Source organism: Canis lupus, chromosome 6 (assembly GCF_011100685.1).
Source record: "Canis lupus familiaris isolate Mischka breed German Shepherd chromosome 6, alternate assembly UU_Cfam_GSD_1.0, whole genome shotgun sequence".
Taxonomy (NCBI): Eukaryota; Metazoa; Chordata; class Mammalia; order Carnivora; family Canidae; genus Canis; species Canis lupus.
In genome coordinates, this window is record NC_049227.1 from 60,679,559 (window position 1) to 60,823,737 (window position 144,179).

A 144,179-nucleotide genomic window follows, 5' to 3' on the forward strand; every position below is an offset into this window, starting at 1 on the left:
TCCTAACATGGTGACATGTATATACAACATGGATCCTCCTTTGAGGAGTTTGTTCTCTCTAGCAACACCTACTTTGAGGAAATATGGCCAAATTAAAAAAAAAACTGTACTATGCAAAACCATAGTTATCAGGCATACTTGAATATATTGTAGGTTCTCACAATAAAGTGAGTCAAGTGAAGTTTTTGGTTTCTCAGTGCATATAAAAGTTAGCTTTACACTATACTGTAGCCTATTAAGTGTGCAATAATGTTATGCCTAAAAAACTCATGTACATACCTTAATTAAAAAAAACTTTATTGCTAAAAAATGTTAACCATCATCTGAACTTTTGATGAGTCATAATCTTTTTACTAGTGAAGGATCTTCCCTTGTTGTTGATGGCTGTAACTGATCAGGGTTCATAAGATTCAGGTGGCTGTGGCAATTTCTTAAAATAAGACAACAATGAAGTTTCCTGGATCAATTGACTCTTCCATTCACAATTTCTCTGTAGCGTGTGATGCTGTTTGATAGCATTTTATCTACAGTAGAACTTCTTTCAAAATTGGAGTCAATCCTCTCAAATTCTCCTGCTGCTTTATCAACTAAGTGTATGTAATATTGTATATCCTTTGTTGTCAGTTCAACAATCTTCACAGCATCTTCAGCAGTAGTAGATTCCATCTTAGGAAACCACTGTCTTTGCTCATCCATAAGAAGCAACTCCTCATCCGTGAGATTGCAGCCAGTCAGTCACATCTTCAAGCTCCACTTCTAGCTCTCTTGCTGCTTCCACCACGTCTGCTGTTACTGCCTTCACTGAAGTCCAGAACCCTGCCAAGTCATCCATGAGAGTGGGAATCTACTTCTAAACTCCTGTTCATGTTGATATTTTTACCTATTTCCACCATTCAGGAATGCATAAAAGCATCTTGAATTTTTCTCCAAAAAGTTTTCACTGGACTTTGCCCAAATCCATTATAGGAACAACTATCTGTGGTAGATATAGCCTCCTGAAATATATTTCTTAAATAAGGAGAATTACAAGTCGAAATTACTCTTTGATATGTTGGCTGCAGAATGGATATTGTGTTAGTAGGCACGAAAACAACATTCATCTTATTGTCCATCTCCATCAGAGCTCTTGGGCAATCTCGTGCATTATCAGAACCAGTAATATTTTGAAAATAATCTTTTTCTTCAGTAAGTCAAAAATTTCAATCAACAATATTATAAACAGGTGTGCTGTCATCTATGCTTTGTTGTTCCATTTCTAGAGCACAGGCAAAATAGATTTAGCATAGTTCTTAAAGGCCCTAGGATTTTCAGAATGATACATGAGCATTGGCTTCAACTTAAGTCTCCAGCTGCATTAGCCCCTAATAGGAGAAGCAGCCTGTCCTTTGAACTTTGAAGCCAGGCATTGACTTCTCTTCTCTAGCTAAGAAAGTCCTAGGTGGCATCTTGTCCCAGTAGAAGGCTATTTCATCTACATTGAAATTCTGTTGTTTAATGTAGCTGCCTTCACGAATTTTCCTAGCTAGGTCTTCTGGATAACTTGCTGCAGCTTTAACATTAGCACTTCCTGCTTCACCTTGCATGTTTATGTTATAAAGTCAGCTTCTTACTTAAACATTATGAATCATCCTCTGCTAGCTTCCAACTTTTCTCCTGCAGCTTCCTCATGTCTCTCAGCCTTCATGGGATTGAGGAAAGTTAGGGTCTTGCTCTGGTTTAGGCTTTGGCTTAAGGGAATGTGGTGGGTGGTCTGATCTTCCATCCAGACCACTAACGCTTCCTCCCTATCAACAAGAAGGCTATTTCACTTTCTTACTATTTGTATGTTCACTGGAGTAGCACTTTTAATTTCTTTCAAGAACTTTTCACATTCACAACTTGGCTGTTTGGCACAAGGTTCGGATAACCCCAGCTTTCAACCTGTCTCAGCTTTTGTCCCTTCCTCCTTCCTTCCTTCCTTCCATCCTTCCTTCCTTCCCACCTCTCTCCTTCCCTCCCTTAGCCTAATAATTTCTAGCTTCTGATTTAAAGTGAGATGTGCAACTCTTCCCTTCATTTGAACATTTAGAGGCCCTTGTAGAGTTATTAATTGGCCTAATTTCAATATTGTGTGTCTCAGGGAACAGGAAGGCCCAAGAAGAAGGAGAGAGATGGAGAAATGCATGGTGGGTGGAGCAGTCAGAAGACACACAACATTGATCAATTAGGTTCACCATCTTATAAGTGTGCAGTTTGTGGCTCCCGAAAACATTTACAGTAGTAACATTAAAGATCACTGACTGCAGATCACCGTAACAAATCTAATAATAATGAAAACATCTGTAATGTTGTGAAAATTACCAAACTGTGACTCACAGACATGAAGTGAGGAAATGCTGTTGGAATATGGTGCTGAGAGACCTGAGACAGGGTTGTCACAAAACTTCAATCTGTAAAAATCATAGTATCTGCAAAGTGCAATAAAATGAAGTACAGTAGAACAAGGTATGCCTTCACTTTAAGAAATCTGCTATAAATGGAGTGTCTTTATAACAGAGTATGCATGAAGCAGAAATAGAGGTGTTTGTCTTCCAGTGTCAAAATGCCTCTGCACACGTCGTCTCTTTGTAGCCATCCCGCTGAAGTCACGTAGGATTGTTATGTACCCGTGTTGACTGTTGCTCTCTGATGTGAATGGGTCTCACCTTCACAGACGATTGCCTTCTAGCAATTTAAATTTTAAGCTTTAATTAATGAAAAACTTTGCCTTCTATTAAAAGAGCTTCATGAACTAGCAGAAACGTATAGACATTTACATAAATGCGTATCTATTTCTGGGTGGCTGTCTATCTATCATCCAGCTATATTTGGCTTGGCGGATAGTGGGCCCACTGGGATTTCATCCATGGTCCTTCCTTCAGAAGGGCACTCCTTTCTCACATGGGAGGCTGGACTCCTCCTTCCTGCTGCTTGGGGAAGAGGAGGCTGTAGGCTATTCACTGTCAATTCTGTCAAGGGCTTGTACTCAATGTTATTTCATCCCAGATATACCAGCCTTCTGGAGCTTTCCTGCATCTTCTGCTTTTCCCTTTCTTCCCTTGCTACTCTAAATGTGTATCAGATACAATCAGTAACCTTGCCTAATCTTAATCATATGATCCCCTCCCTTTCTCTGCCCTAAAATGCACATTTATGTCCTCCAATATTGTTCATATTATTTCACTTCAGCACATTTTTGCACAACAGCCCACCTGTTTGACATTTTGGAGTGCACATTTATGTCGCTAGTATTAATTTCCACTTCAGAAATTTATTAAATCATATGCAAATATTAACTGAAAAGACATGGCTGCAGCTCCAAGGTGTTGAGTCTGGGAAATGTGTTTAGAAAGGAATGTGCTATCAATTACAAATGCCCTGCATTAATGGAGGGTTTAATCTGTAGTGATAGGAGCTCATTGTAGGGTATACATCATTGTGTTTCTGGGATGCAGGCAGGAGCGCTGTACCTCCAGGTGTAGCAGTATAGCTGGCAGCTTCCTGGCCGGATAACCCTATGCAAAGGCCATGAAGGTGGGTATGATCGAGTTCTATGAAATCATAGTCAGTGTAGCATCATAGGTGTAATTGTTGTTGCCAGTATTTTCTAAAAAGTTGCTTCCAGTATAAAAACAAACTTCAGAACAGGAATTGATACTGTTGGATTCAGCAGAGTTTTGTCACTAGGAATGTGGGTAGATCGTCTTCCCATCTAAGGATTCAATCAGGCATAAGTTCAGAGTGCTCTTGAATTACATCTTAAGTAGATATAATGAATACACCAATTATATTCTTTTTTGTAAACTAAATTAATACAGATTTAGTATTCCTTTATTAAAGTGCTTTCTTTTTTCTTTTTTTTTTTTTTTGGTAAGGAAAGTTCAGTCAACTGAGACTTTCTTTTTCAGAAAGCTCTGCTTTGCATAAAGCAGCTACATCATAAGAGGAAAAAAAAGATGGGAAGGAAAGCACCAGCCATGGTTTGGGAGAGAAATCAAGTGAGTGAAACTAAGGGCATGTGAAGAACAGTCAATATCCAGCAACAGCGGCAAAACAGTTTCAATTTTCTGGATTATTAATTCAAATTCACACGCACATGCCAGTTAAAATTAAAGGCCTCTTTTTACTGCACTAGTTTAAATTAAAGATTATATTCTGCTCCACAAGTCTGAATTAAATAGCTTATTTTGCACACCAAGCTCTCATTTTAAAGCTAATAAAGAAAAGACATAGCATGTACGTGCAAGCTTGAGACAGGAAGGGTCTAAATTACTACACCTGTTTCACTTGGGAGCTACTTTATTAGTGTTACAAAACTTGGCTTTCAATTTGGCACTCAGAAGCACATTTAGAACAAGCATTTCTTTGTTTTGACAGAGAAGCCGTGGTAAATGAATGACGTTTGAGCTAGGTGTGAAATGTGAAGGTACAAAATTAACTGGTAAGGTAATTACTGTTCTAATTCTGCATAAACAAGCGTTTTGAAAATCATTAATAGTTCAGGGAAATAATGTTAGTGATTAAATAAGGTGGCTTGCATCACTGAGCACAACTAAGCTTCTTTAATTACATTTGAAAGCAAGGGAAAGCAGCTAATTAAAATTAGCACAAGGTTCCTGAATGACCAGCACTGCATTGTTGCTCTAACCTGTATAATTGTGTATTTATTAATACGTCTTCATTTTCCCTCTTGAGCATTTAACAAAATTATTTAAAATAACTAATAACCTTTAAGGAGTAAATGTGACTGAATCCAGTTATCAAAATGAATCCTGTAGGCCTTGCTCAGACCTGCCATCAATTCCCTTTCCCAGCGCCCATTAACACAGGTGGGAGCCCCATGGTTGAAACCCAGGAAAGCAGTGCTCTGCACTTCATGCCGTTGGAGGGTTAGCATCCGTGGCAGTGCTTTATGGGATCCTGGCTTGGCCCTTCGTCATCCCCTTAAGGGAAAAAGAAAGGTAATTTGGGTTTAATTATCTCATTTGTTGATGGTTTTCAAAGTCATTCATTCATTCATGCATTTAACTCATTCATTTACTCATAAATGTCATTCTTTCAATAAAATGTATCAAGCTTTTAGCACTGTTCCTGGAGTTACAGAGATAAAAAAGATATGGTCCCATGGCAGAACCAGCTCTGTAATTTACAGGGCCCAGTGCAAAGTGAAAATACTGGGTCTCTTGTGCAAAAATTAAGAGTTTGGTGACAGAGCCTTAAGCCAAGTGTGGGTCCACCGAATGTGTGCATCTGTATAACTGCACACATTTGCACTGGTGAAGCTTGACTCAATGAGCTCATCAGGTTGTGAGAATAATACACATGCAAACAGGGACAAGAAACTTGACTCCTCTACACAGTAGTAGGGTGCAGGCAAGGGAATGATTGCCTGACTCTGGGAAAGGGTTCTCACCTGTGCTGGATTGTACTGATGAGGATACCATTTAGATAATGAGTCTCAGCCAGCTCCACTGATTTCCCCAACCTCTACCTGCTGGAATCAAAATCTGGTCCTTAAACCATAAACTTCCTAAAGACAGTAACCCTGGTATATTTATCTGGAGATAGGAATTCAATACAAGAATTTTTAAATGTGTTCAAAATGTGTCAACTATGGAATAAATAGAATAAAATTTATTACTTATTATGATATCAGCTTTTTTTTTTGAGTGCTTGTTATGTGCCAGGTACTGTTCTAAATGCAGCACAATAATATTTAATGTTCCAGCAACTCTATGAGGTAAGTACAATCATATCCACATTTTACAAATGCCAGATTTGAGGAAGAGAATTTAAGTGATTTGAACAAGAAATTAAGTGACAAAACTCTATTTAAGCCCAAATGATCTGACTCCAGTGCCTGTGTTCTTAATTACTGTGCTAAAACGTGATGGGGGAAAAATGACTTCTGTGGCTAGGTCTCCTTTTTCTGCCTTTCAGTTTGTGAGTATAGATAAACTTGGATCATTTGAGAATCTGAAATGTATGTTGCATGTCAATCAAATAATGTTGGACACATGAGATATGGTGGGGAGGGGAGTGTCAATTATTTTTCAATTTAGAGAAAGTAATTGTTGCTCTAGTGTTTGGGAAATTATACATCAGTAGAAACTTTGTGTTAGTGTTGTTATCATAAGCCTCCCTATGAAGTGCCCAGTGGACATAGTAGCTACTGTCTGGTCCAACAACCCAATACTCCTCAGGTTTTTTCTTGTGTTAGCAAAGAAAAACAGGCTGTAGCACATCTGAGAGGCTGTAGCTGCAGAAACTTTGGAAGGCTCTTTTGTAGGTTTTGAGAACATTGAATTTGTAAGAAGTTTACAAAAAGTAGTGATGTGGTGTGTAAAGATGAGCCTCCATTGTCACTGTAGCCTGGGTAAATTATTATTTTTTTTTTTTTTTTGTGGAGGAGGAAGAGGTAGGGCTGTAGGACTTTACATATTTTAAGACCACAAAGGAAGCCTGTATGGGAGTAGTAAACACATCTATATTAATGCTTCAAACAAGATTCTTACAAAAAAGCTTTTCCTTGCCCTCACCCTTGTTGCGGGGTTAATGGAGGTAGTTTCTGTGGTCTTATTTTTTTTTTAAAGATTTTATTTATTTATTCATGAGAAACATACAGAGAAAGAGAGAGGCAGAGACACAGGTAGAGGGAGAAGCAGGCTCCATGCAGGGAGCCTGATGTGGGAGTGGAACCTGGGACTCCAGGATCATGCCCTGGGTTGAAGGCTGGCGTGCTAAACCACTGACCCACCCAGGGATCCCAAAGTTTCTGTGGTCTTACTTTCATTTTTGTTTTCCTTTTAAGTTGTCAGATGTGGAGTGTAAGTCAAATAATGCAGCACTTAAATTTTATTTTGGAAACATTCCTTCAGCAGCCACCCATTCTTGGCTTCTCCATGGATCCACATGATCACAGGTCAGATGTATTGACTTGATTGACCACACCAATTTTGATCTAATATGAAGGGATGCAACTGCAGTATCAGAGAATGACTAAGTCTTAATTGCCAGTGCTAAATGAAATTCAGCTACAGTAGAAGAAAGCACCACTGAGGCAGTATGAGGGATTTCTCTTTGTACTTTGCATTCGCTGTGTTAGCCATGCTGATCATGTCCATTTTGATGTTGAAGAGGATGGCTTTCCTTTCCACTTAGTTATCATAGTTTGTAGTTGTTTGTGTGATTATGGAATTCTCAGTAGATTGTTTGCTGTGTGGGTAAAGCATTTATGTTCATGTCTCTTATCGGTTCCTTCCCTCACCCCCCACCTCCAGCATCTAGCACAGTAGGTTGGAATGGAGAAAGTCTCAGTAAATACTGGCTAAATGAATGAAAGAGCATCTTCTCTGTCTCCAGCTTGTTATTTCTCCTGTGCACTGGTTCAGGGTCTTCAGCTGCCCACTGGATGCCGATAGTTTAATGTCCCCTCTTACCCAAAACTCAGCATGTTCAAAACCCAACTGCCATTATTCCCCCACACCATATCTGTATCCAGCTTCCCATTTTATCAATGACCCCATTATTTCTCCAGTTATGGAGATTCTAAATTATGGAGTCATACTTGACCCCTTTCTATTTGTCTAATAATATACATTTATCTTCTGTGCATTTCTCTTACCATGTATGCATTATCTCATTTGATTCCCCTAACATATGGGATATGTTGTATATGATGATGTATATATTATATGTTTATTATATACTATGCCATATAACTTATATGTTATATATATACTATGCCATATACTTATAGTATGTTATATATGTATATATACATATATATGTGTGTATGTCTGTTTCCTTTCCCTTTGAGAATTTAAAAAACCCTGAAGCATAGATAAATTAAGTTTCATTAAATTCACGTGACTACTCAGTGGTAGAGCAGGATTTTAAGCATGTATGTGTATATCAGACTTTAGAGCTTGGACTCAAAATCACTTTTCATTTTTATTTATTGTTTGAGAGCTCTTCCTTTCCATCACCATCACCCAATCCATTTCATCCCTTAGAGTCTGCACCGTTGCAGATTTCTCAAAAAGTTTTTTTCTATCTCCTTTTTGCAATGGCCTCAAAATATTATTCTCTACTCTATAACCTTCCATGACTTGCCAATACCTTTGAAATAAGATCCAACTTCTAAAGTTTATTTTATGGTCCTCTCTAATCCAACTTCCAGCTAAAAAGCTCATCCAGCTCCAGTATAACCATAAAAATATGTACTACTTTCTGGCCAAATGGCCTTGCGTACTTCTCTCTTCACCCAATTTGCATTACCATTGCTGTCTTATATACATGATCCATTTGCTACTTTTTAAGTATTAATCTTATTCTACATCCAAGTCACATGTTAGCTTCTCCATGAAGCCTTTCCCAATTGCTCCAGTTGATAGTAATCTCACCTTCTTTTGAATTTTTTGAAATACTTATCTCTAATAGTTATTTGATATTTGTTTACTAGAACGCCTTGCACATTGTGCCTAACAAATCCTTGTCAAATGAATGTGTATGTTATTTTATTTGCACATTTTCCCAGTGACTGTAATTCTATTAAAGTTAGGGATCACATCTTATGCAAACCTATAAACCTTATTTTTGATTTTAACTCAGGCAAAAGCCTCTGAATACCTAGGTATTTTATTCTACTTGTGTTAAAATTACTCTATTTTATATGGAATACGAGTATAGCTTACTTTCCTCTAATTAAACTTAACAAATAATTATTGAGCACTTATTGTATGTTAATCCCTGGGAACACAAATATAAATAAGATAAGATTTCACAAAGCCCCAATGTCTCTTAGGGGGAAACGAAGAGATTCAATTGACTATAACACAATTAGAGGAGTGCTCATGGCATTATAGTGTTCTGAGAGGACAAAGGAGGAGGATATTATTTCTCTCTGGGATAGTGGTGGTCAGAAGTATTCACAGAGAAGGAAACTTTTGACTTAAGCATTGAAGAGGAGTAAGATTTCATGAGGTGAAGGATAGAAAGAAGAGCACCCCAAAAGAGGAATCATCATGACCAAAGGCTCAGGGGTTTGACAGAGTGTTTGTATTTAGGGATTAGCAAGTAGGATAGCCAGAGCTTGAGGGAGACTGGAAGGAGCTAAGACTCCTTCAGGATTCAGGATTAAATAACATCCTGAATGCAATGTATGGGCTCTGAATTTTATCTAGGAAACAAAGGGAAGCCATCTAAGGTTTGGGACCTGGAAATGGCATAACTTGAACTATGCTTTTGAAAGAATATTCTGTTAAGGATGTGGTAAATGATTTCATGTGCAGGAGACTGGGAACAGGGAGCCCAGTTTGGGGTCAATTTTAAACTCTGGTGGTAAGTGTTGAGGACTTAAATGAAGAATTTAATGCTAGGGTAGATTCTAAACATAGAGATAGAGATAGACTACTTAGATTCCAAAGATAATGCATCAATTGTGGAATATTGTCAGTCGCCTCCCCCCCCCCCCAACCATGTATGTAATGATGGCTTTATAAAGTTGTGCTCATCCCCCATCCTCTGCTTATGTCCAGGAGCACCCAGTTATTTCTAAGGTTAAGAGAGGGATGCATTACAAGGTTTCAGGACAGAGAAAAAACAAATGCAATTCAGTGGACCAAAATAAGGATAAAGCTGAGACTGTTTCCTCGTTAACTCTATATTTTAGTCAATTCTGTACTTGAACAACAAAGAACCACTAGAACAAATTATGGTATACCTCCCACTAGTATCTCTTATTGCATTTTCAGAGAACTCTGTGTCTCAAATTTTGTAGGTAAGCCATATTTCACCAAATGAATTTCTTTGATAATTCATGGTCAATCGCATGAACATAATTTTCATTTACATGACAACTGTGGAAGGTTCACATTCCCGTAACCAGGGGTGGGGGTTGGTGGGGCAGGGGTGGGAGCCGGGAGCTGGGAACAGAGTTTGATTTGGTGTTGTAGCCATCCTGACACTTTCCACCTCTGGGTACTTATTTTATTTTAAATCTCAATGTCTCATTCCATTAGTGTTTTGATTTTTTAAAAAGGTGCAGACTCCTTAACCTGTCCTCCATTTCAACGATGCTCTCTTTGAGAACACAGAGCCAGCAAATTACTTAAAACAGCGAAGTGTCATGATTCAATAGTCATAACTTTTCTTCCTATTAATAATGGTTCCCCCCCTGAATCATATCTACATGTCAATCACATCAATAGATGAGAAAAAATGATGTTTGGCAGCGTTACAAAACACAGACATCTTGGAACCTGGTTATTTTCTATTTTTTAACCTTTAATACTGAGCTAAAATCAATAATAAATCTAAAAAATAATCAATAAGGATATATTACATTCTGTTGAAAATTTAGTGTAAATCTTTCAGTCTTTACAAATTTTGGCCTTATGGTGGTGTAGACAAGTGAATTGTAAATTAGGTGTTTTTAAAACACATATGTTTTTAATTAATGCATGATATAATACAACAATAAATACAACCAAGAATAAAATGCTAATTTATATTTTATATTTAGATATAATCAAGTCAGGTTAAAACAGACACTTGATGTTTCCCACATTGATTCAGCATTTATATCTCAGATGCAAAAGGATCCAATGAATAATAATTTACATATATATACATTTTAAACAGTAAAAATAGATGGAATCATATATAGGTTTGCATGGCAAGATAGTGGAATACTAGAAAGCAGTTCAATTGTGAGATGTTAAAAACTTAGGAAATTGATATGCAATTTAAGAAAGATGTAAATTATAGCTCCAATTAAATTATGCAGTATTTGAGAGTCTCTATTAGTATATTTCATGTGTTCTGTGTTCTTTAGCAGGGACCTTCATATTTTTAAAAATTCATAGGGACTGAAAATATCCTTTCTGCCTTGAAAGCTTTCTGTGTCCATCACTGTTAGGGTAGGTCTGGAATGGTGGAAGGGGCTGGTTAAGTTAATCCTGCAGAGGTAGCTAGTGAGTCAGACTCAAATAGAGGGAGAGTCCCTAGAGGCTGTTTATGGACCACAAGTTTTCCTCTTTCTGCTGGGCACCTGCTTCCCAGGTGTGAACTGTTCTGATAGATAAACTCACATAGCAGCACAGGTGGGTGATCATAAATATAAGGTCTGACAGTATGCTGACTGTGTGACCTTGGACAAGTAATTGAACCTTCCTTTGCCTTGATTTTCTCATCTGTAAAATAGAAATCAAACCATCAGTGTTAAAGACAGAATAGCATTGGTGCCTGGTGTGTAGTGACTGTCAGCAAATGTTAGCTATTGCTGTCATTATGAGTCTGAATTCCACCTCCTTCTTCACTCTGACTTTGCCTTGGCTTTCTTCCTGATTTCAAACCCTAGAACTGGGTTTGCTTTCTGTTGGCTGAATCTGTTTCATCTCTTTTCTTGCCTTTTTAATTCCGACTTGGTGAGTTTACTCTGCTGTTGGTTAGCCCCTCTAAATCCAATATTTATCTTGGACTCCTTACCTCTTTCCTCTTCCCACATCAATTCATCTTGAAGTTCAGACAGTTTTTTTAAAAAAGATTGTAAAAAAAAAAAAAAATAAAAAATAAAAAAATAAAAAAGATTGTATTGATTGATTGATTGATTGATTGCACAAGCAGGGGGAGGGGCAGAGGGAGAGCAAGAGAGAATCTCAAGCTGACTCGCGCTGAGCGCAGAGCCTGACGCAGGGCTTAAGCCCATGACCCTGAGATCATGACCTGAGCTGAAACCAAGAGTCAGATGCTTCCCTGACTGAGCCACCCAGGTCCCACTAATTCTTTTTTTAACTCTTTTGCATGTGTCTCTTCTTTTCTGATATCTTTGCTACCATTTATCTTCAGGTTCACACCTTTCTGTGAGTGTATGCCCTTCTCTTCCTACTCCTCCTGCTCAGATATTATATGAATCTTCTCAAAATTCTGCTGTCCACACCCACTGCCCCTTCCATAACCATTATCTGCTGGAGTATAAAGACACTTTCCCTGACATTTAAGACTTCTCCTTCACTACTCTATATTCATTTGTTCAAATATTTATTTTAATGCCAGATTTCATAACAGGCAGTATAGATAAAATAACTTTAAAAATTAGTCAAAGTCTTTGCCCTCAGGAAGCTTACAATCTAGTAAAAGGAAATTTTTTTTTTTAAAGAGTGTCCTGTAGATTTTATGTATGTTCCTATTTCTATGCTTGAAGGACTCTCCCCTCTTTTCCATTGATTAGTCCTTGCTTTCCTCCAAGTCCTCCTGAAAGTTCTTTGTAGAAGCCTCCTCAGGATGCTCTGAGGATCTAATTCACCGCTGGCTTCGGGAAACATTGCTGCTGGTTGCATTAGCCTTTGTTCTATAACTGGCTGCTCTGCATCGAATGCCGGACAAGGGGACTGACCAGCTCTCTTCTTGGCCTCTACGGCAGATCCTCAAACCTATCACTTTTGCAGAATCTCATAGGGGAGAAAAGGAACAAACTATAAACAGCTTGATTTCTGAATGTCTTTTCTGCTTGATTTCCTTGGACTCACATTTGTTTATTTTAGGTCCTGAGAACATGGGTAAGAGCTCAGATGATTCTCTGAGATTCAGCTCAGGTTTCCTAAGTGAGTCAAAACAAACTCAATGTTTAACAATTATTGGAGCCTGGAACATTTACTGAACACATATTATACGTAAGAATTCTACTGGTTGTTATGGGAGAACACTAATGTGAACAAGAGGGGTTTCTAGCTCCTGTCCTTCTAGAGTTAAGGCAGAGGGTAGATATTAGTGTTATGGAGGAGGGAGCTATAGAAACAACTAGCACTAGCACCATTGTGAATTCTCCCAAATACTTCTTAATAACATCCACTTAACATCTATTACAATTCACATTCATCATTACTACTTCTATCATGATTCATTTTTGTTCCTAGCTTGTCTCTCAGCTTCAGACTCTCTCATGCTCTCCTACCCCAGCCAAAAATGTTTGTTAAAAATAAAGTTGTATCATGTCTATTGTGCCATGGTCCTCTTTCAGAATCTGTTTGTGTCAGGATGCCTCGGTGGCTCAGCAGTTGAGCATCTGCCTTCAGCTCAGGGCGTGATCCTGGGTCTGTGGATCAAGTCCCACATCGGGCTGCTTCTCCCTCTGTGAGGAGCCTGCTTCTCCCTCTGTCTATGTCTCTGCCTCTCTCTGTGTGTCTCTCATGAGTAAATAAATAAAATTAAAAAAAATTTTTATGTCTACTCATCATTCTTAGAATAATACTCAAATTCCTTACCCCAGCTTGCTAGGTCTTTCAGAATTTGCTTCCCTAACATCATGTTTTTTATTTGTTCTTTTCTGTAAATATTTATTGACACCTAATTGTCATCAGGAAATATTCTAAGTGCTACATACACAATGGGCCTCTAAATTTGAGGTCTCTGCTTTCAGAGGGAGTTGAAACAATAAATAAAAGACTGAGATAATTTCAGAAAGGGTTGTTTCTGTAAAAAAGAACTTGCAAACTTTGAAAAGAGTAAAAAAATTTCTCAAAATCAGTTGTCAAGTCAGGTGTACATAAGATAGACAAAAATGGGGGGGGGGAACACTGTAAAAGTCCTATCTGCATTCAGATTACTTCAAAATTGTTTTTAAGTTTTGTCTCTGTCCTAAGCAAATCTAAACTGGAAATGGCTCATGATGTATTACAGATATGGTTTATACAACAGAGAGAAAATGAGAGGATTCATTCCCTGTATCACATGACTGTTAAATGAACATGTATTTATGGTGTGAGTTAAAGTGCTTGGGGTTTTGATATCATGTCTTATGTTTCTTTATTTAAATGCTGTTTTTAATCAACTGATCAAATGCAGACTCTAAATATTATTGGATAATGAGCTTCTACTATATTGACAAGAGCTATGAATAAAGAGAATCTAATGTCATAGAGGACGACATGGCAGTGTGTAATAGGGCAGCATCAGCTTGAGAGTTAGTAAAGGCTTTTGTTGGCGCTGTCCTTGGGAGCTTTGTTGCTCTTTCAGGTGCTTTGACATGTAGTGTTCTCTCCTCTATTCCTTGATCTTCACCCACACTATTCTTTTGCCTAGATTATTGGAATCAATTTCCAATCTTCTCTATTTTTTCTTGGCTCCTTCTAGTAGGTCAAACTGAGATATCTCACTTTCCTAGAAGCTGCCTTCCCCTAATCTGGGTTGGGTGCCCCTCCTATGTAGTTTGTTTGCTGTTTTCCCACACTGTGTCTTAACTACCTGTTGACTCCTGTGGATTCCTTGGCACACTAACCTTTGTGAGGATGAGGGTCTTGGTTTATTTTATTCCCTCCTGTATCCCCAGTGCTTAGTATAGTGCTTGGCATATACTGCTTGTCAAAGACTTATTTATTGGAAAAATGCATGCAATGTAACAAATAAGTTTGAGATGAAAGAAGGGGAGGACATACCTAATTAAGTAAATTGCATAAGCAAACATTTGGGATTTCTGGAGAACTTTGAGTAATATGGTTGGAGAACCATGCTTGCTTGCTTTTGAAGGAAGTACTAAGTACCATGTTACAACCTTAAGGTGAAGCAGCTGTACTAAGTACACCACCTATATACAACTGGGATTCTTTTCCTGGAATGAGGTCAATAGGAGTGAGAGGATGGTAGTGAAGACACGGCAGAGCAATAGGTATTAATTATTATGAAGAGAAAATCTCTTATCTAGTTTATTTATACCCATTATTACTGGGGAATAAAGCTTGGCATGGGAGTTACTACTTTGTTTTTAGAAGGGAAGAATTTATATGCATCAACAAACATTTTTGGGCAAAGTAGACCATTTAGTCATTCTCAAATGCAGGTTATGGAGTGCCAAAAATTCAAGTTTTAATTTTTTAACTGGCATATTATTGGCTCTGATCAGCTAACCTACCTCTGTAAATTGTAGGCATAGTGAAAGAATGTCCAGCACTCAATAATGATCATGCTTAACTGAGAAGAGAGATAGGAAAAAAAAAAAGAATAGGTGTATAAATGTGCTTATATGGAATAAAACAGACAATAAAAAAATAAGAAAATATTTTTAAACTGCCCTGTCAAGCTTTTCATTATATACTGGAATTCAGAATAAAATGGAGCCACTAGAAACTTCCTATCTGAGGGGATTCATTTACTGAAGTACTTATTGCCAACTCAGAAGAAGCCATCTCATCTCTAAGAGCGCCTCTCAGTGTGGGTCCTCAGGGGAAGCATTAGATCAAGACTCCAATGTGTTATCTCCAATTCATTTACATGCCCATCTCACTGTACCCTCGGATCATCTGTATTGCACATGTGAAAGGCAGTCTTATCCTTCATCTGCTAGCACCACATAAAACCAGGCATTGTTAACCCAGCAAAATGCCCCACAATGTTATACATGTATGCTAAAAGTGGATATTTTCTTGTTGTGATGTTCTGAATTTGGTTTACAGACAATTTATAAAGCTATTTGTTAGTGGACATGGCCAAAAAAGCAGACTTTTTTCAGATCTCTAGAGTACTTTGGTTAAAAAAAAAAAAAAAAAAAAAAAGCGCAAAACTGCCGGCACATATTTCTTACTATTTGGAGCTATAATTTGGTAGGATTGAAGATACCTTGGTTTTTACCCTTTCCCCCCAAACTTAAGAAAGGACTTGAAGAAAGAACTCTCAGCTAGTGTTAGGAGAGATACAGTACAGATTAGGTACCTTTTTAATGTGTCTCTTTTCCCACTAAAGCCCTGATGTTAGAAGACATTGACTAGTGACAAACAGTGCAATTTTCTTTGTATGTGAACTAGAGCATTTCAGCTAAAAGCTTAAAGGAGCTTACAGGTAAGATGTCGCGGCAAGGGTTTCTCCCCTGAAAGAATACAACTTAATAAATGTGCAGTGGTTCTGTTTGGACCCCCTACCTGTCTAGAAATACAAAATCAGTCTGTCTCCTGCCTTAAACTCATGCCTTGTGTACGCATGAGCTGTCCCCCTCTGAGGTTTACTGGAGTGTATTTCATTAGAACCTCTTCGTGGCATCATGAACCTGATTGTAATGAATGGGTTGAACTCTGAAAGCACTGGGCACTGACCTCCCATCTGCTGATATCCTAAATCAGGCCATTAGAGGATTCCACAAGAAAGAGCATGCTGTTTATAGGTTAATTTATCTCTCATTTGGTTCAACTAGATGTGTGCTTATAAAGGTCCTCTAATTGAATCTTATAGATGCCACAGAGATCTTTCCATTTTAAAGAAGTCTTTGGGAATAAATGTAGTCAGTTCTCACTTATCTATGGTAATGGAGACCTGGCCAATACAGATGAACATAATACAGAAGTGATTCTCTATCCTTATTTATGTGATTAATTTTAAATCTCTTTCTCCATCACATACTGAACCAGAACTACTGCAATGGCTCATCTTGGTCACTTTCCCATTTATTTTATCTGATAGCCCTCTAGTCAAAATGCTATAAACAACAAAGGAGGCCCAATGCCTGATGACCATGTGTATCTCCATAAAACATGAAGGACTGTAGATACTGATGGAGACAGATGGGTGAACTCACCTGATTAATGATGCAGCACCATTAGAAAAGTAAGGCATTGCTAGTCATCTATAGCATGTGGACATTACAGTGGCCCGAGACTCAGTAATGATAATGACAGTATCTCCTCATTGCACACTCACTCTATGCTAAATACTGGACTAAACATTCACATTTATTTGTTTAATCCTCACGGCAAATCAAGGGGATTGAGACCATTGTTATCCTTGTGCTGTAGATAAAGAAACTGAAGCTTACTAGAGAGAAATTACTCCCCTTGCATGTGGTGCTAGTGATAACCTGATGAGGACCGCAAGCTAGGTATGTCCAACCCCCCAGTTCTTCTCCCCTGCCTCTGGAGCTGGCACTCCCACCTTGCCTCTCCTTAGCCTGTGAGGCTTCAGAAAGTTATCCACTGTGATGGCATCTGCTTGCTTGCCATCCTCTTGGTACTCATTCCCTTCACTCTCCACATCTTCATTCAGCATTTTTATTGGGTTGGTTAACCCTCGTCTATAAGTTGCTGATGGTGAAATATCATAAAATGACTCCTCTTTGCTAACTTATGATCATCTATACCCTAGTGCCTGGGAAATCATCTCTGCTTTATTTTGAAGCTTTTTGAATTCTCTGCATGTTTTGCCCCTTTTGCCAGAGCCAACAAATAAATGTGTGCTTCGTTTTGTGAGTGTATGTGTTTTAAAAAATCTTTTTTTTTTTTTATGTTTCAACCACTTGGAGCATGCATTGTCTTATGAAAGTCTCCTTTTGAGTAAAGAGCTTATGAATCACTTAGAATGCCTACTTGTTGATAGGATGGTGTCCCTGTACACTTTGCAGCAGTCAGTCACTACATATTTGAAGGTTTGTGCTTCCAGTACTTAGTTAATTCATTTATCACCTACCTTTGAGGGATAATTGTGGGTGCATAATTTTAGCAACATCATTATGCCTGTTGATATAATCCAGAGCCGTCACGGTGGTGCAGCCCCTGATTATATGTTCAACTAACTGCCATATGTTGTCAGCACCTCTCACCCACCAGGTTTTCTTGGGTTGGATACTTATAATAATTTAGAGCAAAAATAGTCCTGCCAGGGATTATCACAGCAATCCCATGGCCTCAGAAACTCACATGTATAGGCGACATAGAGCTTTGCTTTCCAATCTGCAAGTTTGGTGAAGAAAGCTTGGGGACAGGCTGCCTGATTTTTGGTCTGAGTTCCATGTGACTTTGGGCAAGTCACTACCTTTTCCCAGAAACTGTTTCATTTGGGTATGAAATGAATGTGGAAGTGTTTAGCTTTTCTTACCTCACAAGATTATTGTGAAGTTCAATTGGAATAATGTATTTAAATGTGTTCTTAAACCTGTGGAACAGGGGCAAAATGTGATATGTGATCACTTTTAGTCTTGACACTTATTTTCCTGATATTATATTCCTATACACTAAGAAACATTTTTACTTTCCTGCTTACATTTGTGCAATTGAACATTTTTTAATCCATATTTTCATGCCAGAGAAAAGCTATATTCACGTTTCTGTTATCTATGTCAATTCTCTGGAGGCAGGAGCAGAATCTTATGCTTCTTTGTTTCCTCGATGAAACCTAGATTTAGAGCATGTCTTAGCTTGACATGCCTGAACTTGGTTGCTTGGAGGTTGTTTGGCTTGAGGAATATACATCATTGGTGCAAACTATGCCCTTTCTGTGGTCTTTATGTATTAGGCTTATGAAATTAGAGTTTTCCAGAGCTTCTGGTGCTTCGTCATGGAGGCGGTGGTGTTACAATAATGACTCTCAGTTTACACAGAGGCATTGTAGAACAAATTATACCCTTGTACCCATGACCACAAAGGCCTCCATTTTGATCATATCGTCCCCAGCCCCCTAATAGCTCTGCCCCACTTTTTCATTTTGCTGTGTAGTCATTTGGTTTAGACCTTTGTGTGTGTGTGTGTGTTGTGTGTGTGTGTGTGTGTGTGTGTGTGAGTGTGTGAGAAAACCTTAGTGTCTAATGTGAAACTAATATCCATGTATCCTACCATCCAAGGGAAAGAGGAATACAAAGGAACTGGAATGTAGCTAGTTTATAAGGTGACTTGTGGGGATTAAAAAAAAAAAAAGCATCTTCTGTGTGTGAACAAATTGGGAAAAGATGCCACTTCTGTGAGGTGACAGCCCCTGCCAGGGCATTGAATGTGGAGAGTAGATTCTGGACTTATTTTCATCTGCCATTTACAGACCTGGGGTGCCTTTGTGCAGGATACAAACTGCATGGGGCACATAACAGCCCTGAATATAGGGGCTTGGGGGTGGAGAGTCATTGCCATTGAGCAAAGAGTGGAGCATAAACAGATTTCATCCTGCCATGTGGACCAGTAGAGTGATCAGCTTTCGGAGAAGGTGAGAAGGAAAAAAAAAAAAAAAAAAGGTGACATCCTTGCCAAAGAATCAGGCATCACTGAGAGAGAGTGAGGGGGTACTTTCTCTTCATGCGAAAACGAAATCCCCAAGCTCCCATAAACATATACTCAGCCCCCAAACGCCAGCATCAGGAGGGCCTATGGAGTGGCATTGCCATGTGCTTTCCTCTCCATCTGTCCTCTACCCCACCATGGATTCTGTTGCCCTTTTATGACTGACTGACCTACCTTCCTCCCTCCCTCCCTTCCTCCTTCCCTCCCTCCCTTCCTCCCTATCTCCCTCTCTCCCTCCTTCCTTCCTTCACTCCCTCCCTCCCCCCTTCCTCCCTCCCTCTCTCCTTTCCTTTTCCTTTTCCTTTTCCTTTTCCTTTTCCTTTTCCTTTTCCTTTTCCTTTTCCTTCCTTCCTTCCTTCTCCCAGTCTGGCATTTTTATCTTAGTCAGACTTTATCTGTATAGGACTATGGGTAAGAAAGAGGAGGCTGTCCTCAGGCCCATCAATCTCTGGGCCTCCAGGCAGGGCTCTGAGTAAGAAGCCAAGTACCTCTGGAAATGGAACGATAGGCTTTAATCTATTCCATAAATATTTATCATGTATCTACAGTGTGCCAGGTCCTGGCAACACATCAATGATCAATTATACAAGCTATTTTCTCTGCCTGAATATTTCCCCATGTTGTGCCCAACTCCTCCTTATCATTCAGGTCCTAGTTAAAATGCCCCTTCTTCACCCTCCCAACCCAAATTCTTGTAAGTTTCTGGGGTCTTCTATACTCTTTCATACCATTCCCCAGTTTTATGATTACTAGTGCAATGGCCTTCTTCCCCACTAGACTGTTATGGAAGATCAAGACCATGGCTGCGGGAGCTCTGGGCCCACCTGAGTGCCTGGCATATACTAGGCCCTTAATAAGTGAATGAATGATTGACTACCAAGCATAAGACCCACTCATTTACCTTTTGATAAACCTGTGTGAAAACACTATTATGCATTTGAATGGGAGGTATTTATCCACCCTTGAAATCAAATGAGCTTTTAAAAAACCACTAAAATTTCCTGCCTAGAGTTTTTCCTATAATCTCTACCTAAGAGATCTTTTTAACAGGAGTATTTTATATAAGGATATCAGAAAAATGTCTTTTCATAAGTTTTAACAATAACACAGCCATCTTATATGACAAAAAGGGAATCTCAGAATTTAGTTTACCAGGTGATTTATATGATTAATTGTGGCCTGCTGCAATACGGCAATGGTGATAAATAACAAAGTATTGGGATATTTTAATTGTAGAATGGCTATTTCTCTGGTCTTTGATTGATCATGGTCACTCTGATCATGAAACCTTTCATTAACTGTTTTTATATTTAATTTCTTGTTTTGAGCTAGCACCATTGCTAATCCTGTTTCCATGAACAACACAACATGTGCCCTTTCAAGATGCATCTAAACTTCCCTGCACTGTGTGGCTGTTGAACAAAAAGCTGAAACTAACCTTTTCCCCAAGCAGATCTGAAAAAGAAAGGGCTTCAAAAAGCCTTTGCTGCCTGTCTTCCCTCCTAGGGAGGTCTCATCATGATGTGGGGACACCCAGTGAGTATAATGTTTCTAAAGACCCATAAAACATTATTTGACAAGAAAATTTTGCCTCGCCTACGAGCTGCCGCTAATGAATTACATATGATGCAAGAAGCAGCATGGCTGAAATATTTTTATTAATACTAATAATACTTTTTGCTTATACAGCAACTTTCAATGGAGGAAACTGAGTTGGAAAGGAAGCTTTAAAGACATACTTGGGGTAAAATTACTGGCTCATAACTTTTTAGACTTGCTGCTGCCCCTCCACCATGCTAGAGGCTGGAGTCCAGCTATAAAGCTAATGACCTTCACCTCAGAGAATTTCAGTAGCCAGAGATTCCTGGACTTACAGATTCCACTGGAAAACAAAGTGACATTTTTTGTTTTGTTTGTTTGAAGGAGCAACATATAAGTATTTCTTATAGCGTGAAGTTAAACTAGCCCACTTGAGAAACAGTAGTAACAAGAGCTGATTTTGTTATGATCTTGTTAGCTGCCATTGGCAGATCACTTTATTGTGCACATGGCATTGTTTTAATTACTTATATGCACACATTTAATTTCCACAACATCCCTGTGAAATAGGTGTTATTGTAATTATTTTATAGATGGGGTGACTGGAGCACAGAGATGCTAGGTAACTATCCCCACTTGCCTGGACCCTGCTAAGAAATGTTCCTATCTGTGATCCTTGAGTTCCAGCCTGCCAAAAATAGGAAAACTTGGTCAACTGTTGGTGCACGTTTTTGGCACTTAATGTAAATTCTTGTACATTCTATTCCTTTGATACACATACTTTCCTCACTTCCTCAACTAGATTCCAGGCTCCACGAGGATGAGGATTTGAGGTTGGGTTTATAAAATTTAGCTCAGGTTTTGGGAACTTAAAACGAGAACATATGTTTTAATCAGGGCATAAGCTATTTTCTCATGGGGACAATGATAAAGGATTTTGAAATCAGGGCCATTCTGACAAACCCAGGACATATATCACTGTAACTATTGTGCTTTCTTCTATAGAAAAGACAAAGGGGAGAACAGTCTGCTGTCATTTTTAGTCTCAGTTTTATAGGGTGTGTGCATTTTGGTAGAGAATTGGGGCCTTGTACTCTATATTATATATTCAAAATATCAGTATTATTACTCTTTATTGGACAGTCATGCTTTAGGGAATTTGTTTACACTAATACAAAATCCAAAATGTAGAAATTATTTATTTTCATTCAAAAATATACTTTTAGAATTGTAGCTCTATGAAATGCTTTTTATGTGAATCAGGGCATCTAGGAAACCAAAGAAGCAATCTGAGGAGCTGAAAGACCATGTAGTAAGGTGGACACCACGACTATTGTTGAAGTAACAGAATTATTCTTGGTCTTTTAATCTATAGAAAATATCTTCCTGGGGTGCCTGGGTGGCTCAGTTAGTTAAGTGTCTTGACTCTTGATCTCAGCTCAGGTCTTGATCTCAGTCATGAGTTCAAGCCTTGTGTTGGGCTCCATATATGGAGCTTACTTGAAAAAAAATAAATCTCAAAATGGATGAAAGATCTAAATGTGAGACAAGATTCCATCAAAATCCTAGAGGAGAACACAGGCAACACCCTTTTTGAATTTGGCCACAGTAACTTCTTGCAAGATACATCCATGAAGGCAAAAGAAACAAAAGCAAAAATGAACTTGGGACTTCATCAAGATAAGAAGCTTTTGCACAGCAAAGGATACAGTCAACAAAACTAAAAGACAACCTACAGAATGGGAGAAGATATTTGCAAATGACGTATCAAAGGGCTAGTTTCCAAGATCTATAAAGAACTTCTTAAACTCAACACCAAAGAAACAAACAATCCAATCATGAAATGGGCAAAAGACATGAAGAGAAATCTCACAGAGGAAGACATAGACATGGCCAACATGCACATGAGAAAATGCTCTGCATCACTTGCCATCAGGGAAATACAAATCAAAACCACGATGAGATACCACCTCACACCAGTGAGAATGGGGAAAATTAACAAGGCAGGAAACAACAAATGTTGGAGAGGATGCGGAATAAAGGGAACCCTCTTACACTGTTGGTGGGAATGTGAACTGGTGCAGCCACTCTGGAAAACTGTGTGGAGGTTCCTCAAAGAGTTAAAAATAGACCTGCCCTACGACCCAGCAATTGCACTGTTGGGGATTTACCCCAAAGATTCAGATGCAATGAAACGCCGGGACACCTGCACCCCGATGTTTATAGCAGCAGTGTCCACAATAGCCAAACTGTGGAAGGAGCCTCGGTGTCCATCGAAGGATGAATGGATAAAGAAGATGTGGTTTATGTATACAATGGAATATTACTCAGCCATTAGAAACGACAAATACCCACCATTTGCTTCAACGTGGATGGAACTGGAAGGGTATTATGCTGAGTGAAGTAAGTCAATCGGAGAAGGACAAACATTGTATGTTCTCATTCATTTGGGGAATATAAATAATAGTGAAAGGGAATAGAAGGGAAGGGAGAAGAAATGTGTGGGAAATATCAGAAAGGGAGACAGAACATAAAGACTCCTAACTCTGGGAAACGAACTAGGGGTGGTGGAAGGGGAGGAAGGTGGGGGGTGGGGGTGAAGTGGGTGACGGGCACTGAGGGGGACACTTGACGGGATGAGCACTGAGTGTTATTCTGTATGTTGGTAAATTGAACACCAATAAAAATTATTTTATTAAAAAAAAATCTTCCTGGTGGCTTGCATTCTGTGGCAGAGTGTAGAGTCTAACTCTCCAATGAACAGCCCTGAAGTGATATAAACTCTTTATTATCCAACCTTCCCCTTTTTTTATAGTTTTATCAGAGACTTCTAAAAAAGTCTCAGTCATTTCACCAATAAACCATCCCTTACTTTCTGTTCCTTGAGTTTAGGGTAGTGTTTCTCTGATAGTACTATAAGTCCCCATGCACTTTATATGACCTGATACTATTTGGAATGTGTATTAATCTTAGAAGCATGTCACAAATCATCTTTTAAGTGAATCAATTCCCAGACAGGGACCCATTAATGACAACTCCCCTTCATTTACATTGATTCCGTTACCTTCAAATTAAAAAAATAATCTTCTAGGTTGGTCAGCAAAGTGTGGTGCCAAAGCAGCAAGAAATAGGGTCTGGATTCCAAACACCTGAATTTAGCAACTCCTCTCTGTTCATTTCTTAGCTTGACCTTGGTCATATAACTTACTCTCTTTGAATCCCAGTTTCCTTATGATTATAATGAGTACCTTATAAAACAAACAAACAAACAAACAAACAAAAACAATGGATGTGAAGGCACCTGAGAATTGTATGACAACATATACAAGATAGTTCAATATTTTGGTTTATACCAGTTTGGGAACCATAAAATGTAGTACATTTTTAATTACAAGTGATAGCCCAACACAAACTGGCTAACATATGATGATGTACTGAATTAAGTACAGCTAGTCCTGCTATAACCTGACATATGCATTTCTAAAAGCAAGTATATATGATGAAGATTATGGATATACTAATTGCCTAAACCAGCACTGTCTAATAGAAATAATATGCTGACCAAAACTGGCTACATATGTAATTTAAAATTTTCTATGGAGATATTAAAAAAAAGAAAGGTGGAATTGAAGATATATTTTATTCCACCATGTATCTTAAGTATTATTTTAACATATTATCAATATAAATCTTAATAGCTTTTTTAAATAAAAAAGAATGCAAAAGACTATTTTACATTTGTAGTACATCTCAAACCAGCCACACTTTAAGTAGCCACATGTAGCTAGTGGCAATTGTACTGGACAATGTCAGTTTGACACCTGGGTCACATCCTTAGGGCAGTGGTTGGGGCTCAGTCCCCAGAATACATGAATTTAGAGTGGGGAACAAGTTAGTAGGAATTGAGATTGATTGCTTAGATAACAGAATGGAATTTGTGGAGACAAAAATATTGTTTCACAAAATCTCTTAGTTTTTAAGGAATTAAAATTACTAATCTCTTACTAATCTCCAGGCCATTTTTGGCTAAATTCTATTTAAATGAATTCTGTAGTTCACTGAAACTGTAGCAGATGCAGAGAGAAAGTGCTAGACTGGGATTTAGGACATGGGATTTTTGGCCCATCTCTGTTAGCTCTTCTGGTTGTTGAGGTGGACAAAGTTCCTTGGTTTTCATTCTTCATCTATAATATAAATGAGTTTGAATAGGTGTTTTCTAAAGTTTTTTTTTTACTCTAATATTATTAAAATAAACTTCATTGATGTATAATTACATATAATAAAATGTACCCATTTTGATGTGTATTTCAAGGAGTTTTGACAAATTTAATACACTTGTAACTACCAGCACACCCAACATATGGAAAACATTTCCGTCCCCTCTAAACATTACCTTGTACTACTTCTCAGGTGATACTCTGTTAATGATACTTTGGTGTTTTCTAGTTTCTGGATCAAGTAACTTGCAGGCATGGTTGAAGTCATAGCTGAAATGGGTTCGGATGAATTTTCTGTGTTCTATAGCCAAGTATTTATTTAACCTAAGCTGCCAAACTGTTTTCCAAGGGTTGATACCACTGTATAAAACAAACAAACAAAAAATATGAAAACTCTAGTTGCTTCATACTCTTGCCAAGACTTGTTATTGTCAGTCTTTTTAATTTTAACCACTCCAATGTGTGTGTAGTGATGTTGCAGTCCCTACTTGCATTTAACTTGCATTTCCCTGATGACTTAATGACAAGTCATCTTTCTGTGTGCTTATCCATTTGTACATCAGCTTTTCTGAAGTGTTGGTTCAAATCTTTTGCCCATTTAAAAAAAGTTGTTTGTCTTATTGCTTGTCAGCTATAGGTATAGGAATTATTCTTTTAGTCTGTACCTTGTATTTTATTTTATTTTGTTTTATTTATGTCATGCTTAGAAGAGCAAATACTTTTAAATCCAATTTATCAGTCTTTTCTCTGATACATATGATACATGTATTTTGTGTCCTAATCTAAGAAATCTTCATCTATCCCAAGGATGATTTTATCCTATATTTGTCTAGAAATTTTATAGTTTCATTTCTTACATTTAGATCTACTATCCATTTTGAGTTAATTTTGCATATGAGGCAAAGATGGAGATTCACTTTATTCCAAATGTATATCAGTTGTTTCATTTTTTTAATCTTTTTTCCATTGAATTATTTATGTATATTATATATATGATATATATAAGCAGTAATGTGTATAATATAATAAGCATTTGTATAATCTATATATTACTTCTTTTTTTAAAATTTTTATTTATTTATGATAGTCACACAGAGAGAGAGAGAGAGAGAGAGAGAGGCAGAGACATAGGCAGAGGGAGAAGCAGGATCTATGCACCAGGAGCCCGATGTGGGATTCGATCCTGGGTCTCCAGGATCGCGCCCTGGGCCAAAGGCAGTTGCTAAACCGCTGCGCCACCCAGGGATCCCTATATATTACTTCTATGAAATGTTTAAACCATGGATCGTTGTTATTTTTGTGTCCCTTGTTTAAAGCAACTTGGGAATAAGACAACTGAGCCTGAGTCTCTTTTCTGCAAGCAATGGTATTAAATTAGGAGGATAGTTCTATGTCTTGAATCTTGACTACTGACCCCGTCTCATATCTTTGCTCAGGAGTCAGCCATGAGAAGAAGGGTCTTATCTAGAAGATAGTACCTCTTAGACTCCAAGGATTTGGATTTCTGGTTATTCTTTCTCTCCTCTCTTCTGTATCTTCCCATCTAAAGCTTCCTATTTATATGGCCACCATACCAATTTCAAAACACTTTACCCCTCTGTTCTGTGGATCTATCCCCAAATGTATAGTGCTTTATACACAAGTAAACTTGATCTGAAGACTAGCATACTCTAAAAGTATTCATACTAGACTGTTAGGGAGACAGGTTTTCTATCTTTAGGAGCCTTGACAATAATGTATATGTAATTTTGGATAATGCATACTCCTTGAGTTAGGATGTCTCTGGTTCTGCAGTTACTCTGGCAGACAGAATGTTTGCCTGATTCTTTCTGTCATGGTTTTCACCATTGTTTGTGTTTGTCTTGCACTGCAGTGAGCTGGTACGTTGCCCTAAGCTATGGCAGATTTGATTTCTTGTAGTGCTGGTTCCTTTTTTGTTATCGTTCTCATTACTTCTTAGCACCCTGTCCTTGACTTCATAACCCTTGGAGGACCCCACTTGCAAACCTGCTTTCAGCAGAGTAAGATATCTTCATCTCTGAGGTCACGTTTCAGGCTTTTGTTCAGTCACAAGTTCTGTTTGGATTTATCCTCGGTGTGTCTACTTGAATATTCAAAAAGTCATCAGCTAGTCTAATTTGTTTTTTTTTTAGCCATGTAAAAGACTGATTTGCTTTGACAGGTGGATCAGAAACAGAATTGGAGCTATTTTATCTGGACCTAATTAAACAACCTTCATTACCGGCAGATATATGTTTGTGACTTAAAATTAGCATGATTGGAATTAAAACTCAAAATATAAGGCATTGAATTCAGATATGGCTGGTTTAAAAATAAATTCCATACATTTTAAATGCAGCAAGTCTGGCTTTTAAATATCCTATAGTGACAAATTCCATTTAGGGGTGTATGTGTGTGTGTGTATGTGCGCGCGCGCACGCGCATGTGTGTGTACGCGTGCACTCATGCACCCATGGCTGTGGCCGTAGATAATAGTAAAGATATGGCCCATATTTTATGAACAGTTCCAGAGCAGCATTCTGAATTGAAACTTCAGTAAAATATTTTTAAAATCTCATTTCTCCTCCTCCCCTCCAACCCCCAAGTATTGAGTTCGGCTTTGAGGATTTTATGTAGTTTTCTTTGGCCTCAAAGTTTACATTCTCTAATCAAATTATTTCTATTCATCATTGTCGAGTTTCTGAGATTTTGTGATTGCCTTTTATTATATGTATCCTGATTGTGTGCAGACATATATATATATATATATATATATATATATATATCCAGACACAGTGGAACCTGCTTAAAGTGTTCTTTCACATGTAACATTTAAAATCATATTAGATTTTTTTCTTATAGTATTTTATTTCCTTAACCTTTCAAGAAATATTTTAAAAGATTTTATGTGTGTATACATATATACATATATACGCACACACACACCCATAGACACACACACACATATATATATATACATAAAGTATTTCTATAATTGTAGATGGGCACTCCAGATAATGATATAAACTTAGTAATTATCAAATAATTATAAAATATAGGCAATATTTTTGTCATTTTTTAGAGTTTTTGAGGGTTATTATGCACTTAGATATATGAGCCAGATTTTACCTTATGAAGAAAAATAAAAGGTTGAATAAAACATATTGACATTTCTGTTCAACATTAAGGCTGCAGGAATTATGGTGGATTCCTTTTCCTAACAAACATTAATATGAGATTCCTGGTGTGATGAGAACTGGATATCAAGAATCTAATCCCTCCCCCTGCCTTTGTGCATCAGTGGCCCTCTCCAAATTATTAAAATTCCGGGTCTTTTGTGATACCTCTTGATGCATTGTTGCAATTTTAACCATGCTTTAAAATGCAAGCAAGAGCACGTCCTTAGTATTTATAGCCTCCTTATGTATCTACCATTTTTTTTTATAAAATATAAAATAAAGCATTTGTGTTTATCCATGTCCTTTTAAAAATTAGAATTTCCAGATGGTCCCTTCTTTTTTATGCTTTTCTGGAATCAAAACAACAGTTCCTGCATGTGTTTGCCACCTTTGTTTAGATTTGCTCAGCCCTTCCTTCTTACTGATGAGGGGTCTAATTCAGCCATTGCTGCTGCTCCTGATCTTTGTTCAATCATTTCCCTTCATGTAAAAGGGGTCCTGGTTCAACATGGGCTCAGTGGTAGGCATTGCTTTCATTTGTGTTCCAAGTGGAGTAATTAACTTTTCAGTGCGCATTGTCACCATCTTTGAGTTCTTGAATCCCAACTTTTACATATCTGAACTTTAGGTGGTTAGGATTTAATTTGGGAGCATCAGGATGAGCTAACTGGTCAAATTTGAAATGTAAAATCCTTGGATTTATTTTCCCCTTCATTATAAGCAGATCTGTCACCTTATACTAGGGTGTTTATCATTCTTTTCATCTTTCTCCTTAATGCAGTGGGGATGATGGCAGTGTCTTTACTCAGGCTTATTGATGTATGGCAACTACCTTAGTTCTGGAAGGAACTACAGATAACTGGCCATATTTGGTGAGATGTTGGACAAGGGATTTCTGGATGGTTGCCTTAAGCACATCAACGTGTGAAAGGTTGTTGTTTGTAAAATTTTATTGGTCTTGCTTTGTCAAAGCTCATTAAATCTCATAGCATTAAAATTATGATGATCTAAAAGAATTTTTTTTTTGAGATAGGCAAATGGAAATTAAAATTGTAGCTGCTCAATTTACAGGCATGTGGCCTTGGGCAAGTTTTTTAGTGCCACCAAATTTCACTTCCCTCATGTGTAAAATCTGGAAAATCACAGTCCTTTGCTCAAGAAGTGAGGATTACATAAAGGAAGTGGAGTGTGGTGGTTGGAATCATAGAGGCTGGGCATGTCTCCACTACTTTCCATGTGATTGTAGGCAATTCATGTAATCTTTCAAAGCTTTGGTTTCTTCTTGAGAATGTGAATTATAGCAGCATCTTCTCATAAGCTTGTGAGGACTAAAGCAGATAATACCTTTAAGGCACTTAAAACTATGCTTACTGCATAGGTAAGGGTCTAATAGGGTCATTCACCCAACAGATATTCATGAGGCACCTACTATCTGGCAAGTATTATTTTAGATGCTGGAGACACAGATGAGCAAAAATCCCTTTGTAGCCCTCACTCTACAAAGTGGTAGTAGTAGACAAAACAAAACAAAACACACACACACACACCAAATAAATATATAATAAGGGCTATGGAGAAAAATTAAGTAGACAAGGATAATAAGGAGGGTGATAGTCAGGGTTGCAATCTGAAATGGGATGGTCAGGGCAGGCTTACTTGGAAGATGGAGATGATTAAGCCATGTGGTTGAGGAAAGAATGAGTGAACACAAAGCCTGTATGGCAGGAAACACAGAATAAGTAGAGGGTGGCAGTAGTAAGAGAGGAGGCCAGAAAGAAGATAAGGACCAACTCAGAGGGTCTGACCAGCTATTCTTAGGAGTTGAGTTTATACTCTGAGTAAGATGGAGAGTCGTTGAAGTTTCAGGCAGAAAAGTGACATGACCTGACACATTTTGTGAGGAACACCTTGGCTGCTAAGTTGAGGATGGATTATAACTATAAACCAGACGAGGGTGAAGGTAAGTGGGATTATGATGATACTGGTGGTGGTGGGAGAAGTGAGCAGAATGTGGGTATATTCTGAAAGTGGTGCTGTTGGAATTTGCCATCATCAAGTGAGATGGAACATTGCTGCAGAGTAAATATTTGTTAATGGTAGACTATTGTTATTAAAAGTAAACTGGTATTAGTCTGAGGTTTTCTTTGCAAGTTTGGGAGGAAACAGAGACTTCTTCAATGCTTAGGGGGATTTAAGTATGATGTCAAGAAGGACTTCACTCATATGTACGGAATGCCTTGTGAAGCTTTGGACTAAGTATCTAAGGAGATTTGGATCTTACTTTTCTTAATTCTTTCATTTAAGAAACGACTTATAAAAAGATTTCTGAGTTGAAGAATCCATTAGGTCAGGAGTAGGTAACTATACCCTGGGGGCCAAACTTAGCCCACCTTTTGTTTTTGTAAATAAAGTTTTATTGAAACACAGCCATGCTCATGAACTCATTAAGTATTGTCTATAGCTGCTTTCAGGCTACAACAACATAGTTGAGCATTTGCAAAGCCTAAGATGTTTACTCTCTAGCTCTTTATAGAAATTGCCTTAGATGAACATTTATGTGTGGCTTACTGTCATAAACACAGTTATTTTCATTCAGGGTGTATTTATGAAAGTATATGGCACCTAGCAATGAATGAAGATACCCAAAGGTACTCATGAATATGTTTATTTTGGAGGAAGGGTCCAGGCTCTGGAACATTTCCTTCAGAAAGTGACATCATTATAATAGTACCATTTATCTATACTTTACTATGCTTCAGGTGACTGTCCTAACCACTTCACATTTACTAGCTCATTTAAGCCTCACAACAATCATTCAAGAGATAATACTCTTACTCCTGTTTTACAGAAAAGAAAAGTGAGGTACAGAGGGGTGTATGACCTGCTCAGAGTTTCACTGTTGGAAAGTAGCAGAGCCAGGGATGCAAATGTAGGCAGACTGGCTTGAGAGCTCATGCTGTTCATTTCTGTGCTTTTCTTTTATCCAGGCAATTTCTGAATAGTTTCTTTGCTAGATGCTACATGTGACTTCTCCCATCAACAAATTCCTAAACTTGGCTTTGAACCTGCTCTTGTGAGATTGTTCAATACATTGATCATCAACATCTCTGCTGTTTCAGTTGCTTCTGCACAGCGATGCCATTCAGCTGCCGAGGGGCAGAAAAAAGAGTGGAAAATTGCCACATCCCTAATTGTGTTCTTTCCTTTTACGTCGACAGAATAACAGAAAGACAGTGCCAGTTTTGCCACTTGTCTTGTAAGTGCGAAGTCTCAAAGAATAATGCAAAATTAATTTTCATATGTTTATGAGTTTATCCAAGCTGAGGGGCTCTTAACTCTTTAAATTTCAGTGTTGGGCTACTAAAAATGGATATCATTTTTCTTTAAATAACAGGCCATTTTAGAATAAGACTGTCAGAAATGAAAATACTGTATTATGCTTCATTGTAATCTATTCATTGCTTTGAGGGCTCTAGGCTCTCAAGGGAGCATTAAAAATCCAAATGGTGTCCCTGAGTGCTGGGGTTTTGCATTTGGATCTCTTATATAGCTTACGTGTAAAAGCATGAGTCATCTGACAATCACCTATTGATAACACATTTGAAAAGAACCAGCCAACTTCTTCTGGCTACAGTCTACAGTAATTTCGAATCAAAATGTTCCTCCCTTTCCCCATCTCATGGCCTATTTTAGATGATAACATGCAAATAAGTGTTTTTCCTGCTAATTTCACTCATTTTTGGGTAACTGCCACTCTGAAGATGCAGCTGCCACAGATCAAAAGTTTCAAGAAAAGAGGGTGTTGTGGCTGCTGAAAAAGCGTTCTTGTTCCTGGACTAGATACCCAGAACCACTAGTGCTTGTCCAATGGCAAGAATCTGATCTAGGGCACATGGATGTGTCTTCTTCTTATTTTTCTTTGTTGAAACTTGTCACTCTCTTACACACAATATCCATTCCCAAGGCAATGGTCCACTGTCCGGGTCTTCAAAGACTGTGAGACTTCAGTTGGCCTAAGCACAGAAATTAAAAGGTCCTGGTTTACCATGTATACATTAAACAAGTTGAAATAAATGAACTAACCAGTTTCTAATGTTCTCATACTTTAAAGGAATAATTTGGGAAATAACCTCAAAGGATTTGTTTGTAAGACAGTAGGTATTTATTATATAGATGGTGAGAGGGACCACAGGTGCTCAATATCTATCTTAGATATTGAGTGCCTACATGACAGACTACACTAGACCCTGAAGATACAATTATAAATAAGGCAAATGGAGGTCATAGTCTTTGTAAAATTTACTGGAAGAGACAGAAATATAACAAATAATTAATAATAAATTATGCACATAATTATGTGATTACACTAGGTAAATTCTGTGTAGAAAAAGCATAGAACATGACAGAGTGGGAGAGAATAATGGAGATCTTAGACTAATGAGCAGAGAAGACCCCCACCCCCCAAGGGAAATGCCATGTGAACTGACCCTTGAGAGATGAATGGGAGGAGGCAGAAAAATTAGGGGCAAGCACATTCCTGGCAGAAGAAGGTCTTGTGTAGGGAAGAATGAAAGAGGAGTGTGAAATGAACCTAGGGAGGTAGTCAAGGGCCATAACCACCAGTGCCTGATAGACCTAATTTATAAGTTTGGACTTTATCCTAAGAGCAAGGGAAAGCAGCTAGAAGATATAAGGACCTTACTATGTGTATATTTGTGTTTTGTAGATGGTAAGAATTACAAAATTTAATGGATCTTTCTATGTATTTGAAAACCTTATAGAAAATTCCATGGGAATCCACAATCATTCTCATATGAGATTTTATCTGTAAGTACCTAATCCCATTTCACTATATCAAAACTAAACATTTTCTGTATCTCTCAAATCTTCAAAAGTCTTGTGAATCATCATGAGTAATTTTTAAGACTGAGTTAGCTGGAACTGAATTCAGAAGATCCAGTGAGTGGGGAGGCTTGACTCATTGATTTTTAATACGTTTGAATTGGGAAAAACTTTGAGGAATTAGAAAAGAGCAGAGTCCATGAATTCTTGGGAACTAGTCCTCTAGCTTTTTGGTGGTGGTTTTGTTTTTACAATGTATCTGAGAACTTTAAGTTTTACTATTAATATATTTTAAATAATATTTGCCCCAGATCTTGACTTTCCTTGTACAATATGCTGGACTGCCTATGGGCAACTTGATACCATTTCCCAACTTTGCACTATCAGTGGTGTGGGGATTTTGAGGCATAAGAACAAATTTCTTAGAATCTCTGTCAGAAGAATTCTGCTTTACATTCCACCAGGGAAAGACACTTATATAAGAGACAGAAGGTAAAAGAGAATCAGAACCATTATTGCCTCTGGGCAACACTGGGAAGGTGTTTGACCAATAGCAGATGGCAAGTAGGTTTTGCTACAGGTTTCTGGGTGCTCCTGCAGTTCCTCTGTACTGCTCAGGTGCTAGAAAACTGAGACCATCAGTGCCATTATGTATTAAATTGAGGCATTTCCTGATTTCCTGGATGATAGTGGTGGTTTTCCAATCTTTTTTCCCTCAGCCTTTCTAATGGATCTTAAGTTTCTAGCTCCTTCTGTTGGATCCATTTCTGCATGATATAACTAGAGTGGTTCTGTTTTTCTAACTAAATTCTGATTGATACACACCATTATCAGTCAGTTCCCGTTTCTAAAACTGAATTAAATTTGTTTAGTGAACTGACATGTGTCTTCCAAGAATACTGTTTAACTAGCCTGGATAATTTTATTAGTCTTCTTTTTTTATTAGTCTTTTCTTGAATATTCTGTTCATGACCTCTCACACCCCTCCATTACCAACCATAAATAGATCTACATAACCTGTAAATCACAAATCCTCATCTTTTTAATTTGGATTAAAAGGGCCTTCAGGAACTGTTCCCCACCATATTTTGTCTTATCATCTCTGGTCTTATCAGTGAATCACTAACATGGTTAATCTCTTTGATGATTCAAGGTCTCTGTTCATGTGATTCTCTTTTCTTAGACATCTTCTTCTTCTGTTAAACTCGTACCTTTTCTTGAAGATCCAATTCAAATACTTCTCCTCTACCTTTTTTTTCTCATGACTATCTGCCCAACAATTGCAACTAAACTTCAAGAGCAATCTATATGTAATACAAAATTGTTATATTATTTTCTGTTTTGCTTTCTACATTCACCAGTTAGTAAATTCCTTGAGGAATTCTAGTTCTTCTTCTTCTTTTTTTTTCAATCTCAAGAACTTAGAACTCCATAAATGGTCATGGACTTGAAATACTGCGTTGAAATAGATTGTCACTTCTATGCCATCTATGCAAGAAAACAGCTTAAAAGAACCTCTAGAATCTTTTCAATAAAACTAAAAAAAACCTTTTCAAAGTTATCTAATGTTTCATAAAGTAGCCAAAGGAGAACTTCAACTTTTCTCTTGCAAAAAGAGGAAAACTACTAAAGAAATTTTCTTGCTTTTCAAAAACTGATGTTTTGAATATGTATTTTTTCAAGATATAAAAATGTAACTCCTGCTAAAGCCTTTGGGCATATGTACAGTTATAAATATAACATTAAAATACAAGTATACATCATAATTTAATTGTATCATACAATACAAGGGAAGGGAGAGAGTGAAGACTGGCATATTGCTTGCAGTAGAAGCCTCTCACAGATAGCCAGTGGTATGGGGTTAGAGATGATAAACAGTGCAGGAAAAGGCAGGGAGGGATTGCCTGGCATTAACTAGGATTGCATTGAAATGGCAGCGTGAGGGCCTTGGTTCCCCATCTGGCAAAACAATCGTACATGAATCCTGCCGATCATAACCATTGATAAATCCAAGAAGCAGTTTTAGTCCTGCTAACATGGGCCTAAGCACAAAGGGTATGCTAAATGGCAAATCTTTGTGGTACGGTCTCAATGCCAAGGGGAGTAAATTCTTAATTTTCATGTGTTACTGGCTCAGTGTGGAATTTCAAACAAGTTATTCAATATCTTTGGGCCTCAGGTGCCACATCCATTTATGGGGATAGTAATGTGTGACTCCTTCTTACTTCACAAGATTGTTTTGCACTTTTCTTCTATACATTTACATATCCACTTTCAAAGCTGACTCCAGGCAAGATTAGGAAGTAGAGAAGGTTTTTTTCTTGGTACCTTCCCATGTCCAAAGTTTGAACTCCATCCTCCTTTCTGTTTCCTCATTCTGCTGGGGTTCCTATTCCTACTGGGCCCTGCCAGATAGCACAGTAACTATTCTTTGAGTTATAGGTAACATTTGCATAGCATTTTATAACATATGTAAGGATTTATTTTACTCTTACAACAGCTTTGTGAAGAAGTAATTATTATGATCCACATTTTCCAGGCCAGGAAACTGAGACACGGGTAGCTGTTAAGAATCTTGCACAGAACCATGTATTCAATTAAATGGTATGTCTGGATCTGGAACCTAAGAATTTTACTCAAAACAAAACAAACAAACAAAACCTAAATTAAACTAAATACCTCTGAAGGATACATGAAATTTGTGAAGATTTAAAAGTTTTGGAGCACTGAAGAATGAGCTTATAAAAGAGCTCCCTGGGGGTAAGGTTTTGTATTCATCTTTTCCATGGTTGGATTCCCAGCCCATAGCAAAGTGTCTCATGTGTAGCAGTTACTATTTCAAAATAGTGGATGAGTAAATGAATAAAATAAATGAATGAATACTAGAATAGCAGTTATAGTATTGATCTATGTACATTTCTGTATATTTAATATCTACACATAGGTGTATCTTATACATACACTATGTACTCATATGTCTATGACAGTGTATTTGTTTTGTTTCGTTCTGTTTTGTACAAATAGATTATCCTTTCTCATTTTATTTTTTATCTTGGCAAAAATGCTATCATTTACATTTTTATTCCTTTTCTTTACACAGTGAAAAAATTCTAGGCTGGTCATTATAGGGACATTTTTTGGATTTTTAAGATAAACTTTGTACTTTAGAATAATTATAGATTTGCAGAGAAATTGCAGAGAGAATTCAAGATTTCTGCATATCCCTCACACAGCTTCCCCTAATGTTTACATTCTACATACATTGCCAAAGTTAAGAAGCCAACATTGGGATATTAGTAGTAAACCAACAGACTTTATTCAGATTTTTCTAGGTTTTCCACTAATGTCCTTTTTCCACTCCTGGATCAAATTCAGGACAGCACATTACATTTAAACACCACATCACATTTAAACATCACATCTTAGTCTCCTCTGATCTGTGGACAGTTTCCCAGTCTTGTCTTCATGACCTTGGCAGTTTTGAGGATTACTGGCCATTTATTTTCTAGAATGTCTTTTAATTTGGGTCTATCTGATGTTTTCCTTCTGACTAGACTGGAGTTATATGTTTTGGGGAAGAGTACCACAGAGGTGAAGTGCCCCTTTTGTCACATCCTATTGGGGGGTGCATGTTATCCACAAGACTTATCACTGGTGATATTAATCTTGATCACCTGGCCCAGGTAACATTTGGCAGATTTCTCCACTCCCCCTGTACATACTCAGTTCTTTAGGAGCAAGTCACTAAATCCAGTTCAGTTCAAGGGCAGGAAAGATGGATGGGGCAGTTGGGGGAGAGCACTCAAAACCACCTTCTGGAGGGAAGAGGATTGATATAAATTATTCAGAATTCTTCTGTGAGGAAGATCTTTATCTTTTTCTCATTTATTTACTCCTTAATTTGTAGGAGTATGGACTCATATATTTATTTTATACTTTGGGCTATACTCAAATACTGTTATATATTTTTTTGCTCAAATTGTTCCAGCTTTGATGGTCTTTTTTAAGTTTTGCATCTTTAGAATGTCTCACCTATCAAAGGAGCTCTTCCATATAAGCCTAGAATCACCAAAAATGCTTGGCGTGGGACTTAGACTCATGACATCAGAGGATCCTGGTATGCGATCGTGTTGCCATCAATTACAGATTTTCTTCCCTGTGTGCTCAGTTCACCAATGTCAATCCCATCACTTTTCCTCAAGATCGCTGGTGATAATTTCAGAACCAGGATGCAGGGTTCTGATGGCCTCTTCTGAAAAGCAAAAATGTAGTGAAAGTTGCAAAAGACCAAGGCCCTGATGTTTCAGGGCTTCAGCACTATCTTTGGAAATGCTGGGAGGAATGGGAGGAATAAATTCCCATGAGGTTCCCTCTATTGTTCCCTTGACTTCGTTAATTTCAGTAGCAATTGGAGGCTTAGGACAGGTGATGAATTTGGTCCAGAGTGAGGTTAGTTGAGAAGGAAATGAAAACAGAGGTTTAACAGGAAGATTAGTGGACTTTCTACCTCTGGGCAATAAATGTCTGCTTTGGTCCTCACTAATCAGTTTTCCACATGCCTCATGCCATTTGCTTTACTTAGGATGAGTTCTTAGAGCTCCATTAGGAAGTGTTCAAACTGCTGTTTTGAGAAGGCTGATTTTCTTTTTCAATGCCCTCCTTTTAACCCACTTCCTTTTTTCTAAGTGTATGCACATAGAGGGCTGGTCAAGGGGGAAATTACGCTGATTAGGAAACATGGTCCAATTAAAGCCCACATGATGGGGAAATTGCCTGAGAGTCCAAATATATGACTTCAGGATAGAGAGGCCACTTTAACACCTGCAATGAGTGTACAGATTTCAGAGCTTAAGAGAATGGGTGTCTGATCAATTTGCATATAAAAAATGATGGGATCCAGCTAAATAATAATATGTCTCTTATCAGGGAGGGGAGAGTATGTAGTTTCCTTTAGCCCTATGATATTTAGAAAACATTTACTATTTTTAAAAAGGCAAAAATAGGAAGATTGGAATAAGGGCACAGTAGTCCTTAATTATTTCCCTTTACACCTGTCGCCTCTTGCTTTCTTTATGTCCCTTTCATTCCCACCCAAACCTTAACAGTTTTCAAAACCCCTTTTCCCTCAATTTTTAATGAGCATTTACATCATAAGGGCAGACTCAAAGAGTGTTATGAGGCTAAAATTATTTGAGCTTTAGGAGGGAAGATGGCAGAGGGTCAAGGTATATAAAGGAGAAATCTCTCACGGTGAAACACCCTTTGAAATGCTCCTCATACTGTCTGTTTAGTTTTGAGAAAGTTTCATAGTGGTTGACAGATTATGTAATCTGCTTGCCCGCCCACTGATGATTTTTTGGCATGGGGAGATTGTACAGGTATTTCGATTTTAGCTAGTCTCTAGTTAATAATCAATAGTTCTGTTGTCTAATGAAGTGATGGCCTTGACACCCTGGCCTTTGTGCAGTGTTAAAATAACATTGATCGCTATCATTATCATATGCCCTTGATATACTGAATAAGGACATGGATATCAATCTTGGAGCAAAGTAACATTTCATAAATCTTGTAGAAATAACCAGGATTTTCCAAACAGGCATATGCTTCTTGACAGCAGTGTGACAGAGGAGTCTAAGACACAGATAATTTATAATTTATCTCTAAACTCAGATTGAAGAAAGACTCAAAACTAGGATTTAGTATAAAAAGTATTTCTTTATATGCCAAAGAGGACAAGAGAGGCTTTTGATTTTTTTTTTTTTTTTAATAGTAGATGGCATGAGGAGGAAGGCTTCTGTGGCACTTTTGGGGTAAAGGGATGGAGGAAGAATGGAAAAATTTCTCTTGGCTATCCTTTCTGAACTTTGTTTTGAATTTGGTGTGAGCTTAAAATGACTTGATAATCAGAGTCCTGGCATATTGTGGAGAGGGCTTTAAATGGGACTGGCCCTCATCCAGCTCAACTGAGGAACTGCAAGGAAAAGGATCCTTTTTTCCAGCAGATTCTCTTCATCAGCGTCTCAGATTTCAGACTTTTTTGCTCTAAGTTAATATTTTAACCTCTTTGCAACTAGTTTTTTATTTAGAAATGCCAATTATTCATGTGACTATTCTAATTATCTGCATATCAAGGGATTGAATTATTCCTTATTGCTAGATAATAGAAAAGAAGGATCATTGGATCAAAATTTCAAGATAAAATTGTTTCTTACTTGGTAAAATTGCTCTTCTAAAACAATATATTCATGGTTCATAGTCTCTGGTAGACAGTCTTACCACAAATATAGAGACATTTGTTTAGAGAAGTAAGCTACACACAATAATTTTCCAGCTCAGAACAGTTACTGAAAGTTGTGTGAAGATTTCAGGATGTGAATAATTCATAGCAATTATTTTGTGCTACAGAATTATCCCTGTACTGTCCATAGAATTCCAGAATGGGTAAACAAGAAGAAAGTGTAACAATTCCTTGAAAGTTCCAGAATTCTCCAATGGACAAAAGCATTTAAAGGTGACAAAAGGAGCAGGAGCCTTAATCAGGATGCAGGCAGATAAAACACCAGGATGTTTTTATTGTCACTAATTTAAGAATACAGAGATGGTCTCCTATTTTTATTTTATCATTTTAATTTGATTTTATTTAGTTCATTTCATTTGAGTTCAATGCATCTTTTTAGTTAAATGTATTTTGATTTTTTATTTCTACTTTGTTAACCTAAATGTACTTATTGTTATTAATTTATGAATATAGGGATGGTCTTCTACTTAATAGACAGTTTTGGAGATTCTCTCTTCCTGTCCCTCTGCCCTCCCCCTGCTTATTTTTTTTTTCTCTCTCTCAAATCGTTTCAAAAAATTAAAATACCCACTGGTTTTGTTTCCTTAAGATACAAAGAGGCTTGCTCATAAAAACCAGATGACTGGGTATATATCACATGTGTGTTGTATGTTATGTATGTGTTGTGTCGGGGTTGTGTGCCTGTATTTCTACTCCATGCATGTGTGTAACTTTTATTAGTGCAACTGAGAATATGCCCATCATATAAAAAACATACATCTTTTGTAAGTTGGATGTGGAATAGATGTTTGATAAAAATGAGTTTTAATTGCTACATACTGAAATCTACTTCGATATAGGTGGTATCTGTGGATTCTTAATTGGGTTGGTAGTCCTTTAAATCGAATGAAAAATATTCAAGTCTATAACAAAATATTCAAGGGTGTAACAATTATTTCCCCCTTTTTGGCTTCCTCTCAAAAGATTATTACTTAGGACTCATTTTTGTTGTTACATTTCAAAAATTGGGTAGAAGGGCAGCCCGGGTGGCTCAGCGGTTTAGCGCCACCTTCGGCCCAGGGCCTGATCCTGGACCCCGGGATCGAGTCCCACGTTGGGCTCCCTGCGTGGAGCCTGCTCTCCCCCTGCCTGTGTCTCTGCCTCTCTCTCTCTCTCTGTCTCCCTCTCTCTGTCTCTCATGAGTAAATAAATAAAATCTTAAAAAAAAATAATAAAATGGGGTAGAAAGCATAGAGGGAGCACCAGCTGTTTCTGATGGCTTGTCCTCTGAAACACCGTGGTGGAGAGAGAGAGAAGGTTGTGCGTATCTATATGCCAATATACAGGCCCCTGTGTTCAAAGAGACTCATGGGAAAACACCAACTGGTTATTTGGGCCTAAATGGTAGGGATGGTGTGGAGGGGGCTGGCGGGGAGGGGATGTCACTCAATGACTAAAGCCTGAAGCTTTTTTAAATCAATTATTTCCTCCCTTTAAACAGGAGGCTAGCTTCCAGCTGCGTAATACCTTTACTCACTAATCTGCCAAAAATGTAAATATTTTTATAAATACATTATTTACCGGGCAGGAAGCTTTTGGGGAGACAGTGGGGTGGTGGTGGAGCACAGAGAAATGTGCTGGCAGTAAGAGCTTTATGGCCACTCCAGACCCAACTGTCATTCCTCCGGTACTTCCTGTCAGTCTGACTAAACTCTGTCATCCCTCAACCCGGTTTAAATTAACAGGTAATTTGTAAATGTCACTTCAGGTTAGGCCGCTCATTTTGTTTCTACTCTACCCATGCAAAGTCTAGGACTAATTTTTCTTGTCTTCTTTTAATAGGATTTTCATTTATAAATAGAATTATGTTCTGAAAATAAATTACAGTAAGTGATGCACAGAACGGGTAGCAGCAGCACTTTCATAGAATTTCAAGCACCTACATCAGAAGAGATTAATAAAAACACTTCAAAGGCTAAATTCTATTTAAGCAGAAGACAGCTTTTGGTTAATATTTAATCTGAGTAACTGAGATCTTGGTGGAAAAATATAATTTTTTAATATCTAAATTAATTTTCAAAACAAAACCATTAATTTTGTTTGGAGAGTTTGTGCAGTGAGAAAGTTTTAGTAATATATTTGTAGAGGGAAAAGTTAATTAATTTTGTGGGGAAAAAATTAGCTTTTAATATTGTATTTGTTCTAAATGAATTCTTATTATTTGACCAGGTGTAATGATTTAGGATTCCTCTTCCCGAGCCTTTTCCATAGGCAAAGGAGGAGGCTCTAGGGGAAGAGTCTTTACTCCAGTTACTCTTCTGTGGCTGCCATGCACTTCACCCAATTCTTTGGCGAAAATTCCCAAGCTGGAACCCTGTACCTCTTCACCCCCAAAGACTGCAAGGCTGATTAGTGGGGTTTATTGCATGGAGGCCTTTGGGCATTGCCACTGTAAGAGGCTCATTGCAATCATGCACTTTTTTTTGCAGAGAGGAAATTAAGGCTGGGAGATGCAGTGGAGAATCACGTTAGGTTGAAGGAGAAAATGGGAGACCTTGCCAAGCCACGAGACAAATATTCACCAAACGGTCAAAGGGGCTTATTGAGATGACAACCTGTGAACTCATGTATGTGGCTTGAATACAGAAACTTGTGGAGCAATCAAGTCAGTCACTTGTGCCATCTTGCCAGTTGTGTTGTTTACTGGCTTTGTGGCCTCAGAGTTTAATATCTGTGTCTGGGCTGATTCAGTGGGGGTTTCTACAGCTGAAATATGTCCCCTATGCTGTAATCCTATTTTGTCATAGCAACAGGCTTTATCCCTCTCCTAACCAGGATCGGGTATAGCTGGGCTGGGAAGGTTTGGTCTTTCTTCTGTCTTGCAGCCGAGAAAGCAGCATTTGAACAGGAAGACAAAGCGAATCTGTAGTATTTAGGATCTGAGATTAGTTTAACAGAAGCTCTGGTACCAACTAACCATTCTGGTACTGTGTTCCTCTACCTTCTTCCTTCATTCCTAGTCTGCCAACGCTCTTTTTGGTCTATTCCCTCTTAGTCGAGTGGGAGATGTCGAGACAAAGAAGCTCAAATTGTGTTTAGTCCAAGCCTTTGCCAAATTTCTTCTCTACCTCGTTCAATGCGTGGATGCTCTGTGGACTTTTTAATTCCTTAAGATGATCATGTTCTTACTTGACGTAGATGTTTAATAGCTGGACTCACATGATCACATTACAGACATTTGAGAGATGGGAAGAAAACTACTCACACTGCTGTCATATTTCCTTCAATTATTTTTTTTCTATATCAGCTTTTTAATTCTATGTAATTTTAAGTTGTATACATAGGATTTATATAGATAGCCTTTTTCTCTTAGTGTGTCATCTCCTTTCCTCATATTTCCCATAGCTTTTATGGTTATCCTATTTCCAAAAGAAAAGGCAATTAAAGGAAACACCATCAGGATTCCTTTAACAAGTATCCTATACTATACTTATTTGGGAATAGTAGTTTATGTCTGTTGCCATTTGATATTATAAACATATTTTCACCAGTGGGAAGGAACCACCACTATATCTCAGAAACAGTGCTACCGTGGGTACGTCTCTGTGTGTTCAGTGCCAGGCCTTTCTGCAGGGCACCCACCTGGGAGGGGTGTGGCTCTGTACTCTCTAGTAAATGCCCCCTCCCCTTGTGTTTGAGCCTGTTCGTGTACATATGTCCTTCTATTTGGTAGACAACATGTGTCAAAATAATACACAATTATGAAGTAAATTTAAAAAGAGCAGGGAGAGCAAATGAGAGGCAGACAAGCAGAGCATCCCTTTTCCTAGTTGCCGTATGTAGTTAGAGAAAAGAATACTCTTATAACGAACTGTGTTAAGTGCACAAAAAGGTGCCACTTTTACCCAAATTTTTTTTTCATGAGTTTAATAGCATTTTTACTTAAGGTCTTTCCCCTAGGAAAAAAATGATGTAGAATGTTAGGGTGGAGGGCCAGGGAAGGTGTATTTTAAGTCTCTGATTCATTATGTTAGTTGTAAAAATTGCTACGAAGGAACAGTGAATAAATTTTTATTGGGAAAACTGAGTATTGCTTTCTCTCTCTCTCTCTCTCTCTCTCTCTCTCACACACACACACACACACACATAAACACACTTCTTAATTGAATAATTTCATTCCTAAATTCTCATTAGGATTAGAAGCATTATTGGAGGTGCTAGGTGACCCCTACACCTTTGAATAGCATATCTTTTTAAAAGTAATCAATTTTCTCCAGGCTTTCACTCAAACTGTAAGTTAAAACTAAAGCCCCAGAAGAGAAATTTGGCACTGATGAGAGCGAATCCCAACGTTGCCATTACTGTACCATGTTCGCTTGTAGCAAATCATACCCTTTCTTCCCCCCTGCAGTATTCTTAACTTGTAGCTAGAAGAAATAATTGGTTAGGTAGAAATGTATCATTACCAGACAAGCTTCATGAAATTGACTTTAAAAATCTTTGTAAAATATGAAGCATATGTTTAAGAATAATATTAATTAGGTCTCAGTCAGTTTGCATGTGCTTCAAAAAAACATACAATAATAAAAAAAGAGAGAGAGAGAGAGAGAGAGACCTGCTTCTTATTTACACAGCCCAGTACTTTGAAATTTCTCATGGCAGAAAGCAGTCCTTCATGTACATAACCTATGAATTATCCTTGAAATAAAATGTTTAATTACAGTTGACATTTCTGAACCCATTGCAGGTGGTGCCCATCTGAAGAGTGACATTGTTTACTACACTACAAGGCTCCGGGCCTAGTGTCAGAGATTATAAACCAATTTCCATCCCTGCTTTAATGCTGGTTTAATATCAGAAGAAGAACTTTACTGTGTAAATATTAAACATTTTGTTTAAATATTAAGTACCAAAGGTCTTTTCCTTTTGATTATTAAAACAGGAAGAGCCCCAACTTTGAAAGAGGTGCCTTGTTGAATTAAGAAAATGACTGGTTCTTTACCTTCAGGTTAATTATCACTGGCCAGAGATGTGTGCTCAGGCAAAATGTCAGTTGTCTACTTGTGCCATTGTGAATTTCGGTCATTAAACAGCAATAGGTGACCAGGAGTCACCCTTACTAATAATGAGTTTATTGGGAATTGTACATTTTCTCTTGACCTTTGCCTAAGAAATGGTCTGATAATTATAATCGACCAAGAAATGCTGTCTCCTTGCTGGATGCAGATAGAGCAGGTTGGGGAATCTCATCCACAAGGAAGTGACCCGTGACTGTTCCAACTGTAGTAGCACTCATTGAGTTTGACCACCATCAAGCTGCAAAGGAGCTGATCATCTAGGGTTGACAAGAAGGGCCCCATTGTGAAATACAAGTTTGTTTGCCCACCTGAGATCAAAATTAAACCAGAGAAGTAGAATTATATAAATATCTGGCCTGCAGACAAATGCTCAAGATGGATGAATTTTCCAATTAATTGGGATAGGAGCTATTATGTGAATATTCACAATTCCTCTTAATTGTGGAAAAATGAGCTTTCTTTAATTCTGTGGTATATAGAATTTGCTTGCTTTGCATCCTTTTTCTTATGCATTGTCTTAAAATTCTTGAGTAGAGAACTCTGCACCTATTGTATGAGAGATACAAATGTTACTTTTGCATTGATAACTATTGGGTCTAACTTACTGAAGTGCTTATAAAAGGGTAGATAAGTTCTGCTTTTAGGCTTTTGGTATTCAGCATCTCTAAATATGGAAGCATCTTTAGGATTCTAAGAATGATGATGAAACCAGGCAAATCTTGTTAGGAGAATGTTTTAGAGCACACTAGTTTTGAGGGGAAAGGGAAGTTGACTTTTTTTCCCAGAACTGTTGAACCTATTAATATTTCCATGTAGGGGATTAGATGGTAACATTACAAAGCAGCTTATAGGACATGCATCAATTGGTCAGTACTTCACAAGCACTTTTTAAAAATCTCTTCAATTATTAATCAATTAGCATATACATATATAGAGCATCCAACTGGTACCTGGCATTGTGGTGAACCTTCAGACAATTAAAACACATCAGAAAAGTAAAGATTAATTTACTAGATCCATCTAGAAAACAATTTTACATATTAAACTATTTAGCAGAAGGAAAACAAGGTTGTCTAGTCAGAGTGTGATCAGATTTTATAAGATTTTAGTAACCAGGGAAATGAAGTTGGGAGCAGTACTGTCCTTGAGCTGTATGATGTGGGGAGACTTACATACTGAGGGGCCTTTAGTAAGGGGAGAGGTTGGGATTGGAGAGTCCTACTGGAAGCTATGGCAGTAATATAAATTTAAAAGGTTTAGGTTAGTGCAGGACAGTGGGAATAGACTAGAAATGTGGTTTCTAGAAAATTTTAAATTTAGTGGTCACTAGTAGCTCTTTAAAAATTATGTTTCTCATTATTTTTCCGTATGTCAGGAGTATGGAAAATGTAATCCCATGGCCAAAGAATTAGTCAGGGATTTGGAAGGCATGCATTATTTTCTTGGTCAAATTACTGAAGCTCTGTATGATTTTGGATTTCCTATACCTTCTGGCTTCCCTGCTTTAGATGTAAAGTGACCATAGCAGGTGATCTAACTACTAGATAAGACTTTAAACATGTTTTAAGCTTCCTATGTGAAAGACTCTGGAATTAAAGAAATTCTTTTTAATATCCATGACTAAATTTTTTGTTCACGCCAACCCCCAAAGGGAGGACGGCAGCTTGCATTTGAATCAAAACTCATACATTATTGACCTTTGAAACATTAGTTTACCTTTTCTTTATTTGTGTGTCATCTGTTAGTATCCTTCAAAGATTTCCTCTTTTGAAAGATTTAGAGTTCTGCTTATTGAATTTGGTAGTTTAATTTAATATGATTCAATTTTAAATGTCTACTTTAGCAAAATCTTTGAGGTGCTTCCTTAGTTGAGATTTCTTTAGTCTTACAGTGCTGTTTTCCAAGTGTAAATATACTTTAAAATGTGAGGAGCTTTTTATGGTTAAGAGTCTTTATGGTGACTATAGTTAATAATACTGTATTTTAGATTTGAAACTTGCCAAAAGAATAGATCTTAAGGTTCTAATCACAAGAAGAAAAGTTCGTAAGTATGTATGGTGATAGATGTAGGTTTAACATGGTGATCATTTTGTTATATATATATATATCAAATCATTATGTTGTACACTTAAGCTAATGTAATATTATGTGTCAATTATATCTTAATACACTTCATGTTTTCTACTAATATTATCTTTTGCCTACTTTTCACTCAAAAAAGAATTATTGACTTATTATATAAAAAGATCTTTGCCATACATACTCAAGATATCCCAAAGTGAAAGATGTCTTCTATTCATATAGGAACTTAAAGTCTAGTTGGAAAGATCCAACATTTAAACACAATGGCATGTGAGTGGCAAAATAACCAGTGGGATATGCATTTATTCAGAAGTATATACACTACCTGGCACACTTGGCATATCCAAGTATGTAATGTGTCAAGAGATAAAAGATGAACTCCAACTGCAGAGGTCTTTGAATTAGGCCCAGGAGGAGGGGAGGATTCTAATCTGGAGGGAGAGCATTCTCAGCCCAGGGACTCTCTTTACAAAGGTATGGAGGCACCAAGTGCCAAAGCTGTGGCCAGGGGAGGCTACTATAAAGTATGTACTTAGTCTATGCTCCATACACACAGCACATAAATAGAAATGTTTAAGAGGCTATAAAATGGAAAGAAAATATGGGAATACCAGTGAATATCAATGAGGAGATGACAGATGTGAAAGATGTCTGATCAAGCTAAATTACCATTACCTTTTGAAAAACCATAACTATTTAGAAAGTGAATTTCCATTTATGTCACAAGAGAAGATGGTTTTAGTACTGTGTCCTCATGTCCCTAGTTCCTTGGTCAGAGGTCACCTCCTCCAACTCATTAGAAGCAGATGGAGCAGTCACCTTTCCCCACTGCTGATTTCTATCTCAAGGAACCTGGGAAATATATTTCATTTTCAAAAGTATCATTGATAGAAGTGCTCCCACTTCACTCTTGGGCTCTTTACAGACCATGTTATTCTTGGAAATGTCAACATATTAAAACCCATGCAATGTGAAGGTTCAGGGATAAGTTCTCTGGAGATTCTTGAAACAAGAGTCACTTTACCAGAGGTAGAACATCCTGGTCTTTTAGGTAATATTACTGTGTAAATACAAATCACCACAATTATAAATGGGTACTCCTCTTAGAGAATGAAAAGGATTGTTTCTCTAAGTTCTTAAAAGAAAAAAGCCTTCATAAATCCACTCACAGCCCAGGAAGAAACACTCAAAAATTTGATGTTGTATAAAAATAGAGCAATTTTTCCAGATGAGGACAAGCACATTAAAGAGAAAATTATTCTCTACCCAAAGCTGGCTTTGTTTATATAATGTTCCTTCCTATAAACCCCTTGAAGATAGGCATCACTTTTAAATTTCTCAAGAAACATATGAAATGTGCCATATTTAAGATATTTTGACCTAGCTTCTGTTTATAAGGATGCATTAGTAAAATCACTTTCAGGTTTTGGATAGAGAAAGTACCTATCTTTACCTAGATCTGTTTAAAGATTTGGGGATAGAGATTTAGATGGCTATATATTTCACAATGGAAATATGGCTGAAACTTCTTATGCAGAAATTTTAAAAAGTGGTGATTATCAAATAATTAACATCTTCCCGCCATTAGGCACATCAGTGAAATAGCACATGCTATAGTTTATTAATATATTTTATTGCAATTAATCACCCTTTCGGTTTTACTGAAAGCAAACCTGTTGAAAATATTCTATTTTGAACTAAACGTGTTGGTAATATTTTAGGACACCAAGTTTTAAAAGTCTAGAACTGACCCTCTGTCAAAAGGACTGTATAAATGAAAATTTTTTCTTGGCTATTTCATTGTTTTTTATGCACTATTGACAAAAATCAAATTTTGTTTCAGAAACGATTTCAAATAGATCCATTTTGGTTCTCTTGACATTTTAAACTTGTTTATGTAAAATTATTTCATCTTTTTTTATTGAAAGGCACTGAGCATTTCACAAGTAATGACATATCCTCTGGTGTGGAATGGTTGTTGAATCAGGTTTAAAAATATGGAATTCTAACATAGAGAGGTGGAATAATTGGGACAGGTTTTGTCGTGGCATTGTTGTGGAAAGAGAATATACACACAGAAGCCTTAGCCTATTTCTTGCCTAAACAGGAGAATCAAGAAAACCTAGATTGCCTTTTCTTGGAATTTACCCATATTTTAAAACATATACCAGTAGTTGTTTATCAGCAGAGTTAAATTTTTTTTTCTTCCAAGGTAAGCAACAAATTATATCAGATGAAAAGGAAAGAAGGCCAATTTCTTTTATTTTTCATCAGAGTAAACCCTAGCATGAAGCATATTGATACAATTTCTGTGGGCTGGTAATTTTCACAACCCACTTACAAGGCAATAATACATTTTCCAGATATTCAAATAATATGTATTACAGAGATTTGAAGGCAAAGAAAACGGCTCTCGCAAAAAGAAATACAGCCAAAGGTACCCTTCATTTGAAGAAATGCATAGAAAGAATCCACTATTAAGAGTTCCTTATGGGAATGATTGCTTGTCCTGTGTATCAGCCCCATCCTATGAATTATAGCAAGTGGATTCCTGCATTTTGAAGAGAAATGATTACTTATTATGTATCTCTAATTCCAAGCAGCACAAACTAAAGAAATTTCCTTTCTGTTATCTCAAACTTTAAACTCCCATATCTGTTTTTGCCTTTTTGAGAGGTCTGTGAACTGAAAATTACATCTCAACACACTGAAATTATTACTGAGGCTTGATCCTAAGGGGTAAATTTTCAGGACATGGCAGTGGGATTTAGCTGGGTAATTCTTATTAATACTAATAACAGTCAATTACTAGACTCTGGAATGTACCTGAAGAATTTCACCTGAAGTCTAAATACATGAAAACAATCTCTTAATCACACCCGATATCATACCTTCATGGGACCAAAGAGAAAAGATGAGAATATTAGTTTAAAAAATTAAAAAGAATCACAACTTTAAAAAAAGATTACTTCAGCTCATAGAAAAATTCATATTGCTTTCACATCTTATCAAACATACACAGAATTGGTGGGAAAACATTGCAAAAGCCAAAATAGATGACATATCAACCTTCATGCAATGCCTAATGACAAAGCCATGCCATTTCCACATGCAAGCTTTGGGAACGTGTGATGCTTTGTTCTCCCTAATTAGCAGGCTCTTCCTAGACCTAATCATTTTGGGAGGGAAAGTCTAGACTAAATTTAATATATGAGCCTTCATTGAGTTTAGTTTGGTTCTCATTCTGTTTCATTTGACTCTTGTGTTCCCTGAGTTTAATAAAATTATTAGCCAATATAAATTTAATTTGTCAAAAATACCTCACCCTACAAATTCAGCCTTTGAGAATGCATTGCCTAGAGAGGATTTGGCTTTAGACTGTATTGTACCTTGTCATAAGCTTATGATAAGCGCTCTTGAGATTGGCTATGACCCCTTCAGCAGGCATTACCCTCCCTACCCATGAAATTCCACCCTCCACCCCTGCTCCCGGCCCTACAAAATCCACTTCAATACTTTGAACATTGATTCATTTTCCTTTACCAGACAACCATCTCTTCTAGTGGCTGAGTGCAGGCTTCTTAGTCAGACTTAAAGCTTTGAGACTTTGGGCAAATTAGTTATCCTCTCTGGGTTTCATTGCCCTCCTCTGTAAAGTGGGGCAGCCACTATCTCATAGGGTGGTTGAGGGAATTAAAGCAGTTAAGAAATATAAAGCTCCTTTCTGAAAGGCCACCTAGCATACAGTAGGAGTACTGCAATCCCATAGATCTTTGTATAGCACCCTCTTGTATTTATATAATGATCTTATTTTGTCTCCTTAGGGCTTAGGTCCTTATTTTGCTATGTAGCCTTAATGGGCAAGCAAAGAATGGGAAGGACCCAAGAAAGCAGTCCACCACGTGTGAGAAAGGACAGGCAGCAATGCAGAGGACAGCATTTGTTTGGAACATCGGAAGAAAGAGTAAGAGAAGAGGGTGCAGAGGCCAGATTTAGGTAGAGAATTTCTGGGGTGCTGGGGAGCTGAGGGCAGGAGAGAGGAGGAGGAGAAGGAGTGCAGGAAGGGACAGGAGGAGAATATGGTGTCAAGCTGGAGCAGAGCCTCCACATGTGTAAACAGAGATTGCCAAGCAGTGCTGTTCACTCTCTGACATCATGGAGAGACTTCAGTAAAAGGTTTACATTCTTTTTTTTTTTTTTTTTTCATCTCTCCCTCCCTCATCTCTCTCCCTCCCTGCCACCCTGCCCTTTGTCCTTTCTTCTCCTTTTACTTTAACATGGCATTTATGTTATTTACTTTTGGGGATGGATTAATAAGCACAGTACCATTTTTCCTTCTCATCAGGGCCACTCTGTAGGCATACATATCAGCAACATTGTCCCCTCAGTGGCTTGTGGGGCTTTCCATAGAGGCTTGCGTGTGGCACATACCACTCCCGCCCCCCAACAATATTAATCCCATGGTGAATATGCTGTTTCCAAGCTGCCTTTTTTAATGAATATGTTTTGGAAAGATTTCTCCTCACTTTAATGTAGCAACCCAATAATACATACCACTCTACATAGACTTCAGATCTTTATAGTGTTGAAAATGCTTCTGTCCTCATGGTCTCATTTGTTTTCCCCACAGTAATTTTGCACATTTGCAGGTCAGGTACTGTCATTCTTATTTTATGCAGGAGGAAGGACATGACTCAGAGATGTGCTGGTCCTAGCACTGATAAGGCCCTATGACTATTGCTTTGTATTCATTCTACCCTGAGTGTTTCTAAAAGGTCTAATGGGCGCATATGATCTCTCCATTCTCTGGGATTCTAGAATTCCTTCTGCATTTTTCTCAGAATTCCATAGTTTTCCTTTATTTGTGTACTAATTGTTTCAGGTTTATCTAGCTTTCCAGCTCAATTATAAAAGTTCCTTTTGGCAAGGTGCTGACCTTCCTCAGGATGCGCAGAGCCTGTGTGTGAGGCCAACCAGTTTCTTTGTCCTGGTACAGAAGCTAGATAGTGGGACTGCTTGTTCCTACTTTTCTGTTCTGGGAAGTCTTGCCTTAGGTCATAATGCTGACATGGGGATTAGAACCCACAACCTCTGTTCGCCCTTTCTGAGGTTTAGCCCTCTGAGCCATGCTGCATTTAAGTTTAGTAATTAGCACTTAGAAAGCCATTGAGGTCAATCCCCATTGCGCCTGTGTAAAGTTTGAACTCATTTAATTGTCAAAGCCTCTCAGAGAACATTTCTGTATAATTCTGTGTATTTTAAAATAAACTAATGCCGTTATCTATATTCACTTAGAATGGGATGCAGTAATAGTATATGGACAGAACAAAAATCTATTAATACTCACATGTGTGGTAAGGTGACATTCAGATGCATCTGTTTCCTCTCATAAAGTCACCTGCTGGAAGCCTATTGAGTAAATGTTAATGAATTTGGGTGTACCTTAGCTGCAAATGGATCAGATCTTCCTAATGTAACATTACAGCAACCTAGATTCACTTGGATCATTCTGCTGATTTAAATTAAATTGAACATCAAAGCCAGCAAAATGTATTAGGGAGGAATTAGGTGAGCTACAGAAGCATTTAAAGGGTGTTCTTAGAGCCCCAAGAAGAAGAGAAAGATAGGAATATCTCTTTGTATTCTAGCTTAAAGCCCCAGATATATTTGGAGAGATGGACGTGATGATTCTGTTGTATGAGTGGAGTTTGCCATATGACCTCCACTAATGTTTAAAGATTGCTCCATAGTTTAGTCTTTAAAACATCATGCTGAAAGCATGCCGTCAAGTGCCTGCCAAATTTAATTTTAAAAATTTAGCTGGCTTTTAGCTAGAGGTGAGGGGGGAAAAACATTAAAGATTTTGTTCTTGTTTTAACTGTTTAAAAAAAAGTTGAAACTTGGATTTTTCTATTTGGTCAGTTATTTTGAAAATAGCATGCAATTGCCTCTCAAATCAAGTTGAAACTCATAAGTGGAAGGAAGTTCAGCACCTCTCCTCCTCTATCTACCTATTTGTCTTCTTTAATGTGTTGACATAGGCTGTTCTGAAGTCCAATATATTTAACTAATTCCTACCATGTTCATTAGCATGTATGAGACTTTACCTGTGGCTTTTCAAATGTGTTATCTCTTCATCATGAGGGTATAAATACGTAAGTGTATAATTTATGGATTTTGCTTTTGATGTAGCTTCTCATAGTATTTTTTAGAGTTTTCTATCTAGTGCGTCTACCTCATGACCCTTGCTGACTTACTAATCTAATTTAGAACATAAATTTGGTCAGTCAGCAACAAATACTTACAGAAAACTTAATTTTAACTATTTTTTCCTCATAGGGAAAGTTCTATGTGAAAAGCAGCCTCAATGTTTTGGTTGATAATATTGGTTCTCAGATATCTGTACAATTGTGAATGAAATAAGCTGTTTTTTCAAACTTCGGGAGGGATTTCTTCTTCTTCCCCCCCTGATAGATACGATTTCACTGGTGCTGTTAGGCCAGATTCTTTGTCTATCACTATATTGTCCAAAGACTCTCTTACGGGGCTCTTATACAAAATAAAAACCTCAACATAGAGAAATAATTGCATTGGTAGATGCTGATATTTGGCTAACAAATGGCCAGGAATTCCCATCATTGGAATGATTCCAGTATAGTTTGTTATAAATCAGAAGTATTCCATGACAAACAGAGAAAAGCAACTAACTTTGGTTTATGGTTACTGTTGATGGACAACAATTCTAAGTCCCACATCACATTATGAACATGAAGCATACCATGAGATGGCCAATACTGGGAACATTGTGTGTTTTGGTCTGAAGAGGATTTTCCATCATTTTTTTCCCCTCCAAAGGGATTCTTAGTACTCATGAAATATTCTCATGATGGAAAATATGGAAAGCATATAAAATTGGATCCACTTGCTCAAGAATCTATGTCGATCAGTAGAGATAGTATACATGTAGTACTTATATAAATATAGAAATGTTTCTAGTAAGTACCTTAAAAGGTAAAAAGAAATTGCAATTAATTTTAATATTTTAACTCCAAATATTCAAAATCTTATCATTTCAACATGTAATCAATATAACAAAACTAATGAGATGTTTTGTATTTTTTTCTTTTTTTTGTTTTGTTTTGTTTTGTATTTTTTCATGTTAAGTCTTCAAATCTGGTATATTTCACACTTAGTGGTACATCTTGATTCAGATTAGACATGTTTCTCAATAATAGTTTCTTTAGTAGCTTCTTCTCAATACTTTCTCTAAACTCTTCAATAGGTACATGTGGTTAAGGCTGCCATATTGGACTATTCAGATTTAGATGTACCATTTGTAGGGGTTAGGGACTCTAAAACTCTCTGGGTTTGAATCTTGCCTCTGCCTCAGTCTGTCTGTGACCATGGGCAAGTTAATTAAGTTTTCTGAGACTCAGTTTCCTAATACATAAACCAGGTAAAAATTATTTTGGTCTCATTGGTTTGTTATAAGAGTTAAATGAATTCAAAATACCTGATGAATAGTAAATATACTGCTCTAGACAATGCAAAAGGAATGATAGTACTGTAAAAATCACCTGAGCCTATAAGGGATTTTAAAAAAATGCATAATATCAAAGTTGTATTTCCACACTCACCATGTTATCATTACCTCAACCATCTAATCGTGTCATTCTGTGATTAGTTTTTATTGCTGTTTTGAGTGTGACCTCGTCTTATTTTGGGAGTAGCCTTCTTCTATTTCAGGTGTTAAGATAAAATTCTTTCTCACATATGTTTTCTAAGAAGCCAAAGGCTTGAAAGTAAGAAGTACAGACTTAGCCTGGTTTAAGATAGTTTTTCATTAGGGTAAATAACTTAGGTGGATAGAATGCAGTGATTTTTCATTGACTGAAAATATGCAAACAAATGGCAATTGTTTACTTTCCTGTTTGTACAAATTTTCTGCTAGATTTGGAGGAAAATGAAATCCATTTTGTCAGCATACACCATGACTGGCAACACTTACACTCTTCAGATAGCTGTCAGAATTCATGGACACCATGGCAATGTTGTAAAAAGCCTATCATAAGTTACAATATTCACATAGCTGCCAACCACCCATAACAAGTGCCAGACATCAATAACTGTCCCCATTGTCAAAGGGAGGCAGTAAGGACAAGCACCAGTGATACAGCTAACCAAGAGGACAATATTAATTCATGACTGAGGAATCCTTTGAAGCTAGCCAGAGACCAAAAAACCTCCCCCAAAACCAAAAAGAAAACAAAAACAAAAAAACCCCAAACACAAACACAAAAACAAAAAACACAAAGCAGGAATTCAGTCAAGCCATCCCTCTGGCTAAGGCCCATAGAGCAATCAAAGGTCAGCCCATGCCCCAAATTACCCATTTAGACCTCTAGGAAGAGGAGGATTGCAGAGTACACTGTTCAAAGGTGGTACTTTCTGTCACAGGATTCCGTAGTTCTTTTTTATTCTTGGGAGGTTGTGCCAAAAAAGATTATTGGCATGCTTTCTCCTGTTAAGAAACATTTGGAAGGTCCTTCTAGAGATCTGAGGAACTTGAAAGTTCACTCTCTCCAGTTCCCTCAATTACCTCTAACAAGACTGAAGTTCAGGCAAGTTAACTAATTGCTCAAAGTCAGATGGCCAATTCCTGAGAAGTCTGAAACAAGAAGACAGATCTATGAGGCTGGATTCTGTGCTTTAGTCTTTCCAGGCTTTCTTGCTACTCTGCTTTGATTTTGTTAGGGCAAGAATGATTTTCTGCTTTTCATTTTAGTTGGCATCCCAGGAATGGGAGAGGAGCTGAAGACAGGAATGGCAAAATCAGAGAAGTCCCCAGGCTGGTAAATTCATTCAACCACTCTCTCAGAGCTTCCCTTCACAGTGGGTGGTATTGTGATTCCGTAATGAGGCTTATCAGTGCCCTCCCAAAGGTACAGCTCATGCTTTCCACACTGTCTCCAAGGTCCGGAGTCTGGATTGCTCTGTGTTAACATACTTATTTCCATGTAAGCTCTATGAAAGTTTCTGTGAAGGCCTAAAATACAGCCAGAAAGTATCCTGGGATCTAGGAAAATGTAAGTCATTTAAAATACTTGTACATATTTAGAATGTGTTAAAATATAGACATTTCCTCTTTTGTGTTTCTACCAAATCTAAGTAGTATCCTGTTCCCACAGAGCTAAAGTTCCTAGAATGCTCATGTACTTCTAAAAATTAACTTGTTTTATAAATAATACTTTATTCTTACAAATACTAGTTTTGTAGGCAGCTGTACAATTGTGCTAAAAGCTCTGGACTTTGAGTTACAAGAACTGAAATTTTAAGACTCTGATCAGCTACATATTAGCAAACACTATCCACCTAAAATGGCCTTGATTGGGATTAAATAAAATAACATATGTGCAAACATTGTATAAACTATAAAGCATTGTACAAATATAAGAGCTTATTATTTTGCTCAAAATCTAATAGATATTTGCATTTATATATGGAAATCATTTATATTTATATAAAGTATTTTCTATATGATAGATAGGGATTATGTCCAGATTGAAGATGTTTATTGATAGGCTTCCTATCTAATTTTTGTGACCTATTTATTTTAACAAGACAGCTTACTTTATAGCTGACTTGGAATTTGTCTCAAATATTCAACTGACAGTGACTATCAGACCCACTGTTTATGGTACAAAAATCAAACTAACCATTTATAAAAATTTCTGCAGAAGATTCCAGCTAATGAAAGCACCATTTGTGGTGTGCTAAAACATGCGCACACATAGGTATTGCCCCATTTATCAGACATGAGAGCTAATTACCTCATACACCACTATATCTCTTCCATTCTCTGCATTTCAATTCCCAATATTAACACATAGGTGGTCAAGCTGACCATCGAATAGCCTGCATGAGCATGAATGCATTAAATAATTTAATGTTGGAAGAGTTTATTAAACTGCCACATTCTAATCAGCATGCGTACCTGCCTTCATTAATTTTGCACTGGTCCATGGTGTGTCTCTACAGCCAACACGGAGAGCACTAATGTTAATAGGAGCTCTTAACAAACAGGACCAGTTAATCAAGGAAAATTTACTATTAACCACATGACCATGCATACTGCAATCTAATTACAATCAGATTTAACCCTCACCCTACCACACCCATTTAGACATCTTTCTTATTATTTGTCAATGAAACTGCAGAAAATAGGGTATCATTATTTCATTTAGAGTGAGAGATATATTTGCATCTGGACGTGGTTGTGAACATGAGGCGGTTTTCTGCTTGCTCCTGTCCCATGTTGGAGCAATTCAATTTTGTTTAAAAGATCACTGGAAGAAAGCTCTGGTTCTGTCCCCTAAATGATTTTTGATTCTTTGAAAATAATTAATTACAAGAGAGAGTTTCTCTGGATGCATATCCATACTCTGAGCTGATTCAGGTGAAATTCACCATTTGGCAAGTTACAGTTATTGCTATGTAAATGACGTGGATAAAATCTAGATCATTTAGTTTAACTGTTTAACAAAATAATCTGAGATATTAATGTTAAGTCTCATAAGATTGGAGGCCCATCATTTAATCAGATTTGGCTACTTCAATACCAGTGAATTGGACAAACACCTACCATAATTGGCTGTTTTGCATATGTAGAAGTATATAAAAGGGAAAAGATAGGATAATCAGGGTTTTTTGTGTGTTTTCACTTCTTCAAGTTGTCACGGTGCCTGTTTTATTACATGAGATCATGTAAGTTTGTCTGTTTTTACAGTGGATCTCTGGTTTGGTGATTATGCCATTTGTTGTAAAGAGGTATAAGTCTGATTCAGAGTAAGAAGGAGAGCTTTAAGAATTCAGAAATGTCAATGCCAGTATTTATGAAATATCAAGGAGAGAAGTTATAGCATTTTTATTAATATTTTGTCATATAATCGCTTTGCTCCTTGGAATATTAGCCCACGGTGGAGGAATTTAAGAAGTATCCCAGCAATTTGCTAAGAATTTCAGCTTCATAACTGAAGGGACTTTTAAAAGTACTTTCTTGAAAGACTCTATCTTACTTAAGATAATTCTTTTTATGGGACTAATAACGACTATCTCCCTTTTGGATATTTTAATTTATTTTAGGTCTCATTATCTTACATCAATGTTACAAAGAATTCCATGTAGGTCAGCTATGGAATCGGATGAACTACACATTTATTTAAAGTGAGTTTGGTTAAAGGATACTCTTGTATTCTGCATTATAGGGTAGCATCTTCACATCTGTATTACATTTTTTTCCTTGTGACTCACAGGTTTCTGTGTTTTTTTTTTTTTTTACAGTGTTTCTTGTTAGAAGGGAACAATTGTACCTAAGTGTTATATAGCAGAAGAATGGTACACAAGAAATATCCAACTAGAATGTGGACTTGAAAGAAAATGTGATATAATATACAAAATTCAGTGCACATAGCTGACCATGAATCCTCCATTCTCTGAGAAGATGGTGAATTCCCCAGTGCCACTCTCAGTATCAAGTAGAACAGGGCTAGAGTTTTGTCAGACGTAGCTGAATACTCTTTGGGCTACTGGAAGAAAATATGACTCATGCCACTCTTTTCTGAGGGCTCTCATTTAGGAAATATAGTATCTGACAATATGTATCTTTCTCTTACTATTCTTAAGAAATTATTGAATAACATTGTATTCAAAGGGAAAAGTCCTTTTGAATTTAACAAGAAAAAAATAATCATCAAACTTGAATAGGAGTGTTTTCTAAAATGTCTGACAAAGTGCAAATAACTCTTTTTGGAACTAATACTTCATATTTAGAATATCTTTGCCTTGCTTTAGTTTGTTCTGAAGGTGAAATGTTGTCACCTTGATGGTTTGACCAAGTCTTGTCTGTATATATCATTGTCTAAACAAGTTGTGAGGTTAGGTGGGAAAGTGTTTAAGAGACTGGGGCTCAATTCTGTTTCTAGCTCTGCTCAGTTCTCTCATCTGTAAAGAGAATGTGTTAGATTTGCTCATTTCTAAGGATTTCTAAGCACATTAAGTATATGAAGTAGTAGAATCTAAGGAATAAGATTCCCTTCAAAAGTTCAGAAACCTCAAATGAGCAGTCAGGGAATGTTAAATGGATGGCTTTTTAATTTTTTTTTCATGTTCAAAAATAAAGACATCTAATTCCAGGTCCCTTGCTCTCTTCTACTTCTTGCAAAATGTACAAACTTCACGTAGAGGGATGATAATGCGATAGTACCCTATATGACCCATAAATATAATTTAGTTTGGAAATGTCATATGATAATCCAGCATAAAGCCCTGTTCATCAAAGGCCTGAGCTGTCAGGTCGTGATGGTGCTTTGATTATTTTATACATTTTTACACAGGGAAGAACAAAAGGCACATTCCACACACAACTTAAGAAAGAAAAGTTTAATAGAGGGTTTATCCTTTCCGCAATGTGGTTAATACTGAAAATGTGGAAGAATAGATATGTTAAATTGGCCAGGCAGTTTGTGTCTCTCTGTCTGTCCGTCTGTCTGTCTGTCCGTCTCTCTCTCTCTCACACACACAACACACACACAAACACTGAACATCAGAGAAGAATTTTGATGTTATGTAAGTGCAAGAAATATGAATATAATAAACAACATTCACCCTGAGTCGTGGTGTTTGTCTGGATTCACGGGGAGTGTTCACCAACTAAGATTGCACAACTACTGGAGGTGTTACATTTGCTTGAATAACCCCAGAGGGCTGGAGCTGGGAGCCAGGAAAGGAGAAGGTGCAATGTGGGGAGGTCCTTTGGTGAGCATGATGCAAGTTTACAGCCTTGCCCGCCATCCAGGGAAGGTGAATCCCACAGGAAAACACTTAAAGCACCCACTCGTGGCTGTACATGTATACACACTCAGAGCGCGTGCAGATGTGCATTTGCGCACCAGTCATCGGAATCTGTAATTGGCGTTTTCCTGGGGGAAGGCAAACTGAGAGAGTGAGAGAACACAACAGATCTTTGATCTGCTGCATCTGTGTGAGTTGCCTGTGTGAGCCCATTATGCTACCGGCAATTCTCTTGAGACACAGGTAAGAAAAAGGAGAGTGTATAAGAAAGAAATTAAAATAGAAAGGGAAAGCTTGAAACCCAGAAACAAAAACCGAAAAAACACTTTCCATTTTCTTTATTTTCCCTGCATCTTCTTTTTCTTTCTCAGCAACTTCAGCTTATGATGCTCTCTCTCTCGGGAGAACAGATAAGTCGTTTCAGGTGAAGCCCAGAATTGTACTTGTCCTTGGGTTATGCTCTCCTAGGGTAATGTAACATTCAGTACCATGTAACTAGTGAGACAGTTGGCCAGTTATTCAGGATATTTCTGGCCTCTAATAGGGGATGAATTTCTATATGAGATTGACTTTGCAAGGAGAAGCTTTAAGAAAATTCTACTGCAAATCTATAAAGATCCAACAAACAATATTTTTCATTATATAGCTCATGTTGCTATCATTGAGAGAACCTGATATTGGAATACATATTCATTCAAAGTGTGAGATAAGATTGTGTATTTTGCTAAAAAAATTGCATCCAAAATACCAAAAAGAAAATCTCAGAATGTTTTAACAAATGTTATATTAAATACCTACATGATGTGATATTGTGCCAACTTAATTATAAAATTTAGTATTCATTAAAATTTTTCACTGCATTTGAAAATAATGTGTAGGTTTAAATTTTCTCACTTTGTAAAATTTTCATCTAGGTATGATGATTGCTGAAAGCTCATAACATGTTGTGAGTTAAGTCAGTTATTTGTAGCCCAATAATTTCAAAAGCAAATTTACAAATATTTTTTGGAACAATAATTATAGCAATATTAGGTTTAATGTGGTCATAGATATACTTTTAATCAGTGTTGACATGTTGGGGGAGGGCCTAAGGCTAATGGTGATCTGAAAAAAACCTGGAAAAAGAGTCAGTTGTTTTAAAGCAGCTTCATTGAAGATACTGGTGTTTTAAGGGACTGTTTCTAGAATTCTCTGAAGGTGACAAAGCTGCATTCTTTATTCTTAAATTGAAGGGCATCAAGGTATTCTTGAATATCTGCAGGGATGGTGAATGATTATATGAAGCCCTTATAGCAGGATGGCTCTCCCTGCTGCCTTGATACAGCTCTTGGACACCTAGCACTACCTGGTTGTTAACTATAATGATACCCTACATGTGGGCTCACTTTGACTTTCTAGACTCTTCACATGAGCTTTTGTAACCTTGCTCTATTTCACATAAAGTCATACAGCTGAATTTGTCTCATATACTGCTCAGCATGTTTTGAAGAAAATATCTCTCTCTCTGGGCTGTCCCTGGGCATGGCATGGCAGCACATTAAGAAGACATTCCCCAAACCAACATTAGACAATTTTCTGGAGGAACTCCTTTCCTGGCAGGAGTTTCTCCCTTTATTTTGGGTTTCGTCTTCACCCTAATAATCTAGGATAATTCGAAGAGTTAGCTAATGTTTATTTACATCAGACTAGCAAAGAAAAAGAAAATGATGGTCTGAGCCACAAGAATAGTATCCACTTGATCCTGAGACAAAATTAAATAAGGTTGGCAGTTTTTTTTTTTTTTTTTTAATGCTTACTCTGAGTAACCACACAGCTACTGTCAAAACTGGCTTGCACTGAATTGTGCTATTGCTAGGCTGGATCTTTTTTTTCTGAATTGTACCAAGTGGATAATTTTAATTCACATTTACTACATTTTAGAAGGATACAACCCATCTTTACTTTTTCCCCTTCCCCTCTTCCTTCCCTCAGCTCCCTTTTTCTCTTTTACATTCTTGATTTCTACTCTGACTTGCTTTTGGGCAAACTTCTAATCGAAATCTTTGTATCTCTCTCTGAGTCTACTTTCTTCTAGAAAAGACTCATTCTTATAAAAATCATGATAGTTTGACAAGCTGAGGGCAATTACCTGATCAATATCAGTCAGAATGAGAAGCCCATGATGGATGCCCCTTTGGATTGAAAGAAAAGCAGCAGAGACATATTAAATTAAGCTAGTCCCATTTGGCCCATCACCAGAAGATACTGAAACAAGGTAATTTGACCTTTAAAAAAATCGAGAGACTGTCTGCATCACCCTGGTATGAAGAAAGGTCTCAGACAGGGTAATTAGAGAATTTCAATAATTGCTGGCTTTGCAATAAAGGATTTTTTTCAAGTCTTTTTTGGAGCTCAAACTAGAAATTAAGGAAAATTAGTGAGCCCATTTCCTCAGTTCCTATCGAGTAGGTGGGGATATTCCATGGGGCAAGATGGGCAGAAGACAAAATGGAAAACAAGTCATTGCTCCCCCTCAGACACCATAAGTCTTAACGTATCCTTTTCAACTTGGCAGGTTAATAAACGTTTTAATTATACTTTTAGCTTGGTACTTTTTCTAAAGCCAAACAGTAAATCTCTTTAGATTATGTTGTCATTGGCTGTTAACATAGCTAACAAGGCAATAGATCTCAGGTATTTAGCCATCATTACTTCTCATTGGCTCAAATCATCAGAATCAACAACTGCGCACTCAGAGGAATTAATACGCCCTCGAATCTAAATATCACTATGAAAAGGTGACCTTCACCCACTAACGGTACACCGCATTTTTTAATGATTATACAGCTATAGAAATGAGCAATGATTTAAAAATCATTTAAATCATCTCCCTTTCACTGTGACAATGGCTTAAGGCATTTTCCTACTCTTCTTCATCTAATCCAAAGGTTAGTGGACCTGATAACCATAAATAAAACACTGCAGGATTGAACATTTTGGGGACCTGGCATGGGACACTCAATAGAAATCCAGAGTCAGAGAGACCCTTAAGAAGTTGTCTTTTCTGTTCAGTGTTCTTAAACTTTTGATGCATAAAAGGTACCTAGACAGCATGGTCCAGTATGCCTGGGGAAGGTGCAGGGATCTGCATTTTCACAGGAGTCCCAGGTATTACTCTACTGGCGGTCCATGGACTCCATATTAAGACGCACTATGTGTAGACTTCCTTTCTGTTAGCCTCTGGCAGTGTGGAAAGTACACCAGCTTAAAGTGATGAGAATCAATCACTTTTTTGCAAAGGCTTCCATGGAAATGGACTAAGACTCATTCAATCAAATCACACTATCTACGGCTTTGATGTTCAGTCACTTGCCTGTTAAGAACTGCCACTTCTCTTCCTCAAGCTAGAATCCTTTTGTTTCGTTTCAGTTTGTTTTTCTTAAATGTATTCTTACAATAGTGTTCCCAGGGAAAACAATGAGTTTTTATTTTATCTTTTACCATCAAATATGTGCTTTCCCCTTTTTAATATAGGATGGCAAGGTTTCTGATTCCCTCCTAAGTGTCGGGCATCTTTCTTGCCTGGAAGAAGAGAAATTTGTAAATCAATTCACTTAATTCCGAGTTGAAGCCAAAGGTCTTGTGACATCATCACCTCTATTCTGCCTCTTGCTCATTCAAGCCCACCACACTGGCCTCCTTGTTAACCCTTTTCTCTATTTGGAACACTATTCCCAGATTTCCATTTCATATCTTTGCTTAAATCCCACCTTCTTCCAGAGGCCTCTCCTCACCACCCTATTTAATTCTGAAATGATCATATATATATTTTTCCCCATAGCACTTATTTTCTCCTAAGATGCTATTTAATTTACTTAAAAATATTTGTGTTAATTTTCTGTTAATCCCTAACGGTGTATAAGTTCCATGAAAGTTGGAATTTTTTTTTAAGATTTATTTATTTATTTATTTATTCATGATAGACAGAGAGAGAGAGAGACACAGGCAGAGGGTGAAGCAGGCCCCATGCCGGGAGCCCGACACGGGACTCGATCTCGGGACTCCAGGATTGCGCCCCAGGCCAAAGGCAGATGCTAAACCACTAAGCCACCCAGGGATCCCCTGGAATTTGTTTTTTTAGGCTGAAACATACAGGTAACTAGAACAGAACCTGGCATATAGTAAGTGTTCAACAAACCTTTGTTGGATGAAAGAGTAAATGTCTAATTACATATGACATTTCCTTTCTCACAAACACTTGCATTTAAATCTAAGAAAGATTAGAGGAAGCAATAGTTAAGAAAGCAGAAATTCACTTATTATTTAGATTATCATTAATTCACATATGATTCAGAAAATATATTTGAATAGTAGGTATTCTAGGTGAGGCTTAAATTATGCTACAAAGATTATTAACTCTCAGCCTACTCCTCCAGCCAGATGTTTCACACTCTTAAACATGAATACTGATTGCTGTTGTAACTAAGGGCAGAGGAATCAGAGAAAGTAGTAAACCATAGGGAAAAAGCAGAATGAGTGAAAACCAGAATTAGCATTATCCTACTTGTATTGAAGATATTGTTAGGAACCTGATGCTACTTGGCATTTTGTACATATTTCCATTGAAAATTATTTTCTAAACTTACAGAAATAGCTACCATTATGGAGAATTTATGATGTCTTACACATGATGCTATGTTTCACAAACATTATCTCCCTTCTTCTTCAGAAGAATCCCATTACGTGTGGTGTCAAGATTCACTGACTTACAAATGGCAGACAATCCAAACTAAACTGTTTTATTTTTTTTTTAATTTTTTTTTAAGGATTTTATTTATCTATTCATGAGAGACACAGAGAGAGAGAGAGAGAGGCAGAGACATAGAGAAGCAGGCTCCACACAGGGAGCCCGATGTGGGACTTGATCCTGGGACTCCTGGATCATACCCTGAACCGAAGGCAGATGCTTAACCACTGAGCCACCCAGGTGTCCCCAACTTAAACTGTTTTAACCAAAGGCAAACAGAAGAAAAGAATGAGTTCATTTGGTTCATGTATCTAGAAAATCAAGAAAAAAAAATGTGTTGATATCGATTACTCAAACATTTAAAATCAGCAAAATAAAAATATATTAACTTTCTGAACATTTAAAAATGACATCAGCAGAGTATTATTCTGAATTTATATTAATATAGTTAATCAGTTTCTTAGCCATATCTCTCTTAGCTAGCACCACGTTATATCTGTGTGGCGGTTAATTTTTTGTGTCAACTTGACTGGGCCACAAGTTAACTACCCAGATATTTTGTTAAATCTCATTCTGGGTATGTCTGTAAGGGTATTCTGGTTGAGCTTAATATTTGAATTGGTAGAGTAAAATGATTGCCTTCCTCCATGTGAGTGGACTTCATCCAATCTGTTGGAGGCCTAGGATTCCATATCTCTGCCTGACTTTTTAAATTGGGACATCAATATTCTCCTGCCCTTGGACTGTACTACTGAGTCTTGTGGTTCTCTATCTTGAAGATGACAAATGGTGGGGCTTCTCAGCCTCCATAATTGCATGAGTCAGTTCCTTAGAAGGTTTTTTTTTTTTTTTTTTTTCCCGGTAGATGTATAGAGATCTATCTATCTATCTATCTATCTATCTATCTATCTATCTATCGTACATAGATAGATAGATGTAGATAGTATATCCATTGTATTGGTTCTATTTCTGTGGAGAATTCTAATACAAGATGTTTTTAGAAGAATTTTATTTTTTCAGTATGGCCTTTTAATTGTTTTGTTTCATAAATTCCCCACAGTCTTCTCCCAATTTGCATTTTAAATTTAATAGAAGTAAAATCTTTGACATCTTCAATTAATTTTTCTATCTACACCACAATATTTTGAAATGAGAAAAATATTTTTTCTATAAATGTTGAGGTACCCGGTAACCTCAGAACATATTCTGCCAAATGGAGAATACTCTTAAATCTATTTTTTATATTGAAACACTTAAATGTTTCAGGCCAAATATTTTCACAGAGACTGTCTTTTCACCTCTGTTCTTTGACAAATATTTTTTCATAAGACAAAACTCTTCAAATAAGTGGTCCCTATGGCTTTTTGAATGATTTACCAGGTATAGATGCTGTAAAATCATAAACTTTATCAATTTATCCAATTCCAGCATATGACACAGATCTATCCAATTAAAAGTAGGAACTTTATTATAAGATTCTTCCCCAAAATTGAGCTATTCCCAGGCACAACTACAAAGTTTCAGAATCTTAATTCTCACACAGTGTTTGAATTCTTCTTCCTTGTATTCAGTTCCTCCCTTGCTGTTGTAGGAATAAATTTTATCATCTTATTTCCACACTCTGTGTTTGTAACTGCAATTTGCTAAAAGATGAAAAAGCTGAAATCTTTTGGCACTCCATTTGTTTAATAATTTGGTTAAATATTTTCAACTAATTTTGCACAAAATACATTCAAAATTTGATATCATTTATTTAAAAAAGTACACCATCTTTATGGGACAAGAAGATTGATTTAAAAAAACAATTTTTCAAAAGTGCAAATATTTCTAAAAGCCATTTCATAATAGAGAAGAGACAAAACTTATATTGCCATGTTGAAGTTTTATGTTTGTATTCCTTACAATATCAGCAGATTTTATTGTTCAGCTACTTTGTGTGTGTGTGTGTGTGTGTGTGTGTGTGTGTGTACAACTATAGTGTCTATTTTTCTTGATGGAATATCCCAATTTATTTAGATACAATTATGAGTTATGTATACACCAAAATCCATTCCTGGGGTATATCTGATTCATTGGTTTCTTAATTTGGTGAAAACTATGTTTTTACCAAGATACTGTGTTACACTGAATTTGTATTTTTACTACTAAACCAAAGAAGTCATTGTGGCTTCTATGTTTTACTTTAATTTTTTTTTCCAGTAGCACTCAATACTTTCAAATATTTTGTCTTAAACTGAAGCCCTTGATCACACTGATAGAAAACTGGCTTCATTTTTTTCTCCAAATAAACCCAACATGCTAACAGCTACTGTTTCACTTTCCATTCACTTAAAAAAAATGGAAAAAAAGCACAATTAATTTAAAACTACAATCCTTTGATCTAAATGAAAAGTCATGGTTCTTGGAGTGATTTATAAACATACATTCTGTAGCTGTATCAGTTAAATTCTGTGGGGGCTCAGGCCTTAAAATAGCAACTTTTGACATAGATCCCAATGCTTTCTCAGCAGATTTATATCTTCTAGTTTTCACATGTCAGTGATATAATTTGTGGTCTCAAAATTAAGCAGCAAACGTTGATAAGCCTAATGGGGAAATTAAGTATTGAAGCCAACATGAGAATTGAAAAATCTGCATTTTCATTTTTATTAAATATACATTTTTTAGCTCTTTGCTATGAAAATACAGTATTTCAAAAACAGAAAAAAATTATCAAAAATTAATTAAATATGTCAATACCAAAAAATAACCAAACTTCTATACCAAGGCCATTCAGCTTACACATTCTATGCTCAGTAGGAGAACTGCTTAGTCTCCTTTTCTCCTTTTTGTGTATACTTACATCATAATTTCTTTCATTTTTCATTGACTCTTCACTGGCAACCTGGTGACTTTACCCATCTCACAACTGGAGCTGCAGCTCCTGTATACCAAGTGGTTGGCAGAGTAAGGGACCTTGTATGCTTTTCCCATCACCACCTGAGACTAGAAGTAAGCTATCCCTAGCTATGTGCTTGCAGGCCCCTTTAAAATGGAGGCCTTTGTTCCACTGCATTTGGAAAGGAGAGTGACAGAATGTTCCTTGTCATTTTTCATATTTTGCCCTGTGTTGAAGTGGGAAGTTGGTTCACTGCACACAGTGCTCACACACTGCTGGACAAGACCATGCCAAGAACTGTCATTATAAAGTGGAGGCCTACCAAACCTAATCTGGCTTATTTCAAGGAAATTGCAGTCAAGGACTCATAATACTCTAGAAACTCAGATCAGCTGACATGAATCAGGCCCCAGGGAAAGCCAGAATGCCTGGTCACCGTAGGCAGAGGGAGCAACAAGTACAAATTTAGGAATAAAACCAGCCTACATAGGGCACAGTTGACATAGTTCATAAGAGCCTTGTAGGCTATGGCAAAGATTTCAGGATCTACTTTATTTAATCCAAGAAGCCTTTGGAAGACATTGACTTGCTGAAAAGGTAACCTGCTGCTGTGTGGACAGACTGTATAGGATAAGAACGGAGATAGGTGAACCTGTCAGGAGGCCATTGCTATTTTCAGGTGGAAGGTGATGGTGTTCAGCTTGAGGATAAAATGTATAGATGTGGTGAGAAGTGGTCCAATTTGGGAAATGTGTTAAGCGCATATCTGATAGGTATGTCAATGATTTGAATGTGAAGAATAAGAAGGGTAAAGGATAAACTCAAGGTTTTCCTTTGAGCCTCTGGATGAATTTTGGCACCATGTAGAAATGAGGAACATTGTGAGAACAGCAGTTGGAGGGGGAAACCAGGAATTTAGTTCGTTGATAAAGATTAAGTTTGACATGACTATTAAAATACCCACGTGTAAAGTTGAGTAGATATTTGGACATATTCATTGTGGACTGGTTGGAGCAAGAAATATAAATATATATATAAAAAAACCATCAGTATAGAAAGAGTATATGTAACTTAAGTTGAGATAGGATCATTCAGGGATTGGATGTAGATAAACAAGATAATTGCTGGCTGAGTCCCAAACACTCTTGTAATTATTTGTTTATTAAATATATAGCATCCAAAAGTAATAATTTGTGCAATCAATACATTGTCATAGTGTCTCAAAATTTCCACATTCTTCTTTGAAAAACACATACACCGCCCACACACACACACAAAACTAACTCGCTTTGTTTCATATGTTATTTTCACAAGTTACATTGCATAAAATGAATCAGTGATGGGGGGGATCAGGATACTTGGGTTCTTCTTTTATTACCTTTTAAAATACTTCATATTCTTTAATGCTCTCTACAGTGCTTGGCTGTGTTACAACCTAGTAAAAGTCATAGACCACTAATCTCAATTTACTTCATTTATTTACTAAAAAAATACATAGAAAATTATTATAAAATTCATAGTTCTGAATGGCTAATGAGATGAACAAATGCCTTGAGATGCATTCATTCTCCATCAGACTTGGAGATCTGCCTATCACATAAGGTGCATTTCCTATCTGTAACCGTAAACCCATTTTATTCAAAGTTTAATTTCCCTGTATGTACCAATCAGTAATTTCTTTGCATGAAAGGGATTCTGGTAATTTACTGGGGATCTAATGATAATTCATTGATGATGCAGGAGGACAGGTAGGAGACAAGAGCCAGAGGGACCAGTAAATCAAAGAGAAATAGAGATTTTTAAGCCATTGACTGAGGAGACATGTTTAGAAATAATACAAGCTGAAAGACTTGGAAATGAAGGGTGGAAAAAAGAACCACCAAATGCATCTAGTTGTGGAGATAGCCAAACTCAAAGATTCTGAATTGGAACTCTGATGGTATGGGTTAGCAAGGAAACATAAATTCCATCTTGTTGGTGTGGTCAATTTGAAGAGCCTCTTTGATCTGGGAGCAGGAAAGCCAATAAGCTAGCATAACCTTTTGAAATCCTATACTATCAAAATACTCAGTGCTGGACATGAGCAAGAGAGAGAAGAACAGGCCAAATAGAGTTTTGTTAAAGTCTATCCCACAATGGAGTGGAAGGTAATAATAGTAGTAATAATAAATAGAGCACATTAAAATTTACAAAGAACTTTCAAACAAATGATCTCATTTAATTACCATAACAAATCAGTGAAGTAGGCAGTTTATGTCTAATTATCTTCAATATGTCCAGTTTGCAGATGAGGAAAGTGAGACTTGAAGAGGTTTATAATTGCCAAAGCTCACAAAGTCACCGAGGGAAGCATGACTAGTCCTCTGGTCTGTCTGGCTTCACATTGCTAGACATTGATGCCATACATGGTAACAAGAGAGATCATAGCCCTAGGGATTTGCAGGTGCTTGTGATATATGCTTAATATACTATGCCCTGAGCACAGTCTCCTTTTAAGCCTTTCTTTGCCAAATATTCTTAAGAGAAAGGTCCCTAGTAGCAGACTTAGATTTTTTTTTTTTTTTTTGTAGTGGCATTTGAATTATCCAGAGTGGACGAACATTGCATTTGATTGATGAATATCATTAATTGTCTCAAATGAAATATTTTTTCAAAATTAGTTAAATGTGTTTGAATAAAAAAATGGCCTAACTAGCAAAACTCAAGTCCCAGAACATGAGAGGGATGCCTGAACTTTGAAAGATCCTAGCAGGACTCTTCCTTCTTTGCCATATCCAGAACACATTACCAAGAATCAAGAACTTTGATTCATTTTCTTCATAGTGCGTTATGTACTCAAGGTAGTTAATTTTCCTTTTAAAAATTCCTAGTTCGCCAGTTATTTCTTCGTCTTAAGATGGTTCTTTTTGGTTTTCATTGTATTCAAGCTGGGCATTTTGTCAGTTCCTGCTGCTTATGGGAATTAACATCAGGCTAACACACAAAACCACAAGCAATCTTCTCCTCCTTGGGAAATTAAACAAAAAATTGAATCATAGTTAGGAGTCCTTTAATCACTTAATACTGAGAGTTATTTTCCTGAGTCATGAGAATGAATGATATAATGAGGCTGTAATGATAGTCAAGGTTCATCCACCATGAATTGCTATATGTAAATAATATACTTAAATATAATTTCTTGATTTATCAACTTTGGATTCCATCTACTTATGCCAAACTATTATACATTAGTATTTTGATGAACTTCTTATCTCTGTTTTATTAGTTATGCTATTAGTATTTTTAATAGTTTCATTTATAACTAAATGATATATTTTGGCCTCCATTTATTCTTTACCCAACAATTTAGAGAGTATCTATTGATTCCTCACTTGGTAAGGGAAACAATTAGTGAACCTCCTCTTTTCCATCTATTTTCCTCTCCTTCTACCTCCTCATCTCAACTCCTATCAACTATTCTATTGCTTTTACATAGACTATAATTGTCTCCCCTGCTTTGTCTACAAGTTAATTCTATGAATTGAAGATAAATAAATATATAATATAATTGTAGAGTAAATATAATTCTCCACAGATCTAAGTGAAGTGATTGGATCTACAGAGAAGGATATGTTAACCTATATCAGTTAATTTCTGCCTCTTGAAAGAGAATGGTTATTCTAGGCACCAAGAGCAAATGGATTCTTATTTTTCTAGCTGTGCTTCCATATTGTGTGTTTGTTATTTGGACTATGGATTTCACTGCATCTGTTTTATACTATAACAGATTAATGTACTTTCTTTACCAAGAGAAGGAAAAGACGAATGATTTGATCTTACCAATTTCTGAAACATGCGATTTATAATAGAATTGACTTGCTTATTAAAAGTAGTCTTTACATAGCACCCTCACTAATTTTACTTATAGCTCATTAGGCTAGATGCATATTTATCTTCTTTTTGCATTGCCCTACATTGGTGCTGTTGTGCTTCAATTCCGTCTCTTCTACTTTTCAGGTTTCCTGTTTTGTTTTGCTGGAGTATATCCTCAAGTTTGTGTGAGCTCTCCAATAAAATTGATAGGTGCTTGCTGGCTTTCACTGCTGATTAAAGTTTCATGAAAATTTTTTGTTTCATTTTGCCTACTCTTTTATGTTTTTAGCTTGGATAAAATTTCTCCTGTAATTTTGTTGATTATATCTCCTACCTTTGGGAAACTTTATTTTTTATTTTTATTTATTTATTTATTTATTATTTATGATAGTCACAGAGAGAGAGAGAGGCAGAGACATAGGCAGAGGAAGAAGCAGGCTCCATGCACCGGGAGCCCAACGTGGGATTCGATCCCGGGTCTCCAGGATCGCGCCCTGGGCCAAAGGCAGGCGCTAAACCCGCTGCGCCACCCAGGGTTCCCCTACCTTTGGGAAAGAACAGAATATTTTTTATCAGGAATTCTAATTAGTTATTTCGGTCTATTCTGGATTGACCTTTCCTATCTTTTACATTGTCTCATGGTTTCCATTCTTTTATGATTTAGGTCTGAGAGATTTTTCTCAATTTTATCTCCCAAATTCATTTGTAGCTATTTCATTTGTTATTGAATTCTTCCATTAAATTTTTTTAATTTTAGAAGTTGCATTTAGTTTCTGAAAAATCTGTCTAACTTTCTGATGACTCCTTTTTTTAGAGTGGTTTAATTGTATTCTGGGATATACTATTTTTTTGGGATATCTCTCAAGATACCAATTGGATTTTTTTTTATGTTCTCTTTTGTTACTTACACTAGTTCTATTTACTTAGTGTTCTATTTGTTTACTTTTGGTAACTTTCTGTTATGCTATCGTATAGGTGGCTATTAACATGGCTAAACGAGGACCATGTACCTAGCATAAATTGGTGGCAAGGTTTTTGTTGTCATTCCTTTACTTAATTTACCAAAGGACTCCTCCTCTTTCTGATAAGGCCAACAGGGGGCTGTGCTTCTGACAATCAGGCTTCCCTGTGGAGTGTATGAACAGGAAATAGGTAGTTTCAATAGGCATTCTTAACAATACCACTGAAAGGGAGACTTTTCTCCGGAGGCAGAGACAAAGGATTTCTCTACTTCAGTCCTGTGCCAGTCTGGAGCTGTTTTTCCTCCCCATGCCTCAAATCTGCCCATGCTTTAGACTATTGTGTGACTCTAGAGTTATCTGCAGCTCTGGTCTGTTTCTTCAATTCCAGTCCCCTAATAAGGAGCCTCTCAGGTTAATCTAACATTTTGCTTGGAAATCAGTTATGAAGAACTTAATTAAGATGAAAACAAGTGCTGCTGTGTACTGTGTGGTATCGTAGGTCTAGTCCCAGCTCTTTAATAAACATTCCTTCATTTAACTGTTCTGAACCATGCACCAAAGCCCACTTCTGATCTTTATGCCTGCCAATTCCAGAATTGAATCTTCCTGAGATTGCCTAGAAAGAATGTCATCCACCTTATTAGATTATAATTAGTATATGAAATCAGAGATCAATTCTTATTTCCTACTAGGTACTATGAGTCTACAAAAGTATCTGGCATATAACTGGCACCAATAAATATTTGTTGAATAAATGAATGAATGAACAAATATATTGATGGATTTTGATATATTCCTTTTGATATATTTTAATTGTTATTTCAGTGAATTTTTTGAATTGTGGATGGTTACTCAGATTATCATTTTCAAATTGATGGAATTTTAATGAATCATTAAACTTATAATTGTGAGCATTATGCACAAGGTTTATGATCTATTACATAACATAATCAAAATGCTTAATTGTATATATACCATGATTATCACTTTTTAACTGTTACTCAGCTTGTGTGTTTTTATATGTGCTTATACACAGGGACTAGAAAAAATATATAAATGAGTGTTTCATTTGTTCGACTTTAAGATACTTAGGTTCATGTTTTCTTTTTATTTCAATTTGTAGTAGCAATATTTGTATGATAATAAAAATATGAAATTAGATTAAATGCTAAAGGAAAGCGATGCCAACATCTTTCTGGATGATGTAATATAAAAAATATTTTACTCTAACAATTAAAAAAGCCTTCTAATATCTAATATAAAACCTCCCTCCCATCCATAGCCTTTACAACTGTCCTTGCTATATGACCACACCACCCTTTCTTTTTTTTTTTTTTTAAAGATTTATTTATTTCCCCATGAGAAACACACAGAGAGAGAGAAAACCAGAGACACAGGCAGAGGGAGAAGCAGGCTCCACGCAGGGAGCCGGACGTGAGACCCGATCCCAGGTCTCCAGGATCACACCCCAGGCTGAAGGTGGCGCCAAACTGCTGAGCCACTGGGCTTCCCCCACACCACCCTTTCTAATGATACAGTATTATCTGCTTAGATAATCATTATATCCTTCACTAAACAATTTTAAGTCAATTTTTTCTGGATATTGTGCTAAAATCTGGGGATACAAAGATAAATAAGCATCTGTATGTTTTAAGATCATAGCCGAGTGATTCTTCAGTGGAGATTCACAGAGGTTCTTACAGTCTTCTCTGTATATTCACTGACTTTTAAGAAACTTTCCTACCTTCACTATACCTGTTCTCATGGATCTGATTATAATTATTGAGTTTAATTTGTAATTTCCAGGGAAAAAAGTGCAAGGTAAAGATAAGAAAAACAGAGAGGGGAACAAAAAAAGGGGCAAAGAGAAAAGAGAAATAAAAGCAGTCATCGAGATTATTTTATTTTTATTTATTTTTTTATATTTTATTTATTTATTCATGAGAGACAGAGAGAGAGGCAGAGACATAGGCAGAGAGAGAAGCAGGCTCCCTGCAGTGAGCCCAATGCAGGGCTCCATCCCAGGACCCCAGGATCATGACCTGGGCCAAAGGCAGACGTGCAACCACTGAGCCACTGGGGCTTCCCATAGAGATTATTTTAATGAGTCAAGACATATAAGGACAATTGGAAGAAAGAGTATCTTTCCTGGGCAAATATGGTCAAAACAGTTAAAGCTGCCTATTTTTTATACATGCTTTTTCACATTGCAAGTTCTGTATTACTGTCTTTTCATTTACATATTCTTATGGAATATGCAAATATAGTAAATAGTAAATGTTGCTATTTACTTTGTGGGGTTATTCACTTGTTTCTATATATTGCTTTGTGTCATTATTTCTGTGGCTACCTAGGTGCTATATAAAAATGTCTAATACATTTTGTTTAAAGGAAAATTAAAAGGTGGTTTTGATTAAGAATTTAAAGGGTTAAAAAATAAAAAATAAATAAATAAAGAATTTAAGGGGTTTTTCTATATGAAAGTTAATAATCTTATCTAATGGATTTTATTATATCTATTTTGGCTTCCATGAAAGTGTTATCTCTTACTTAACTAAGTTCTCCATCAATGAGGCTTCCAGAAAATTCAGCTATTGCAAAAGACCAATGGTGTAACCTTTTTTTTTTTTTTCCAGAAAGAGAATGAGAGAGCATAAGCAGGGGGAGCAGTAGAGGGACAGGGAGACGTAGACTCCCTGCAGAGCAGAGAGCCCAATGTGGGGCTTGATCCTATGACCCTGGGTTCATGACCTAAGCTGAAAGCTGATGCTTAACCGAATGAGCCACCCAGATGCTCCAGGACTGATGTACTTTTAATGGAATTTCCATATGGATTTATGCCTCCACCATAAGCTCAGGTGGTTAAATAGTATCTCTATCTATCCAATTGTTCATGCCAGAAATCTGGGAGTTATTATGGACACCTGACTCTGTCTCTATCCCTATCTACTATACATCACAGGTCTTATTGATCCCACTTTCAAGATGTATCTTGATTCCTTCCAGTGCTCTTTATTTCCACTGTCAGCATTCTGATCCTGACTTAAACCTTGATCATCTCACATGTGGATCACTGAAATTGCTTCCTAATTACACTCCTAGCTGTCTTCGTTGATTCCTTCAATCCATTCCAAATAGCCATAATAGAAGTGTTTTTAAAAACTCAAATTTAACTACATGGTTCTGCTTAAATGTCTTCAATAGCTCCCATTGCTCTTAAACCAAAACCCTCAATTTTTATCATACTCTCCATTAGGTGGTCTCTGTTAACCATACTTTTTCTTTTAGTGAGTAGAAGAGTTCTTTTCTGCTTTAGGACCTTTGTATACATTTTTTCTTTAATTATTTTTTGCCTGAATAGATCCTGTCTATGATTCAGATTTCTGATTAACAGTCATTCCTCAGAGAAATATTATTAGACTCTCTTCCTCTTCCATAGTATATTTATAATTAACTCTTTTTTTGCTCTTGTTATTAGTTTAATGGATATCTCTCCCACAAAACCTTAAGCCCCATGATGGGACAGATCATATACATTTTGTTTGTTATCATATTGTCAGTAACTAGAACAGTGCTCAACTTAAAGCAGTTGCTCAAAAAAATTTGGTGAGTAAATGAACAATGATGGTGTTTGGCCAGGCAGAGATGACAGTGACAAATTAGGTCTGATTTCTAACTTATTGGCCAGTTCAGTCTTAGGGAAGCTGTCCTGGTGCTTTTTCTCAAGTTGTCCTGGGTGTTTATCCAATCAGAGGTGTGGTCACTCTGGTCATAAAAGGGTCTTTCTGAAATTAGTAGGAAGTTCGTGGCTCTTCAAGCAACCTAGAGAAGTAAACTCAGCATTTCAGCATTAAGATAAACAAAGATGAACCAATTCAACCAAGTAGCAGATGCCATTCTTGTCTTTTAATCCAAAGGACAGTATGCATGGATAATATATAATCATTTATCAGTGTTCTAATAGTGTTTGAAATTCTATTAGGTGACATGATGAGGAAGCTGAAGATGGATGGAGTTGTTATATATTTGGTGTCTTGACTGTGCCTGCCAGAGCCTTTAAAGTCAGTTTAGTGGTCTATTAATGTGTCCATTATGAACCCAATTTCTTGCCTTAGTCATTTTAAATCTCATCTGTCTAATAACTTAGTATATGTTATTAGCCCAAATTCAAACATTTTATACCAACTATAATTCTTAGTTGTTAAACCGGTTTTGACTTATTGGTGCCACATTAAAACCTTAATAGGTGGAATAATTGGCTCTCATAACAATTTGGAGTAAGAGAAGTCATGAGCGAGCACTGTTTCCAGATACCCAAAAAGCTATGAATGAGTCCCCTTTGCCCTCTGAAAAGCTATGAACGAGTCCCCTCTGCCCTCTATTGCATCTCTCCACCCCTGCTGATTCCGTTTTCTCCCAGGTTCCCAAGCCAGTCCTAATTGGATCCAAACAGGAGCCATTAAAACTGGCATGGCTCAGGGGAAACACCTTCCAGGATTTCATAGGGGAATCTTTCCCCAGGAGCAGCCAGTCAGTGGTACAAAATGATGGGCTTTAGATGTTTTTCCTACAGAGGGATAAGCCTGAGGCCTTCCTTAGGGAGAAAATTGATTCACCAAGCCTCTTGCCTACTCTGCAGCCCTGTAGCATTCCAAGCTCTTCTTTATGTTTTAACAACCTGCATGAAAATCTATCCTCCCACCTATCTGCATGCCTTTCCCATTTCTTAGTAACACCTAAGCTCCACCCCCTGTATAGCAAAGTCAGCTTTCACCCCACGAAATGGACTTCTAGGCACAGGTCCTCTTGAATTGTAATCCTGCAAACAAGAGTCAGCCAGGCCAATGTGTGTTATGTGCTGTGGGATCAGATATCTACATTTGTGGACTCTTGAGCCTGTTTATCCTCCTTGCCTACCTGCAAAATCTCTGGTGCATCCTGTATGTCTTTGAGTGCTTCTCCCCTCTCTAATTGAGAGAAAGCCTTCTGGGGTGCAATAAAGCTGCTTTAGGAAGGCAAGAAACAGATGGAAAATAAATGGGTTCAGGTGCTTCAGGGACCCAAATGCTGCTGCAGAAGGCAGAAACAGAACATCTAAATACGAAAGAGTATTTGATTTTTGTCTTTTAAATTCTGCAATGGGACAGAGAAAGTATCAAGGTGAAGAATCAGAGATTCTCTCCTTGGTGCATATGATGCATGGACTGGATTCCGGTTAAAGCCAGTTGCTCTTTAGAATTTAGAGATTTACTAGTGGCTCTAACCTGTGGGCACGGTGAAAGAAAGGCCCTAAATTTGACTCCTGGTGAAGCAATTTTTCTTCTTCTTTGAGAACTATTTCATGGGGAGAAGGGTGCCTTTCAAAGACTAATGAATTTGAAATCAGAATTGGGTTCCATTCCTGAATTCAACACATGCTGCTGTCTATCCCTGGATAAGTCATTTAACATCCCACAGCCTTGGTTTTCTTAACTCTAAGAGCTGGGATAATAAAATCTGTGGTGGAGAGTTTTTGGAAGTATAAAGATATGTGTGTAAAATATGGGGCACATTGTTTCTGTTACAAGATTAATACACATGGAAGATCTGCAGTTCCCTGCCCTACCTTCTCAGTTACATGATTGACATCCTCTATGATATCACTCCCTTCACTATCTTCATTTCAGAATTCTCACCACATTTCTAAGTAAGAATTGCTTTAGATCCCACTCCTAGCCCTCGCTCCCTTGTTCTCCTTTATGTCCTTGCAACTGTAATCCATGAGGCCAGTGTAATTTAGAGTACAGGGAAAATCCAACCAGCAGTAAGGCGTAAGGTGAGCTCATAAATATGGGGATGAATTTTGCCAAGGAGTCGAGAGCCTTAGTGAATGGTATTCTTGCCAAAACGTGCTGCTTTCCAGGAAACGATTAATGATAAATTGTGTTTACTGAGTGCTCACTTTGGGCCAGGTACTATTCCAAGTGCTTGTCTTGAATTTACTAATTTCCTCCGCCTCCCCAAATGCTATGAGAAACATCTTATTTTTACTCTCATTTTACAGATGAGGAAACTGAGACCCAAAGAGATTGAGTGACTTGTCCAGGGTCACACAGGTGAAAAGAGAGAGACCAGCCAGTGGATCAAGGCTAACTGTGTCTGGAGCTCACATACTTAACCACTAGGAAGTGCTGTCATTGAAACAAAGAGAGGAGATTTGTCCTGGTTGCCTGGACTTTCTAGCTAAATATAAATCTAGCCTCATGCAGAGCAACAGGTCCAATATAGTTTTACTGATATGCTCTCTGCACTATAACTTATATACAATGGCTTGGGGCAACCAGGAACATATCCGCTGAGGTTTATTGCCTGGCAGTCTAAGATTTATAACCTACATATGGTGGTGGTGTGTTTTTAACATCCCCCTCATGGATATTTTCTTGGTGAGATAGTAAGTTTCTCGAAGGTTTTTGTGTAGCTTTTTATTTCTCTTGCATACCCCTCATTCACAATGCTTTGGGGCTCAGTAAGTGGTTTTGATTGACTGCCTGCATTTCAGCAACTCTGCATGGTGATCACAGTGATTACATTTGCAAAATATAAAAGGGCTAGTGCTGTGGTTCAGCTACTTAAGGATTTTACTCCAGGTTCCGAGACTTACCCCCTAGCCAGGTTGTACAAGACAGCAAACCAGCAGACATTCAACGTACATGGCTTGAGAGTTCACCATCAGAGAAGATAGTGCTACGTCATGCGGCACACAAACACTAAAGGACACAGTTGCTGTCCTCCAGGAACTCACAGTGTGGTGGGAATTAAGTTAAACAATACGCCACTAGAGGAGTGGGAATCTGCCTGGAAGAATCTGGAATAGCTTTTTGGAGAAAGTAGGACTTAACTGAACTTTGCAAAAAACAATGGGGTTGAGAACAATCCATGGAACAAAGAAATTCTAGGAATGCTCCCCTACAGATGAATAAAGAGAGAAATTTCAGCCTGAGTTGAAGCACTCATCTTAAGAGAAAATTTGTCCTCTGGAACTTAAAGAGGATAGTTAGATCTTCCAAAAAAGTTCTGTAGGATTTAAGAAAGGGAGAACTGATCATCTCATGATTTGCTTGGAATGGGGTTTGGGAAGACTGTTCTTAAATGCCTTGTCTAAAACAGAATGTTGAATGCTTTGAAAAACTGATTGTTTGGTTCTCACATCAGCTGCAGATGGGGAAACTGAGTCTTAGAAAAGTAAAAGTAACTTGTTGATCGTCATGCAGGTAGTCAGAGGCAGAGCAGACATTCAAACCCAGCCCTGTCTGATTCCTAGGTCTATACACACCATGAACTAGACCTCACATTCTGGCACTTTATCTGAGCCTTTTACTGGGACTCTTATTTTTTCTTCTCTGTGAACACTGCATTTATAGGAAAATATTTTAAAATGCCTAAAAAGGCTTAGTTTACTTTTATTCAGTGTGCATCAAAGTTTCACATTTACTGCCTATTTTTCTTTTTCTTTTTCACCCCAAAGTTTTTTCCTTTTTTTTTTTTAACTAGAACTTTTCAACCTTCTGTGATCTCTTTATAATTCCCTTTAGAATGCATAATTGTGCTCGATCAATTTGTTAGAGGCTTTTGAAGTGTTAAAAAAAACTACATTAAAATTATTTTCTTTCAGGTTTTATGTTAATGAACATAGGTGCTATTCAGAGCAAAGTCAGGGTGTCAGGGGAACTTTAGTTAAAGTTATTCATACATAAACTAAAAAAGGAAACATCTTTAGTGGAGGAAAAATACATTTAATGAGTAAGTACGGCACACAATTCCTCCTTTCAAAAATGTCAGCTCGTATTGAACCTCCATTCTAGATATCTTACAATTACTTTGTCAACAGAAGGTAGAGTAGTGATGGATGACGCATTGGTTCTTGAAACCAAACTTTCTGCGAGTTACTTAGGCTGAAACTAAGTGCTTTTACATTCCAGTCTTATTGATGATAGTGGTTTTATATTTATCACCCTGTCATTGCAGTTGACTGTATCAGCCTCTTCCCTGTAAGAATATGGACACTAATGGAGGTGTGTCCTTAGTGCTCTGAAGGGTCACAGATTCATTCCACTAACACAGTCAGGGCACACACTGCTTCCTGGGGAAACGCAGAGGCAGCTTTACCCATTTCAAAAAAGGATAAGCCAAGAATACCTTAAAAGGCCTTTGGAAATTGTGTTGTCAGTGGCTCTCTTTGGACCATGACCCACCTCGTGGCGCTGCACACAGAGGCTCTCGGCTCTCGCTAATGGAGCGTTACTGTTTTGCAGCTTCCCCTATAATAGGAAGAACTCTACCAGGACCTTGGCAAGTCCACGACCTGATTGCAACACTTTATTTATAAGAAATTCTGTCAAGAATCAATAATAGTCTTGGGTCTCAACTTCTTTCTTTAATAATACTTTGATATGATTTGTCACAAGCTAGCCCAGAGTATCCACCAGATTTTATTACTTCGCTTGCAGCACAGTGTCTTATCTTTGAGTCATGAGATCAGCCATGGGGAGACCTTTAAAAAGCTATATTCTTTACTGTTTGGTTATTACAGAAAGTCTATATTACTCAATAATACCTCTTATAGGCCGTGCTGTCACACCTTCACACAGATGTTTAACCCCAACGTGGATACACTGGATGCCCGGAGGCCATTTCAGTGACATGGACATTGTTTTTCATGATTGGATGCCTGATGTATCAGTAGCAGCAGAAACAGAAAACAAACAGAACTACACACACACACAAACTCACACCCCCTCCCCCCCAGACACACACACACACACACAAGACAAAAACCCTACCACTGTAACAAAAACAATGTTGACTTCTTTGCCCAGCCTGACACTTTGGACTGAATCTCAAACTAACTGTCCATTTTGACAGATTTTGTTTAGAGTCCAGAGTGTTAGGTTTTTATGACCGGAAAGCAATCTGAAATTTGGAGAATTCAATTTAGATTCCCTTCTTGCACACAATCAGCTTCTTAGGTTTCACTGTACATCTCAATAAACACGATGCCATGACATCAGTAGCATGCTGTACAGCAGGGGCTCTAAATATGCTTTCTACTGCTCAGCCGTGGAATTCATATTGTTACAGCTAATGCCTGTTGGTAAATGCTTGTATCGTTACATGCTGTATTTACAGAACTATATATTGTCAGCCTAGGATTTTGTTTCTCCAATCTGTTTTTCTTCTTTGGAGGAATATAGCAGAAAATGTTCTAATACCCACTGTAGACAAAACACACACATACGCACATACTCACACACACTCACATACAGACACACACACACAGACCAAGATTTCAAAATCGTAATCATTTTGAATTTTGAAATTAGAGGAAATGAGGGAGAAACACTCCTTGGAAAGTTATTATTGTAGATCTTTCATGTGTCTGCAAATTGGTACTAATTTTCAATGTAGATTTAAGAAAATTGGTGGTATGTGAGCAAACATTTTATTTAAAAAGTTTTCTGTTTTGTTCCTGCGGCTGCCACAGTTGTTGCTGTGGGGAGATTGTTCCTAGGAGGCCGGCTGGTTTCCCTGGAGGCTCTGATTCTGGCTGACGCTCTGCTTGGGCTCAGCGTGACCATACCGGCAGGCACTGCCCAGAAGGCACCCTCGCTATGTCTCCCTTGCCTTGTCCAAGTGTAAGCAGAGGCAGCAAGGCCAGGAGGCCACAGTGCTTCAGGCTGTGGGCTGTGACAGGCTGCTCTGAAAACTTTGTCTCTCTGTCTCTCCTCTCTTCTTATGCTAAGGACTGAGGTGACAGGTAGCTAAGGACTGAGGTGACAGGTCTCTGCCTCAGCCCTGCCCTCTTCCTCAGCTTCCCCAGCATTGAGCATTGGTAAGAATGTGCACTAACCTGCCTTGAACTTAACTCAAGAATCCCTGGTTTATCTGGCATCCAAGGGCAAAGGAAAGGAATCTCAATTTGCTAAATGTCTACGGTGTGCCAAAATCTGAGCTAGGCTTTCCATATATGTTAGCTCATTTAATGCTCATTAACTCTACAAGGAAGGTATCATGCCTTCCTTGATACGAACAAGGAGCCCTGCATTCAGAGATTAGGGGGGGTGGCTGCCATCATACAAATGAGAGTGTGGAAACTGGCCTACAGAGTGAGGGAGGGCAGACTCCAAAATTCATACTTGCTCTACTGAAAACCATGCCACCAAATTGCCAAACCATGCTGCTTGCTTCTTTTGTTTTACCGTGACCTCTGTTCCCTCAGAGATTCTCAGAGGCCTACTTTCCAGCCCATTCACCCCATCATCCATGCACTCTTGTCTCTTCTGATCCAAGTCCTATCTTGGCCCTACTTCTCTGTGAACCCTTCTCCAATGAGCCTGCCTATTCAGGTTTTTTGGATATTTTTTCTAAATGTTTTATTTTGTGATAACGATAGATTCACATGCAACGGTAAGAAATGAAATGCAGAGAGATCCAGTTTTGCTCAGTTGTAACAATTTACATCACCATAGCATAATGTCACAAACAGGATATTGACCCCGATGCACTCCACCAACCTTATTGAGATCTCACCAGTCTTACATGTACTCATTTGTGTATGTGTGTATTGAACTTTATGCAATTGTGTCACATGTGCAGATTCATATGATTATCAGCACAGTTCGGATATAGGACAGCTCCGTCTGGATCCCTCGTACTTCCCTCACGGAGTCACAGCCACCCCCCAGCCTATTCTTACCAATCCCTGGCCATTGCTGATGTGTTCTCCACTTCCCTGATTCTGTCATTTCAAGAATTTTCTATAAATGAAATCATACAGTGTATAACATTTTGAGAATAAACCTATTCGGTTTTGCAACTCCTATTCTTGACTGGAGTCCATTTTGTGTGAAGTAATTAATGCATTCATTTAGTCAGAAATATTTGTAGGCTGCCTACAGGATCCCAGTACAGTTTGAGAGCCTGGACATACAATGATGAACCAAACTGACAAACATCTCTGTGCCATGTATTTGGGTCCTTATTCATAATGACACCTATTGTTCTTAAGGCGTTTCCTGTCTAAACTCTTCCTATCATCGTGAGCTCCCAGAGAGCAGAGAATGCATCACACTGTTTTGCTTATAAAGACTTAGAGCAGCAAACTGTTATTGAGCATATAGAATATGTACTCGATGGATCATCTGGTACATTCTCCTATGAATAGGCCTTTCAGGCAAGTGGCATTATCACTCCCGTAACAGATGGGAAGGGCCTTGCACCAAAAAGTGACGTGTAAAACAATGCAAACATATCAGCCCCTTTCACAATGCCTTCAGTCTTCCAACACCTCTCACTCAGAGACCTCATGTTGCCCACCTCTATGCTTCCACTCAGGTGAAGCTCTGTCTCTCCTCCTCATTTTGTTGTTGGCCTGTTCTACAAATGTTCTCACCATCTTGGCTCACATCTGTACATCAGAAGAGAGCAAGGGTCATCAAGCAAATGGTAGGATTTTTTCACTTATATGTCACCCTTGGCTATGGCCTGGTCACCAGACCTTCCTTGTGGACCACTTTTCAGTTTCTCTCTGCTTGTGCACAGTACAAAGAACAAGTTTCCCCTTCTTCTAAACTGTGAAGATTCTGTGATGACCTTCAGAAACATGTGATGATCCTCTTGATCCAGTGCAAAGGAGAAAAAAGTAAACCCAAAATGTTTGGTAAAGGTTGATTAGCCTCCACAAATAGCTCACGAGCAAATTTAGACCTATGAAAAAAACAAACTCCCAGTATGGAATGTGACTGTTACGGTAGTCCCATAGATTTTTATTGAGTATTAAACCAAGAGGAGTGGATTCTCTCGAGGGCTTCCCAGCCAAAATTCTGGTAAATACAGAATGGAATTTCCCAGATGTAATTGCTTAAATTGAGTTATTTTCCTTCTGCCCAATTACAAGTCTATTGTCAATTTTATTAGCAATTGTTGACAAAGAATGGAAAGTTAAAACCTCACTGGAGAATGTTGTATTCAGTTTCTATGTAAGAGAACTTCTAGAAACCCCAGGGTACACAGTGAATTGGTTCCAAAAAATTACCATTGTCCTCCTGGGATATTTAGGAGGAGAATGCCGTTTTTACTTCAGCACCTCCAAGAATATTGACTTGGCACCATAATCCATGTGCTGACGCTAAAATGATAGAATGAATCCTTGTAGCAAATGATACATTGGAAAGATGAGACTTGAAGTACTCCATGAATTTGAAAAGATTCCTTTATTCAATATATCATCTGTTCAGAGGATTGAGTCGTTGGCACTAGATGAAGCAGACAAGCTTACTGGCAAAGTGAAACATGTGGACTTTTATGCCTGGCTGTTGATGAATTAGCTGACCTTGCTGGTGCTGCCCAGTGTGTATCTTTCTTAGATTTTGTGTTTTAAGAATCACACTTTCATTGGGGGTGAAGCGATCTAGATTTGGCAATAAAACATTTTCATGACCACTAGCACACAAAGGAAATTTTAGGATAACAAAATAGACTTAGCCCATGATTCATTTTGGCATAATTTCAGAGGAAGCCCAATCCTGGAGTGGCCACCATCTTCTGTGTGTAACACTTTTCACTACCTGTTCATCATTTGAGGGAAAGAGTACAGAGCCACTGGGAAATAGACTGCTCAATGGTGGAAGTCCACTTGGACTTCTCAGATTGTTTGGATCTGCTATCTTTGGTTGAGAGTGGGAAGGAACACGCCATCTCTCTCAGGATGAGAGGTGAGGAGATATGCCCTTTTGTTTATCAACACAATTAATGATTCAGGTAGAAAATCTTGCTTTTTGCAATTTAAATAGAGTACAAAGACGAATTGGTGCACATTAATAAATTATTTGGCTCCCACAGGTTCTGGAAAGATTTTGAGAAATAAAAATTTCCTGAACAATAAGCAAAAATAAAAAGTACTCTAAGGTATTTTTTTTTTCAGGACAATTCTTTCTCTTACTATTTAGAAGATAATAATTATAGCATTCCAGATAATTATTAGAGAAGATTTAGTGGGAAAGGTAAAACATTTTTATTCATCAAGCTCTCATAATTTTGTCTTAGAAGGAATTTAATATTTCTGCCAGGCCCTAGAGGGAAGATACTGAAAGAACAATGGAATGCTTATAAAAGTTAGATTTAGAATTTACTGAGATTATTACCAATTTAACAGAAACTGTCTTTTAAGAATGGGGCAAAGCTAATGTAACTGATGTTAATGTGACAAGATGAATGGAATTGTCTGAACAGATGACCTCATGTAGATTATGTGGAAAGATGATATTGATGATGATGGGGTGGTGGTGGTGGTAGTTACAATCACAATTACTGTCCAGGTGATAGAGAATATGAGCCATGAGGGGGAAAATAAGCCCAGGAGAGTGGTATTACACGCTCTAAAAGGGAACAGCAGCAGATTTCTTATTGGAGGTACAATTTGAATTTCCTACTTGTTTGTTTTCATTCTAAACAATTGTAGGTGAGTCAGAATTTACTGTCAGATTTCTAGTGGCTATATTGTTCATGCTTTGTGATAAATAGTCTATATTTCTAGATTCTTTATCAAGTAATTTGTTACAACTAACCTGTTTGAATTTTCTCTCTTTTTAAAGTTATTGTGCTTTTTTTGTATACAAGTACTATGCTAAGCACTTCATACATATTTCATTCTTCTAATATCCAAATGATAGCAATGTAATTACCATCCCTATTTTTTAAGCGTTGGAACAGAAAACTAATAAGAGCTTAAGTTCCTACCATAAATAGGATTGGCCACCTACATCTTGCTTAAGCCATAGTTGTGTTAGGTTTTTCTTCATTTACAGCTAAGCTTAATCCTAACTGATATACTGACTTATTAAGATTCTAAGGAAACAGAGAATTAAGGCAAGTTTATGTGCTAGGCAATTGACATATAATAACTCATGTAATTCTTATACCTGGAAAAGATATTGTATACCTTGTCACAGTTGAGAAAAAAAGAGTCTCAAAGAAGTTGTCTTACTTTAATTATGAGGACTTTGGAATCCAGAAAGATTGTCTAGCATCATGCAGATAGTAAATATAGGTCAAGCACAGGTCTTGCTTATAATTATGCCATACTGCCTTAGTTCCAGATCCCTTGCTTGTAATTATACCATATTTCTTTAGAATATAAAAACAAAATTCGGGTAGCCTGGATGGCTCAGCAGTTTAGCGCTGCCTTCAGCCCAGGGTGTGATCCTGGAGACCCTGGATCGAGTCCCACGTCGGACTCCCGGCATGGAGCCTGCTTCTCCCTCTGCCTGTGTCTCTGCCTCTCCCACTCTCTCTCTCTGTCTCTCATCAATCAATAAATAAAATCTTTAAAAAAAGAAAACAAAATTCAAAAACTCCCTATATTCAGTATCACATGATAACTCAAGTTGGTTAGGAAAGGAAGAGAGAGCAAACAGATCTGTAGTTGACCAGAGAAAGTGATGTGGCATTCACTATGTGTTAAATGAAGAATAAAGGAATGAGAATTTCCGTTATACTAGTTCTGTGGCCAACAGCTATTTCTGACCTGAAACAACAGCCACAGTGATAACAGAACTTTCTCTCTCTCACTGTCTCTTTATTTATTTTTTTTATCAAAACCACCTAAACAAAAAATAGCCATTGAGATGATTTGGGGATGCCAGGAATAATATATGACAGCACAAAATAAATTGGGATGTGGCAAGAACTGCAAATTTGGGGATTAAGGGAAAGTCTGATAATATTGAGAACACCCCCATACCAGCTCTACTCCTATGCCCAACCCCAAAATATTAGCAGCAGAGGAGGCAGTTGGAAGATCCTTCTCAAACAAAATCAAACCAGTGTAGACCTACAGATAACAGTAGTTGGATGACCCAGTGAAAAAGCCAGCCGGTCATTCTTTGATGCTACAGAGGCATCCATTACTTCACAGATGCATGGGTATATGATTTTCTATCAACTCTTTAATACCTAACTATGAACCGAGAGCTAAGAATATCAGACACTTTAATAAAGAGAAACAAACAAAAGAACAGACCTGATAGAAAATCTGGACTGTGGAAAGAATGAATATCTTTAGAGAGATAGAGAAGATATTTTTGCCAATAAATCAACAGAATGCTATGAAAAAAATGAAACAATCTGAAAAAATAAAGTGTTTTTAAAATTAATATATGACAGCCAAAATTTTAATCGAAGTGTTAGAAGATGCAAGCAAAAAATATCCCAGAAAGGACAAAAATAGAAAGAGATGAACAGATGAGATGGTTTGGAACATTTCATGAACCAAAAATGGGGGTCTAACATATAATTAATAGGCATTCTAGAAGGAAAGAACAGAGAAAATGATGGCAAGGAAGTTATTTTTTTAAGGAATGTAAAAAAATTTCAAAAAATTGAAGAACATACTTTCAAAATGAAAAGGCCCTCTGTGTACCTAGCAAACTGATTAAACAAAAGACCATGCCAAAATGAATTGTAATGAAATTTTGGAATGCTAGCCACAAAGAGATGGCATTGAACTTCTAGACTATAAAATTTCAAGACAGAAGAGTAGAGCAATAGCTATAACGTTCTGAGAAGAGAAATATTCTAAATTCACTTTTTCTCTGGAAGTTACTGGAGAATGTGCTTCACTAAAACATTGTTGTAAAAACAGATCTAATGTTTGAGAAAGAATAAAGTAATTCTTAGGATGACTCAAAAGGAAGTACAGGAGGCAATCACTGTGTAGCAGGCCTACAAGTTGCCAGTCCAGATACAGAATTTACAGAGGTTTGGTGAGAAACAGATATATTTCTTCTATTTGACTAGGTGAGAAACCTCATTAAGAGGCGCACTTTGGGGGTGTGAGTCAATAATTAGATGAAAAAGAAGTGGAGTCAAAGAAGAAATGAAATGATTGATTTTAGAAAACGAGTAGTTGTGCAACAAAGTAAATTAAACCAATTGGTCCACAAAAGAAATTTACATACATAGGAACAGCAGTAAAAATTGTAGATATGGCTTTAACTCCAAATTGATAAAACTCTATTACAAGGATCAGGGGGAAGGGAAAACAAGAGGGTGGAGTGTGTGTAAAAGAGCTAAACTAAGAGATTTGTAGATAATGTTTTAAATTGATAAATCACAATACAGCTGCATAGCAGTAGACCCAGTGCAAAGCATTGAAAAAGTAGTTGTCCTTGGATGATATATGAGTGGGGAAGTGAACAGAGAGACTAATATATATATATTTTTATATATAGTATTTTTAGTAATGGTTAAATTCCCTATGAACTGTATACTCATATTGCTATGATTTTTTTAAAGTTTGTAAAAATTTCCCATCATTGCTCCTTGACCACTACTCAATCCATCGGTTCCCTTATCAACTTGGTGATGTTTCCCCTCTCTGTCCCAAAGTTGTTCCTTCAATAATGTGAAATTGGGCTCCAATCAGTATTGTGTACTCTCAGAGTTCTTAGAAAGTTAAGAATGCATTCCCCCTGTGATGCTGCTTTTTCAGTTCTGAGCACAGCCAAGACATGTTACATAACTTGGAGTTTCAACAAACACCTGGAAATCAGGCTGTATGTATTGCTCAGATGAGACCAGACATGAAGAGATTGGTAGTGACAAGTGTTGTCACTTCTCTCTCTGACAGCAGGCAAGTGGCGCGCTGTGTATACAAGGTCTGATACCATGCTTTCAAGATGAAAAAAAAAATGAAAAGGCAAGTGAAAAATAACATTTCAGGAAGAGCTATCTGAGAAAATAATGGCAAATTACACATGATTTAGCTTTGCTCTTAGCTTTTATAAAGACCCAAGAACTATGAACCGAACAGTTGAACCCTAATTAAGTCTCCTCTTGATCTCTGGTACTGCACACCCAATTCTCAGGCTGCGTTTTAAAAAGGCATCATAACATCCTCTCATTTATCTGCTCTTTTTCTTGCCTTGCTTTTTTTTTTTTTAATTTCTCCCCCCCTCCTTTTTTTTTTTTACCTTGAGTAAAAAGAGGTTAATACGAGCCATTAAGAATTAAAAAATAATTACACGATGAAAAAAATAGCTCAGGTGAATTTTAATTAGAGCCTAATTTGATGGGATTTGAACCCAGCACACTGGAAATATACAGCGGTAACTTTAGCCGTTAAATTGTGTGGCCTTTGTTTAAACTCGGTGGGAATTGAGAGAGATTATTTTGGCTGCTTGAAGACACCATGTTTTTTCCATTAATGCCAGGGAAATATATTGAGCGGCTAAAATATTACTAATAAAAATAAATGTGAAAGTTGTAAATTTCAAACAATGTAAGACCCATAGTTCATACCTGAATTTCCAAATGTGTATGTGACATTTCATTAAGCTTAAAGCTGAAGACACGCTGTATTATGTCTGACCTCTTTAAAAAAGGGACCTAAATATTTCCACAATTTGTCATCCTTTGGAATCTAACAATAATAAGGCAGAGAATGTAAAAAGGTCCCTCCTAAGCCAGGAGGAAGCCCCTCTCTGGTCCTGTGCTCAGATGTAAGGCATCGCCCTGCCCTCCCTGTATTACCAATCCCTCTACTGCCTTCCAGTGGGTTCTTTCATCCATCAAATGGGAACAGTCAAATAGAACACTTTGGATGCGAGATCATGAGGTAGACTAAGTAAAATCAACATCTCCCTTAAATCTTCCTGGGAAGGATAAGAGGTGTTAAGACAGAAGCAGAATTCCTGAAGGGATTTGAGCTCATTTTGTCAGAAGGAAGTGGTTCCACATTGAACCACCAGTCTGTAGGGCCTTGAGATATACCCCTGTGGTTTCATCACAACTAAGTCAGCCACTGGAGGGAGCCAATATGACTCTCACAGTTTAGTCGAATATGCTGAACTGGTAGGGAAAGATAATTTGAAAATGGCACGTAAGGATGACAGAATTTGAACAAAATCCCTTTTATTTATTTATGCCAAAATCTGTGTGAATGTAAAATGCCATCTCGATCATGCTTTATTTATGGTGTGGCTTTTTCTCTGGGGGGAAAAAAAAAGAGAAAGAAGCACTTTGGCTTGAAGTTCTTCTCAGACTGCACCTCATGGCCCTGGCGAGTGAGTGGGGTGGCGAGCTGGGACAGTGGGGCAGGCCTCGGCGCAGGCCAGGGCCCGTATGGGCACGCTGCGGACTCTGCTCGCCTGGGCTCATCTGGGCAGGTGGGAGAAGGCACCGCTTGTCGTTTAGTGCAGCTAGAAATCATGCCTGTGCCTCTCCATGAATAGAGGGATGTGCAATATGTAAAATTCCTAAAGACAATGTTATTTATAGCTGTTGCAAACAATGTTTATACAAAGTTTATTAAATATGTCACCCACATTGATTTATCCCAACCAATCTCTTCAATCACTAATATTTATGTGATGGGTTCAGTCGCAACAATTATTTTATGTGCTGTAGAGTATGTTATAACTAGGGATTCACCCTGGCAATTATATGAAAGATAAAATGCTTCCTGAAGACCTCAGGGCAGACCAGGAAGTATATTATTGGACACAAGGTGGTTTTAACTGAATGCCACAGCACTAAATTTTAGAGGAAGAAATGTGGAGCATCTTATGGTTAAAAAGTCAAGCTAGTTTTGTGTCCTTTCTGAAGTTTCCTTGCTACTGGAAAGGTAGCAAGCTCATCTGCACATTTCCTTTCTCACGTCCAGATGTTGGGCCGAGAAATGCTTCCCCTCTCGTCATTTTGAATATCTGTCAGCTATTGCTCCTCAGCAACGTTTAGTTCGTGCCCACTGTGGGCAGAAGAGTCTACTTGGCATCTGTAAACACCTTCAAAGGAAACCAGACACACGTGACTTGCCTGGAAGGAATTGGCATCTGATGTGAGGGGCTGAAGCAGTGTTAACAAAGAAACCAGAATTTTCTAAAGAGTCCAGGGTAACTATTGAAACTGTAAGATGACAAACTCAAGGAAACAAACCAAAGCAAAACAAAGGTTGTTTCAAACCACAATTGAACGCAACTTCTGTTTCCTAAGAAAGACTAAAAAGTCCTTTGTTTGGCAAAAGGACAGACCCACTTTGGTTCAGAGAGTAGGGCCTCAGGGCACGGCAGGAAAGTAGACAGTAAAGCAAAGAGGTAGCTAAACTGTTCTGCAGAAGAAGTTAGCGGGAATTTCAGGCTGACATTCACTGTAGAAGGGTGAGGGGAAAAGTTTGGGCTGTAGGAGAAAGGGGGCTGAACAATAGGGGGGTGGGAAGCGAATTTGGGGAAATCCGGTGTGCTGGTGAGGCCAGGAAATGATCTCTGAGTGCAGGCGTGTGTCATATTCAGGTTAGAAATGGTCGCTGTGTTGTAATGGAGGCCTATTGCCTGTCCCCAAGTCAGTGTTTTTAGAGGTAGGAGAGTCCAAACTAAAGTAAGTTGTTTTATAAAAGTACATAGTGGTAGTCAGTAAGTGGAAATAATTTGGTCAAAACAGGAATGCAGAGTCAGAGGGAACTAAAAGTGTTTAACTGACACCCTAACTTCAGGAAGCTCTGGAGAGATTGAGAGGAATCCTCACTGAGAGCTGAGGGCTTCCCTTGGGATAATTTCATCCCTGAGACAGGATGAAGCCCAGCCTAAGGGTCATGTAGCATTTTCCCAGGGGATGAGTAAGTTATTTTCATACTTCGATGGGAGTCTGGTTTTACTCTCCCCTCTTACCCCCTGCTATTATTATTACTTCCCCCCCCGCCCAAAAAAAATTTTATTTCTCTGCCAGGAAGGATTTTTTTCCAAAGACTAAATCTTCCTCTTTAGTTGTCATTGGATTCGATTCTCAGTTGGCTTCATTTCATAGCCTTTTCTTAGTAATTAGCACTATAGGCAATGAAAATATTTGGGACCATGGGTTTGAGAATACTGGTCTTTCATAAAACCAGTTGCTCTCAGATAGAACCTATTGAACTTATAGAAGCTTTGTGGACACCTCTTATTAAGAAAGCAGTTATGCATGCGCTACAGGAATCTCTTAATTAATTAACCATTCATGGAGAGATCCTGGCACTAGGCCACAAGCTGGACAAATAGCCGGAGAAAGACACACATCTGTAGGGAGTTTGCAACTTCACGAGGAGGCAAGTAAATGACTGTTTATCTAAGGAGAACTGTCAAAATAGTATGGAGTGGTTCGATCTTTTCTGTCCACTGTATCATTTGATGCAAAGAGGGAAGATTTGGCTTCAATTTGATGATAGGAATTTGGACTTTGCCGCATATGTCCATAAAACAGGATTACCTGTAAGCAAAAGTTCACAGAACCCAGGAAATTAGAACTCTTACTGTGGCTGCTAAAGGAAAGGTTGTAACCTTAATATTAAACTGGTATACAGAAAAAAATATATATAACCAATTTAAAGACTTCATGGCTTTACATGTTATGACGCTGTAGTATCTGTTTATACTCTTCTTATGGGGATCTTGGTTTACAACTCTTGACAGAGAATACTCATTCAGTAGAGCCCCTCAGGGCTAAATATAAGATAATGTTGCTGACAGAACAAGATTCCCCAAATTTCTGTGTCTTGTGAGACCATGATGACAGAGTGTTTAAAGCCTACTTTATATATTCCCTCCAAATCCCAAGCTCCTTTGACTTGCCAACCCACATTGCTATCTGATTGCCACAATTCCCTGATATATGAAATCATGGTGGAATTTCCTTGGAATTATATATCTTAAGCCATGATAGCATTCAATGACTTCCAGATGCCTTAACAATGATGGTCCACTGAGTAAGGAATTACCACAGATTATCTCCCCTTTGATTTGTCACAGTTTTGTATGGAGTTTATTACCAGTAGAAATATTAACCTAGCCTTCTACAGCAGCCTATTTCTGAGATCTTTAGACAATATTACAAAAAAAGAAGTCTGTTATTTTTCTTTTTCTAACATAGGAGTGGTCAGTGGCGACTGCCAAGCTCCCAGAAAAATGAAGAGCCATAGTCCTGCTGATGTGCCTTCTATCTAGGCATGGGACAAATATCCAGCGTTCTAGAGACTGCTCATTCTTCACTGGAACACAATGGAAAAGGTAAGAGAAGTGGTTCTGTACTGCCAACAATGCACCTGAGCAGGGCAGAGCAGAGTTCTGTGTGCCATCTCTATGTTGACCTCCTTGCTGCTGCCATGCACACGATCTCGGATTCTGCACCACAGACCTATACAAAACTAATTGTTCATGTGATTTCCTTTCTGTGCCACTGCAGATGTCCCTTTCTGTAACAATTTAATTAACACTTTAAAATAATGATGCATTAATTAATGCCAAATTACAATGAAAATCCTGGAGAATTACACTTTATATCAACATTAATGCAAAATGAGTTCCTCCTGGATAATTTTTCTTACAATGAATACAAAAAGAGATAATACTAATTAGGCCATCAATTTAAATTTACCATAATTTCAATCCATGTCATTTATCTGTTTCCCAGCATAAAACAATACCAGTCTACTATACGTTTGTATGGCAATAGGGATGTCTGCATAGCAACCAGACCTGGGTCATTTTTAGGGTATTGTGAAATAGGTTTGAATTTTGAATTTGTATGTCAGTTGTTGAAAACAGGGTGTGTGTGTGTGTGTGTGTGTGTGCGCGCATGCAGGGGTACATAGTACATGTGTGTCTGAATATGAGAGAGAGGAGGAGTCCAACACTTTAGTAAAATAAAATGCTCTGACTTAAATAAAGTTATATGCTCAGTCTTATCAGATGCATGGCATAAGTCATCAGGCTTAGTCTATCCAGTTGCATATAATTCAGTTTATTTTCCATTCTTGGGGTCATGACCCAGGAGTTAGAAGAATTGTAGTATCTCCAGGGTCATTTGTTCATGAGCAAACCTAAATCACATCATCCCATATTCAAAAGTGACATGATGTGCACCTGTTACATTTCATTTTCATTGCTTCTAATAAGGAGATGCTCCTTTCAGTATCAGGAAGAGAGAGGGCTCAGAAGGTTAATTTTACAATGCTCACTGAAGAAAGAAACGTGACAGTAGTTCCTCAATTACAACTACTTTCTTAAGCGACCCTTTGCGTGTGCCTTTCATGTTGAGACACACTTGGTATCTAGATCATGCAAGATCTGTCAAACATTTTGTTTCTAAATCAGAACACCCCTGACTAAATATTTTCATAAAATCCTAAGTATTTTATTCTTACAAAAGTCTTTCGATGGCAAGAGAGCATATTGGGGCAGATTCCTTCAGGGCTTCATCTTAAATTTACTCTCTTTTTGGCAAAGAGTTTCCACCCATCCACTGTGACATGGGATTCTCACTTCTCATATTTGGGAATCCTGACATGTACTTTACTAGTGTCGTGAAAAGCATATTTAATAAAATGGCCAATTACAGTGTAGCAGTGGATATGGAAATTTACTAACAAAACAAATCATCTTCCAACATGAAGAATCTCTAATTTCAGAAGGGATAACATCAGAATGTGGTCAAAATTCTTGTGTCTCTGGGGTATTTTCCTGAATATGTTCCTTACTCCTCTTAGCAATTTGTGTTCTCACTGTGCCCCTCTTAAAGATCCTTTCCCCCCTGTAATGCATGACAAGAAAAAATTGGCTCTTTATAGTTTAGTTTTCCCATGTTCTAAATCAGCAATGGAAATTTCTGCTTGCCCAGGTGTTCTCAAAGAAAGTAGGCAATGGGCCTAAATGAAGTCTGGCAGAAAGAAATTAATTTTTAAAAATCAATAAGCTCTGCCTTTGTTTTTATTCAGCTTTAGGGGAATACATATCAGTGACATTTACCTTGGACTATGTCTCCGTGCCCAAATAACCAGAGCATGTCAGAGCAGACAGGGGGCATGGGTGATCTATTCCACTTCATAAGCCTGGTTGACTGCCAGGGAGTAGATGATGAAGACAGTTGAAAACTTGACCTCTCAGAGCTACTTGGCATCATATAGTCATTCTTAAACCATGTATATCTACCAGAGGCATAAAATTATATAATCCAACATGGGTTCCTGGGCCATACCTATAGAGTTTTTCATAAAAATGGAAGAATCAGTGAGCTTTTCACCATATATGTCATTAATTATACGCTTGAAATTTATTAAGATAATTCTAGAAATTAAATAGCATGTTTTCATACCTTAGCCCAGTACCTCAAGTCATGTTTGTGTGTTTGCTTGCCTCCTGTAGTATTACCCTTCTCTCTCCCCCTACACCATTCTGTTATCAGGAAGCACTAGTAAAAGCCTATGCAAGCTTAGGAGCTCCTGAGATGGAACTGTTTTACAGAGGTGAGGGTTGTGCCACAATGAAGGCTGATGAACATTTTCATGGTTGTTCTTTTATTTCTTTTTTTCTTTGTTTTTTTAAGACTTTATTTATTTTGAGAAAGAAAACATGAGAGGAGACAGAGGGAGAGAGAGAATCTCAAACAGACTTCCCCACTGAGCATGGAGCTCAACATGGGGCTCCATCCCAGGACCCTGAGGTCATGACCGGAGCTGAAGTCAGATGCTTAACAGACTGAACCACCCAGGCACCCTCATGGCTGTTCTTTTAATAGTCTCTCAGCAAGATTATTAGAAGAGGAAACTATTTGGGTTATTTCTCACAGTTGATGTACTTTAATCCTTCTAGTTTCAGGTTTATTTTGAAATAACTGAATGGTAAAAATGATGCCTATGAATTCATAAAGAAAAAAACTGAGCCTCTTTAGTGAATAATCGTTTTGATTTTTTTCATGTACATTCACTGAAACAGAGAATCAGCAAGAACCATAAGATCCTAGTGATTAAGTCTCAACTTAACCTGATGGGTAGGAACCTGTTTACACATCTGCCATGCTACCTTGATCCTTGGCTCTGGAATTAAGTAGGGATTCAATTCCCAGCTCTATCTTGGACAGGCTACTTGCCATGAGCTGTAGTTTTCTCATCGATAAAGTAGAAATGATAATACAAATAGTTTTGAAGACTGAAAGAACGTTCTTAAAGTGTTTCGCACATCTAGTTCTGGTTCTGCTGGTAATTTGAAAACTCATTCATTTGGTCCTGCAAACATTGACTAATTACCTAACTTGGTGCCAGTCACAAGCCTCTGCCCATACAAAGATGATTAAAGTAAAATGTCTATCCAAAAGAACTTTACAGTTTAGAGGTACACACAGGAGCAAAAGTCAATAATTAAAATACACTGTGCTATAATAGAGGTATGAACAAAATACTATATATAAAAAAAAAAAAAAAGGAGACACTAACCCTGGGGATTTGGGGGAGGGATCCAAACAAAAGGTGATATTTGAGTTGGAGCCCAGCAAAGAATAAAGGCGACCTCATACTAAGAAACAGAGGCAGATACAGGGAAGAGATTGGTTCATTATATTGCAAGCTATCCCATGTGGTTGAGTGTAATATATGCAGGTCCATAACAGACTTTTTTGTGAGTGAAAAAAAAAGACTATTCAAGCAATATTGGAAGTAAATTACTAAAATTGTATTTTTTCTATTTATAACTCTGGGCAGTTTGGCAAACGTATCAAAAGCCTTAAATTTTTAGGTATGCTATACCACAGCATTCCTATTTCTAGGGATTTATCTGAAGGGAATTGGTATGACTATGAATAAATATTTTGATATGACCCTTTGGTTCCTACCAAGATGGCAAACTGGAGACAAACAGTCAGATTTCCTTGCCTCAACTGAATCCTAGACATTCCGAATAAATGGGAAACAGACATTGTATATTTAGGAATATACAATGCCACGGAACTGTGAGAAATCAATGAAACCACAGAAGATTGTTGACCTTTCAGTGTGTGGTAGTGGCTGGACACAGTGAAGAATGAACTACTATAACTGGAGAAACAACATATGAACTGAATGTGACAGCGAACACACAAACAGAAGAAAGGTTTAATTTTTGTTCTGAATCTTTTCTCCCACTGTCTTTGTCTTGATCAGATTTCTCCACAGTAATATTGCATGGAAGAAACAGTAATGTTTTAAAGTATTAAAAGATTTAATTACAAGGATTAAATGATACAAATGACCAAGATATAGGTTCCTGTATTGTTCAACTTCTCTTAGCAGGGCACAGACTAAACTGGACAACATAGATCCTCTGAAAGTAAATTTTTAGAATATATGGATGAATAATTTGAAATAAGTATGATTAAAGATACTTATTTAATTGGGAAATAGAACCAGGAATGGGTTAAAAGATCAGGTTGAGAAGCCCTACCAGAAGGCAGAAGTAAAGAATGAAGATGAAGAAGAACATAGTAAAGCTAAAAGTGAAACAGGGTAGAAGTAGAAGCGCCATTGTCTGGATATGAGAAATCTTAGAGAAAAAGAAAAATAGGATGAAGTATTTAAAGAAGTAATGGAGAAAAATGTCTCAGGATCTTTGAAAAATGAAAGACCTTAGAATCGGAAGGACTTACAGAGAAACAAGCAAGAGAAATAAGGAAAACCCCATAGAGGGAATATCAAAAGCAAAAAGGGAATTCTACTACCTTCCAGAAAGGAACAGCAATTCACCTACAGGGAAAGAAGAATAAAATCAATATCAGATTTCTCCACAGCAACATTGCATAGAAGAAAACAGTAAAGCAATATTTTAAAGTATTAAAAGATTTAATTACAACGATGTTTACTATGGTATTGCTTGTAATAATAAAATATTGAAAGAGACCCGAATGACCATACAATGGCACACCATGAAGCCACTTAAAAATTATGTTGCAGAAAAATGTATAAAAAAACATAAAAAGGCATTTGCAATGAAAAATGTCTCCGTGAATAAAAGATTATACACATGTGATTCCACTTTTGTTTAAGTAGAAAGACTGAAAGAATATATGCAGAAATTTTAGTTTTTTTAAAAAATTCCAGCATAGTTAACATACAGTGCTATATTAGTTTCAGGTGTACAATATGGTGATTCAACAATTCCATACATCCCTCGGCACTTGTCATGACAAGTGCACTTCTGAATCCCCATCACCTATTTAACAACACCCCCCTCAACCTTCCCTCTGGTAACCATCAGTTTGTTATCTATAGTTGAGTCTGAGTTTTCTTTGGTTTATCTTTTTTTCTTTGTTCATTTGTTCTGTTAAATTCCACATATGAGTGAAGTCATATGGTATTTGTCTTTCTCTGAATGACTTATTTAATTTAGCATTATATTCCCTAGATCCATCCCTTTTGTCTCAAATGGCAAGATTTCATTCTTTTTAGTGACTGAGTAATATTTCAGTGTGTGTGTGTGTGTGTGTGTGTGTGTGTGTATATCCAACAACTACTTTATCCATTCATCTATCAATGGACACTTGGGCTGCTTCTATATCCTGCCTATCGTAGCTATTGCTGCAGTAAACATTTGGGTACATATGTCTTTTTGAATTAGTGTTCTCGTATTCTTGGGTAAATACCCACTTGTGTAATTGCTGGATCATAAGATAATTCTATTTTTAATTTTTTGAGAAACCTTCATACTTTTTTCCACCATGGCTGCACCGGTTTGCATTCCCACCTACAGTGCACGAGAGTTCTTTTTTCTCTATATACTCACCAACACTTGTTGTTTCTTGTGTGTGTGTGTGTGTGTTTTTTTTTATTCTACTGATTCTGCAGTGATATCTCATTGTGGTTTTGATTTTCATTAAATTTCCCTGATGATTAGTGATGGTGAGCATCTTTATATGTGTCTGTTGGCCATCTGTATACCTTATTTGGAGAAAGTCTGTGTTTTCTGCCCATTTTTAACTGGATTATTTGAGGATTTTTTTGGTGTTGGTTTGTATAAGTCCTTTGCATATATCGGATAGTAACCCTTTATCAGATATGTCACTTGCAAATATCTTCTCCCATTCAGTAGTTGTCTTTTTAGTTTTGTTTCCTTCGCTGTGCAGAAGCTCTTTGTTTTAATGTAGTCTCAATAGTTTATTTTTGCTTTTATGTCCCTTGTCTCAGAAGATATATCTAGAAAAATGTTGGTATGGCCAATGTCAGAGAAATACTGCCTGTGCTCTCTTCTAGGATTTTTGTGGTTTCGGGTTTGACATTTAGGTCTTTAGTCATTTTTTAGTTTATTTTTGTATATGGTAAAAGAAAGGGGCCCAGTTTCATTCTTTTGCATGTTGCTGTCCAGTTTTCCCAACACCGTGTGTTGAAGAGACTTTTCCATTGTATCTTCTTGCCCCCTTTGTTGTAGATCAACTGAGAATAAAATCGTGGATTTATTTCTGAGCACTTCATTCTGTTCCATTGATCTGCAGGTCTGTTTTTGTGCCAGTATCATACTGTTTTGATTACTACAGATTTGTAGTGTATCTTGAAATCTGAGATTGTGATACCTCCAGTTTTGTTCTTCTTTTCCAAGATGGCGTTGGCTATTTGGGGTCTTTCATGGTCCCATACAAGTCTTAGGATTATTTGTTCTATTTCTGTGAAAAACACTGTTAGTATTTTGATAGAGATAGCATTAAATGTCTAGATTGCTTTGGATAGTGTAGACATTTTAACAATATTTGTTCTTCTAATCCATGAGCATGAAATATCTTTCCATTTGTGTTACCTCAATTTCTTTCTTCAATGTTTTATAATTTTCAGGGGTACAGGTCCTTCACATCCTTGGTTAAGTTTATTCCTAGGTATTTTATTATTTTTGGTGTGATTGTAAATGAGGTTTTTTTTTAAAATTTCTCTTTCTGTTATTTTATTATTAGTGTATAGAAATGCAGTGGATTTCTATATACTGATTTTGTATCATGCAACCTTACTGAATTCATTTATCAGTTCTAGTAGTTTTTGGTAGAGTCTTTAGGGTTTTCTGTATACAGTGTCATGTCATCTGCAAGTAGTGAGAATTTTGCTTCTTTCTTGCCAATCTGGATGCCTTTTATTTCTTTCTCTTGTCTGATTGTTGTGGCTAGGACTTCGAGTACTATATTGAATAAAAATGGTGAGAATGGACCTCCTTGTCTTACTCCTAACCTTAGGGGAAAAGCTCTCAGGTTTTCCCCATTGAATATGATGTTAGCTATGGGTTTTTCACATATGGCTTTTTAATATACCTCTCTAAACCTACTTTGTTGAGGGTTTTTATTATGAAAGGATATTGTACTTTGTCAGATGCCTTTTCTGCATCTACTGAAATGATCATATGGTTTTTATTCTTTCTCTTGTTGATGTGATGTATCATGATGATTGATTTGTGAATATTGAACCACCATGGCATCCCAGGAATAAATCCCACTTAATTGTAGTGAATGATTTTTTTTTAAGTGGTGCTGTATGTGGTTTGTTAATATTTTGTTGAAGAATTTTGCATCTATGTTTATCAGAGATATTGGCCTGTAGTTTTCTTTTTTGGTAGTGTTTTTATCTGTTGTTCACATAATGCTGCCTCAGAATGAATTTGAAAGCTTTCCTTTCTCTTTTATTTTTTGGAATGATTTGAGAAGAATAAGTGAATAGGTGTTAACTCTTCTGTAAATGTTTGGTATAATTTACCTGTGAAGTCATCTGGTCCTATACTTTTGTTTTTTGGGAGTTTTTTAAATTACTGATTCAATTTTATTTCTAGGAATCAGTCTGTTAAAATTTTCTATTTCTTTCTGTTTCAGTTTTGGTAGGTTATATGTTTCTAGGAATTTTTCCATTTTTTCTAGGTGGTTCAGTTTGTTGACATGTAATCTCTCATAATATTCTCTTATAATCCTTTGAATTTCTGTGATGTTGGTTGTTATTTTTCCTCTTTCATTTCTCTTTTTATTTGAGTACTCTTTCTCTCAGTCTCTGTCTCTTTCTCTCTCTCTCTCTCAAGAGTCTGGCTAAAGGTTTATTAATTTTGTTGATCTTTTCAAAGAACCAGCTCCTGGTTTCATTGTTCTCCTCTATGGTTTTCTTAGTTTCTATTTTGTTTATTTCTGTTGTAATATTATTTCCTTCCTTCTACTGGTTTGGGTTTTCTTTTTTCATCTTTTTCTAACTCCTTTAGATGTAGAGCAAGTTTTTTATTTGATATTTTTCTTCCTTCTTGAGGTAGGCCTGTATTACTATAAACTTCCCTCTTAGAGCAGCTTTTGCTGTATCCCAAAGGTTTTGGAGCACTGCATTTTCATTTGTCCTCATGCATATTTCCTCTTTGATTTCTTGGTTGACCCATTCATTGTTTAGTAACATGTTATTTAACTCTTGTGTTTGTGTTCTTAACTTATATATTTGTGTTCTTTTCAGATTTTCTCTTATGGTTGATTTCTTGTTTTAGAGCATTGTGGTGAGTAAAGGTGCATAATATGACCTCAATTTTTAAAATCTGTTGAGACTTGTTTCATGACCTAACATGTGGTCTCTTTTCTGGAGAATATTCCATGTACATTTCGTTCCATGAAAAGAATGTGTATTCTGCTGTTTTAGGATGGAATGTTCTGAATATATCTGTTGGATTCATCTGGCCCAATGTGTCATTCAAAACCACTGTTTACTTGGTTTTCTGTTTGGTTGTAAGTGGGGTTTAAAGTCCCCCTGCTATTTTTGTATTATTATTGATTATTTCCTTCATATTTTTTTTCTAGCTGCTCCATGTATTTGAGTGCTTCCATGTTGGGTGCATGAATATTTACAAACATATCTTCTTGCTAGATTGTTCTCTTATGGTTATGTAGTATTATTCTTTGTCTCTTATTACAGCCTTTGTTTTAAAATCTATCTTGTCTGATATAAGTGTTTCCACCGTGGCTTCTCCTTCACTTCTATTTGCATGATAGTGCTTTTTCATCCCTTCACTTTCAATTTGCATGTGTTTTTAGGTCTGAAATAGTATCTTCTAGGCACCATATACATGGGTCTTGCATTTTTATCCTTTCTGTAACCTCCTGTCTTTGATTGGAGTATTTAGTCCATTTATATCAAAAATATTTATTGAGAGGTATGAATTTATGGTCATTTTATTACTTGTTTTATGGTTGTTTTTGTAGTTCTTGATTCTGTTCTTCTTTTGCTGTCTTTTCTCATGGGTTGCTGGCTTTCTGTAGTGATATTTTTAGATTCCTTTCTTTCATTTTTTTTGTGTATCGCTGGTTTTTGATTTGTGGTTACCATTAAGTTTATATATAACATCTTATGCATATAGTTGTCTATATTAAGTTGATGGTCACTTAAGTAAAAACCCATTCTTTATGCCCTCCCCTGTTTTTAGGTATATGGTGTCATACATTATTATATCCTTTTCTTTTGTGAGTCTCTTGACTGATTTTTATAGATATACTTACTTTTACTGCTTCTGTTTTTCCTACGTTTTTACTCTTGCTTATGGTCTTTCTTTTCCACTCAGAGTCCTCTTTTAATATTTCTCATAGGGCTGGTTTAATGGTGAACTCCTTTAACTTTTGTTTGTCTGGGAAACTCTTTATCTATCTTCTATCCTGAATAATAGCCCTGCTGGTTATCCTTGATTGTGAGTTTTCTTTCAGCACTTTGACTATAACATGCCACTCCCCTTGGCCTGCAAATTTTCTGCTAAAAAATCAGCTAATAGCCATATGGGGTCCTTTGTATGTAATTGTTTTTAAATTTCTCTCTTTATCATTAACTTTTGCCATTTTAATTACTATATGTCTTGGGTTAATTTTGTTGGGGGATCTCTATGCCTTCTAGATCTGGGTATCTGTTTCCTCTCCCAGTTTCATGAAGTTTTCGGCTATTATTTCTTCAGATAAGTTTTTCTGGTCCATTTCCCTCTCTTCTATTTCTGGAATCCCTATCATGCAAATGTTATTATGCTTGATGGTGTCACTGAGTTCTCTATGTCTATTTTCATTTTTTATTATTCTTTTTATCTGGTATTCGGCTTGATTGCTTTCCTTTACTCTGTCCTCCAGGTTTCTGGTCTGTTCTTCTGCTTCTTCTAGTTTACTTTTTATTCTATTTAGTGTATTTTTAATTTCAGTTATTGAGTTCTTCATCTCTGATTGGTTATTTTTTATGTTTTTCCATCTCTTTGTTGAGAGTCTCACTGAGGTCTTAACACTCATTTCTCAAGTCCAGTGAGTATATTTATGACCATTACTTTAAATACTCTAGCAGGCATATTACTTATTTCTGTTTCAATTAGCTCTCTTGCTATGATTTTGTCCTGTTCTTTCATTTGGTACATATTCCTCTGCCTCCTCATTTTGTCTAACTCTCTGTGTCTGTTTTTATGTGTTAGGAAATTCAGCTACATATTGTGCTCTTGAAAGTAGTGTTCTTAAGAAGAGAAGGTCCTGTAGTGCCCCTGCAGTACAATCTCCTTTGTTCACCAGAACCTGGGGTATCTTCTGTGTGTTGCATGTGCCCTACTGTTATGGCTGAGCCACATTTGCCTTTTGTCCAGTCATCAGCAATGGATTTCTTTCTCTCTATGAGCAGGGTTTGGCCCCTGTGTGGTTAATGGGCCAGTCTGAAGCCACTTTGGGCTTGGATTAAGTCAGACTAGGCATTTGCCAGAGATACAGTAGTACCAAACTGCAGGGCACTTTTCCTGCACTGTCCCCTGAGAAGTTCTTGTTGGTAGCTGGGACCTATGTTAGACCAAATGTTGGAGCTGCAGTTGGAGTGGTGTGTGTGTAGTTATCTTCCTGTCTCCCCCAGACAAGAGTCACTTTGGAGTGGTGCTGGCCCCTGTTGGGTATGCTTGCACACTGCTAGGCTTGTGGTGCCACCTTGGATGAGCTCTGTCCAAGGTGGCAGAGTCTGCAGAGGACACAGGGATGGGGTGCATGGTGTTAGAAGGTTAATGCAGATCTGTTGTGAGAAGGCATCTAGAGCTACTTTAGAAAACTGTCACAGGGCTGGAGGGAGTAGGTGCACAGGAAGATGTGGGGGCGGGGCTCTCAATGCCAGCAAGATTTGAACAGGTCTTCTGTGAGAGAGGATCTACAGCCAAGACCTGGCCAGAAGGGCTTTGTCCATAGGAGAATGTGAGAGTCTGGCACATCATTAGCAAGTTAGGTGGCGTGTTGGCACCAGTGCTGGTTCCTGTAGGTATTCATGTGTCTTAGCTGAAGGGCAGAGGAGGGAAATGGTACTTGCCAGGCCCTTTTTCCTGAAGAAGTCTCCTAAATATCCCAGCCCCTTTAGCACGGGCTGTCAGATTAGTAAATAAATCTCCTTCCCACATATCCCAGGCATTTTTTTAACTGCTGCTTCTATGCTATGTCTCCACAGGGCTATTTGTTATTTTCTTTCTTCAAGGGCAGGAACTCAGTTTCCCATTGCCCTCTTGACTCTCCCAGAGCTGGCCTCTTTGGTTTTCAAAGCCAAATGTTATGAGGATTTGTCTTTTCCATGTGGGTTCTCTGGCCTGGGGTGCTTGGTACAAGAGTCTGTTTTTTCATCTCTTCAGGCCTGAGATATCCCTCCCTCCCATGGATAGTCATGCAGGTCTATTTAGTTCTTGACTGTATTTCTGCCCTTCCTACACTCTTCAAAGTGGCCACTTCTCTACATTTAGCCGTGAAGAATCTGTTCTTCAAGTCTTCAGTCGTTTTTTGGGTTATTTACACTGGTGTAGATGCTATCTTGTTGTGTCTGGGAGGAGGTGAGCTTAGGATCTTCTTACTCTGCCATCTTCCCTGGAAGTCAGAAATTTTAGTTTTTATCTCTGAGGGTTGCATAGGATAGGATAATACAATTTTCTTTCTGCTTTTTAAAAATCATATACATTTTTTCCTGATGTGCTTTCAATACTTTAAGAAGAAAAAACTGTACTTAACTATTGATTTAACTTTGATAGAACTCCAAGACTAGATACTAATTGAGAGCAATTTTAGACAGACTTTAGACACTTAGAAGGTGCTGCAACCATCCTGGTGAGATATGACAAGGCTTGAGTTAAGTAAGACAGTGGCAAAGGGGATAGATTCAGCAAGCTCTATTGGATTGACACTCAGGAAAAATGAACAGGAATTGGTTAGCAATTAGATAGGGGACATGTCAAGGATGACTCTGAAGTTTCTAGCTTCTCTGATATTTTACTTATCAGCTCCTAAATTTAGGTCTGAAAGAACTATTATATATGCCCTTCTAAAGAAATGTTGTGATACAAAAGGCAGATATTTATACTACGTTTCCAGCAGCTCCTCTATGAAAGCACTTTTGAAGCTGATTTGTATGTACACGTACATTGTGAGCCACAGATATCTTATTTTCAAGAAAAACATGTTCTACAAACTCTTTCCCCACCTGTGTCATTAAGCAAAAGCAATTGCTTTATTCACCACTAACCTCTGTCTGAGTTCTTTTGAATGCAGGTTCAAAGGCACATTCCATGAATATATCTTTTTCCCCATGTGTGTTGAAACCTGCTGGCAAATATTTCATACCCTTATGGAAAAATGGGCCAAGTACATGAATAGACAATTTATAATAGAAGCAAAACAAATGACAAGTATCCATAAGAAAAAATGTCCAATTACCCAAGTAATGAAAATTAAACCTACTTTCTTTTCTTTTTTTTTTTTTAAACCTACTTTCAAAATGCCAAAAATAATATCTTAAAAAATCTCTTAAAAAGATAATAATGTACAGTGCTGGCAAGATGTTGGTGAGATAAACATTTCCTTATATTATTAGTATACTTTTGGAAGAATTTATCACTACATGAGAGAATTCGGGCTATAGTTAAAAATTAATTAATATTTAAAATGAACAGCAATAAGATAATGGCTAAATAAATTGTACATATCCTAAAAGCACATTTTCAAAAAAAAATGTTTAATGACATAGGATAATAGTCATACTACATAAGTAACACACATTATATACCATAGAATTTTTATTTTTAAAGAATTTATTTGTGCATTAAGAAAAAGGAGATGGAAAAAAATCATCTGAAAAATCAGCATTGATTATCTCTGAATGGTGGTATTATTGGTAATTTTTACTATCAGTATTCTAAGTTTGTAAAATGAAGCATGAAGATTTTAAAATCAGAGGTAATTATTAAAAGCAATCCATTTCTAATATAATTTCAGTGATGTTGAACATTCTTTTAAATTCACCTGCTATTTTTTCTTTGTATACATAGTATATGCATAAATAGATAACAAGCACAGATATCAAAAGCAGTTCAGTAATTTGGGAAAATTACCACATGGCTATAGACATGTTTATTTAAGTACAGTGTTGTCTAGGAATTGCTCATCATTTAGTCAGCATTTACTGAAAAGCATAAATTCATAGCATATCAGAGATGGAGGGACTGAGAAATTATTTAGTCCAAACCCTCATTTTGCAAGTGGGCTTTGTGAAAATTTACTTTCATTGTGAGACACTGGGAAGCCATTGAAAGCTTTCAAATGCAATAGTGAGATAATTAATAATTTTGGTAATAATGTGGATAGTTGACTGGCAAGGTAATAGTTGAAGGACAGGATATCCAGATAGAAAGCTACTTTAATAATGCAGAAAGGAAGTAATAAACATTGAATTGGGAAAGTAGATGTGGGGCTGGAGAGCAGATGAGTTCGGGAATCTATTTAGGAAATAGAATTAACATGTTAGAGTCAGATTAATTATGTTGAAAAGGAGAGAAAAAAGTTAAATATAACTGAATTTTCTAGGTTAGGTTAACTATAGAAGGTGACCCATCACCCGAGATAAGCTATCAAATGCTTATCCACAATGTCACCACACACTGGGCTTTTAATAAATATGAACTCGTTGACTAATTAGGCTACATTTATGTCTTCTTTAAAGGAACCTGAATATGGATTAATTCTTATTTACCTTTTGCTTCAAGCAGTTTTGAGAAATATAAAAGGAGACCTATAAATCAGGCACAAGACATGTGTACTGAACTTTAAAGATGCGTTAATAAAACTTATGCCAATATGTTCTGTACGACTTTCTTCTAACTCATCATTTTCATAGCAACAACAACAAAAGCAACTCCTAGAGAAATAAGACTGTTTTTAAGTTTTCTACTTTATATCAATTAGAACTAATTTGAAATGTTTTAGTATAAAGGTGGGAGATATTTCTGGTCCAATCACCAGTTTTAATTAGTTGTTTTTAAACAAATATATTTTCTTCCTTTCTTTGGGCTCCATATGTTCTTCTCCACTGAGGTGTGGATTTATACCCTCACAGAGACACAGTAAACAGGCGTATTCATCGAGTGTGCTTTCTTGCAGGCATGTCCTGTTGACAGCACCATGCATGTTAGAATGATTTTAAGAAAAGAAAAAAAAAGTAGGAGACTGGAGAGTGCATTATTCTGTTCTATTGAAGTTGTTATAGATTCAACTAACTCACCATTAGAGCAATCTCAAAAGTTTTAGACTCCAGCTATCCACCAAGTGCTCCTCCCATCCTTACCAGGTGGTCAAGTCCTCATTTGAATATCCCACAAAAGAGCTCTTTGCTCTGTAAATATATTGTAAAAGCTTATCTTTTAAGCAAGTTGATATTTGTCTCTTTGTGGCTTAATATTTATTGACCCTAGTACAATGAAGCCAAGTCCCCATTTTGTATACCAGCTCTTTAACTACTAAGGTCCTTCTCAGTATTTTCTTCATTCTATTCACTTGCTCATAATGTGCTTTCATCACTTCATTATCCTGATTGCTCTATTCTGAACATGCACTAGTTATGTCCATATCCCTATTTTTTAAAATAAATTTGCTTTTTAAATTCTGAAAATAAAAGCCTTACGAACAATTTCTAAATTTAGTAAATGACTATTTAGAACACATTTTTAAGAAAAGTCTTCTTATTGATCTCCCTGGCCCCAGTGTGTTTCTGTTGAATTCAGTTTCCAATCAGCCACTGGAGTTATCTATCTAAACTTCATTTCCTACTGCATGGGGTAAGGTCCTTAGATAAGCAACGGCAACTAGAATTACAAGTGCAAGAGAATTATTAGGGCTATTTCCTGTGTACCTATAAAGATGAAGTGGAGGGCCTTGCTGGAGAAGGCCGTGAGAGTCTTCAGACTGAGAAGCAGGTCTGACACCAGTGAAAGGAGAGCAGGAACACAAGGGGAGTGGCTAGGGGAGATCTTAGACTACACGCTGCCAAAATGCAAACAAAATAAACAATACATGCAGTGTAGTGAGTCATGCTAATCCCAGGTTTTTGCTTCCATTAAACAAAATGACAAAATATTCTGGGATAATATCTAGTGTTCTAGGGCAAAAAAAAAAAGAAAAAAAAAACCTATTCAAGCTATGAACTAGTCAAAGATATATGTATTAATGAGGATCCATTTGGAAAAACAAAAATTCACTATAAATACATCCAACAGAATTTTTTTTTTAATTTTATTTATTTATGATAGTCACAGAGAGAGAGAGAGAGAGAGGCAGAGACATAGGCAGAGGGAGAAGCAGGCTCCATGCACCGGGAGCCCGACGTGGGATTCGATCCCGGGTCTCCAGGATCGCGCCCTGGGCCAAAGGCAGGCGCCAAACCGCTGCGCCACCCAGGGATCCCCAACAGAATTTTATATAAAGAACTGTTGATGAGTATTGGAAGGGCTGGAATAAATAGCAAGCAGGAGAAGGAAAGCAGGTTAGAGGAACAAAGATATAAAAGGGATGAGCCTGAGAGATTGAAAGCTGGAGTCAATGAGCCTGTCCCTCCTGCTGTCTGTTGGAGAAGCTGTTGCACTTGGCCAAAGGAGTGTTGTCAAAGGAGTGCTATCTGGACCAAGGCTGAAAACAAGGAAAAGAGGCTACCTGTACCCAGTCTGCTTGAATCTAGAATGAACCCAACCCTGCTGTTACTGTACCTACTGATGGCAATTGCCAACAACTGCCAGTGTTGGAACCAGGAAGAAACTTGCCTTTCCTGCTGCTTTATCTCCTACTAGTATCTTCTATTAGTAGAGCTCATCAGGAAGACAGATGGCAAGAAGGCTGAGAAATGTAGCTTATGGACTTTTAGGCTTCTTTAATACATAGTAAATCACAGAAGGGTGGGAAGAGGGGCTGTGGGCACATAGGCAAATGATTGGCAAAGCAATATGCCAGCATACATTGAGTCAGTGAACTCCAGAAGATGCAAGTTACAGCATAAAACAGAAGTGACACTTTAAACTACATGAAAATTCCTACTTCTCTTGTATTATAATAAGATTTCTTCCTATAATTTCTATTTTCTTTAATAATGGGATTGTTCTGAGCTTTAGCATATGAATTCCTATATATTCTTAAAAAGAACTAGTATCTTTTAAAAAAATTTTGCCTGTGGTGTACAAAGGATGCAAATCACACACACCCACGAATTTATTGATCCTTCATACTCTTATTGCCCTCATCAATAATTGCTTTGCTTTGTGTAAACTGTCCTTTTACATAAGCAGAAACATAAATCACTCTTTCCAAAGGAGGCCCTAGTCACTTGGACTAGGTAGAAGGGTGGAAGAGAATTAATCATGGGCTGCAGAGCTTGTGGATCTTGAATGATCTATCAAAGGAATAGCAGGTTCCTCTACATCCTGAATAACATCTCCTTGGTCTTACCTCTGATTGCAACCATGGTTGTGATGGACAGTTCCTTGAGCCTTCCACCCACCCCAGGCTGACAATAACTTGCTCAAATGAAGACCTGGCATTTCCATGTCTTCCACTTTCTGCCTCAGCTTCTCTCATTTTACAGAAGCTCGTAGGAGCAACCAGCCTGTGAAACCAAGAGATGTCAAGGAGTTAATTAATGCCCCTAAGGGCAACTCCTGAGCAATAGCAAACAGGGCTGATATATAGATAATTCTGGTCTATCTTCTGTAATGCTACTGTGAGTTATTTTCTATGCTCCTCTGGAAGTTCTGTTCAGAACTGAGCTCCATCTGTCCTTCATAGGCTGGGGGGGATAGGGGGTGGGGAAGTGGGCGGGAGCAAACATTGCATCCTTATATTGCTTTTTTTCCTGTTTTTATTTTTTTCTCCCTCATCTCTCATTCTACTCTCTGAGATTACCTCATAAATAAACTACCTACACATAGCTCATTGTTTCAGATGTGGCTTTCCAGGAAACCCAAGATAAGTTACAGGGCAATTCATAATCAATATCTAGCTACACACCAATTTGAGGCATCTGGGCGAAAAGAAGAAATGCCTAATTAGACATTAGGTAAAAAACAAAAGGCATTGGTAGGTTTGGAATAGTATAGAGAAAATGGGACCCAATAGAACCTTTCCAGGTTGCCAGATACCTTTCTTATGGGTAGCAAGAGAGCTGCTAACGGGCTTCAGAAAACTGCTGTTTTCTCCCTTCCACCTCCTTGCTACTCTTTCTCCACTTACAAAAGTCTTGAGTATTCTGTAACTAAAAGCAATAACACACACTCCATCTATCTATAAATATATATATGTCTTATATTCCTTATTCAACGCTACTGTCACATTTAATATTTCACCTAGTGAGTTTCAATACAATTTTGATTTCTTAGCCTCACCTCTTTTTCTCCATGGTGGTTACCCTCTGATTCACATAATTCTATGACTTTGGTTGATTTTTAAATTACCAGTAAGGTTTTATTTTTTTTTAACTGCCTTGTTTTCTTTCCTAAGCTCTAGTTTTGAGAAAATGTTTAAGTTATCAAAAGGACTCCTTTAAACAATTTTTATGAACTATAATTTCTTAGACATTGCAAAATCTTGAGATTTGTTTCTGTTACCTTTGTATATAAAAGGTGGCTTATTAGTGCAATCTTAGGATCATAAAACGTTTTCTAAGCTATAATGCTTTTTGAAAACAAATCATAGTGTTTGTTGCAAAGAAGAGCCTGAGACCAGCTTGGTTTTAATTGCTTTGTTGAATATACACTTGTCTCCCTCCTGATCCACACACTACCACCATTATGTCTCAATCCTAGGTTGGATTTTTTTTTAATTAATTAAAAATTAGATCATTCATTCCATAAATAAATATTGTATATTGTATATTGTATATTTATATTTATATTTATCCTATCCACCAGACAGGATTTTGGGTGGTGGGGGGATATAGCAGTAAATAAAAAAAATTAAAAATTCCAGCATTCCTGGAGCTTAAGTTCTAATAAAGTGAAAGAAAGCAATATAAAATATAAAATATATAAATATATTTAATATAATGTAATATAAATGCTGAGGATGCACCTACTAAATTTAAATATCTTACTAGGATATTTCTAAGCATAAAACCCCTCTCATTGACCTACCTTTAATGCCACTTTTTTTTTTAACTCTAATGTCTTTTATAAACTCTAGAAACTCTAATCCATTATATCCTCTCTTTAATTTTAAATTTCTGTTCATTTTTTCTTTATTTTGCAGTTTTTAAGAATGCCCTTTGAGTTATTTATCTTATTTTCTGCAGTATCAATTAATGACTTCTAGATTCAAATGGTTATTTAATTTCTAATGTTCATTCTCATACCATATTAAAGTCACCTTTTTAAATAAGAGAATTTCGTTCATGCATTCATCCATCCACTCAAAAACTATTTAAATTTATTTTGTTACAGCTGCAAAAGAATGTTAAGATGATAATACTCAGAGCAATACGCTCTTATAGTAACAATAAAAGCAAAAAATTAAAAAAATTTTCATTTTCTGTGATGGTCTCAATCTAATTATGGGAAGAATTTACACTTCTGTACTGCATATTTCTTTTTCATGGCTTACCTGTTGACATTTTATGTTTACTTAATTTTGAACAAAAAGATTTCTATTTTGTCTGTCAGTTTGAGGATAGCCAGGTCATGATCTCAGGGATGTGAGATAGAGCCCCACATTGGGCTCCCTATTGAATGTGGAGCCTGCTTGAGATTCTCTCTCTCCCCCATCTGCTGCTCTCCCCACACATACTGTTTTTCTCTAAAAAAGAAAAAACAAAACAAAACAAAATACCAAAAACTAAAAATGGACATTTGCATAAGGAAGTTTGTGATGCTGGCACAGAAGGCACACCCTGGATTTGTGGCTCAGTGAGAAAGAAGTTAGTGAGAAAAATTAAGGGGACTCTGAATAGAATCAGTTCTTAGTCCTGACCCATTAGAAGTTTAGAAACATTTCTTCCAGAACCAAAATACTGGTTTCTCATTTCATAGTGGACTTTAGTTGTGGAAATACACTGAATATAATTTCTTTTTCCACTAGTTTCATAATTATATTAAGATTCTATTTCTTACTGGTTCTTCAAACCTTTATGTGAGAAATTTCCCATAGCTTAATAGTTTGGAGTTCCAAAATATTTTCTATCACTTTCTTATGAAAAATAACAAATATAAAGTAAGATTGAAATATTTAAATTTGCTGTATATTTGAAAATCATATTTTACTCTACTTGTTTTATCACATATATAATCATTTGTCATCCCTTTGACTATTCATAAACTCATCTTTTAAAAATTATAGATTTCCCTTTCTTCCTAAGTACTTTAGCAGTATTTTACCTAATGTTAGTTTAATTGTTCCAGTCTTCTTATGCTTACTGTTTATATGGTGTATCTTTTCCATTTATTTACTTTCAATCTATCTGTCTTTTTATATTTAAAGTGAATTTCTTGAAGATAATATATACACATTTTATAATGTGTTTTCTATTTATCTCCTCTTGTGTTTTGTTTTTCTGTTTCTACATTTCCATCCTCTTTTGGGCTTTTGAATATTTTCCAATTCTACCTTATTTTGTTTTTTAAAAATATACCACTCTGCATTTTTTTAGTAGTTGCTCTAGGGATTAAACCGTACATCTCTAACTTCTTATAGTGAACTTAGAGTTAACATTGTGTCATTTCACAAAAAATGCAGAATCTTGCAACTATGTAAATCCATATAATGTCCCTCAATTTATGCTGTCATGGATATGTTTTTTTCCTATACTCATTACAAACCCTATGAGACAGTATTATAAGTTTTACTTCATTTTATTTTTTTTCAAGTTTTATTTATTTATTTTAGAAAAAGAGAGGAGGGAGGGAGTGTGTTCAAGTGGAAGGTGGGACAGAGAGAAAGACTCTTCAAGCAGACCCCCCTCTAAGTGCAGAGCCCAATGCAGGGCTTGATCTCATGACCCATGAAATCATGAGCTGCTGAAACCAAGAGTTAGACACTTAAGCCAGTCAGGTGCCCCTATAATTTTTACTTTATTTTTTTTTAATTTTTAAAAAATTTTTAAAGATTTTATTTATTTATTCATGATAGACATAGAAAGAGAGAGGCAGAGACACAGGCAGAGGGAGAAGCAGGCTCCATGCTGGGAGCCCGACACAGGACTCGATTCAGGGACTCCAGGATCGTGCCCTGGGCCAAAGGCAGGTGCTAAACTGCTGAGCCACCCAGGGATCCCTAATTTTTACTTTAAATACTCATATGAAACTTAAAGGCACTTAAAGGAAAAGAGAATAGTCATTTATCTTTAATTTATATTTCCCATTTCAGTACTCTTCATTCTTCCTAAGGATCTGAATTTCCAATTGGTATAATTTTTCTTCAGCCTCAGAACTTCTTTTGGCAAGTCTTCTAATTTATGTCTATTAGCAACAAATTCTCTTATACTGTTTGTGTCTGAAAATGTATGTTCCCCAAATTCTAGAAGGACATTGTTACTGGATATAGAATTATTGTTTGACAGTTTTTATTTGACATTTTGTTCATCACCTTAATATTTTTTTCCCACTGTCTTCTGGGATCCACAGTTTCTGAAAAGTAAACTATGTAATGATTTATTTTTCTCTCTTTATGTAATAACTCCTTTTTCTTTTATTTCTTTTGAAATTTTTCTTTGGTTTTATGCAGTTTTATCTTGATATACCTAGGTATGGTTCTCTTCATATATTTTCCTAGCTTGGAAATTGTGGAGATCCTTAAATCTTTAAATTTATGTCTTTCACCATATTTTGGGGGAAAAATCAGCCATTATTTCTTCAAAATATGTTTTGTTCTATTCTTTCTTTTTTCTTTTGAGACTCCCAATTACACAAATGGATCTTTTGATATTATTTCATAAGCCAGTAGAGCTCTTTTGATTTATTTTTAAATATTTATTATTTTCCATAAGTTAGATAATTACTTTTGATCTCTCCTCAAGTTTATTAAATATTTTCTCTGTCTTCTCCATCCTCCCATTAAACTCATATATTTTGTAAATTAAATATTTATAAATCTGGTATTTTTAACTCTAGAATTGCCCTTTTTTGAATTATCATTTTGCTGTATATAGAATTCTTGATTTATAGTCTTTTTCTTTCTTTTTAAAAAAATTTTTTTTTTTAATTTATCTACGATAGTCATACAGAGAAAGAGAGAGGCAGAGACACAGGCAGAGGGAGAAGCGGGCTCCATGCACCGGGAGCCTGACGTGGGATTCGATCCCGGGTCTCCAGGATCATGCCCTGGGCCAAAGGCAGGCACCAAACTGCTGCGCCACCCAGGGATCCCTATAGTCTTTTTCTTTCAGCACTTTGAGTACATTAGCCCATAGCCTTCTGCCCTTCTTGTTTTCTGGCATGTCAGTTGTACCTCTTATTAAAGACTTTTTATATGTGATGATTTATTTATTTCTCTTTCTCTTATTTTTCTCAAGAGTCTCGTATTTTGTATTTTGTATTTTGACAGTTTGACTATGATGTGTCTAAGTGTGGATCTCTTTTAGTTGGATTTTGTATTGTATTTTGACAGTTTGACTATGATGTGTCTAAGTGTGGATCTCTTTTAGTTTATCCTATGAGTGTTTTGAGATTCTTGGCTGTGTAAGTTAATATTGTTCATCAAATTTGGGAATCTTCAACCATTTTTCAAATATTCTTTCTGCATCTTTCTCTATTTTTCATCTTCTGGGACTCCCATTATACATATTTTGTATATTTGTTGGTATCCCACAGTCTCTGAATCTCTGGTCATTTTTCCTTATTTTTTTTCTCTCTATTCATCAGACTGGATAATTTTAACTGACCTTTCTTCAAGTTTGCTTATGTTTCTTCTATCAGCTCTTATATTATTCTCCTTTAACGAATGTATCATCTTTTTCATCTCCAGTATTTTTATTTGGCTTCATTTTATAATTTTAATCCTTTATTCATATTTTCTATTTGGTGTGGCATCATTATACTTCCCTTTAATTTTTTAAGTGTAATTTTATTTTATTATTTGAACATATGTATGATATCTAATTTTAAATTTTTGTCTTATAAGTACAACATCTGGGCTCTCAGAAACAGTTTCTATTGTCTATTTATTATGTATTAGATAATTTTCTGTTTCTTCTTGTGTCTTGTAATTGTTTTGTTGAAGCTTGGACATTTTAAATAATATAGCACAGTAACTCTAGGAAAAGATCTCTTCTTCCTCCCCACCCCCACTTTGATATTGTTGTTGCTGTTTATGTGTTCAATTACTTTCCTGGAAAAATTGTATAATATCTGTATTCTATGGTTTTTGTTTTTTTTTTCGTGCAGCCACTAAAGTTTCATCTCTGCTTAATAATCTTAGTGGTCAGACAATGATGGGACAGAGATTTCCTTAAAGGTTTTAAACCAATAAATCTCTCACTCTTTGCTGAAGGATGTAATGTGAGGGTTGGAGTAGGCTTTCAATGCTTTAGTAGTTTACAGTTGTGCCTTAGTCGTCTTTACTTCTTGCATGCACAGAGTCTCATGGTCAGCTATGGATAGAGAGTAGAGCCTTTTCAAGTCTTTTTGTGGTATATGCACCACTCTGCACATGCAGTTAGCCTTCTAGATCCCCAGAAATGTGTTAGATCTTTTAAAAACCCCTTTGGAGATCTAATTATCCTTATTTTCCTTTAATTTTTTGTGCCATTTAATTACTCCAACTGGCAATAATACCCTCAATAGCTATGATATTAAGCCACTGCCTCTGACCTTTTTTGGCAAATGTGCTTCCTTGTCCAGTGAGCTCTGAATCAGTTGAAATAATGACAAAACATTAGAATGGGATTTTTCCAGGAAGTTCCAAGATAGGTCAGATAATGACAATTCTCTGGGGATAGATTTTTAGGGGAATTCCAAACCCATTCTACTCATTCCTGTGTCTTCTAGACTACTTTTTCACAGTTACTATCATTCCAAAGTGGTGATGGAAGAAATGGGATGGGAGAAGGGCAACTTAAAATGCCACAAAGTTTAATATTCTCACTCAACTAATTCAACTATTTGAATAAACTCTCTTGAATAACCAATCCTTTGGTTAATTTCAGGAGCCCTTAAAACGATGACTTGACAATTATTTACCCGTGTTCTCAATGCTTTTATGGAAGAGTGGATTTTTGAAGGTCTTTACTTTGCCAATATTGCTTTCTAATAAACTGAATAATTTCTTTAAATCATAAATATTTACATGTACTACAGTACTGATTTTTAAGTACATTATAAATTACTTAAAAACAGAAATATAAAACAAATGTAATGAAAAGTAAATATAAATAAAAGTTCTAATGAGATATGAGCTGTTTTTTGGAGACTTTTGTAAAATTTTACTGCTGATGTGATTGAGGGTGCAAAATGATTTATCAGGGCTTATAAGTTCTATTGATCATGTTATCAGTATATTTTAAAAGGTTTTAATTTAAGTTTTAGAAGAAGTATATGTTTAAACATTCAAACATCAGAGGGTTATTCAGAAATGCTCTTTTTTTAAAGCAAGGGCTTTAATAATACCCCATAGATTATTTGGTGTTCACAGAGTAGATCAGGAATCAGCAAACTACAGTGTGTTGGCCAAATCTAGCCTGCTGAGGGCCCCTGTCTAGCCAAACCCATTTGTTTAAGCTGCTTTAATACTACAAAGACAAAGTTGAGTAGTTGTATAGAGACTGTATACCCCAGAAAGCCTAAAATATTTAATATCCCTTCACATAAAAAGTTGTCTGGTTTTGAAGTTGTTTTCACTGGACATTAGCAGTTCTTGGGATGTATTCAAATTACTAACCATATTTTGAATAAGTATAGATTTCTAGGTTCTATCTTAAGTATCCCAACGCCAATGAGTTACTTGTTCTCTGATTTTCAGTTGAGTTTGGTAGATGGGGAACACTGCTGGGAGACTATTAGGTGCAGGAAGAAAAGTGAGGTCAAGGTGTTTATTTCCTTGTTTCTTCTTTCCTGGCTTCTCTCATTTAAATGGCTCTCTTGATCTATCCTTGTACATCAGTGGCTTCATAATCAACTCCTCCATACCTTCAGGTTGTAGAGGGAATATTTGAGCACTTACCTTTGGGGGAAGGGCGGATTTAATAATCCTTTATAGTCTCCTTAATCCGTATCCACTCTTTGGTAGTAATTCCTTTAATTTGCCTTCCCTTTCAAGCTGGGAATCTCATACTGCAAATTTTTGTACTTTTCTTTTTTAATTTTTTTAATTTTAATTTTATTTTTTAAAAATATTTTATTTATTCATGAGAGAGACACACAGAGAGAGAGAAAGAGAGAGAGAGAGAGAGGCAGAAACATAGGCAGAGGGAGAAGCAGGCTCCATGCAGGGACCTGACATGGGACTCCATCCTGGGACTCCAGGATCATGTACTGAGCCGAAGGCAGAGGCTTAACTGCTGAGCCACACGGCATCCCAACTCTTCTTTTTTTAGATAAAAATTTCAGCCCATCTTTTCTCCATATTGAACTCCTGTCTTCAAAAATATTCTCTCTCTCTCTGTTGGTTTCATGTTATTTTAAATTTAAAAATCCTACCTTCTATTTCCTTAATCAAGTTGTTAATAAAATTATAAACTATTTAGGGCTAAGAATAGTATCTGTGGACAGTTATTAGAATGCCCCTTCCTGATTGAATCCATTTATAACATTTTTTGGTGATATTCAACCAGTTACTAATCTATTTTAAACATCTTTAGTCCTAATGTCTTCATTTTGTCCATTATTTGACGTCCATGCCCTCTGATTCCTCCAAAGTCTCATATTCATAGGAAGTACATGATTTCAATGATTATACATATCTGTTCTCTCTCCAGTCTCAAATCTTCAGTTTCTTACAGGAGACAGAAATTCAGATATATGTAGCAAATGGCAGTTTAATGAAGTATTTTAGTTTATTCAAACTTGGCTTTCCTTTAAGAAATCCTATAGGAAGCCTTTGTTCTATGTCTGTTGATGTTCTCGTGACACTTGGCTCCTTACACTTGATCACACCTCTTGACATTGAGGTTCATCGGTGTTTTAACAACAGACATTTCTTGAATTTCTCCATTTGGCCAGACTACATCACACTGAGTACCCTAAGCTAGAGAATTAAGATCAGTGTGAGGTACCTGATGAAACAGGTCCATTTGACATGACATCATGCTACATAGTATTTAAATTATACAACACATGAATATCTCCTGTTTGGGAAATTCTCTAATCTTTATTGGTGATGAGCATAAACAAAGGTTTCTCAAAATTTCTCCATATATAATTTGCTCATAATTTCTTTTATGGAATTGCTTATCAGAAATCTGTTATTAAATCTTCTCCAGAAAGCACAGCACAAGTGATCAGAAATAAATTGCTGTTGTATTATGTGTATATGAAGGTATTGTTCTTTGTTTAATTATTTTTGGTTTCTGAATACAATATTTTCATGAATCAAATCAGCTTTAGGACTAATATCTCTTGGGCCACCTGGTTGGCTCAGTCTATTAAGCCTCTGCCTTCAACAAAGGTTATGATCCCAGAGTCCTATGGTCGAGCCCCATGTCAGGCTCTCTGCTCAGTGGGGAGCCTGCCTCTCCCTCTCTGTCTGCGTTCCGCTCTCCTTGCTTGTGCTGCTCTCTCTCTCTCTCTCTCTCTGTCAAATAAATAAATAAAGTCTTAAAAAAAAAGGACTAATATCTCTTTATCTGAAAGAACCTGACAGCAGGAAGCAGAGAAAAAATACATAGATTCTATGGAAGAAAGGACCAAGAAACATATGCAGGCTCACTGCTTGTATTTTCTTAAAGAATTGAGGCATGTTGGTAAGCTAGTAGCAAGAGAGCATTAGAGGACCACAACTGAAGAGAAGAGCATCATTAGTTCCGGCTAGTGATTCCTCTACCCTTACTTGTTGGTGCCAAAATGTAATTGTATAAAAAATGATGACATAGTGGATTATGAAAGATTTGTAAATCTTTTCCCTTAGATAATAGATAATAGATAATAATAATAATAATAATAATAATAAACATTTAATAAATGCTTACTGTAGGTGACCAAAAGCTTGGAAATATAGACAAATATGCATAATAAATAGTTAATGATATTATAATGTATGATTTGTTCAGTAGGCTTTCTGGCATATTCAGCGTATTGCCCTTCATCATGCTGTTCATCATCCTCAGATAAGCTTTGTAGAACTTACATCTTGTACAGTTAAAAGGCACATAGTTTGGAATCTTTTGAACAGTTCTGCAAGGCACCTCTAATCCCTTGGATGCTTGGCAAGTTGGCCAGTTTGTATCAGCGACACCACTGGCTATAACTGTTTCATTCATATTATTGGAAATGAGTGCTAGTCCACAAAAGAGTTTGCCAACAGACTGACTATACCTTGAATATTTTAAAAAATATTTTATTTATTTATTTATTTATTTATTTATTTATTTATTTATTTATTTATTTATGAGAGACACAGAAAGAGAGGCAGAGACATAGGCAGAGGGAGAAGCAGGCTCCCTGTGGGGAGCCTGATGCAGGACTCCATCCCAGGACCCTGGGATCACGACCTGAGCCAAAGGCAGACACTCAACTACTGAGCCATACACGTGCCTCTACACCTTGAATTTTTAAACCAGTTTTCTTTTTCTTTTTTTTTTTTTTTTAAATTTTTATTTATTTGTGATAGTCACAGAGAGAGAGAGAGAATGAGGCAGAGACACAGGCAGAGGGAGAAGCAGGCTCCATCCATGCACCGGGAGCCCGACGTGGGATTCGATCCCGGGTCTCCAGGATCGCGCCCTGGGCCAAAGGCAGGCGCCAAACCGCTGCGCCACCCAGGGATCCCTTAAACCAGTTTTCTAACTGCTCTGAGGAATGGCAACTCTTTTAGGGTGGTACATATGAAAAGATTCTATTGTTCATTATTAGGATCAGCCCTTCATCTACTCAGCAGTATCAGCTCAACACATTCATCTTTCATCAATCTTTTAAAAAATATATAAAATTTTGGTATTTATGTTTCCAGCTTTTATGGATACCCTGCTTATATTGAGGAATCTTCTTTTTTCATGCAATCCTCCTAGTAAATCTACAAGTTGGCTTCTATTATTACTTATATTTTATAGAGGAAGAAGTAGAGGTAGAGGGAGATTAAGTAACTTGTCCAAAATCACAGAACTGGTAAATGAAAAATTATGGGTTTTAGGTTTAGGGAGGGAGAACAAATTAAGGGAGAAAAATTGATGAAGAAATACTATGTTAGCTAGTAGAACACAAATATTTTGCTGTATGTTTATATAATTGATTAACTGTTAATATAACCTGCTCTCTGGTTTGCATATTGGATATCAGATTTTTAAGAAACACCAAAATAGTTTCCAGTGAGCTTTTCTGATAACCGTACTTCACCATGAAAGTGCTAGGTGGCCTTTGATAAATTTTTAGCATCTCTGTGCCTTCAAAAATGGAGAGGATTTTAGCTATCTACCTACCAGGTGAGTTGCTATTTGGAAATTCGAATACAAATTGTTTTTTGACTTCCTTGGAAGAAAGTCATTCTATAAAAACAAATTTGGGCTATTATAATGACAAGTGTGTGAGTGTACATTAATTTCCCCCTTATGTTGTTATTGCCAGCAGATGGAGGTCGAAATTGAATTGCTGCTGACTGTTGTCCCTTGTTATGGCCTGTGGAGATATGACAATTGAGGAAGAACTTAGAGGAATGCCAAGTAGCAGAGCATGAAGCAGTGGGTGTGACCCACTGCCTTGGACATTTTATGGCTGATAGCATTTGGCAAGAAAAAACTGCAGCCTCTATAGTAGTCTTGCAAATAGATCTCAACATTAACTATGCCCTCACCCTCACCCGTATTTGATTTACCCTATAATGTACTCATTTGCTAAAATCCACTCTTCTAATTGTCAGCTAACTCACTAGTCCTCTCACAAAAATACCTAAATAACTAAATAAATCATACTTGAAGACGTTTCTTTGTTTCATTGCAAATTTGGGCACAGAAAGTCGAGGCCATGCATCTGAAACTTCTTGTCCATTCTACTTTGATTTCTTCTGGGCTTGTTCTTTTTGTTTGTTTGTTTGTTTGTTTGTCCAGAGATTATTACCTAGGGAATCCTTGGATGACCTTCCAGGGGTGCCTGACCCAGGGGAATTAGAAGCACAGTATCTGTGCATGCTATCACGTCCCTTTTTTGTTTTTTTCTGTTAGGAGAGTCTGTGGCTTTCACAAGATTCTCAAAGGGGCTTAGGACTTCAAAAAGCTTGTGAATCCCTGCTTTGGATCTTTGGTTTATGGGGCAGTGAAACTTTGTATGTTTGCTTTAACGATTGAGACACAGCATTTTATGTGAATGAGAACAAGGGAGTGGTGGAGAAAAACAGCTTGGAGGGCATTATTACCTTTCCCAATCTTCATTTCTTGTCATGAATTATTAATCATGAGGTAACACTTCATCTGATGCTTTGAAAACTCTCCCCCTGGTAAGAACAGCCTAATTGAATTGGAGGAAGTGGAGCAGGAAAAACTAAACGTGGACGTTGATGGTTTCACCAAAAGCAATTATACACCCTACAGCCTTCTCCACCTGTTTGAAAACCCAAGGCCCACTAATTCTCATGCCACAAGGGAATGGATGGGAAAGTAGAGGAAAAATTAAAATTGTGGAGCTTCAAACGTATCTTCCTTGAGACTACTTCATTTTGGCTAAGGGGCGTATGGGGGGATAAAGGAGGATAAGTGGTGTGGGCAGGGGTCTGATGTATGGGAGATGAGAGCACAAACCAGTTCAGCCTCTCTGGAGGGCATTTGGGCAAGGGAACGAAAACTTTAACACAGGCATGCTTCTACCCAGTAATTCCAGTTTCAGCAATGCATGTATCTAAAATTTTAAAATAATTCATATACATAATAGAATATGGAGGAGTCATTAGAAATCATGATGAAATGATTTCATTTTTATATGAAACTATGTTTTTGATATTTTGTGGAAAAAAGTCAATAAGCCAATAAGTATGTGTACATAGTATAATGTAATACACATTGATGAGAAATGTAATACTATGATACTGAGGAATATGTTCCTTAAGGCATATTTTTATATAATATAAACATGGATAAAGTCTGGTAGGATATGTACTAAATGATAAAAATGGTCCCCATTGGGTGCTGTGATTGCAGTTAATTTATTTTTGCTTATCTTCATTTTCATTTCATTTTCTGTAATAAGCATGGTTTTGTTTTTTTGTTTTGTTTTTTGTTTTGTTTTTTTTTTGTTTGCTGTTAAATGTAAGATACAAATTTAGACAATATCTTCTTTTGAAAATACAGACTCCAGGTTGAAAATAGGTGATTGTATTAGCAAAGGACCAACTCTTGCCAACTTTCAAAGATTGGGTCCCAGCCCTCAGAAACTGAAGCAGATAGTGATGAAGAATGCCGTTCCTCCTTCCAAACCAGGAGAGGCCAGCCCTGGGCTTTTTCTGTGGATCTGAACCACTCCTTTCTGTCCACAGCCAGGTCACACCAAGAGAGTCTCAGCTATGTTAAATAGCATGTGGAAAGGCTTTTAAAGACATTTGGATTAAAAAAAAAAAGTCATCTCTGTCCCTACCAGAACTTCCAACTTCATGCTGCTTACGTGCTGACTTCCCTTAGGTGCCTGTGCTTACTCTGATCATAGCATCTTCCAAACAAGGCTGGAATTATCTGTCTGTCTGCCTTACAGGATGCACACACTCTGTGTCTTGGTTTCCGCTGTACCCGCAGTGCCTAGCACAACACTCCATCAGTAAGTGCTGAGTGAATACATGATAAAAGGAATAGATGAATGAAGGGCAGCAAGGAACTACCAACTTCACTCTGTTGGATTCCCCAAAAGCAAATGCAATGAAATCCAAGTCTGGGGAATGAATATTTTCCAAAGGTAACAGAATAGAATAGGCGTTTCCAAGGGATAAGAAACCAAGATGCAAAATACCACTTGTGGGGATGTGGAAGGAGGGAAGGGGTGCTGCAAAAACCAAGCTGAAGTGAAAAGGCAAAGATGGGTTGTTGCAGTTATATTCCATGATTGTAAATAACATTACTGGAGGCATGGGGGAACAAAGGTTGTTTAGTTTGCAGAGAAGTGGATTCTTGAATGGGTGAAAATTAAATCTGCGGGATGATTTGACGTGGAGACAGCACACAGGACGATTTTAGCCACATAAACAAGAATGGCCGTGTGCAATGATTTCTATTCAACCCCCCTGGCTTCCTGGCCTAAGCTGATTATTATTAAGCATTTATGTGGCATTTCATATGTACAAGTGCTTTACAATCATTTATTATTTATTCCTCACAACGTGAGAAAGCCACAAATCAAGGGCAGGGATAAAGTTAATACAATTTTATTAAACAAGAGGGGTGTGCCTAGCAGCAGGCTCAGCTACAACCAGGGAGTGTGACCTCACAGGAGAGAAGAAACATGACAATTACTTTTTCTCTTTTTGTGTTGCAATTTACACTTTTAATCAGTATTAAGTCAGGTGACCCTGCACACCTAGGAGAACTCCCGGGAGCCTGGAAACCTGGTGTGCCAACTCAGGGGAAAGCCTGCCTCTGAATCTGCCGTTTCTATCACCAGTTTCCTCCCTCCCCCCCTCCCTGCTGGCTCCATTTTATTTCTTAGAGTTCGTGTTTTCCTTTTCTCTTTCTTCCATCATGCCTCTCCTTTGGTTTGTTCCCATTTCGTTCTCTCTCATCTCTGTCTTCTTCTCCCCTTCCTCTCCTCTCCCTCTCTGACTCTCCTTTCTCTTCGCTGCTTCCTTCCCTGCTTGCTGTCTCTCCTTCTCTCTCCTCCCACAGACACGCACGGACACTCCACACAGAGAAAGCAGCAGAATCTAATTGTAGGAGGTGCAGAAGGTCATTTCCTCTCGAAGACAGCACTCCTTCACTGCCTTCTTCTGAGACCTGACACATGGAAAATTTTAACTCGATTTGTACAGGGAGAATAATGCCAGTGTTAATCCAAGTTGCTTGGAAGGTCATTTAAAAACCATTCCAGGTTGTTTTACTCCCACTGCTAGTGTTCTTCAGGCACTTCTCATAAATGCTAATGAATAATTCACCTTGGTAGTATAGACAAACACAGGCTGGTGGTGTTATTTGGAAATCATTCAAATTGACTAATTAGTCATTTCCTTTAGATTTTATTTAACAAAGGAAAAAAGGATTTTGAGATATTTGGTAAACCATACGTTACTAAAATCTTAATAACTCATATTAATTTGAGGAAGGGCTGATCACATTCAGGGAAAGAGCCTGAATGGTTGCAACTTTTAAAAATTATATATAAATTTATTACATTCTAGGCGGAATCTTATTAGACAGTGAATGAAAATATCTTAGCTAGAGGTCTCACTGGTCTAATTTTGAGGAATAGATAAGAATCATTTGTTATTAATGCATGTATTGAAACAAAGAGTAAGAGATGAATACTCTCCCTAAAATCCCTTTAAATACTATTATTCATCCATGACCACCTACTATGTGTAGGATACAGTGTTCTACATGCAAGTGATATAAGAGGCAACTGACACAAAAGGTCCTTGCTTTCATGGAATTTAGATTCTAGTGGCAGTATTTTATATAGATAAAGATAATTGTTAGATGATTAGATAGACAGATAGGTAAAAATGGATGGATGTCACATAATGACAAGGGCTAGGCAGAAAATAGAAAGTGATTGAGTGTGTTTTGGTGTATGTTGGATGCTATTTTTGGAGGGGTGAGGAAAAGCCTTTAGGGAAGGTGACAATACAGCAGAGACCAAATATTGAGAAGGAATCATTGTGTTAAGATCTGAGCATTTCAAGGAGGTAGATAAGCAAGGTCTAAGGGCCCTGAGGTGGGAACAAGCTCAGTGTGTTGAAATCTCATGTGTTTGTAGCCTAGTGAAAAACGAAAAGAGTGGTAGGAGTAAAGCACTAAGTCTGACCAGGGACTTAGTGCTTTACTCCATTGTTTCTTCCTTTTGCTTATTGGACTTTTCCTAGTTAATAAAGGGAAGTTTCATCCCAGTGACTAAATCATTGCAATTCTCCATTACCGGTAAGAACAGGATGAGTTTGTTCAGTTGTGACCAATGCATCTCCCCTTTGCACACATTTACTTTTAAACCTGTAACCATTCCCTACGCAGGCCAGTAGCTGTAAGTCTTCAGTGTACCAATAAAGAGAAACCTCAGAGAACAAAGATGGGCCTTTCTTGTTTTTTTTTTTTTCAATTCAGTGAAAGGCATAACATAATTAAGATAATATGTAATAAAGCACATTCTTGGATCTTATCCTCCGGATCATATCAGGATCCTCTTAGTTAAATGGAAGATTTCTGCATTCTACTTGCCCCCTTTCCAACCTAGACCAAATCCAGAAAAGAGGAGATAGATGCCTAACCTGACCAGCTACCATCTTTGGAGCTGCAGGCACTCTGTCAAAACTTTCCTCCATGCTGTACTCCTTCACCAGGAAGTGAAGGTCTTCCCTGCTTAAATTGGATCCCTAATTTGCTAGTCCAATGGTCACCAGCCAGTGGCCTGAGTTATAACACATAGACTTAGTGAGAGATGTGGCTCAGAAGACATTTTGGAGTCAGATAGGGATGGATCTTGAAAATAATGTTGGATGATGTTGTCAACCTAAAGGGGTAAAATAAGGCAAGTTCAAAATCGTCAAAAATATGAGCTTATTCAGAAAGAGAGGAATTGCAATTCATGGCATGCAAACTGTAGCAAGCTACGGATGAATCTGTTAAGGGTTCGGGGTACATTTATGGGCAGGGAGTATTAAGAGGGGAGAGTTTAGTTAGAGTCTGTTAAAAAAAAAAAATTGCGACCGGCTTTGAAAATTCCCCAAGCAGACAGAACCAGTCCAGTCATACAAAGCTCAATTCAGCTTATTTTGTGAGACCAGCCCAAACTGCATCATTTCTTATTCGTGCCTCTAACAGCCGTAAGCAGAAATTTCCCGGGTTGATATGAACTCCTTGACCATCTTCCTATTATTTAAGAAAATTCTAATACTATCAGTTTTCTATAATCCAACATTTATGAGAAATCAGTCTCTCAGTTCTTAAATTTTGTTTTCCTGAGAGCACACATGTGAGATGATGTTACATTTTATATCCTCTGGTTCCATTTTAGACTGAAATTCTTTCACATTTCCTCCTTTTGGTCAGGATCCTTTGCAGAAAGCATGGCTGATCAATTATGGTATTCAGATATTGTTCATTAATTTTTGTCAAAGGTATAGTTTTTTTATAGGTGGATTGTGTTGTATATTCTATGAAGCTGAGGAGGACCATCAGGTGTCTTTTTCCATGAAGCAGAGGAAGGCCATCCTTGGGAGTCTTGTACCAGAAGGGAAGGAAATAATATGGAGTTTCAGTGACCTCATTTGGGCCACAAATGAAAATGAAAATTCTGTTATGTCTCTATAAGGTGGACCATTTAGTTTCCATGGTCATTTGGGTTTCAGGAAAAATCTCGGAAAGGAAAATAATTTTATTTGTACATACATTTGGAAAGAAGGCATTTGTGTACTAATACAAAACAGTAGAAATTTAATTAAAATGATTAAAATGAGGACCAAAAGCCCAATGATAGCTATTGATTGAAATACACCTCTCAACCAGTTTCCCCAATTGCCTATGTTAAGTAGATAGAAAATGTCCCAAGTTCTGGGATCTTGGCCAACTTCTGTTAGCAGCTTGTTATTGTCCTTCATTATTTTTAGTTCTTATGTTATTTTCCCTGACTTATTGACATAAAGAGCTTATTCCTTTCCAAGTAAGCTATAGGTTTCCCCCTGCAGAGCAGGGAGGAGTTTCAGGGCTCTGTGGTTTTGTAGGATTGTTTTTGCAAGGCTATCTATTTGGATTTGTTGATATCCAAAAGCTCTGACAGAAGTATTGAAAGTGGTAGACATGACTAGAAAGATTGTGAATTGCTTTTTCAAGGTCTGATACTCCAAACCAAGGGAAAAAAATCTCTGGTGAAAGCATGCCCCAAACCCTTTCTATCTACTATAGGGTTATATGGAGGTTATATGTAGCCACTCAAAATTTATAGCATTCCCAATTCTAACAGGTCCTTTTAAGTTGATAGGATAAAGACCCCAGATTAGGTATTTAAGCAGTAGAAGGAAGAGTTTTTCTAATTTTGGTTTTAGGGATAAGGACAATGATACCACAATATTCCTTCTAATTAAGGGGAAATATAGAATATATGTATTTTCTACTTGAAATGCTTAGTGTCTTCTAGGGGAAAACACAATTTGCTCAGATTATTTTCTCTGGAATGAAAGAGGGGATGTCATAATTGGAAATATAATCTTTTATACAGAGCACATGATAATCTGTTGCATTAGCATTGTGGAGATGGTTGTGTGAGCACCTAAAATTTCTGAGTAGAAATACTTGTAAATCTCACTTATATAAGCGAGCCGATCTAGTGTCAGTAAGATTTTGGTGGAAGTATGGAAAATCTCTGGAGAAAAAGCAAGTGAAGCTTTTCCATCATTCACAATATTTTTGGTCAATTCCTAATGAAGTACCATTGAGTGGGAGCACATAAGCTTTTCATTTCCTGGTGTTATGGTTTTCATTGCTCCACTGTAGAGATACATTAGTGGGTAAAATGATATAGTCTGAATTTCAATGGGAAGTGAATTCATGTTCATCTGGGTCATATAAAATTAATATAGTTACAAATATTGAGTGGGAGATATGCTAGAGTTTTGACATTCCTATCATTGATTTTGAGACATAAAGAAAAATTTGGCGTAAGGTTCCAGACCTAAGTGAGAGATATCCATTTATGAGTAAGAGATACCCAACGGAAAGCCATAATTTTGGTACCAGTCTTCCAGAAGGAAGGACACGTCCAAAGTTACCAGAGGAAAATCCTACATCTTTATTAGATAGGTTTTGTCATCCTTCTAAGGATAGTGGCTAGGCCACCAATTCAGGTTCATTGTGAATAATATTTGCTCTAGCACAAATCTGGCGATCAGTATCTTTAGCAGAATCAGAGGTTTTGTGAGGTGGGGGTAAAAGGATGTGTTAAAACTAAAGTAGAGAACAGTAGCAAAACTAGAAAAAGAACAACTGAAGGGCTAAGTGACCTAATTTAGCTAAACAGTAATTAAGAAACAAAAACCAACAACAACACAGGAAAGTTATATAGATCTGGTCCAGATATCTTGAGTAAGCTGTCTACTCCAGATGCTATCTGCTTCAGTTCCTAGAAATTTTCAATTTCAGGTCACCAGTTGGTATACAGGTTCATTCAGATTTGGGGACTTTTTTTAGATGTGACACATGAATCTAGAAGTTTATTCCTTGAAGTTTGGCTGTACAGGGGTTAGGTAACACCCAGTAAAGGACTTTCCAGTGATGTTGAAAAGAGTAATTTTGGACATGTCTTTTCCAATAGAAGAACTCTCCAGGCTATAAGGTGTGATGTTTGATGCCTCTGTCTCCAGAGAATGTTCTGTATAAAGATTGTTCTACCAGATGGTAATTATTTTCTGTAGATTTCAATAGGCCTTTGCAAAATTGAAGTATATCTCCCTTTATTAGTTGTGGGTCAAAAGAAATGTGGGCTAAGAATATCAGCCATTGTTTAATTATTTAATTATTTCCAAAGGTGAAAGTGAAAGTTCATGGATTCCAAAGGGAAGAGATCTAAGATTTAGAAGAACCAGTGGTAATTCTTTTGGCCAGGGTTCTTGTAGGATTTTGACTATTTTAGCTGAGTCTTAATATTCCATTTGTAGGTTAGGCCAGTCCTGAGGATAACAAGCACAATGCGAGTGCCACAAAACAGGTCAGACAGCATAGATTGGTCTAAATATTTGGCCAGGAAACTGAGTTCCCTGTTCACTATGAAGTTTAAGGGGGAATAATCTTTCCTAATAGGATTTTAGCTACAGAAGAGCTACACAGGAAAGCTTCAGTCCAATGTGAAAACATGCAGACCATTACTTAGAACATATTTATATCCATGAAATGGAGACAATTGTATGAAATCCATTTGCCAAACCTCAAGTGGTCCCCTGGGTAAACTAAAATGCCCAGAAGCAGTATGGATAGTCTTTCCGGGGTTAAATATAGGATGGTGGAAATTTTAGATTTTTTTTGGCAGGACTAGTTTGTTACTGGGTCAGAACCAAAGTTTTATTTCTTCATGATACCAATAGCATTTAAACCTTCAATTTTCTTTTTCTTTTTCAGAGGTCAATTCTTGTATTGTCTGGCTAATTCTCTTAGGTCATCACCAACGGAAGTAGTTTTCTGAACCATGACAGATTTGGTTTATGGATTCCATAGGAGCAGCATTTTTTGTGGAGATATCAGTGAGTAGTTTCCTTTGGCTTCCAGATAGTCAGACTTAGAATGTCCAAAGACTTTAATAAGCTTTAAGAGCTGTTGATGGGAGTGTAGCATCTAATAAACTTTGGGCATAAGAACCTTTTAAATTTTGTTTCCACAGCAAGTAGGGAAGCCTTTTTGCTTCCATAACATCTCAAAATCATGGGTTATTTCAAAGGCATATTAACTATTAGCTTAGATATTTGTGGCCTTATCTTTAGCAAGAATATATGTTTGAGTAAGAGCATTTAAGTTGGCTTGTTGGGCTGAAGTGCCCAAAAGTCATCATGAGGGGTTAATAGGTAATTAGTCAAAGTCAAACAGTTATGGGGATTCATTCATGAAAGAAGAGGAACAATAAGGCTGAGATTGTTAGAATAAATAAGACTGTTCTGAGGGGCAGTTCACAGGGAATTTCATAAGAAGTAAAATGGCTTCCTAAAAGATGTTGGGTGTGGTTTGAGTTCAAGAGAGCTATGAGAGCATGAGGTACAAAGATGGTCAAGGATGATCTTAAAACTATTTCTTCAGTGGACTTTACCAGAAGGGCAGTAATAGAAATACGTTAAGGCATGGAGGATATCCTCAGTCAATAGGATCTAATTTTTGGCTGTCATAACCTAGAGGTTGGTTGTAGCTCCCATGTTTCTGGATAAGTACTTTGAGGGAATTTCCCTTTTTCATATACAAAAAGGAAAAGAAGTAGCTGATAGGTTGGATGTTCAAGGATATGTGAATTTATTAAGCTTCCCTTCACGGTTTTAAATGTCAAGTTATCTTGGTTTTCCCAGATAATAGGATTAGGTTTAGTGGTTTTTAATAAGGCATATAGGGGTTGTGCCAGTAAGGAGAAGTTTGGAATCCAATTGTGACAATAACTCAGCTAGCCCAAGAAAAGCCTGTAATTGACATTTGGCTTTAGATTTAGGAAAGCTCAAGATGCCATGAAGCTTGTAGGGATCTACGTATACCTCTTGTTCTGAGATTAAATGTACTAAATATCCAGCTTCAGTTTGAACAAACTGCAACTTTTCTTTTGAGATCTAATATCCCTTAGGGCTAAGAGTTTTAACAGGCAAATACTGTCTTCTTGTGAGGAGGCTTGGGAAAATAAGCAGAGAAGAAAATCGCCTACATATTGTAGTAAGATGGAGCCTCCAGAAATTTGTACAACATCTAGGTCAGGTTTTAAAAGTTGTGAGAACTTTCAGTAAAACCTCTGGGCATTACTGTCAATGTATATTGTTGCCCTTCCCAGATAAAAGCAAAAAGATTTATTAACATTAACAAGTTCAGCCTTATCAACTGAATGCACTGCGTAAATTGATCACAATGAAAAATTTGCTTTCGGTAGGGATAGATGATCATGTTGTATGGGAATTAGAAACAACAGGATAGCGAGGAATAATAATGTTTTTTTTTATTGCTTGAAGATCTTGGACAGTATCTGCAACCTTTAGGTTTTTCTTACAGGTAAAATAGGGGTATTACAAGGACTGGTGCAAGAAATTACTCTATACTGTATAGTCTTCTATGATAAGTCTAATGCTCTGTAAATCCTCTTTGTTTATAGGGTATTTAATTACAAGGAGATGTTTTGAGGGATATATTTGGATCTTAATGGGAGGTGGAGAGCACGATGAGTTCTGCCTGTGTCAGTGGAGGATTTTGCCCACAAAGTAGGGAACATTAAATCTAATAATGAGAATGAACCTGAAGTTTGATCTTCCCTGGTATGTGAAAGAAAAAGAGTTTGGATTTTCTTGGTGATTACATACAAGGGATTTAAATTCAGGGTATTCAAACTTAAGGGTAATTCTCAATTTTTTTTAAGGGTTATTGTCTTCTGAGAAAAAAAAAGGTAGCATATTTTTTAAGGAAATCTCATCCTAGTGAGTGAATAGGAGCTGACTCACTGAGGAGAAATGGATGTTTATTTTGCCACAGTCCCAAGGAAAAGTATAAAGGTTTAGCAATAGGAATTCACTGTGGTTTATTTGAGACTCCTAATATTTGAATAAATGCATTAATTTGAGGAAAGGACTATTTAACTGTAATGGAATTGACCACTAATAGAGTAGCTCCTGTGTACATATTTTAAGGGATTGGTCCCCAATGTAGAGAGTAGTTTCCCTCAGCCTATTTAATGGTAGAATGGGAAATAGACCTTGTGTTTTCTCAAAGTTCCATCATTGGGGTGAGTCTGATCCTTAGCTCTTGGAAAGCTGTAATTGTCTAGACCCTTTTTATTTGTAGCAGTCCTTTCTCCAAAGGCCAGGCTTTTTACAATTATGATAGAGTCCAATGGGGAGAATTTGCTTAAGAGATCCATCTGTTGAAATTGAAGATTTAAAATTTTAGTTGCCTTTCTTTTGATTCATCTTCTAGAATGCAGACTAACTGATTGATTACATTGACAAGATCAGGAGTAGACAGTATTCTCTATTCTATGCAGATTCTCTAGACTAACAGATCTCTGTTTAAACCATTTATAAACATTGAATTAGAGCCCACCCTGGTGGATTCAACATTTATAGGGAGTCCAGAATTCTCTCTAAAAACAGCATGGAGTCTGCTATAGTAATCATGAACAGATCTGGTTTACTTCTGAATGCATGTTTGAATTTTGTTCCAGTCTACTGATGTAGGGAAAGCCCTTGGGATGGCAAGATGCGACCTTTTGGCTATGGCACAAGCATGGCCATAAAAGAAGAAAACTCTGGTGGTTGAGTTACTTGGAATTCTAAAGATTTTTTTCAAGGCTTTCCCAATTACCAGTTTTCATCCAATGCTGGGTTTGACCTTCTCCAACAAGCATGTAAATAATTGATAAAGATCAGAGAAGCTAGGTGGATAAATTTGAATTAAAATATTGAATTCTTAAAAAAAATCTATGAGAATCCTCATATTTACTTTGGGAAAATCTTTTAATATAGCACTAAGTTCAGCTGTGGTCCATAGGATGTAGGAAATTAAAGATTTATCAGGTTCTTCTGAAGGCTTTATTTTATTTTATATTACTTTTTTAAAAGATGTATTTATTTTATAGAGAAAGCATGTATGTGGGGATGGGAGGCAAAGGGAGAGGGAAAGAGTCCCAAGCAGACTGCCCTGAGCCAGGAGCCCAACATGGGGTTCAATTTCATAACCCTGAGATCAGGACATGAGCTGAAATCAAGAGTAAGATGCTGAACCAACTGCAGTACCCAGGTGCCTTTAGAAGGAAGCCTAATTTTAAAAAGGAGAATTTTATCAGTCTCAGTTGGTAAGATTTCAGCATTACAGAGGAAAGGCAGTTCAGATAAATGAAAGGGTTAGAAGAGGACAGGGTTGGATTTAGAAGAGGTGGAGCAATGGGGATAGGGGAGACCTTGGCTGGTGCTGAATGTTGTGTAAATCACACATTTATGAGAAATCAGTCTCAATCCTTAAGTTTTGTTTCTTGAGGGCACATGTGTGATTTTCCATTTTATATCCTCTGGTTCCATTTAGACTGAAATTCTTTTATGATATATTGAGCCTTTGATTTTAGAGAAGTTACCAAAATATCAGAGACTAAGTCAATGATAGGGATTGAAACATTATTGAAAATAATGTAGAAGAGCTATATTGAAACACAGCTTTTCTACATTATTTTCCCTTTTCTTTGCTTTAACCTCCACCCCCTTCTCTTTCTCTTTCTTCTTTTCTATTACATTCTAAGTGTAGGCTTTAGTGAACCATGTGGTGTAATGAGAAATAATTAATGCATGGATAAAACTTTTGAATGTCTGCAAGTCCCCAATTTGCAAGGATCACCTTATCTTTTTCCCACTAAAAATGAGACACTTAGTTTCTCTCTCTTCCAACACAACACCCCTGAAGAATCTTGGGTTTATCTTTTCCCTAGACATTGCTGCTGCTTCTGAATTCCCAGTGCAATCACCTATATACACTGTTCAGTTTTCCTGTCATATCACACTGCTGGACACTGATGTAATCTCTTTACATTCCAAAAAATACCACTTACTGAAAGCTAAGTATGTAGTAGATTTTATAGAGTATTTGGAATCAATGAATGAGAGAGTGATTGAAACATGGATAAACCATGATGTGGTACAGCCAAGCTACAAAAGAAAATTAGATGACTTATTTCTTAAAAGCCTCAGTCATTACTAACTCTGGAAAATTTCCATTTGTTTTCTCAATCCAGTTTCATCCCTTCACAACATTGAAGATGCCCTTCCTTTCTGCTTTCACACCCTTCCCCCAAAGTTGCTTGTCTCTTCCTCCAAAGGCAAAGTTATTTATCTATCAACTGACTTATTCCCAATCCAAACAGGGCAAACTCTAAGAACTGTCCTAAGTCATGGTCCTCTAGAGAAACAGAATCAATGGGATACGTATATAGAAAGAGATTGTTTTGTAAGGAATTGGGTCATGTGATTGTGGAGACTTGGTGAGTCCAAACTCTGGTGGGGAGGCCAGCAGGCTGGAGACTCAGGAAGGAATTATAGTTCAAGTCCAAAGGCAGTCTGCTGAAGAATAAGGAAAAACCAGTGTTTGAAATGACGTCTGAGGCATTTGGCTGGAGAATTCCCTCTCGTTTCGGGGGGGGGGGGGGTCAAACTTTTGTTTTACTCAGGCTTTCAACTTATTGGATGAGGTCTACCCACATTTTCTGCTTTACTCAAAGTCTACTGATTTAGAACAGGTAAATCTCGTCCAAAAAAACACAGTTTTATAGAACATTCAGAATAATGTCTGACCAAATATCTGGGTACTGTGGTCCAATCAAATTGATATATAAAATGAGGGGATCCCTGGGTGGCTCAGCAGTTTAGCGCCTGCCTTTGGCCCAGGGCACGATCCTGGAGTCCCAGGATCAAGTCCCATGTCGGGCTCCTGGCATGGAGCCTGCTTCTCCCTCCTTCTGTGTCTCTGCCTCTCTCTCTCTCTCTCTCTCTCTCTGCCTATCATAAATAAATAAATAAATATTTAAAAATGTTTAAAAAAAATGAATCATCTCACTATACAGAATCAAAAGACATGAGAGGGCAGCCCGGGTGGCTCAATGGTTTAGCACTACCTTCAGCCCAAGGTGTGATCCTGGAGGCCTGGGATTGAGTCCCACGTCTGGCTCCCTGCATGGAGTCTGCTTTTCCCTCTGCCTGTGTCTCTGCCTCTCTCTCTCGCTCTGTGTCTCTCACAAATAAATAAACAAAATCTTAAAAACAAAAACAAAAACAAAAACAAAACAACAAAAAAACCACATGAGAGAATTTTACCAGAGTTCTCTCCTCTGGGAGTTTCTGCAGCCAGCTCTTAAACTTATTTCTCTTCTCCTCAGTACAGAAAATTCGTTGTCACCACTTCTTGGTTGTGTCTCTCATTTGTCAAGACATATCAGGAGCTTGAATGGTAAAGGTGTGTGTGTGTGTGTGTGTGTGTGTGTGTGCACGCGCGCATATAGTGAAAATGTAATTCAATTTGGAAGGGTCAGTATGACATAAATTAGGGAAGCTCTGATATGTCAATCTATGCAAACAACTATCTAAAATTTTGATTATACAGAACCCATAGACCACTCTGTATTTCAATGTGAAAACCTTGCAGTCAAAGAATAAGGGATAAAGAATCCCCTTTGTTTATCCTTACACCTCATTCCCCCAAAGAGAATTTGTATGTGGTAGATCCATAGGAACTGTTTCACTCTTCTGTCTTATGCTAAGAACAGGGTTTTCATGGCAAATGAAAATGACTGAGCACTGATAGATTTCAAAGTTTAAAAATGTATTCTAAAGGCTGGCATAGGTCTAGGAATTTGTTTTTAAAATAATGTGCTATGCTGAAGAAGTCATGAAAAAATAAAAAGTAGCTAAACCTAAGACAGAAATTTGACAGAACAACTCCCACTGTGAAACACTGCCATCTTAGCAAGTCACTCTCTTAGTAAGTGTGAAGGATAATGTGCACTCCACTTATACTTGACCTCGTTGTTTTCACTATATGCAAATTCTCTGATTGAAGTTGGGTTAATAATACAAACATGTTTGTTGGAGAATCCTCTCTTCTTATTTTCAAGGCCTAAGCTTTTTTTTTGTATGTATATCTGAATATTATATAGGTGGGCTTAATATTTAAAATATACATATAAACACAAAAGTCTAAATTTACAAAACATAAATTGGTAAAACAATTTCTTTTTGTAGCAGAATCATGTAAACGTAATATAGATAAAAGGAGAGCTTTTAGAGCATTTCTGGTTGAAAAGAGAGCAAGTATTGATGGGAGGGTTGGGGAGGAAAGTAGAAACTTTCTTGGCTTGCATATTTGCCCATTGTGGCAACCTCCTGTAAATTCAGCTTGCAAATTACTTAAGTAGAAGGGAATAGTAGATATACCTATCCAGGAAAAACAGTCCTCAAAGTGGTTTTTAGTACCTGAATACTGAGCTCATTTAAAATATATTTCAATATCTGCTCATTCTGATTTCTGCTCATTACAATAAAACACTGTCCTGTGAAGCCCTTCCCAGTGTTTTCCTTGAAGGAAAGGAATCATTGCCACCTATAATGTTCCACCAGCATGTAATTCCTACATCTGTTAGTGCTATCCATGATGTATTTTGTTAAATTGTGAGCTTCCTAAGCAAGAATCCTCTATCATTGTATCCAGGACTTAATACAGTGTCTCGATCAGAGCTGTGTGACCAGTGAACATCTCTATCTCATAGTTTGTGAATAAATGTGTTTTGAATGAAAACATCAGGTTGATCCATACAGCATAAAGTATGCAACCTTGATTTTAGGTTTGCAACAGCATACTATTTCTCCCCTTCAATTTCAGTTTGAATAGACAGATATGTTATCAAATTAAATATAATGTTCCTCATTTACAGAATAAATTAAAATTAAGGGTTTTTTTTCTTAATGCTTAAAATTGTATGTGCTTCATTGAAATAAGTAAGATGTTTTGAGAGATTAGGATCTTAGACCTGTCAAATAATTAGTGTTAGAATCATTGAATTTTTTTATTATTTTAATATGTTTCAAATTAGAAATTAAAGAGAAAAAGTGGATATGTAGAAGTAATGAGATTAAAACAATCCTGTAATCAAAATTGCAGCTTCTTTATTCTGGTATCTATGTAAAGTAATGGAGAAAATGTGAAGATAATTATAAGAACAAGAGGTTTAATAGATTCTAAAATCATAGGGTTGGAAATTGCTTCCCAAGATCCCTCTGCCATGAGCACTTTGAATGAAATATGGCTTTGATTTGCTTTTGGATCACAAAGGTACAAAACAATTATATTTCTGAGTGATTGGGGAAAGGGGAATGGAAAATAGGATTGACCCACAGTCCTCTCTCTTGGCTGCCATCAGATAACCAGTTTTCAAAATCCTCGTATAATTTATTTTAATTTTTTCTAATAGCATGTAAGTGTTGGCAAGAGATGATCCATGTGTAAGGGTCGGGATCATCACTAGGGTGTTGCTAAAGGAAATGATATTCTGAGATGTATTATGTTGCCTTGCTAGGCACTTCCATTTGGGGATGAGAATATATTTTACAGACTGCAACATGCCTTGCTATTCCCATTTCCTGTTATTCTACAAGAAAAACTATGGAAGAGATAGGCTTCATTCTTGTTTAATAATTAAACAGAAAAGAACTTCTTTCAGATTCTTTTGAAGTAATCACAAGGAGTTTTTGAAATCTCAGCAAAGGGAATGCCCCATGTGTTTCTTTCCCTTCTTTTTTGATTCTATGTCATAGAAAGGATGAAAGAAACACCTTAAGAAGACTACTGAAACTTTTGACATTTTTTAAGCAAATATGAAAGCTGAGTAGTCACAAGATTAGTTTCTTAAGAACATATAGTTACAACTTAAAAAGCTAGAGGAGCTTTTGCAGGGAACTCACCTGAAGCACTATAAGCATATAACATTCCAGAAAAGGTCGAAACTAAAAATGTAAATTATTAAGAAAGAAATACCTGATCAAACTTTGTATGTAACATTAGGACTGGAATGAATAAAAATATCTAATATTTACTGACAAAGTACCAACCCATTTTTGGGTATCATACCCTTTAAAAACTTTCCTTTAAAATTACGTTCTTTACTCTTATTTACCTCATTTAGATATTTAAATGGATATGTAACATCTCTTAAAAGTAATAATAATTAGTATTTATGTTCATATCAGCTATAATGAATCATGGCAAGGACAAGTACACATACACACACACGTACACACACACACACACACACAGTCTTTGGCTTATACTCTTTGGCCATGGATGAGCACCACTGCTAGCATGAATACCCAAATATGATCACAAGAAAATATGTAAGAGGGTAGAAATGTTTCTTAAATGTTAATACTTCAGACCCAAATTCTAGTATAGGCATTTGAGCAAAAGAAACAAGTACAGCCTACTGATTGCTTCTTGTTGGCATCTGCCCTGGCTTTTTTGTGCATTCTTTCTAATTAGTCAATGCCATGCTGATGTCATGCTGATGTTTGACATTTTTTGATGTAATTCATGATAATATGTACAATTACAAAGTAACAGACAACATTTCAGAAGCGTTCACAAACTTACATGTATGAGAGCTAGTAGAAGATCCACTGGCATATTCACAAAAATATTCATTGCAGCATTCTTTATAATGGGAAAAAATGAGAACAACCTAAATGCCCACCGGTAGGGGAATCAATAAATCCTGCTATGTCCTCACTTTGGCATACTGTACAACAATAAAAATAAATGAGATAGATCTATCGGCATTCTCATGTAAAATCTATAAGATGTAGTCTCTATTGAAAAACAAGTTACCAAAAATATCTACAGAATAATATTATTTGTGGAAAACAAACAAACAAACAAAAAAAAACAGAAAAACTGGTACCATCATCTATATATGTAAATTCAGAGAAAAAAAGACCTAGAGAAAGAACATCAAATCAATGACAGTGATTATCTCTCATGATACATGCTACAAGAAAGGTCAGTTGTCGCAAGTGATGTTAATCTTATATCCAGTGTCTTCGTTTCTATAAAAGAAATGCATGCTATTGTTTGATTAACTTAAAAATATTTTATGAACTTGCTAGTGGTATTGAAAAGAGTTATATGGGGGCAGATATATGCCAGTGTGCTATGTGGCTTTTCTCCTTCATGCCCAGGTAATAAGCCTCAGAAATGGCCCAGTCTCTAGGAATGTTACAAGGTAACTGACCTAATGCCAAACCCTCCTCTCATTGCTGGAGCAGAAGCAAGGAACAATATGCTTCTTTCCCAAATATAAACCTGTCTGAAAGTGTTCCCACTCTGGATATATAACAGCCCATTTGGGAGTATCTCTTCTTTTTTTCCTGCCCCAGAAGTTACATGTGGTTCTTACTGACTAATGAATGCAAAACATATATTTTTTCAGAAGAAATATAGGGTTTAATAAAACAAGGTATAAACTGATACATTATAGAGCTAATTTGGGAGATTGGAACAAAGGATCCATTGAATATAAATGTCCTTATTCTAGTGAATCAGCATTTTGGATGATAGAAAGATGGATCCTTTGATTCATGAATCATGGAAATGGCAAAAAAATACATGTTAGTAAAAACCCTTCTCTGTAATGGTTCTTCTGTGAAAACTGGCCTACCTGACCCTGTCAACAGGGGATAGACTTCTTGGTTATATGCTTACAACGTCTCATGGAACTGTTTTGTTGTTGTTGTTTTTCAGGTTGGATAATGAATTGATTGTTGTTTCCTAGTAGACAATAATAAGTTTTACAAGGTCAGGAACCATGTGTTTTCATTCACCTTTATGTATTCACAACGCCTGCTAAGTAACTGATGAATGAATGAAATAAATGAAAACAATAGCTGAATTTACAATGTGGGGGAAGCAAAGACTTTTGAAGGAAATTTTGCTAATTCTCCTATTATCTCAGAAAATAGAGAGGAGCCACTTTGTAAACTACAGGTCAATTTAATATCATAATTACTGTTTTGGTGAAAATAATGAAAGTATTACTATTTGCCACTCATTAATTTACAAATAAGGGTTATGATGATGATAAATAAGCTATACCCCAATGAACTGAAACCCACAAGACATTTCACCTTGGGACCTTCCATAAAAGTGACCATCTACACACTTTAAAGCTAAGGAAGCTGTGTGATTGTGATACAAATGCTATGTCTTTGTTTTGATATATTTCTTAGATAGCACTGGCATAACCATCGTAACAATTCATACTCTTAACAAACCCTTAAGTAGAGCTTACTCTGTGCCAGGCAGTCTTCTGAGATCTTAACATATATTAACCTAATCCTTTTTCCCCCTAATTAAAGAAGTAATACCTACTTATTATAGAAAACTTGAAATTATAAAGAACTGAATTTCTGATTATACTTAATGAATCATTTTATACTTAAAAAGTTATTTTGTCCTTGGAGGATTACATCAAATTTTTATTTTTAATGATGTCATCTGAGAGGCCTTGTTTTTTTAAAATGCACATGTATTTATTTATTTTGTATATTTTTATAACTAATAGATTTGGTCTTGTTTTTGCCATGCCTTATGAATTTTGATTTTTATTTTTCCTACTGTACTGTTTCCTTAGTTTTCTGTGTTTTACTGTAGAGACTATACTTTGATTTTTTAAGCTTCTATACTTATTTATTTTTTATACTTATTTAGAAGATAGAAATTTTATTTTGAATCCTGCCAATGGTTGACTTTTAGTTTATGACATAGATAATTCAATTTGTATTTCTTTCATTTTCAGAGATAAGCACAAAGGTATAACACTCATTGTCCTTGATGCCTAATAGAGAATTTAATATGTTGGCCAATGTCTTGCCATATCTTAGTCTTCATTAATTGTGGTTGTAGAATCAATACATTATTTTACAATCACTATTTTTACCCTATAAACTTTTTCCAGTTATTGTTTTTGGGTTTGCCATTGAAACTCAACCAGTGCTACAAATGTAATTCATAGCCATATCTGTAAGCACATTTTCTCATTTAGTAATAATATTGTTTAGTATCAACAAGAAATATATATATTTTGAATACTTTTATGTACCAGATACAGTGCTATATGACCTATTTCATTGCATATTTGCCATATGTCTCTAAGGAAGTATTTGTTTTTATCTCCGTTTTCAATAGAGAAGGACGTGCAATTCAAATAAATTAGGAAATTTATCTAAGGTCAGCAAATTAAGCTGGTGGTTCCCAAGCTGAGATTTGAATGAAGCACTCTTGGTCTAAGGAAGCCTAAACTCCTAAAAACCACACGATACCATCATGAGAATATCTTATCTATCTACCTTCTCTATCTAACGTTGCACTTCTTTTTTTCATTTTATAGTTATGAAGTACATAACATGTGATACACATTTTTTTTTTTGTAAAATGGTGACTCCTTGCCCTCATTGCCCAAGATCTAATGTTGAAGAGATTCAAAGGAGCCATAATGATAAAGTATATTAAATATTATGAGAATTATAACATGCTAGGAAATCTGAAAAGGGCTGTGTATTTTTGGGCCATCAGGTCAGGCACTACAGACTGAAGATTTAGTGGGGGGCAGATCTGAAAGGTGAGGAGTAAGAAATTGAAAGAAGGTGAATATGGCTGGGTAATCAGAATATCTATCATTTCTGATGGGAAAAATGAAAATGACTTATTTAAAAAGAAGGAGGGTTGAGAAATAAGGCCAAAGAGCTATCCCTTGGTTACTTAATAGAACTTAACTCTGCTCTGAACTTTTGCTTTTAACTCATAGAATTTCCATTTTTAGTTTATAGAGCTTTTGCTGGCTGTGTCTTTGTGTATCTATATCCATGTCTATTAGCATGTGATGTTTATTTATTTTTTTTAATATATTTTTTCTTTATTTATTTATGATAGTCACAGAGAGAGAGAGAGAGGCAGAGACACAGGCAGAGGGAGAAGCAGGCTCCATGCACCGGGAGCCCGATGTGGGATTCGATCCTGGGTCTCCAGGATCGCGCCCTGGGCCAAAGGCAGGCGCCAAACCACTGCGCCACCCAGGGATCCCAGCACGTGATGTTTAAAGCAGACACATAGAGCACTGAAAATTTGCTGTCATGTTATTGTGAAATTTAAAATAAGAATTTAGCTTCTTAAAGTATATGCTTTTGTTGAAAAGGAAATTTTAAGACGGAAGCTCTGGATTTATGTTTGTTGAGCTGTTGGAAATGATGAGAAGCTCAGTGGAGCTCAACCCCCCATCGAGTTATTAACATGTTCCTGTTAGTTTTTGAGGGATGGCCTCTGAAGAAACCATTGGAATATTAATGAAAGTTTTATGATGAGATAAAAATTCAAAAACTAAAACAAAAACCATGCATTAGCCAAAAATAACTGTAGGATACAATTTCTATGGCTACTAAAATATTATTTTGGTTTTCATTAAGCTGAAAAGTAAAATGGTTATCTTGAAAGGAGGTAAATTGAGTTTAGCCCAGATACATTCATTGAGAAGGAAGCACAAATCTCACTTTTTCACTTTCTTTTTTTTTCTTTTTTAAAGATTTTTATTTATTTATTCATGAGAGACACAGAGAGAGAGGCAGAGACACAGACAGAGGAAGAAGCAGGCTCCATGCAAGGAGCCAGACGTGGGACTCGATACCGGGTCTCCAGGATCACGCCCTGGGCAGAAGACAGGCGTCAAACCGCGGGGCCACCCAGGATCCCCTCTTTTTCACTTTCTATCATCAAAAATGGTAAGCTATTTGAATTTCAAACCTATGAGATGAAAACTCTAGTAAGAGTATTTGCATTATAAATGTGATATAGGAAAAGGAAAAATGATTGGTAAAGTCCAAATACAACACAATATACATAAGTATTCTATAAATGCAATAATTTAACAAGGTTAGAAATGATGGACCCTAACATCTTAGGGATTCAACATGAGCAAACGATCAACTTCTTCCTTTCATATATTTTCAAAATAAATGTTCTTCAGCATAAAAGTAAGTCCATACACATAAATAATTGAAGGCCTGACTGCAGAAAAGTGACATAAACAAGATAATGTATGTTACTTATGTAATGAAAAGTATAGATACACCCTCTTACATTCCCACCCTACACCAAATGGAGGAGAAACCAAAACCAAAACAACAAAAGCCTCAACAAAAGCCTACCTTAAGGAGAGAAATTCTGGGAATCGAAGTGGAGCCATGTAAAGTATGCTAACATCTAAAGAGGGCTTTTAAAAATTTTGGAATTGGATAAAATATTGTTCTGAGAGATGTTTGGGATAACGGTTTGTGGGAAATTTGCAAATACTTTTCCTCAGAATTTTTGTATGGTCCTGGTATTTATTTTTCTGTATATGAAATAATGTTTTTTCCCTGAGAGTAAACTGGGCACATGGTAGTCACTAGATCAGGAGCAGAGGGGTGGTTAAGAGCATGAACTCTGGAAGACCCTGAAGTCCTAACTCTGTCATTTATAAGCAAGCATTTTCTCCATCTGTCTCAGTTTTCTCAGGTGTTAAGATACAAACAAAAATATTTAACTCTCAGATTTGTTGTCAGGGTTAATTACAGAGTGTATGTAAAGATCTTCACTCAGTGGCACATGTGGATCCCACAAAAATGATCAAATAATGGAGACACCACCCATAACTACATGATAGCAATAATGATGTAGGGAGGAAGCCTCAAATAAGTGGAACTGCATAATCACCCTTCTTTTTAAATAGTTTCTTGGTATTCTCTTTGAGTTGGAAATAATTAGAAGCTAGAAGGTGTCAACCTGGAGATGGTAGCCAGATGGTCACCGTATTTAGTAAGAGCAAGGGTAAGGCTAAGATGAGCCCCCAACATTAAGTGACTTTCATTCGCACCCCTGTTAGGCAGTCAGAACCCAGAGCAAGAAGCTGAATTATGGGCTGTCAAATCTGGGAAGTTTCCTCTTCATATCTGTTCTTAAAATTACCCCTACTGTTCACCTGCTTCAGAATCTTCCATCCTCCCAGAAATAATATATCCACTTGGTCTCCAGGACACTTTTCTGTCTTGCTTCTCCTCTTGTCTCACTGACTGCCATTTCTCAGTCTCCTTTGCATGATTATTTTTTATACTCCCAAACTCTAAGTGATGGCATACCTTACTTGGAATTCTTCCTTTCTTTTTCCTGCAGGCATTCCCTAGGTGAGCTTGTAAAGGCACGTTTTCCAAATATAAACTGTGATCCCAGCCTTGACTTATCCCCTGAACTCGTTTCCCGTATTTCATCTATTCCTCATTTCCACTTGTATATCCATCCAATCAGCATCTCAAACCTAACACAAAAAAACACAGTTCCACCCTCCTGCCTTCTTCAGCTCACCAAATTTCAACTCCACTTTTCAATTACCCAGGTCCTAAAACATGGATTCTTCCTCGATTTATACTTTTTCCCTAATACCCTAAGTCCAGTCCACCAAAATGTTCACTATCAGTTCTGTGTTCAAATATATTTACAATATGACGTTTTTCAGACTTCTACACACTCTAAACCCTCTTCCTCGGGTCTGAGACATCACCATTTCTCTCTTCCTTTCTCTTCCTTACTGGATAACCACCTAAGTGGTTTCCTTGCTACAACCCTTGTGCCTCTACCGTCTGTTCTCAAAATAGCAACTGGAACTACCTTTAAAAAATAAATGATATAATATCACTTTTCTGTTCAGAACAGTTTAAGATGTTCAACATCACCTAGAGTTAAATTGACCCACTTGGCCCTCCGCTTGCTATCTGACTCACACTCTGTCCTTCTCTTTGGATACTGTTTACCAGCCACATTGCCTTCCTTCTTGTTCTTCAGACACTCCAAGCATCTTCCTTCCTCAGGCCCTTTGAACTTATTTGTAGCTCTGCCTAGAATGGCATTCCCCCAGATAGCCAGAGGACTTGCCTGATTACTTCGTTCAGGTCACTTTCACTCAAATGACACATCATCCTGGAGGATTCCACGGTCCAGTTCATTCTAAGTAGCGCCCCCTCCATGCCTTTACCTCCTTATCTTGAGTTGCTTTGTTTCTCAGAATGTAGC

The 144,179-nt window shown here is 37.0% G+C and overlaps 2 long non-coding RNA genes across 4 annotated transcripts; one reads left to right on the forward strand and one right to left on the reverse strand.

Annotated features, from left to right (window-relative positions):
* Window positions 1-23,438: 23,438 nt before the first annotated feature.
* On the reverse strand, window positions 23,439-51,287 carry LOC111096411. Of its 3 annotated transcripts, XR_005361302.1 has the most exons (4): window positions 50,809-51,287; window positions 36,850-37,069; window positions 24,973-25,156; window positions 23,439-23,827 (listed from the first exon to the last, which is right to left on the reverse strand). It is a non-coding gene; the product is annotated as an uncharacterized LOC111096411 (long non-coding RNA). The 3 variants fall into 3 exon arrangements; XR_005361303.1 differs by lacking the exon at window positions 36,850-37,069; XR_005361301.1 differs by lacking the exons at window positions 23,439-23,827; window positions 24,973-25,156; window positions 36,850-37,069 and adding an exon at window positions 48,499-48,805.
* A 3,928-nt stretch (window positions 51,288-55,215) lies between these two features.
* Window positions 55,216-120,635, forward strand: LOC119876390. Its single transcript, XR_005361300.1, has 3 exons — window positions 55,216-55,340; window positions 92,453-92,589; window positions 120,292-120,635. It is a non-coding gene; the product is annotated as an uncharacterized LOC119876390 (long non-coding RNA).
* Window positions 120,636-144,179: the final 23,544 nt, after the last annotated feature.